The sequence below is a fragment of the Thalassophryne amazonica genome, chromosome 12 (assembly GCF_902500255.1).
Source record: "Thalassophryne amazonica chromosome 12, fThaAma1.1, whole genome shotgun sequence".
Classification (NCBI taxonomy): Eukaryota; Metazoa; Chordata; class Actinopteri; order Batrachoidiformes; family Batrachoididae; genus Thalassophryne; species Thalassophryne amazonica.
In genome coordinates, this window is record NC_047114.1 from 59,584,574 (window position 1) to 59,712,310 (window position 127,737).

The 127,737-nt window shown below is 41.1% G+C and overlaps 4 protein-coding genes across 8 annotated transcripts; all 4 read left to right on the forward strand.

The window, feature by feature from the left end:
• The first annotated feature begins 7,921 nt into the window (after nt 1–7,921).
• Nucleotides 7,922–12,430, forward strand: rbp1.1 (retinol binding protein 1, cellular, tandem duplicate 1). Its single transcript, XM_034183218.1, has 4 exons — nt 7,922–8,051; nt 10,023–10,201; nt 10,685–10,786; nt 12,274–12,430. The coding sequence occupies exons 1-4, from the start codon at nt 7,979–7,981 to the stop codon at nt 12,322–12,324; spliced, it is 405 nt and encodes a 134-aa protein (XP_034039109.1). The 5' UTR covers nt 7,922–7,978; the 3' UTR covers nt 12,325–12,430.
• Nucleotides 12,431–16,265: 3,835 nt separating this feature from the next.
• Nucleotides 16,266–31,370, forward strand: LOC117521761 (coatomer subunit beta'). Of its 2 annotated transcripts, none has more exons than XM_034183105.1 (22): nt 16,266–16,386; nt 16,887–17,024; nt 17,197–17,283; nt 17,645–17,771; nt 17,891–18,039; nt 18,173–18,319; nt 18,597–18,696; nt 18,786–18,928; nt 19,316–19,515; nt 19,660–19,770; nt 20,538–20,626; nt 20,721–20,827; nt 21,025–21,168; nt 22,445–22,575; nt 22,798–23,005; nt 26,643–26,753; nt 27,073–27,287; nt 27,409–27,547; nt 28,043–28,180; nt 28,354–28,431; nt 28,635–28,787; nt 30,951–31,370. In XM_034183105.1, the coding sequence occupies exons 1-22, from the start codon at nt 16,384–16,386 to the stop codon at nt 31,044–31,046; spliced, it is 2,814 nt and encodes a 937-aa protein (XP_034038996.1). In that variant the 5' UTR covers nt 16,266–16,383; the 3' UTR covers nt 31,047–31,370. The 2 variants fall into 2 exon arrangements, with proteins under 2 accessions (XP_034038996.1, XP_034038998.1); XM_034183107.1 differs by having other exon boundaries at nt 28,638–28,787.
• Nucleotides 31,371–32,698: 1,328 nt separating this feature from the next.
• LOC117521735 (segment polarity protein dishevelled homolog DVL-3-like) lies at nt 32,699–75,597 on the forward strand. Of its 2 annotated transcripts, none has more exons than XM_034183076.1 (15): nt 32,699–33,173; nt 43,350–43,419; nt 56,755–56,870; nt 58,305–58,429; nt 60,130–60,265; nt 60,915–61,005; nt 61,125–61,194; nt 62,482–62,621; nt 62,764–62,840; nt 63,162–63,229; nt 66,472–66,621; nt 70,286–70,417; nt 72,521–72,688; nt 72,902–73,105; nt 74,337–75,597. In XM_034183076.1, the coding sequence occupies exons 1-15, from the start codon at nt 33,013–33,015 to the stop codon at nt 74,693–74,695; spliced, it is 2,067 nt and encodes a 688-aa protein (XP_034038967.1). In that variant the 5' UTR covers nt 32,699–33,012; the 3' UTR covers nt 74,696–75,597. The 2 variants fall into 2 exon arrangements, with proteins under 2 accessions (XP_034038967.1, XP_034038968.1); XM_034183077.1 differs by having other exon boundaries at nt 33,013–33,173; nt 58,305–58,417; nt 74,337–74,695.
• A 4,574-nt stretch (nt 75,598–80,171) lies between these two features.
• On the forward strand, nt 80,172–99,374 carry LOC117521454 (AP-2 complex subunit mu-A). Of its 3 annotated transcripts, none has more exons than XM_034182752.1 (13): nt 80,173–80,454; nt 83,859–83,980; nt 89,656–89,921; nt 90,205–90,287; nt 90,886–90,891; nt 91,053–91,188; nt 92,728–92,872; nt 93,167–93,184; nt 93,662–93,781; nt 93,964–94,099; nt 95,636–95,733; nt 95,906–96,017; nt 99,042–99,374. In XM_034182752.1, exons 2-13 carry the CDS (start codon nt 83,907–83,909, stop codon nt 99,174–99,176), a joined length of 1,329 nt encoding a protein of 442 aa, XP_034038643.1. In that variant the 5' UTR covers nt 80,173–80,454; nt 83,859–83,906; the 3' UTR covers nt 99,177–99,374. The 3 variants fall into 3 exon arrangements, with proteins under 3 accessions (XP_034038644.1, XP_034038643.1, XP_034038642.1); XM_034182751.1 differs by lacking the exon at nt 80,173–80,454 and adding an exon at nt 80,857–80,875 and having other exon boundaries at nt 99,042–99,207; XM_034182753.1 differs by lacking the exon at nt 93,167–93,184 and having other exon boundaries at nt 80,172–80,454; nt 99,042–99,207.
• Nucleotides 99,375–127,737: the final 28,363 nt, after the last annotated feature.

Genomic DNA, 127,737 nt, shown 5'->3' on the forward strand with positions numbered 1-127,737 from the left:
AATACAGTTATTATATTTACTAACCAAACACTGAATTATTTTAAGAGGGTGACTGGATTCCATTTACACCAACCAATTTTCATCTGAAACAACACCAAGGCATTTAATTAGACAATACGGCAGATGAAAATCAATCTCTCTCTCTCTCTCTCTCTCTCTCTCTCTCTCTGTGTGTGTGTGTGTGTGTGTGTGTGTGTGTGTGTGTGTGTGTGTGTGTGTGTGTGTGTGTGTGTGTGTGTGTGTGTGTGTGTGTGTGTGTGTGTGTGTGTGTGTGTGTGTGTGTGCGAGAGAGAGAGAGAGAGAGAGAGAGAGAGAGACATTTGGCAGCCACACACATCCCAAATCAGACAACCAACAGATGACCTTCTATGTGGCTCTGGACCCATAGTCAGGTCTCATGCGTGTTAATGAAGCTTTTGTATTGTGAGAACTTGGAACTAAACACATCTTGTTAATCTTTTTTGTGATATTCAGAGAATGTTTCCACCTCGGTGTAATATTGTGCTCTCCGAGTGCCCTTCTAGAATGACAAGCTTTGAATTAATGTCGTGTTGATTAGTGGCCTACTGTGGATTGCAAAAGATTAGAAAATTGGTTATGCAATTTACCCAGGAAAAGAAAGTAACCAGCAAATGTTACCTCACACTGCATGGCTCGGTATACACTGTGCAATTTTCATCTGTTCCAGATGAAAGATTGGCATCGTGAAAGAAACACGGTGTTATCTTTGTACGTGGTTCTGAATATGGTAGGCTCCACCGTGTGACAGATTCAAGGACAGCTACTGTCACACTTTTGCAACCAAAGACAGCCTCAGAGAAATATCAGACAACGTTTGAAGTTCCATGAACTGCATCTAGATATACGGCTTGAAATTACACAGTCGAGCCTGTGTTTTGTCCCCTCTGGCAGAAAAGTGCAGCCAAGCTGTGGATCAGTCCTTTCATCAAAAATGAAAAATAATGAATGAACAAACACACACCAAATGTGTTTCTAAACAGCCGATTAAAAGCAGGCACAATCTAGTCTGTGTCTATATTGTGTTTATTTGTTTTCCAACCTGGGAGAAAAGTGCAGGTAAGGTGCAGCTAAAAAACAAACAAACAAGCAAACAAAGAAGATAAAAAAAAAAAAAAAATTAAAAAAAACAGAAAAGGATGGATTGCCCCCTTTGGGTCAGGGAAGAGTTATTGCCTCAAGTGGAGGAATTGAAGGATCTTGGGTCTTGCTCATGAGTGTGGGTATGTTGGATTGTGAGATCGATAGCCGGATTGGGGCGGCGTTAGATGCTCTACCAGACAGTAGGGGTAAGGAAAGTGCAGAGCCAGAAGGCGAGACTCTCAATTTAATTGTCAGTTTACCCACCATCACCAGTGACCACAATCTTTGTGTAATGACTGAAAGAACAAGGGCACACATACAAAGGGCGGAAATTAGAGTTGGGTTTCTGGAATTACATTCCAGAACAGGGTGAGAAGTTCAACTATCTCAGAGTAGAGCCGTTGCTTTTTCACATTGAAAGGAGTCAGCTGAGATGGTTGGTGCTGATGTTCCCTGATCGTCTCCATAGAGAGGTCCTCCAGACATGTCCAACTGGGAGGATGCCCCGAGGAAGACCTAAAACACACTAGAGGGATTATATTTCCTAGATGGCTTGGGAAGACCTCGGGATCCCTCAAGAACAGTTTGAGGACTTGGCTGAGGGTAGGGAAGTGTATATATAGTTTGTCTAATCTGCTTTCATAAATGAGCTTTATTGTCTCTATTGTGGCAGATTTTGTGAGATGACAACACAGACAAGCTTCTTCTCTTGTCTTCATTGCCAGGGTGGCGTGATGGCGTTTCATCCCACACAGTAAAAACACCAGTGTTAAATTAACACTGACAGTGAACATAGGACCATATGTACACTGGCAATGTTAATTTAACACTATCAGTGTTAGTTTTACATTGGTGATTTTACTGTGCAGGATTCTGTGTTTCATCCTACAATCTGTTCACATCAAATTTGGAGTATTGCCTAAACTGAATAAATCCATACGGCACAGTGTGACCTTCTAAGACTGTTGAAATTTCACAGTGTATAAAACACACACACACACACCACATATTGTGTTTGCACACTCTGAAATTCTGGTCCCAAGGATCACTTGCACGGCATGTTTTCTGTTGTTCCCTGCTCTGCCCTGAGCCAATAAACCTCATCAAGTGTGTTCAGCCAGTCGAGATCTGAAAGACAACAGCTCTTGACTGGCTCAAAGCCATATTTTAACTAATCAGGTGGAGCTAAAGCAGGAGGAGAGGGAAAATATGCAGTACTGTGGGGTCTCAGGATCAGGATTAAGAGTCCCTGGTTTATCGACGCGCATGTGAGCTAATTTTAAGGGTCTCTCATGTGAATTGTTTAACCTCCATCTTATTCAGCCCTCCTTCCCAGTCTCTACAAATCCCCTTAAGACTAACCTTTACACACACGCCTGCACACACACACACACACACACACACACACACACACACACACACACACACACACACACACACACACACACACACACACACACACACACACACACACACACACACATATCGCTCAGCTGTCTGCACAACAAAAGTGCTGATCGGACCATGAAGTGGCCTCTTGTTCCAGGTCTGGGCAGGCAGCGTCACACCACACAATCTGCAAGAACATGTTTAAGAGGCTTTACTTTTAAAACAGTGAATGTTTTCGTGAATCACTTCTATATAGATCCTTACCTTCAATTTGATACCAAATATGAAACTTTTGCATCAATTTGAAATGACTGAGTGGGGGCCCTGCACTATAAGCTTACTGAAAATGTATAAGATCACCAAATCTCCCAAAACAATTTAATGAACCTATGAGTCATTACAGAAGGAACCGTAAATACATCCAGAAGACAGTTCTAAAATACAATTATAATATATACACATATATCTTCAACCGCAATTATAATATAATCATAGTATAATTCTTTTTACCTCCGCCAAGGAGGTTATGTTTTCGGTCGCATTTGTTTGTTTGTTTGTCTGTCTGTCAGCAGGATAACTCAAAAAGTTTTGAACGGATTTTGATGAAATTTTGTGGAGTGGTTGGAAATGACAAGAGGAACAAGTGATTAAATTTTAGTGGTGATCCGGATCACGATCCGGATCCCGATGCTAACGCGTTAGCATGTCTATGGCATTTTCAATGTTAAAAGTTAGCATTAAGCAGTTGCAGCTGTCATCACGTTCGGGTGCATTTGTTTTCAAATTGTAATATTTCTTAAATTTATTTTTGTTTAGGGTTATCCCTCTGTCTGTCAGCAGGATAACTCAAAAAGTTTTGAACGGATTTTGATGAAATTTTATGGAGTGGTTGGAAATGACAAGAGGAACAAGTGATTAAATTTTAGTGGTCCAGGAATTTTTTAAAGGATTCTTCACCATTGCGGGATAGGGGGAATTTTGACATTCTAGTTTCTAACTCCACAAAAACAAGGCAGAAAGGCTTGAAAAAAATGAGGATGTAACATAGTCAAATGTTCTATCAAACAACAAAGTTTGGTGATGATCGGATCCAGATTCCAGATCTGGTGATCCAGAATATGCAAAAATATAGGGAAGAAAAATAGAAAATGAGTCAGTGTGAGGTGACAAATGAAGCTAGAGATGCACAACTAACACCAAATTGTAGCTGAATCTGTACTGATTCAGTAAAGTGTCATCAGATTTGATGTAGCTTCAAATGTTATGGAGCTAGATCCAGAAGAAAACCGCCACTGCAAAGAGGAAATCCCTCATGACAAACTATACAGGGCTGGAGAGCACAATGAATTTATTAGATGAGGGACTATCATTTGGCATTATTACCTCCGCCAAGGAGGTTATGTTTTCGGTCGCATTTGTTTGTTTGTCTGTCTGTTTGTCAGCAGGATAACTCAAAAACTTTTGAACGGCTTTTGATGAAATTTTGTGGAGTGGTTGGAAATGACAAGAGGAACAAGTTATTATTGAGTGGTGATCCAGATCACGATCCGGATCCGGATGCTAACGCGTTAGCATGTCTATGGCATTTTCAATGTTAAAAGTTAGCATTACGCAGTTGCAGCTGTCATCACGTTCGGGTGCATTTGTTTTCAAATTGTAATATTTCTTACATTTATTTTTGTTTATATATTAATAATCTAATGATTATTATATACAGTTTTAGAGAAAGAGACAAAAAGAAATAGATCACTGTGCCAAGGAGGGAATCTCTTTAGGGTCAGTGACCCTATGGCCTTGTTTAGAGAAGTGTTTCATAAATGTTAAAAAATTCATATATTTGCAGTTTAGTTGAATAATAAATTGAATTTTGTCTCTTATTTGTTTTTGTCTATAAGCACATGCAATATCAATATCAGTGCTCAGATGACAGTAGCTTCTGGGAAAGGTGCAAGTTGCAATAAACTGTGATGCCAAGCGCTAAGGATACATGCTATCCAGTCATTCTGCTATCCATGGGGTCAGTGACCCCATGGCTTTGGCAGAGGTTTGCACTCTCTGAGTGCTTCTAGTTATGTTTAGATTTTTCTTAGGGACCCCAGTGGAAATCAGCATTAACTGTGCTTTCTTGGGATATCCCAGTGCAATCCATCACGTTTTATTTTAGTATATGACTGTATGATTTTTCAGTATTTATGTATTTATCAAGGATGCACCTGAGCTAAATTTTGAGCTTCATGACAAAGATGGTGAATAATTACGAGGTGTATTAGATAAGAAACCGACACTTTTATTTATTTTTTTTAAACTATATGGATTTGAATGACGTGCGATTGCACCAATCATGCTTGAACCCTCGTGCGCATGTGTGAGTTTTTTCACGTGTGTCGGTGACGTCATTTCCCTGTGGGCAGGCCTTGCGTGAGATGTGGTCCCGCCATCTCGGCTGAATTCCTTTGTTTCACACGTTGCCCGAGACGCCACGCGTTGCTTTATTAAAATTTTTTCTGGACCTGTGAGGAATATCCGAGTGGACACTATTTGAGAAATTAAGCTGGTTTTCGGTGAAAAGTTTAACGGCTGATGAGAGATTATGGGGTGTTTCTGTCGCTGTAAGGACTTCCCATGGAGCGGGACGTCGCGCAGCGCTTCCAGGCGCCGTCGTCGGCCTGTTTCGACCTGAAAACATCCTAATTTAAGGCTTAATTCACCCAGGACGTTGTGAGAGAACAGAGAAGATTCAGAAGAGGCCGGCATGAGGACTTTATGCGGACATTCCACTGTTTAAGGACATTTTGTAATGAAAGACGTGCGCGCAAATTCGCCGAGTCGTTTCCGTGACAACTTGGCGAATCTGTGTGCGCCGCGACAGGAAAAACACCTCCGTGTTGAAAACCATTTGTAAAATTCAGGCGGCTTTTGATGGCTTTCAACAAGTGAGTAACTGAGAAATTGTTTAACAGCTTGGGCATGTTCCAACTTGCCTGTTAAGGTTTCCAACGGAGGTGTTTTTCCTGTCGCGACCCCCCGCGGTCGGGTCCAGCCCGACATGCGACTTTGCCCGCATGTTCTTTCATTACAAAATGTCCGTTAACAATGGAATTTCCGAATAAACTCCTCATGCCGACTTCTTCTGAAAGTTCTCTGTTCTCTGACGACTTACTGGGTCAACAGAGCCTGAAATGTGGAAGTTTTCAACTTGAAACGGCGAGACGCTGCCGCCTCGAAGCGCAGATTGCCGTCAGGCGCCGTGGGCCGTCCTTAAAGCGACACTTACAGACCAAAATCTCTCATCAGCCGTTAAAATTTTTACCGAAAATCAGCTGAATTTATCAAATGGTGTCCACTCAGTTGTGCCTTACAGCTTTTGAAAAATTTTTATCAAACAAAGCAGCAGTCTCTGAGCCATTCCTAAACAATGAAAAATCAACGAGAGGGTGGGCGACTCCTCACTCAAAGACTGCCCACAGGCGAATGACATAACCGACAGGCGTGAAAAAACTCTTGCATGCCCACGAGGGTTCAAGCATGTCTGATGTAATCACACGTGATTCAAATCCATATGGTTTTTGAAAAAAATAATAAGGTCTGATACTTTTCTAACAGACCTCATATGTACATGTGATTTCTTTTGGAATAAGACTGTAACATAACAAAATATGGAAAAAGTGAAGCATTGTGAATACTTTCCAGATGCACTGTAGATGATGCACAGATGCACAGTGTCCAGCTCTCCTGTCACATTTATTATTTTGATATTTTACTATTTTATTTTATAAAATATTTCAATATCATTATTTCACATTTTATATGGCAGAAAATAAAGAAAACCAATTGAAAATTTACAAATATAATAATGTAATAAAATTGTCTTAAAATAATTGTTCTTAAAAAAACATACACATTTGTTTTTGTTACAACTTACCATGCATTTTTATGAGAGTGTGAACTATCTTCTTATCCCCTTCTGTGTAGGTTGCTAGTAATCAGGACACTTTGCACCCTGTGACTACAGGGTGGTGTGTTTAAAAATAGATGTGTGACTGGATGGAAATTCCCAACATGGGGTGGAAGATGAAGTCCATATAACATCTACAAATTTTGCACTTTTCACTATCTGGATATTGACATAATCTTGGATTATTAAATATCTGTAAATATGAGTTTATTGAATAAATTATTCAAAGTTACATGACGCAGAAATTATGTAAGAATAATGACTTTTTCGTAACACGTCAAAGTCACAATTTTTTAAGGTGGCCATAAAAAAATAGGTAAAATAATAATAAAAAATAATAATAATATGAGAGCTTGACACTCAAACCAAAATTGTTTTATCCTGTATTTCCTACAAATTGATACCAAAAATGAAGCTTTTGAATCAATTTGAACTGAAAGGATAAAATTGCATATGTACGCCCCCCCTCCCCCCAACTCCCCCCATTATAAAATGAGGAATCAAAAAACAATATTTCCATTTTTCTAAGGTTTCTAAGGGATTCTAAGGTTTTACAGCCGCCATCTTGGATTTCCAAAAATGGCGACCTTCAGAAGTAGTCAGGTTCCTTGGGGGTAAATAATACATTTTTTAGAAGGTCTATGAAATCAGGAATCCAAAAGACAATGTTTCCATTTTTTCCAAAGGTGTTGTAGCTGCCATCTTGGATTTTGAAAAAAATGAAAACTTTTGAAAACAGCATCTCCTACTACCGCATTCCATTCAGGTGTGGTAAAAAAAAACCTCAAGCAGCCCTGACAGTGTGTTGGACAACCATCATAGCAATTCTACCAGAGAGAATAGAAGGCACAAAACAAGGTTGTTAAAACTTGCAGTAACTTATTAAAGTTGCAGCTGAGACAGTCAAATATAGGTCATTTTGTATAATCAAGGGATAACATAAATAAATACAGTGCACTCAAATGTAGATCAGAGAAACACATCGTAGAGTCTGTGTGTATGAAGATGCAGGTTCTCCATCATCCAGGTAGGAGATATCTACAGTTTTACACTAGCTGGAGATGCTGGTCTTCAGGTCATCTATGTGACTGCTTAGTTCGAAAAATTTGTAGATGGTCTGTGTGCATCTGCGGTGGTGCTGATTACGGACTCATTATTGGGGTCTTAGTGGGCAGCATGTTGGCCTCACTGAACCACCACAGCACAAGCCAACGTCTACCACATGTGGCAGAACATATTCACAGAATATTCCAGTGAAAAATGGAATATCTTCATATTATTCACAGAGATAGAGCAAGCAAACTCAAACATAAAATGCACATTTTAAACGTTGCATACATGCTGAAGGCATTATGTCAGAAAAGGGTGTCACATTTGGCGGGTCAGTTGTGACCATAACTGAATAATCAGATTAAAGTGGCTTTTCCTTAAATATGGGCTTTTTAAAAGCAGATTGAAAGTCACAGTTCTCAGTGGATTGCCTCCTCTCGTGTAGTCGCTGGACTTCACAAACTGAGCAGCAAAAACATCAAGATGCCAGTTGACCTAAATGGATATTGGAAAATGATTTGTAATGACAACTTTGAGGAGTACTTGAAGGCTCTCGGTGAGTTTGGTGGAAAAAAGGGCAGAACTAAAGATAAAAGCTTGATCTTGCTCTCTTGCTCTCTAACATTAAAAATAATCTGCAAATAGTTTGCTCCTGTTCATGAAAACATATTTTATCTGTGGCAGTCACTTGTTATTTTGTCTCATAGGAAATTTATTCTTTCCTATTTTTAACTATTTTTTTATGGGGCCTACAGTGCATCCGGAAAGTATTCACAGTGCTTCACCTTTTCCACATTTTCTTTGTTACAGCCTTATTCCAAAATGGATGAAATTAAATTTTTTCCTCAAACTTCTACACACAATACCTCATAATGACAATGTGAAAAAGTTTTTTTTTTTTTTGAGATTTTTGAAAATGTATTAAAAATAAAAAAAAATGAAGAAATCGCATGTACATAAGTATTCACAGCCTTTGCCATGAAGCTCAAAACTAAGCTCAGGTGCATCCTGTTCTCACTGATCATCCTTGAGATGTTTCTACAGCTTAATTGGGGCCACCTGGGGTAAATCCAGTTGACTGGACATGATTTGGAAAAGCACACATCTGTCTGCATATAAGGTCGTACAGTTGACAGTGCAGGTCAGAGCACAAACCAAGCATGAAGTCAAAGTGACAGGATTGTCTTGAGGCACAAATCTGGGGAAAAATTTTTGCTGCTTTGAAGGTCTCGGTGAGCACAGTGGCATCCATCAAACACAAATGTAAGAAGTTCAGGTCCACCAGGACTCTTCCTACAGATGGCCATCCGTCTAAACTGAGCAATCGGGAAAAAGGACTTAGTCAGGGAGGTGACCAAGAACCTGATGGCCACTCTGTCAGAGCTCCAGCATTCCTCTGTGGAGAGAGGACAACCTTCCAGAAGGACAGCCATCTCTGCAGCAATCCACCAATCAGGCCTGTATGGTAGAGTGGCCAGACAGAAGCCATTCCTTAGTAAAAAACACATGGCAGTCCACCTGGAGTTTGCCAAAAGGCACCTGAAGGACTCTCAGGCCATGAGAAACAAAATTCTCTGGTCTGATGAGACAAAGATTGAACTCTTTAGCATGAATGCCAGGCGTCATGTTTGGAGGAAACCAGGAACCATCCCTACAGTGAAGAATGGTGGTGGCAGCTTCATGCTGTGGGGATGTTTTTCAGTGGCAGGAACTGGGAGACTAGTCAGGATTGATTGAAAGATGAATGCAGCAATGTACAGAGACATCCTGGATGAAAACCTGCTCCAGAGCACTCTTGCTCTCAGACTGGGGCAATGGTTCATCTTTCAGCAGTACAATGACCCTAAGCACACAGCCAAGATAGCAAAGGAGTGGCTTCAAGACAACTCTATGAATGTCCTTGAGTGGCCCAGCCAGAGCCCAGACCCGAGATTGAACATCTCTGGAGAGATCTGAAAGTAGCTCTACACCAGCGCTCCCTATTTAACCTGATGGAGCTTGAAAAGTACTGGAAAGAGGAATGGCCAAAACTGCCCAAAGATAGGTGCACCATTGTGGCACCATATTCAAGAAGACTTGAGCCTGTAATTGCCACCAAAGGTGCATCAACAAAGAATTGAGCAAAGGGTGTGAATACTTATGTATGAGCATTTTCTTTGTTTTTTATTTTTAATAAATTTGCAAACGACTCAAAAAACAAAAACCTTTTTCATGTTGTCATTATGGGGTGTTGTGAGTAGAATTTTGAGGGAGAAAAAATGAATTTATCTCATTTTGGAATAAGGCTGTAACATCAAAAAAATGTGGAAAAAGTGAAGCGCTGTGAATTCTTTCCAGATGTATACTTAGTAATTGTCAGAGATATTGGAAAGTTGCAAATGAACTGTACAGAAATGTTCCACTTTATCACAAGGTTAACATTTCTGCAGCTCACTTGTATATGTGTGTTTAAAACGCTGTACCAAAGTGTCTTCACTGTTGTCCTCTTATCGTCCATCATTTTTATGTCTCTGGGACCCGACTGCAGATGTAAATATCGCCATCAGAAAAATTGCCTCGTTACTGAAGCCTGACAAGGACATTTTCCACGATGGAGACCACATTATTATCAAGACCCTAAGTACCTTCAAAAACTACAACATGGACTTCTATGTGGGGAAGGAGTTCCAGGAGGATCTCTCTGGAGTTGATGACAGGAAATGCATGGTATTTGCTGACTCTAAGATGATGTATTACTTTTTCATCCTTTAATACTAATTTTAGGGGAACATCCACACTGTAATCAACATATTACTTGTATATTAATTTCTGCCCCCTGTTATGTGAGAAATATTCTACATGATAAAAAAACAACATATTTCTCTTTCAAACAATACAACAAAATTGATTTAATGTAGACAACCGTTAAGACATGTGACAAAACAAGTCCAAATGTATTTGATTAGATTGCCACAGAGAGAATTAAACAGGTTCCAAGCTTATCTTTAATACCTGCACAGAAACTTTACTTGTGTGCTACAAGGCTGATTATAGATAAGCTGTTTGAATGGAGGCTGAGAGAAAAGGTCACATGTGTTAGACGGAAGACAACAGAGTTCCATTTTCACGCTGTAAAAAAAAAAGAAAAAAAAAAAGGGGCCAATCCTGTTTTCTAATCACCCATGTTGCCTCTCCCCGATGCGAACCTAGACTACCATCACCTGGGAAGGAGACAAGCTGGTGTGTGTGCAGAAGGGAGAGATTGAAGGAAGAGGTTGGACTCACTGGGTGGAAGGAGATGAGCTTCATCTGGTAAGAAAACATCAGCTCCTGCCATGAATATTAATACATGCAAGTTGAACATTTTAATTCATGTCTCACAGCAGTACATGTGCTCTGTGATTAAAATGTTCAAATAGCATGTATTTTAGATATATAGAGAGAAAGGTAGTATTTTAAAAGAAATCAGTACTTGGATATTTTGATCAAGTGTTCCCTCTAGGCCGAACTGAAAAATTGATGCAGGATGGTGAGGGTGCATATTAATAATGCAGGTGAGAAGTCATTAGTCAGCACAGTGGTGTAAGCGCTTTGTGTGCTTACATCCCAACCAGAAGGTTTTTGGGTACCTCATTCCTGTACCCCATTCTCCATCTACATCTGGAGTTATGTCAGAAAGAGCACCTGGCATGCAACTCGGGGAAACTCAGCATGTAGTTTGTACAAAATCCACTGTGGCAACCTTGAGCAAAAAGGGAAGAATCCAAAAGAAACTTTTTAAAAGATGTGCAGCTCATGATGCTGATTTATTTTGCAGTGTTGTCTCTTGTCATAAACTGAGATCACCAGTGTGTTAGTAACTGCCAACATCAGCACAGATTTGCATACATGGCTTGCCTTTGCAAACATAATTATACCCCCTGCAAACAGAAATTGGGAAAGGGGGGTGTATAAGAAGCACTCTTTTGATCAGTTCATTAATCTTGTCAGCACAACTTCTCCTAAACCAGTTTAAGGATCTCAGTGTAGCTTCACACAGTAGTAGCACACTATATGAAGATGTGGTGGAAGGAACATCATTACAATCTCACATCGCCAAGGGGAGATAAATAGAATTTAGTTGGGTTTTTTAATAAATCACATTTGTCAGTTAGATTTATAGAGATTGACCTGTTTGTTAATTCAGGTGTTTCAACACAGAAGACTTACTGCCATTCATACATAATATATTGGAAGCACGGCAGAGAGGAGAGCACCATTTTCTGAGCTTGATCACAGATCTTGATATTCTGTTAGGCTTAAATTTATGTGAAATCGTTTTTTTAGGTACATTTTCTCTATGACACTTATAATGTGGCCCAGGGTGTCATGTAATGGTAACACTGCACCGAAAGTAAGCTTTGAGTAATGATTGAGCACATTCCAGTTTATCTGTTCCCCATAGTCTGTGTTTTCAGCTATCAAATTTAAGATGGGGCTTAACAAAAGAAAGAAACTTTCCCTCATGATTTGCAGTAAGTGATAACAGATGGTTCCAATCAGCAGCAGTAGCCATCAAAAGACTTCAATCAATGAGAAGGTCCCTGGAGCTGGAAAAGGTTTGACTGTGGACAAACCGTGACCTCTGGTGGTGGCAGATGTATTGCAAGTTGGATTGCAGACATGGTTTTGCAGAATGGGGAAGATATTTTACTGTTATTCATCTGCCTGTATACATTTGTCAGCATTATTTACAAAACCATAAGTGTAGATAAAACAAAATAAATAAATCTTTATTTTTATGTTTGTTGTTTCTGCAGGAGCTGAGAGCTGCAGGAGTTATTTGCAAACAGGTCTTCAAGAAGACTTAATGTGGATGTCATCAAATGAGACAGTGGCCCCAGCTGACACCCCAGACACACTCCACCAGCATCCTGTTTTCTATTCAAGCATCCCTTCATAGATTCATCCTGTCAACTGTTTATGCCCTCCCCCCGTCAGGCATATAGAGCAATGTGTGCCATACAAAATACATGCTGCTCCTTAGATTCACATTTAAATATGTTGGACACATCATGATCTGATGGGATTTTCTACTGTGTTATGACCAGACTGCAATAAAGAGAATAAAAGTAATTTATGAATAAAATTATAATCTGATATTTAATCTCAATAATGAGGATAACATAAAACATGCATATATTACTTCCCCCTAAGATTTTGCTCTGCTATCAACAGTAAAATTGATCAATAGTTTAAAGTCTTCAACAGCTGTCATTTTTCTCAGTAGGACCACCTGCCATAAAATTTAAATTTTGTTGCTCAGACTCACTGGGAAAGCAAATATTTTGGTTTACTGGTCAGCGTATGACATTAATGATTTACTACAAGGTGACTGCCAGCAGGTGTTGCATTTGAAGTTTCCTAAATCTGACCATATTTATTTTCTAAAAGACTGCTCAAATTTGGGGATCTTTTTCCAGATTCACATTTGATGAAAAAAAGTGACTGCTGACTTGCAATGTCCTTCTGCTGTATTACTTTGAAATTGCTGCAGGAATCACTTGTGGAATGTTTTATGAATGCTTTGTCATTCTTATATGTAGTACTACAACTATCTGTGTGTATGTGTGTAGTACAATGTCTTATTTAGAGAAATTCTCTTTACTTTCAAGGTTATATTCAATTCTCATACAATTTGCAGGTTGTATTTATTCCTTTAGCCTGCCATTCCTTGCCAGGTGTATATTTTAGGATTATTCCAGAGTATGGAGTATGTCTGGTGGCCACACACTCCGTGTGAGATTTAAATGATTATGTTCCACCTGTTGTGAAGAATATTAATATGACAATGTGGCGCTAACAGTATCTCTTCTGCCCTTACCCAGTTCAAACCCCAATCAGTCCTATCTAGTGTTTAGATCATTTATTTTAACCTCTTAAGCCCTAGAGCCTATTTCACCAAAATCACATACCCATACATTATGATTTATTTCTCAGCTTGTACAAGGTCAAAAATGCAAAAGTTTGGATCAGCTAAAAAACAGGTCCTAGGGGATGTTATGGATGCAAAAAATTTAAAGTAAATAATACTTGGTAGGAGTAAATGAGGTTTTTTTTTCTCCAAAAAAAATTAATTCCAATTTATGTCTTTATTTGCTTGGCGTTTCAGCTGTGGTTAGTTGATATGTGATTGAAGTGGATACTTTTGTAGAGGAGACTTCACTTGACATTTTGATGTATAATGAGTGTATGTTGGTGTCAGCATTGGTTAGTTATGAGTGTTCAAATATTCCAAAACAGGGCAAGTCCCCAAATTTGGGGACTCTAAGGGTTTAAGAGGTTAAGGATATATTCCCTCTGTCTCTACATACACATATGTTATTTTAATTCTGGTCCTCTTTGTATCCCGTATATAGAAAGTACATTTTGTTGTACTGCTTATGAATCAAATTTGAAACTGAAGTATTGATCTCAGGAGCTACAACTATTCTGACAGCATTCACTTTACTCCAAAGTGAAAGTCTCAGTGATCCCCCATTTCTATAGATTTTTTTTAAAAAGGCAGTAACGAAGTTTAACCGCCAGGTACTGCATTTAACAGTGGAAGGCAGTTAAAGGGGTGATGAATAAATAATAAAATATCATCAGCATAAAGCATCATCTTGTGCAGCCATGTTGCTCTGAGTACACTTGATCCCGTCAGATGGCAGAAATGAAGCAGAGTTGGTCCTGATTGGTCTTGGTTGGGTCACTACTGGGGAACACCAGGAACTGTACATGTGCTTCTCCTTGTAAAACTGGAGCTGCATGAAGAAGAGCATCCAGCATAAAATTTGTGCCAAATCCCAGTGATTATGACGCTGTTATTATTATTACTTGTCTTGTCCCAGTGGAGCCAGTATAAATATAAGAACTCAAAAATCATTAAATTTTATCACACAACAGGCCAAACTATACAATTATGTTATGTGTCCTAATAGGCATCCTTGGTGTCAGATTTTGTTGTTGTTAATGATGTATGTTTGGTTGTTTGTCTTGTTTTGTTTTTTGGTTACCACTCTTTTTCACTATGGCAGTCGTACTCATAACCACAGCAGTTGTTGAGTCATCATTGCCCAAGACTTGCAATTTATGCCATTATTTAAATGTTTGCTGTTAGGTTAGAGTAAACCATCTGATTCTACTTTAGTAAGCCAGAAACAGAAGGAAATAGCATTTAGTGACTGTCCATAATAAGTGATTGGTGTTAAATGCCAGAAGCAACTTGGTACTTCTGTCTGTCTTTATTTTATTTTGCATGTTAAAAGATACCGCTATGACCCAAAATGAGATGTTCACTGGTCCTCAGCTATATATATCAGACCCCAAAATTTCAGAACTAAATATATAGCAGTTTTCATAGAGTGAGCAACGGAATTTTTGCAGGCCAACTAACTTAGCCCTGCTAAACATAGGAAAAATGCTTGGCAAAAAAGGGGGTGTCATTTCTATAAAATGAAGCAGAAAATGTGAGGGGAAAGAACAGCGTTGGCACAAATACTAAAAAGACATGAGGCTTAGGGCCCTGTCCCACTGGGGAGAGGATCAATTGCGCATGAATTGAGTACACAAATTATGGGCGTTCGTTGTCATCCGCAACAAAAATGGCCAAAAATGACAAATGTCCCAGTATGAATTACGGATATATTAATAATATATAGCAAATATATGATGAACAATCACGGTTATATAACGTATGTAGTGAGGAAACTGATCCGACACATTGAGATTATCACGGCAGTATTACGGGTGTATTATGAATGCATCGCGCACGTGTTGCACGCGCACGGCATCTGCATTGCGGTCATAAAATAAGCGCACTCGCTCCTTTCGGCATCACTATTCACACCAACAATACAGCCTCTGGAGCAATTGCTGGACTTGGACAAGTTGATCACAGTTAATGTTCTTGTTGTCATGCGAGGGTTAACTGTTCATGAGTTTGGGGAGTGGGAGGGGGGAAGCCATTCAGGGTGTGAGATGGTGTTTTTTTTTTTTTTTTTGAGAGTGTCACAGAAAACAGACAGCGTGAGTTGTGGCTAAACAGCAACTCTTCCTTTTGTTGGTGTTAAATAAAAGGCCTGGAGGACACCCAATTGCAGCAGCTACGTCTTTGTGTATTTACACAACTGGACCGGCACTGACTGGCAGGTATGTCGCTTTCTGCCACATAACTTTGGGTTTACGTGATGTGTTATGCATTCACAGACTGTCCTCAAATCAGCTGCAAAGCAGATGTAATAAAAACACTTTATTTGTGGCCAATTTGTATGTATTTGCTACAACATATTTTAGTTTGTGATGTGGACATGATAGGCACGATATATATCTGTTTTACACACTGTCCCAGTCCGCTGCCAAGCCACAAATCCCCGTCAGTTGCGGATATCAGCGGTTAACAGCAGATATACAGCGCATAGAGTGAGTATGTATTGTGTATGAATTGAGTATGTATGGAGTATGTAAGGCGGATGTCATTCACATCCAGATTTTTGAACAGCTCAAAAATCCTGGCTGCGGACATGCGTGCCTCTGTGGATGATCACGGACGTGTTCGGATGACGACCGACTCATACAGGCATGTTACACGGATACTGCGGATGTTTGGCGAATATGGGCCAATTTTGTGCGCAATCCATACGCAAATCCTCCTAAACGCCAGTGGGACAGGGCCCTTAAATTCATCATAACCCAAACTCAAGAATTAAAGACATTCCACCTTCCAGCACAGCAGGTGGTGGTAATGCACCAGCGCTGTCATTCACCTACACACACACAAAGAAGACGACGAAGCGGCTTCAGGAAGTTCCACGTCAGTGTCCAGTGCGAAAAGAAGCCACGACAGGAGCATTTATCAGATATAAGTAGTGACAACACGGGGATAAAACATGGTAAGAGACACTGAGATCGTTTGATTATGTATCGCCAAATAAGGCTGAACAGAACAGTGCATACGTGCTAAATAGTAATTGGGTTAGCGGATAGCTTACGTGAAGCTAACGGTGCATAATGTCTTAACATAAATACGTAGTGTTAACCATCGCTGTTCGAGAGCTTCAGATATACAACTGATGATTGGCGAAGTGATTATATAAACCTGTTAATGACAGATTATCGGTTACGGCTGAGCTTATAACCAATGCTAAATGTGACTTGGTGTTGAATGCTAGCTGTAATGGGGAAAAAAAAGTTGTATTTTGTACATCGTCGGCATTATGTGTATATATATATATATATATATATATATATATATATAGCTCCTAAACATCGACGCTGCAAAGGATAACTCCAGTTGTTTTCACTGTTGGCTGGAACAACAAAGGATATGCCACTGTATTTTTCTCCAGCTTCGTAGTTTTAAGTTCTTCTTTCCCCCCCCTCTTTTTTCCAGCCTCTTAGGCTGGACATTAAGCGGAGGTTGACAGCCAGGTCAGATCGAGTAAAAAGTGTTGATCTCCACCCTACTGAGCCATGGATGCTGGCCAGTCTGTACAATGGCAGCGTCTGTGTGTGGAACCACGAAACACAGGTATAATTCAGTCACTGCCTCATCACACCAGGTTGTACTGCAAAAAAGAAAACAGATGGATAATAATGCTTACATATATTATTCTGTCATCATATCCTGACACAACCTAATTGTGTTGTAAATGCTCAGTAATTAGCACAGTCAGTATTGTTTTTTTCCCCTCTCCTTACAGACACTTGTGAAGACTTTTGAAGTGTGTGATCTCCCTGTCAGAGCCTCCAAGTTTGTGGCTAGGAAGAACTGGGTCATCACTGGAGCTGTGAGTTGCATAAATTTGTGTATATTGGTGTCTGATCAGCATTTCTCATCCATAGCACTCTTAAAACCACAAGAAAGATCAGGAAGCACGTACCATCATTGGAGCAATATTGTTACATTGGCGTATTACTACAATGGCATTATTATTATTATCATTGCTGCCAGCTGACAAGGAAGGCATTCAGAATTTGGACTTTGCTTAACTCTTCATTCAGCCAGTAACAATCTCTGTTTTAGTTTTAAAACTTTTAGTTTTGACTTTTCTTCATCTTGTGCTTTGCTGATATATTGAGCTGTCTATTGTAATAAACACTCCTGACAACAGACAAAAACTGAGTTATTGTTCTTCTCCCTTTGCGCAGGATGACATGCAGATCCGTGTGTTCAACTACAACACCCTGGAGCGGGTTCATATGTTTGAGGCCCATTCTGACTACATCCGTTGCATTGCTGTTCACCCAACTCAGCCCTACATTCTCACCAGCAGTGGTATGCTAATAATCATATGTCAGGATGAGCCAAATATTTATGTGTTCTCACAAGCATATGCATTTTTGTTTTTAAACATGCATGAATGTGTTAATGTGTGTGGGTTTGTTTCTGTGCAGATGACATGTTGATCAAACTGTGGGACTGGGACAAGAAATGGTCGTGCAGCCAAGTGTTTGAGGGTCACAGTCATTATGTCATGCAAATTGTCATCAACCCCAAGGACAACAACCAGTTTGCCAGTGCCTCCCTGGACAGGGCAATCAAGGTGAGAGCCATCAGTTGATAGCCTATTTTAGAACCTCAACAATGTTGTCGTTTTATCAGTATTAGCTGTGTGTGTGAATACCATAATGAGCTTTTTGTATGTGCCTCTTACTTATTCTTTTGTGTTATTTCAGGTTTGGCAGTTAGGCTCTTCATCTCCCAATTTCACTTTGGAGGGCCATGAGAAAGGAGTCAATTGTATCGACTACTACAGTGGAGGAGACAAACCCTACCTGATATCAGGGGCTGATGATCGTCAGGTCAAGATCTGGGATTACCAGGTTAGAAAACATTGTGTAATATTTCTGATATTATGCTTTTTATTTGCTTCCTTAATGGAAAGGTCAGCCACAAAACACTCGTGCTGGATCTAATAAATATTTAAGTAAGTTACGGACTTGACTTTGTTTTGACTTAAGTTCTTTGAAAAAAACCTACAATAAACACAGAGCACAACAATAATCAGATTTCATTGATCCACCATTCCTCTCTGTGTACATCCTTTCAGATTGCTGGGCCTCATAAACGCATTCAACAACTTTTCTTGCTCTGTTGTAGAACAAGACCTGTGTTCAGACTCTGGAAGGTCATGCACAGAATGTCTCTTGTGTCAGCTTCCACCCAGAGCTACCAATCATTATCACAGGCTCAGAGGATGGTGAGCAGCACCCATACATGCACACCCACATCTGGACACCTTGCCTCATTAATCTTTATTTTTTCTAATGTTACTTTCACTCTGTTTAGGTACGGTGCGCATCTGGCACTCTAGCACGTACCGTCTTGAGAGCACTCTAAACTATGGCATGGAGCGGGTGTGGTGTGTGAGCGGTCTCAGGGGTTCCAACAATGTAGCACTGGGCTATGATGAAGGGAGCATCATTATCAAGGTGAGCATGAGAAGGTTTATTATGTTTCATTCTTTATTTTGATGGTAAAGGAATGGTTGTTGATGTGGCTGTTTTAGTACCCTAGGCAAGACAAGAGTCTGAAAAAAAAAATGCAGTTCTTGTTGGATCCTAAACCATTTTAAACTCTAAAATTTCTGTCACTCATCACTTGCAGCAGCAGTGGAAGGTTTTTTAGGCTGTCAGCTACATAGTCATTTTCCCTGCATGAAACAGAAATGAAAAAAAAAAATAGATTGTACAACTTGATTACAAATATCCGTAGTTTTTGACAGTGATCTAGCTGGTGGCACTCTAGGCACATGCTTGTTTTGCCCATGTCTAAAAATGTCCCTGAATCTTGAGACATCGACTCCTGCTACTGTACAGGTGGGTCGAGAGGAACCAGCCATGTCTATGGACACAAATGGGAAAATCATTTGGGCCAAACACAGTGAAATTCAACAGGCCAACCTGAAAGCCATGGGTGATGCTGAGATTAAGGATGGAGAGAGGCTGCCACTCGCTGTCAAAGACATGGGCAGCTGTGAGATTTACCCCCAAACCATCCAACATAATCCTAATGGAAGGTACACACAGTTATCCCAGAGAGACTTTTTATGTTGAGATTGTAATTCATAAGTTGAAACCTTAAGTGTTTCACTGGCAGTCTGACTAAAGGGAAGTATAAGATGTCCGTCATTGAAGTGTGTGTGTGTGCACGCTTTTTGCAGGTTTGTTGTGGTGTGTGGAGATGGAGAATATATCATTTATACTGCAATGGCTTTGAGGAACAAGAGCTTTGGCTCGGCACAGGAGTTTGTCTGGGCACACGACTCATCTGAGTAAGTCTACAGTTCAACTATGAAGTTATTTACACCCTTTCCTCAATACCTTGTTGATGCAACTTTGACAGCAATTACACCCTCAAGTCTTCTTGAATATGATGCCACAAGTTTGGCACCCCTATCTTTAGGCAATTTTGCCCATTCCTCTTTGCAACACCTCTCAAGCTCCATCAGGTTGGATGTGGAGTGTCGGTGCACAGCAATTTTTAGATTTCTCCAGAGATGTTCAATCGGATTCAAGTCTGGGCCACTCAAGGACATTCACAGAGTTGTCCTGAAGCCACTCCTTTGATATCTTGGTTGTGTGCTTAGGGTTATTGTCCCGCTGAAAGATGAACAGTTGCCCCAGTCTGAGGTCAAGAGTGCTCTGGAGCAAGTTTTCATCCAGAATGTCTCTGTGCATTGCTGCATTCATCTTTCCCTTAATCCTGACTATTTTGTGTGGAATTTTGAGAGAAAAAAAATTTATTTTATCCATTTTTGGATAAGGCTGTAACATAAAAAAAAAATTGTGGGAAAAAGTGAAGCACTGTGAATACTTTCTGGATGCACTGGGATACACACACTGTATTAATGTCTTTTCTGGTGTATACATTGCACTGTTTTTGTTTAGTGCTTTGATTCCTGGGAAACTCATATATACATAGTTATTATTATATATATTATATATAATTATTTTTAATAAAATGCAATTTATACCAAGGAAAATGTGTGATTTGTGTGTTTATGTATCATTAACTCATTACAGTTTATTTTTGTTACAGATATGCCATCAGAGAAAGCAACAGTATTGTCAAAATATTCAAAAACTTCAAAGAAAAGAAATCTTTTAAGCCTGATTTTGGAGCAGAAGGTAATAAGGGCATTGATGCATAGTAGGCTGAAGGTTTTGGATATGTTTTGTTCCCTTTGTATCGTTCATTGGATGGTCTGATTGTCTCCTGCAGGTATCTATGGAGGTTTCTTGCTCGGAGTGAGATCGGTGAACGGATTGGCATTCTATGACTGGGAAAACACAGAACTGATCCGCCGCATTGAGATCCAGCCCAAGCATGTAGGAATGACTGTCTTTTATTTTGTGATTTAGTCTGTCATTGTCTCCAAATATATGTACTTTACTAATGTAGCAAGTCAACACAATTTGAGTTTAATTTTTGCTAAAACTACATATGTTTTTGTTTGTAATTGGTGTAGGGATTTTTTTCTTGTTGCTTTTATAGTATTCATCTCTGTTTTTAATCATTTTTCCAGATCTTCTGGTCAGACTCGGGTGAGCTTGTCTGCATTGCTACAGAGGAATCTTTCTTCATTCTGCGCTACCTGGCAGATAAAGTAGCTGCCTCCCAAGAAAACAATGAAGGCGTGACAGAGGATGGTATTGAGGATGCCTTTGAGGTGTGTGAATGTAAATGTATACACATGCTGAGGATTGCAGTCATGCAGTACCTTCATTGCAAAAATATTTATTTCAAGCACCAAAAAATTGTAATTGAGTTATTACTGCTAATAATGGGTACTACAATGAAAAATTTCCTCTGTGTGCTTTATAAATAGAATAATGAGGATGGGAAGTATTCAGGGATGTGGAATCGTGGATTTCGGTGGTTTAGTGGGTAATCACAGCTGATCCGTGATGCATGGATTCATTGCAAAGTTTAAGTGATGACTGCATTAATTTTGAAGCAGTCGCTGTCAAAATCACACTGAGTTGAAGAAATGCCGTAGCTCCATGCTAATGTAGAGGGCACACACAGGAATCCAGCCACAAAAATTAAATAAAATAAAACCTGTTAATGTTAAGGGCAAAGTGTCTGGCGTCTCTTCGCTGTACAGCCATGAGGTCAATGAACCAAGCGTCATGCTCAAAGCAAATGTGCAGCTAAATATCTGCTCATCAGGACCACTGACCTACATGAATTATGATCAGTGGGTAGGATGAATATATTTATCCAAAAAGGGTTATAAATAAAATTGTTCTTGTTACCTTCTCATCAGACAGTGTGGACATCCTCATCTCATTAAAAAAAATAAATAAAGTCTGATCAGTTTTGCTTCTTTTTCTTTTTTTATATTTATTTTTCATGATTATTCACTGATACTGTCCATGTTGCAATGTAATCCAACAATTAAGTATTTTCAAATATTCTGTAAAACTGGACACCTTGTTCTCATTCAGGTCCACAAACAAAAGTTTTTTTTTTTCATTGCTCATGACGTTATCGTTAATGGGCGTCTTTATTATTGGTACAATATCGCAGAATAGCTGAATAACTGATATTATTTCATAGCCTGTAATTCTAAGGTGGATGCAGGCTGCGAGACTATTTCTCTGTTCAAATACTGAATATTTCTGTAGAAACATGACTTGTGTTTCTGCAGAAATTTAGAAAATAAATACCTAAATAAATAATAGCTAATAGATATTCAGACTGGTATATTTCACAAAATTTTCTCAAATCTTCTCATGGAAGTGTTATGAAATTTCTTCAATTTATTGGTCTAAAATGCAGGAAAACGTATTTCAGAGCATTGAGAACTCTTCAGCTCTCCCTGCCCTAATAAGGCTCTGATTCCTCTGTTACTGAATCACATCCCTGAGTATTGCATGTATTTTTTTTTTCTTAACTAAATTTGCCTTCTTTATCTTCTCTCTTTCAACGTCTCTTCTCAGGTCCAGGGAGAGATTCAGGAGATTGTAAAGACTGGACTTTGGGTTGGAGACTGCTTTATCTATACCAGCTCTGTGAACAGACTCAATTACTATGTTGGAGGAGAGATTGTCACTATCGCCCACCTGGACAGGTACAAAAACCAAACCTTTTGGCCTCCATTTAATAACGGACTTTGGGTAAATCTTAATTCTTACTTATTCGCCCCAAGATTTAGATAATAATGTGTACTGTACATGTATATGTCCAGCATCTTTTGTTTGTCAATTTTAAAACAATAATATTACATGGCAACTTAATGTTTCAGAGAAAGATTCCTCCTTTATAATATCTGCTTGTGTTTTGCAAACTGCAGGACCATGTACCTGCTGGGCTACATACCCAAAGATGACCGTCTGTACCTGGGTGACAAAGAGCTCAACATCGTCAGCTATTCCTTGCTGGTTTCTGTTCTGGAATACCAGACTGCTGTAATGAGGCGGGACTTTGGAATGGCTGACAAGGTGCTTCCAACAATTCCTAAAGAGCAGCGGACCAGAGTGGCTCATTTCCTGGAGAAACAGGTCAGACGTTGTCACAGTTACTGAACTGGAATGTTTTGCCCCTGCTCTTTTGTATATTTATAACATGGCAAAACAGTAAGTCAGTTCCAGTGACAGGAGGTCCACAATACCATTTTGTTTTAACTTTTACAGTTGATAGCAAGCTGCATCTGACAGGGGAACACTATCATATCAGTGATATTTTTATTAGAAAAATGCTATGCATTCTTACACTCAACAAAAATATAAATGCAACACTTTTGGTTTTGCTCCCATTTTGTATGAGATGAACTCAAAGATCTAAAACTTTTTCCACATACACAATATCACCATTTCCCTCAAATATTGTTCACAAACCAGTCGAAATCTGTGATAGTTAGCACTTCTCCTTTGCTGAAATAATCCATCCCACCTCACAGGTGTGCCATACCAAGATGCTGATTAGACAACATGATTAGTGCACAGGTGTGCCTTAGACTGCCCACAATAAAAGGCCATTCTGAAAGGTGCAGTTTTATCACACAGCACAATGCCACACATGTCGCAAGATTTGAGGGAGCGTGCAATTGGCATGCTGACAGCAGGAATGTCAACCAGAGCTGTTGCTCGTGTATTGAATGTTCATTTCTCTACCATAAGCCATCTCCAAAGGCGTTTCAGAGAATTTGGCAGTACATCCAACCAGCCTCACAACCGCAGACCACGTGTAACCACACCAGCCCAGGACCTCCACATCCAGCATGTTCACCTCCAAGATCGTCTGAGACCAGCCACTCGGACAGCTGCTGGAACAATCGGTTTGCATAACCAAAGAATTTCTGCACAAACTGTCAGAAACCGTCTCAGGGAAGCTCATCTGCATGCTCGTCCTCCTCATCAGGGTCTCGACCTGACTCCAGTTCATCGTCGTAACCAACTTGAGTGGGCAAATGCTCACATTCGCTGGCGTTTGGCACGTTGGAGAGGTGTTCTCTTCACGGATGATGCGAAGGAGATGTGTTGCACTGCATGAGGCAAATGGTGGTCCCACCAGATACTGACTGGTATCACCCCCCCCAGTAAAACAAAACTGCACCTTTCAGAGTGGCCTTTTATTGTGGACAGTCTAAGGCACACCTGTGCACTAATCATGGTGTCTAATCAGCATCTTGATATGGCACACCTGTGAGGTGGGATGAATTATCACAGCAAAGGAGAAGTGCTCAGTATCACAGATTTCGACTGGTTTATGAACAATATTTGAGGGAAATGGTGATATTGTGTATGTGGAAAAAGTTTTAGATCTTTGAGTTCATCTCATACAAAATGGGAGCAAAACCAAAAGTGTTGCGTTTATATTTTTGTTGAGTATATAATTATAGTGATATATAGGACATCTTTCTACTCATCACTAATTGAAGAAAATAAGAACAACCCCAGGTTTCTTTTCAGCACTGTAGCCAGGCTGACAAAGAGTCAGAGCTCTATTGAGCTGAGTATTCCATTAACTTTAACTAGTAATGACTTCATGACTTTCTTTGCTAACAAAATTTTGACTATTAGAGAAAAAATTACTCATAACCATCCCAAAGATGTATCGTTATCTTTGGCTGCTTTCAGTGATGCCGGTATTTGGTTAGACTCTTTCTCTCCGATTGTTCTGTCTGAGTTATTTTCATTAGTTACTTCATCCAAACCATCAACATGCTTATTAGACCCCATTCCTGCCAGGCTGCTCAAGGAAGTCCTACCATTATTTAATGCTTCAATCTTAAATATGATCAATCTATCTTTGTTAGTTGGTTATGTACCACAGGCCTTTAAGGTGGCAGTAATTAAACCATTACTTAAAAAGCCATCACTTGACCCAGCTATCTTAGCTAATTATAGGCCAATCTCCAACCTTCCTTTTCTCTCAAAGATTCTTGAGAGGGTAGTTGTAAAACAGCTAACTGATCACCTGCAGAGGAATGGTCTATTTGAAGAGTTTCAGTCAGGTTTTAGAATTCATCATAGTACAGAAACAGCATTAGTGAAGGTTACAAATGATCTTCTTATGGCTTCGGACAGTGGACTTATCTCTGTGCTTGTTCTGTTGGACCTCAGTGCTGCTTTTGATACTGTTGACCATAAAATTTTATTACAGAGATTAGAGCATGTCATAGGTATTAAAGGCATTGCGCTGCGGTGGTTTGAATCATATTTGTCTAATAGATTACAGTTTGTTCATGTAAATGGGGAATCTTCTTCACAGACTTAAGTTAATTATGGAGTTCCACAAGGTTCTGTGCTAGGACCAATTTTATTCACTTTATACATGCTTCCCTTGGGCAGTATTATTAGACGGTATTGCTTAAATTTTCATTGTTACGCAGATGATACCCAGCTTTATCTATCCATGAAGCCAGAGGATACACACCAATTAGCTAAACTGCAGGATTGTCTTACAGACATAAAGACATGGATGACCTCTAATTTCCTGCTTTTAAACTCAGATAAAACTGAAGTTATTGTACTTGGCCCCACAAATCTTAGAAGCATGGTGTCTAACCAGATCGTTACTCTGGATGGCATTACCCTGATCTCTAGTAATACTGTGAGAAACCTTGGAGTTATTTTTGATCAGGATATGTCATTCAAAGCGCATATTAAACAAATATGTAGGACTGCCTTTTTGCATTTACGCAATATCTCTAAAATCAGAAAGGTCTTGTCTCAGAGTGATGCTGAAAAACTAATTCATGCATTTATTTCCTCTAGGCTGGACTATTGTAATTCATTATTATCAGGTTGTCCTAAAAGTTCCCTAAAAAGCCTTCAGTTGGTTCAGAATGCTGCAGCTAGAGTACTGACGGGGACTAGCAGGAGAGAGCATATCTCACCCGTGTTGGCCTCCCTTCATTGGCTTCCTGTTAATGCTAGAATAGAATTTAAAATTCTTCTTCTTACTTATAAGGTTTTGAATAATCAGGTCCCATCTTATCTTAGGGACCTCGTAGTACCATATTACCCCATTAGAGCGCTTCGCTCTCAGACTGCGGGCTTACTTGTAGTTCCTAGGGTTTGTAAGAGTAGAATGGGAGGCAGAGCCTTCAGCTTTCAGGCTCCTCTCCTGTGGAACCAGCTCCCAATTCAGATCAGGGAGACAGATACCCTCTCTACTTTTAAGATTAGGCTTAAAACTTTCCTTTTCGCTAAGGCTTATAGTTAGGGCTGGATCGGGTGACCCTGGACCATCCCTTGGTTATGTTGCTTTAGACGTAGACTGTGGGGGGGTTCCCATGATGCACTGTTTCTTTCTCTTTTTGCTCCGTATGCATCACTCTGCATTTAATCATTAGTGATCGATCTCTTTTTCCTGGTTCTTTCCCTCAGCCCCAACCAGTCTCAGCAGAAGACTGCCCCTCCCTGAGCCTGGTTCTGCTGGAGGTTTCTTCCTGTTAAAAGGGAGTTTTTCCTTCCCACTGTGGCCAAGTGCTTGCTCATAGGGGGTCTTTTTGACCGTTGGGTTTTTTTTTTCATAATTATTGTATGGCCTTGCCTTGCAATGTGGAGCGCCTTGGGGCAACTGTTTGTTGTGATTTGGCGCTATATAAGAAAAAAGTTGATTGATTGATTGATTGATTCTATGCTTTGTGCTCAAGGCATACTAATGTGTTGTCCTTATGTGATTCTTTAGGGTTTCAAGCAGCAGGCATTGGCAGTGTCCACAGACCCAGAGCACCGGTTTGAACTGGCGTTACAGTTAAGAGAGTTGAAAATTGCCTACCAGCTGGCTGTGGAGGCAGAGGTAAAATGTTGTACTGATTCCTTATCTATATCTCCCTTTTCTCCAGAACATCTTTTTGTGCTTTTTAGAGTTTACAGTGTATTATTGGTGACTTGGAAACATGATGTATAAATTGATTGCATTGTGAGGACAAGAGTGTATTCTAACTGATTTCTGGCACTGATTCAAACTCTGTCATTGCATCCTTTCTCCATTATAAAATACTACTTAATACAAAACAAAAACTGACAAACTTTCTTCATCAGTCATGTCCTCAATAACCAGGTTTTTGCTGTTAATTATTTAAAATAATTGTCATTGAGATTTCTTTTTTCTCCAGTCTGAGCAGAAATGGAAACAGTTGGCAGAGTTGGCTATTAGTAAGTGCCAGTTTGGCCTAGCACAGGAGTGCCTCCACCACGCCCAAGATTATGGGGGTCTGCTGCTCCTCGCTACAGCATCTGGCAATGCCACAATGGTGGGCAAGTTGGCTGAAGGCGCGGAGAAGGATGGAAAAAATAATGTGGCCTTCATGACTTACTTCCTGCAGGGGAAGTGAGTGTCAGATGTTTGAGAGTGATAGAGGATAGCATTGATGGACAACTAAATTGATCAATCTATTGATCAATTTGAATATGTAATGGTAAGTATAATTATTCTAATCGTCTCGCCACAGGCTGGATCAGTGTTTGCAGCTTCTGATTAGAACCAACAGGCTACCCGAGGCTGCCTTCCTGGCTCGTACCTACCTGCCCAGCCAGGTGTCGCATGTGGTCAAACTGTGGAGGGAAAGTCTGGCTAAAGTCAACCAGAAGGTCAGTTCCACTGCCAGCAACATAATTTCTACAGCAAAGCTATATATGTTATTGTGATCATTATTATTATTATTGTTGTTGTTGTTATCCCTCAGCCCTCCAGGGGTGAAGCTTTATCGTCATCTTTTCTGTGCGTTCTGAGTCCTTTGTGTTTGAAAAATTGCCAAGAAAACAGGTTGACACTTTGAAATCCCTAAGCTGTATTTGGATCTATTTGGCATTCATGCTGATTGATTTTGAAATCAGAACATCAAAAGTCATGGTCATTGGAAGCAGCGCACTGTTTTTATTTTAAACAAACTTTGATTATATACATATTGCATAAAACAACTATTTAAAGCTACCAATACTTGGTGTGGACTGAGGTGTTATATGTTTGCTGTATTATTCCTATTTTAGAAACTAAAAAATATATATTAACATTCAGTCTATGTGGCATTAAAATCTGGAAGGGATTATTCCTGATCATTACCATATGTTGATTTTACATTGTAGGCAGCTGAATCACTAGCAGACCCAACAGAGTATGAGAATCTGTTCCCTGGTCTGAGAGAAGCTTTTGCAGCTGAGCATTACCTGAGGGAGACCTGTTCAGGCGCTTCTAGACCTGCCAGAGATTATCCGCTTGTTACGGTGAGTTATGCATTTTTGAAAGTAATGTAGAAAGCTGTTTTGCTGTGTGAAAACAATAATTACAGTTACAGATGTCAGTGTAATCCCATGATTAATCATACACGGCTGTCATGACATTTCTGCAGTTGTGTGTGTGAGAGCTGTTCAGTTTTAACAAACTGAATTATTTTTAGCCCAATGAAGACAGGAATATTCTGGAGGAAGCTGAGGGATATCAGTCCAAAGGAACCTTACTGCCTTCTGTCTCTGAGGTTTGTCTATAGCAGCCAACATTTCTATTGAGCTGCCTTTTTAACCCATACAACTGTACTGACCAAAGGTGCATGTTTGTAACTAGTAGTGTCTCACATCATTGACCCTCTGCACGTGATATATATTTTTTTTAATTATGATTTTATAAAGGCTTGTGGGCCATTCCTGAATAAAATTCAGTAATATCCCTCACTGTGTCCAGCAGGCACAGAACAGTGTGGAATCAATCTCTGCAGCCATTGCTGTTGCAACAGCAGCAGTTATGAAACCTTCACACCCTGAAACATCAGCTCTTCCAACGAAGGAGAAAGATGATGAGGAAATCCTAATGTTCTCTCAGTCTCAGAAAGATAAGGTACTGTTCCCATCCCTATCTTTGTTTTGTGATTGTGGGGTTTTTGATGTACCCTCTTCACATATACTGTAGGATGTCTCTTCATATCCAGTTTAGACCCTTTCATGATTTAAAAAAAAAAAGTTATCAGTTTTGTAAAACAGTTTGCTGATGTTATTTGTGTTGGTTCTGACCAAAGTTTGTTTACTGAATTCATTGCACTATTATTTTGAAATATACTTTGAGACCTTGCTAGTTAAGTAAATACCATTGCTTTAGAAAGAACACAGCTAATTAGCAAGCTAATAACTGATTATTTTTCCTCCTGCATTCACTTGAGAATCAACATGCTGTTGTAACAGTGTAACAGTGTATTAGGCCTTTGAGGCATGAAAGAGTTTATGTCCAACTTAGAGCACATGAATCTTTTTGTCTCCCATAATCATATACAGATGTGTTCAAAATCATAGCAGTGTGTTTAAAAAAAAAAAAGAGTAAAGCTCAATCCTTAAAATGGCTTTTATTTCCATACATGCAGATGCATTGGGAACAATGTACATTCTATTCCAAATCAAAACATGGAGAAATTAATCAGATTTGTTCTTACTAAGTGTAAGTGAAGAAAAAGGAATATTAGGGTGTTTAAAAAAAAATGTCTGCAATTTTCTTTCTGTGACCCTTATTTACACCCTTACAGGTGGCCCTTGTTTAAAGATGAAGGCAGCAAATGTTGTACATGCTGCTTGTACTGCACTTTTCTCTGAAAAGCTGCGTAAAATGGGTCATTCCAGACATTGTTCAGAAGAACAGCGTATTTTGATTAAAAAGTTGATTTCTAAAATGATCTCAAATGCTTTAACATGGTAACCAAAACCAGAAAGATGTGGAAGAAAGCTGCCATTCGACGGATCGAAGAATAGCTAGATTGGCAAAGCCTCAGCCAATGATCAGCTCCAATGAAGGTCTAAAGTTACCTGTAAGTACTGTAACAATTAAGACACTTGCATGAAGCCATACTATGGGCAAGAAACCCTCAAAAAGTCCCATTGTTGAAAAAGTACATGTGCTGAAGAGGCTACGATTGCTGCCAAACAACACATTGACTGGCCTGAAGAAAAATGGTGCAGCATTTTGTGGACTTTTTGTTCTTTTATTGTTCTAGGGGCTGCAAACAGTTTGTCAGATGACCCCCAAAAACTGAATTCAAGCCACAGTACACTGTGAAGACAGTGAAACATGGCGAAGCAAGCATCATGATATGGGCATGTTTCTCATACTATGGTGTTGGGCCTATTTGTTACATATTAGGGATTATGGATCCACTTGAATACATCAGAATACTTGAAGAGGTCATGTTGCCTTATGTGGAAGTGGAAATGCCCTTGAAACAGGTGTTTCAACAAGACTATGACCCCAAGTGCACTGGCAAGCGAGCAGCATCTTGGTTCCAGACCATCAAGATTAACGTTATGGAGTGGCCAGCCCAATCCCAGGACCTTAACTCAATAGAACACTTGTGAGGTAACATCAAAAAACCTGTTTCTGAGGCAAAACCAAGAAATGCAGTGGAATTTTGGAATGTAGCCCAACCATCCTGGGCTGGAATACCTGTTCACAGGTGCCAGAAGTTGGTCGACTCCATGCAACACAGATGTGAAGCAGTTCTCAGAAACAGTGGTTGTACAACCAAATATTAGTTCATTAATTCACAAGAAAGCTAAATCTGCTAGCATTTTTCAGTTTATAAAGTAAATGTTTGTTTTGTAAAGAAAAGTGCAGACTGCAGACACTTTTTTAACAGCCTAATATTCTTTTTTTTCCACTTTCTTTAATAACAAATTTGCTAAATTTTTCTTCATTTTTGATTTGGAATGGAACGTGCAGTGTTCCCAATGCATTTGAGTGTATGGAAATAAAAGCTATTAAAAGGATTTTGAGCTTTACTCACTTTTTTTGTCACATCAAAATCTCATGATGTCATTGTACATGAGTGGGGAAAGTCACAGTAATTTAAGGTGGTGGTTCACAAAGCTTTTCCTGTTGCACTCTGGTGACGTCATTGGTTCACAAAGGTTCATTTGAAGTCTTAGGTAAAATTAAATTAGAAAAACTGTTAAAGACTGTTAAAAACTGTTTTAAGAGTGATTATTTTGATTTTCAAAACATCTTTGTGTCTCAATCTAGTGTCTGGATGAGCTGGAAGTGGACCTGGACAATATGGAGTTGGATGATATTGACACCACAGACGTTAACCTTGATGATGATTTTCTAGACGACTAAGATCTGCTGCCAGTTCTACTCCTTGGTACTCATCAGAACTTATTTAAGAGAGAGCGAGACCAAACTCCCCTTTCCTGTTTTGTATTAAATAAATGAAATTATATTCTCACCTCCTCCCACTACAACAGGAGAATTTAAGTAGATATTTTTCCTCAGAAGAAAAATGGACATATCCTTCGTTTCTTCATTTTGTAGATCATTCATTGTTTTGTTGCAGACATTTCACCAACTGTGCTTTGAATTTTGCTATAATTGCTCTTTGTAATGTCATCTGTAATAGCGAGTCAAAGATCTGTCAAATAAACCAGTTGCTGTACATATTCACACTTGATTTGAGCGCATTTTGTATTAGAAGTTAAACAAGAGCCAAATAAGATCTAAAATGGAATACTGCTGCAGCATCTGGGTTCAGTTCTTGTTTGGATAGAGTGCAAAATTACTTAAGAAACCTTGTCGGGGTTAACTTGTTTTCCACACTTCAACCTCTGTCCATCAGAAGAGATGTTGCAAGTTCATCTTTGCTTTATCGCTATTTTCATGGCAAGGGCTATGACGAACATGGGGCACTTGTATCACCTCTTCACTTATTTATGGCTAGAACTACATTTGCTATCTTTGTGGAGGCAAACCATCCTTCCTACTTCTGTATTCTGAACTCCAGATAAGTTTCATGCTGACAGATTTGTTTTTTCAAACAGCCTCTTTATGGAACAAATTACCAAAGGACTGCTTACCTGTTTACTGCAGCCTTGGTGTTTTCAAGTCCAGTGTCAATAAAGTATTTCCATGACAGCGTCAGTCCAATTGCCCTTCTCTTTCACAACCTACAGTCTACGCTCACAACTAATGCACATTTAATAATCATAATCTTCATCATTAGCATCTGCGTCAACACCTTCTCAATCTCAGGATCACAGTTATTGTCATTATCATAATGAAGAGCTGCATCACTTGTCTTTTGTAGCCTTATGTGATGAACTAGTTTAAAAAAAAAAAATACAGTATAATAAATAAACTGACCACATACCCTCAGGTACCCTCAATATTTGGACAGTGGCACAATTTTTGAAATTAAACATCAAGATATGCTTGTTGTGCAGAACGTTAACTTTTAAATCGAGTGGTTTAACAAAACTCTATTTATCCACCGAAGAACAGTTTGTATACATATTGCCTCCATTGCCAAGAGATCTTAAATAATTAGCCTAGTGAAAAAAGCCACCCATGCCAACTTTGTAGTTTCAGGCTTCTGTGGCTGTAATTGGAGAAACTGCATGGTGCAACTTTTGTCTGCTATATCAACACTTAACAGCTTCAGAGTGGCACAGATTATGATATTTAAAAAAAAAAAACCTGCACATGTAGAAGTTGCACAATCATCCAGTTTCTTCAGTCCCATTCACAGAAGCACAACTCCTTCAGTGTTGTCTTGGTGGCTTCCCTTCACAAGGCCTCCCTCTGCATATGTCATGTAATCATAGAATGTGCTCATTGGTTGGCCAGTTCGGTAGGTGGCGCTGTTTTATTTTTTTAGGCGACGGTCTGAAACTGCAGTCTCCTCTTCAGTAGATGGCGCTGTTATATTAAGACGGCTTTAGAGCATTTTTCTACAGAGCTCTGCGGCTGATGAGAAGAGGAAAGCAACCGATTTGAGGCCATTTATGTTTCTTTTATTATGAACGCATTTATCGGTGTATTTAAGTTTTAATGCAAACAAAAACCAGCGCAGTCTTGGTTTAGTGTTCGGAAGCCAGCTTTTTTTGTTTAATTAACGACAGGCAGGCGTAAGGTTAGCAGTGGGCTGGTGTAGAAAAAGAACCGAGGCTGCGCAACGAGTCGGTCGGAGAGTCGAGGAGGAGCACGGCTCAGTCAGCTCCACCGCCACAGGGAATCGGGGCCCGAGAGGGAGCCTGCCGGGCTCTCGGCTTGATGCACCCTGCCCGCCTCGCCTTAGCCGCAGTCCGAGATGGGGGAGACCAAAATTATCTACCACCTCGACGAACAGGAGACACCTTATCTGGTGAAAGTACCTGTGCCGGCGGACAAAGTCACTCTGGCAGACTTCAAAAATGTCCTCAAGAAACCCAGTTACAAATTCTTCTTCAAATCCATGGACGATGACTTCGGGTAAATGCTGAAGGGTTTAACTTGGTATTAACGCATTACCCCTGTGATTTTCCTCCTTTGCTGCAGCTATGTTGATGTTAATTAAATTGTTTGTTGATACAGAGTGATTGTCATGAGTTTTATCGTGACCTAGCAGAGGATTATTAACTTGCTCTTTGTTAGCCGCTAGCTTTCAGCGATAGCAGCTGGGTTTCGCCTCCGATCCATTTGTTTACATTGCTTGTGTGGTTAGCTTAAGCCTCCTGTGCCTGACTTTCGTATGACCGAATTTGGTCTTTAAAAATATCTGTCACTTTAAGCAGTTATTAATGTAGTTTTAACTTCTTTGATATAAATGATAAACGCTATTAGCTGGAAAAAGACCGATCGTAATGGAAAGGTTCCTGCTGTCAGCAGTTAGCTAACGGTGTGATGTCAGAATGTCCAGCAGGCCCCTGCTGCTGCTGCTGTTGTCTATTAGCCACAGGAATGCAGAGTTGGACACAGGCATGTCCTGTTCATCACGCTGGCAGGTCTCTATGAGCGTGTTTTGCGTGTGTGTTAAAATATGATTGGAAAAAATAACAGTTGTAGGTTCCACCGCCAGACAGCGGCCACCTTTGCGGAGAAAACAGGAATATATATTTTTTCCTCCCTCTTTTCCCCCATTTCCCCTAAATTCGTAAAGTTTTCTTTCCAGATTTTTGGCTAAAGTCAAACTAGGGAGGGGCAATAATTTTTGCACATTTGCAAAGTAGGACGAAGGTATTTTGAACCAGGGTGGAGCTGGAGGAGTAACTGAGAACAACCTAAATGACTGGTATGGAGATTGAATGATCATTTATGTTTGAAAGGCAGAACTAATCCTGTCTGCACCATTAGTTTGAATGCACATGGGAAAGAAAAATCCAGAGTTGATTACAGAAATGTCAGAGTGGAAAAGACAGCTATAAATCCACAGTAGGATGAGTGGTAGATCATAAAGATACCTATGGAAAAAGGCATACCAGTCAAGAAATGCTTGGTTCCTGTTGTACCCAGATGAATGAACCCCCTCAGCAACTGACTTGTCAAGCTCTAGTAGAGATGTTCTTACGGATTCTTAGTTATCCAGGTAATGATGTCAAGTAGGTTGAGTCAGGTCAGCTGGATTTATTTCTTTACACCTTTTGTTCTTCATCCAAAAGAAATTAATCAGTTCAGTAGCATTGCTGATTGTGAAGGATGCTAAGGTATGTGGGTAACTGTATTTGGTTGATTTTATTTATTTATTTATTTAATTTTTTTGCACTTACTGAGGTAAGTGTACAAGCAAAACTGTGTAGGGATCCTCTCTGTGTTATCAGGCCCTGGCAACAAGAAACAGGTGACTAACTGTTTTGGTCTTGCCCCATAGTCTTACATTGGATAGTTTAATGTGGTTGGAGTTCTAAATCCATAATGTACCATTTAAATTCCACCACCCATGAAAAGATGTACCCAATGCATCTAAAAATAGAGCCACTGTTATAATATTCTGGAGTTCACCTCTAAGTTAACAACAGCAAGAAGAAACAAGATGTCTGTGACATGGCCAAATGAGGAACGAAATATACAGCAATTTCAATTTTCAATTTATTTTCCTTTATATAGCGCCAAATCACAACAGAGTTGCCTCAAGGCACTTCACACAGGTAAGGTCTAACCTTCCCTTACCAAAAAATAGTACTGATAAGTATATAAAAAGCAAACTGGAAGTATACTTGAAACATACTTGTATGTACTACTTTTTGGTAAGGGTTACCAACCCCCAGAGCAACAGTGGTAAGGAAAAACTCCCTCTGAGGAAGAAACCTCAAGCAGACCAGACTCAAAGGGGTGACCTTCTGCTTGGGCCATGCTACAAACATAAATTACAGAAATAATTCACAGAACAATTCACGGACGAATATACAAGAATTGCTGTTGTTGCACAGGACAGGAGGGTCGCCAACACAACTCCCATCTCTGGATGGAGCTGCACCTTAAACAGAGAAAAACAGAATCAGGCACCAGAAAGACAAAAAATACTGTATAATTTGCCAGCATTAATCAATAAGAAAACAGAAGAAATACTAAGGTGATCGCCGGCCGCTAGCTCTAAGCTTCACTAAAAGACCCAGAATTTAGGTGAAGTTGAGGCCACGGCCCGCTCTAATTACTAATAACATGAATTAAAAGAGTAAAAAGCGTAAAACAAAACTGTACCAGTATGCTAGCCATATGAAAGGGAAAATAAGTGCGTCTTAAGTCTGGACTTGAAAGTCTCCACAGAATCTGATTTGTTTTATTGATGCAGGGAGACCATTCCACAGAACAGGGGCACGATAAGAGAAAGCTCTGTGACCCGCAGACTTCTTATTCACCCTAGGGACATAAAGTAGTCTTGCACCCTGAGAATGTAAAGCCTGGGCCAGTACGTAAGGTTTAATTAGGTCAGCTAGGTAGGGAGGTGCCATTCCATTAATAATTTTATAGGTTAGTAGCAGAACCTTAAAATCTGATCTCACTGGGACAGGAAGCCAGTGAAGAGATGCCAAAATGGGTGTAATGTGGTCAAACATTCTGCTTTGTGTCAAAGGTCTGGCTGCAGCATTTTGAATCAGTTGGAGAGCCCTAATGCTAGACTGCGGTAAACCAGAAAATAGAACATTGCAGTAGTCCAATCTAGAAGAGATGAATGCATGGATCAAGGTCTCAGACAGGATGGGACGAATCTTTGCTATATTTCGCAGGTGGAAGAAAGCAGTCCTAGTAATATTTCTAATATGGAGGCCAAAGGATAGCGAAGGATCAAAAATTACCCCAAGGTTCCTCACTTTGTCAATGTGATATACAACCCCTGGCAAAAATTATGGAATCACCGGCCTCGGAGGTTGTTTATTCAGTTGTTTAATTTTATAGAAAAAAAGCAGATCACAGACATGACACAAATCTAAAGTCATTTCAAATGGCAACTTTCTGGCTTTAAGAAAAACTATAAGAAATCAAGAAAAAAAATTGTGGCAGTCAGTAACGGTTACTTTTTAGACCAAGCAGAGGGAAAAAAATGTGGAATCACTCAATTCTGAGGAATAAATTATTGTATCACCCTGTACATTTTCATCCCCAAAACTAACACCTGCATCAAATCAGATCTGCTTGTTAGTATGCATTTAAAAAGGAGTATCACACCTTGGAGAGCTGTTGCACCAAGTGGACTGACATGAATCATGGTTCCAACGTCTGTCTCACTCCTGCAAGGCAATCTTCTAAGGATTTTATGTGAACAAGATTACCAGCAGTTATTGGCATATATAACTGAGTATTATCTGCATAGCAGTGAAAGGTAATCCCAGAATGCCGCAATATGTGCCCAAGGGGTGCTATATAAAGGGAGAAAAGCAGGGGGCCCCTGACAGACCCCTGAGGAACCCCAAATTTCATGTCACTAAGGTTAGAGGTAGTGTTACTGTACAAAACACAGAACGACTGGTCAAGTATGACGTCAGCCATGCAAGGGCACTCCCAGTAATCCCAAAATGATTTTCCAGCCTATCAAGTAGAATATGATGATCCACTGTATCAAATGCAGCACTGAGATCTAACAGCAGCAGAACCATAGTGGTGTCCGAGTCCATTGTAAGCAGAAGATCATTCACCACTTTAATGAGAGCCGTCTCTGTGGAATGATATTTTCTAAAAGCAGACTGCAGTGGCTCAAAGAGATTATTCTCAGTAAGATAGTCTACGAGCTGTCGTGACACCACTTTTTCCAGAATTTTATAGCAAAATGATAGATTTGATATCGGCCGATAGTTTTTCAATACACTAGGGTCAAGATTAGGTTCCTTAAGTAATGGTTTAATCACTGCAGATTTGAAACATTTAGGAACAGATCCATAAATTAAAGAAAGATTAATCATTTCCAGCACAGTCGGCCCAAGAGTGGGCCACAGGTCCTTAAGCAGTTTTGTAGGTATAGGATCAAATAAACAGGTTGTGCTTTTTGTTGATGTTACGAGTTTCGTCAGCATGTCTAGAGAGATACTATCAAATTCTGTAAATCTAGGTAATACCTCAGTAGTGGCGCCCACCTCAATAGCAGGGTGTAGTGGCTGGGTTAAGGCATGCTGGGATATGTTCAACCTAATGTCATCTACACTCAACAAAAATATAAACGCAACACTTTTGGTTTTGCTCCCATTTTGTATGAGATGAACTCAAAGATCTAAAACTTTTTCCACATACACAATATCACCATTTCCCTCAAATATTGTTCACAAACCAGTCTAAATCTGTGATAGTGAGCACTTCTTCTTTGCTGAGATAATCCATCCCACCTCACAGGTGTGCCATATCAAGATGCTGATTAGACAGCGTGATTAGTGCACAGGTGTGCCTTAGACTGTCCACAATAAAAGGCCACTCTGAAAGATGCAGTTTTGTTTTATTGGGGGGGGGATACCAGTCAGTATCTGGTGTGCCCACCATTTGCCTCATGCAGTGCAACACATCTCCTTCGCATAGAGTTGATCAGGTTGTCAGTTGTGGCCTCTGGAATGTTGGTCCACTCCTCTTCAATGGCTGTGCGAAGTTGCTGGATATTGGCAGGAACTGGTACATGCTGTCGTACGAGGTCTGTCAATAAAGTATAGGTCCTTTTTAATTTTTTCAAAAACTATATAGATTTCATTCATATGTTTTTACGTCAGACATGCTTGAACCCTCGTGCGCATGCGTGAGTTTTTCCACGCCTGTCGGTGACGTCATCCGCCTGTGAACACTCCTTGTGGGAGGAGTCGTCCAGCCCCTCGTCGGAATTCCTTTGTCTGAGAAGTTGCTGAGAGACTGGCGCTTTGTTTGATCATAATTTTTTCTAAACCTGTGAGGCACGTCGAAGTGGACACGGTTTGAAAAATTAAGCTGGTTTTCATTGAAAATTTTAACGGCTGATGAGAGATTTTGAGGTGATACTGTCGCTTTAAGGACTTCCCACGGTGCGAGACGTCGCGCAGCGCTCTCAGGCGCAGTCGTCAGCCTGTTTCAAGCTGAAAACCTCCACATTTCAGGCTCTGTTGATCCAGGACGTCGTGAGAGAACACAGAAGTTTCAGAAGAAGTCGGTTTCAGCATTTTATCCGGATATTCCACTGTTAAAGGAGACTTTTAATGAAAGACGTGCGGACGGGTCCGCGCGTCGGGACGCAGCCGGCGCGGTGCGGCGGCACACGAAAAACACCTCCGTGTGGATAACCATTGTAAAATCCAGGCGGCTTTTGATGGCTTTCAATGGAGTGAGTATATGAGAAATTGTTTAACAGCTGGACATGTTCCAACTTGTCCTTAAGGCTTCCAACAGAGGTGTTTTTCCTGTAGCGGAGCGTCGCAGCGGCTGCGAGCCGACGCTGCAATCCGTCCACACGTCTTTCATAAAAAAAAAATCTCCTTTAACAGTGGAATATCCGGATAAAATGCTGAAACCGACTTCTTCTGAAACTTCTCTGTTCTCTCACGACGTCCTGGATCAACAGAGCCTGAAATGTGGAGGTTTTCAGCTTCAAACAGGCTGACAACGGTGCCTGAGAGCGCTGCGCGACGTCTCGCACCGTGGGAAGTCCTTAAAGCGACAGTATCACCTCAAAATCTCTCATCAGCCGTTAAAATTTTCACTGAAAACCAGCTTAATTTTTCGAACCGTGTCCACTTCGATGTGTCTCACAGGTTTAGAAAAAAATTTGATCAAACAAAGCGCCAGTCTCTCAGCAACTTCTCAGACAAAGGAATTCAGACGAGGGGCTGGACGACTCCTCCCACAAGGAGTGCTCACAGGCGAATGACGTCACCGACAGGCGTGGAAAAACTCACGCATGCGCACGAGGGTTCAAGCATGTCTGACGTAAAAACATATGAATGAAATCTATATAGTTTTCGAAAAAAATAAAAAGGACCTATACTTTATTGACAGACCTCGTATACGCCGGTTCAGAGCATCCCAAAAATGCTCAGTGGGTGACATGTCCGGTGAGTATGCCGGCCATGCAAGAACTGGGACATTTTCAGCTTCCAAGAATTGTGTACAGATCCTTGCAACATGGGGCCGTGCATTATCCTGCTGCAACATGAGGTGATGTTGTTGGATGTATGGCACAACAAGGGGCCTCAGGATCTCGTCACGGTATCTCTGTGCCTTCAGAATGCCATCAATAAAATGCACCTGTGTTCTTCGTCGATAACAGACGCCTGCCCATACCATAACCCCACCGCCACCATGGGCCACTCGATCCACAACATTGACATCCGAAAACCGCTCACCCACATGACGCCACACACGCTGTCTGCCATCTGCCCTGGACAGTTTCAACCAGGATTCATCCGTGAAGAGAACACCTCTCCACCGTGCCAAACGCCAGCGAATGTGAGCATTTGCCAACTCAAGTCGGTTACGACGACGAACTGGAGTCAGGTCGAGACCCCGATGAGGACGACGAGCATGCAGATGAGCTTCCCTGAGACGGTTTCTGACAGTTTGTGCAGAATTTTTTGGTTATGCAAACCGATTGTTTCAGCAGCTGTCCGAGTGGCTGGTCTCAGACGATCTTGGAGGTGAACATGCTGGATGTGGAGGTCCTGGGCTGGTGTGGTTACATGTGGTCTGCGGTTGTGAGGCTGGTTGGATGTACTGCCAAATTCTCTGAAACGCCTTTGGAGACGGCTTATGGTAGAGAAATGAACATTCAATACACGAGCAACAGCTCTGGTTGACATTCCTGCTGTCAGCATGCCAATTGCACGCTCCCTCAAATCTCGCGACATCTGTGGCATTGTGCTGTGTGATAAAACTGCACCTTTCAGAGTGGCCTTTTATTGTGGGCAGTCTAAGGCACACCTGTGCACTAATCAGCATCTTGATATGGCACACCTGTGAGGTGGGATGGATTATCTCAGCAAAGGAGAAGTGCTCACTATCACAAATTTAGACTGGTTTGTGAACAATATTTGAGGGAAATGGTGATATTGTGTATGTGGAAAAAGTTTTAGATCTTTGAGTTCATCTCATACAAAATGGGAGCAAAATCAAAAGTGTTGCGTTTATATTTTTGTTGAGTGTATTTTCTTCTCAAAGTAATCTAGGAAATCTTGTGCTGTAAAAGGAGAGCGAGCTACAGGTGGTTGTCCATGAATAAGTGTTGCCACTGTGTCGAACAAGAGCTTTGAGTTATGCTTGTTTTTGTTGATCAAATCAGAGTAATAGGTCTGCTTTGTAGCCAATAATGCATGCTTATAGTCTACGATAGCATCACGCCATGCAAGGTGGAATACTTCTAATTTTGAGCGACGCCATTTCCGTTCTAGACCTCTTGCTTTATGCTTGAGGTCACGCAGGTAATCATTGAACCAAGGTGACTGCGATTTGGGGAGCGCGATTTCAACACAGGTGGTGCAATCATGTTGAGTGTCATTTTGAGCACTGAGTGTAAACTATCCACAAGTCTGTCTACTGACTGGGTATTTGTCAAAAGTGAGTCTAAGACATCAGGCAGTCTAGCTTCTAGTTCAGTCTTAGTTGAGGAGTTGATGCACCGCTGCAGTGATAAATAAGGTTGTTGTTCCACTAAACACTGCAGCAAAACTGTCAATAAGTGAGTGATCAGACACCACTGATGTGAGAGGCATGATGTCAATATTCGTGACAGCAATACCACGTGTGAGAACCAGATCCAGGGTATTTCCACTAATGTGTCGAATCCCGAATGCATTGCCGAAATCCTAATGCATCCACAATTTCCATAAATGATTTACAGAGGGGATCAGAAGGCTTATTTATATGAACGTTAAAGTCACCAATGATCAGAATGTTATCTGCACTAGTTGACAAGTTAGAGATGAACGCACCAATTTCATCTAAGAATTCAGAATATGGGCCAGGAGGCCTATATACAGTGACAAAGTAATACAGCTGATTTTTATTCTTCTGACCTTGGCAATGCGTAATATACTGGACGGATGGAGAATCAGATGCTCAAACGAGTTATATTTGTGACCCCCAACAGCTAATAAGCTAAACCTAGATTTATAAATAAGAGCAACACCCCCGCCTTGCTTCGCATCACGAGGGACATGACTAAATGTATATGCTGGTGGGCAGGCTTCATTTAAGGGGAGGACAGCTGTAGGTTTAAGCCAGGTTTCACATAACCCAATCATATCTAAGTGATGATCAATAATTAAATCATTAATCGACCATTATTTTGAGGACAGTGATCTTATGTTAATGAGACCCAGTCTAAGGACCTCAGTGGGGTTGACAGTTGAACTGTTTGGGTTTAGGGGTGGTTCCAGAGTAGCATATATAAGGTGCCTAGAAGTAGGTTTAGGTTTGAGACATTCCACGCGCGTTGTAGGTAGCAGACAGGAAATCTTTGCTATTACTGGAACAACCACTGGGCCATCCTCAATTTCAACATGATCCAATATAGTAATGGGTATGTTTGTAAAGCATATCCCTCTGTGATTTTTATGGACACGTCTACAGGAGCAGGCCACAGTCTCAGCTCAGCAGAATGATAGTAAAACTACAAAGCATGTGTGATACTTTTTTCCAAGTAATCAAGAAAAAAATGACATTAATCAAGGATGATGATCAGTAGATGAAAGTAAGGGCTGGTCTGATCATGCAGTAAAGTTTCTCATGTATGGTTCTTCCCTTGACTGTATCTGCTGACCGGAAAAGCTGGCATCAAGTCAAGCATCTACTGGTGCCTCACTTCGCTGCAGACACCACATTGCGGAACTACCTTGGATCCTGGTTGACCATGACTCAGGGAGGGAGACCTCATGAAATTAGCAATTAATCTGCTGCAGCCCAGTGAAACGTGAGTGTCTCCTCGATGTTTTAGAGTGGCTTTCATCCTCAGCATTAAGGCACCCGTGTCCTGGGTCATACTCGGAGAAGGCCGTCTGTGTGTAGATGTCAATGTTGTGCAAAGAAAAAACAAATTTGCACAGCTTTGCCTTTTCCTGAAACACAAAATAAAGTGAGTGGCATATTTTAATATAAAATCTATGCATAAAGGAAGGATTTTAAACTATCTCATAATGATAAAAGTCCCCTTGGCTTCTCCCTTGTTTCATTTGGGGTCACTGCAGCAGATCCACCTCAGATCTGCATGTTTATTTGGCCCAAGTTTTACGCTGGATGTCCTTCCTGATACAACTCCACATGGAGAATGGGTAGGGGTGGCTTCGAACCAAGAACCTTTCTCACTGGAAATGACACACTTGACTGCTTGGCCACCTATGTTCTATGTTCTGCTATTAATTACCATAGATATGTTGAATAGGTTTACTTTAGTGGCCAATGCCACTTGTAACCAGAAATGCACTCGTCTTGCATTAATTGTCTGCAGAAAGTTGCTTACACCAAGTCACAGTGAAATACTAATAGACTCTAGGGAGACTTCATGATGCTTTTGTCTGAAACACAATGGATAAGCATGCAGTGATGACTGTCAAAAGTTCCTACCATCCAACAGCCAGAAAGAACTTGCTGTAATAGTCCAAATACTTGCACTGGATGTTGCTGTCTTGTTTTGATGTTGGAGCCACAGAATGTTTTCTTTTGGGATGCTCGTGCACAGCGATTGTTTCTGTAGTAGGCTATTTGTTTTACAAAGTGTTCAGACCGCCATTTTATTATGTTTTAAGAATTCCCACAATTTTGATGCTTTTATGATGGTAGTCTCATTTTCAGTATGCCCAGCAGCTGAACGTGAATTGTTTGATACCTTGAAGTGTTTCATGCAAACTGACAATAGTCAATGATAATGGTAGACGTGTGCAAATACAGTGATGTATGGAGGCATGAATTTCATGCTGGTAGTTTTCATTCATCTTGTTTATTGTTGACAAAGGTATTGCAAAATCTTTTGCATCAAAGTATTTATGGAGTTTATATATCCAACTTTGAAGTTTTAAATTTGAAATGTTGTTAACCTGTTCTTGTTGGGTAACGTGTGTAAAATTAGTATTAGAAATGGACTTTCAAATTGGCACTAGCTGTCAGCCGTCTTCCTGGCTGATGGCTGTATGTTGTCTCTCTTGCCTCTATAGCCTGTTTAAAAAAATGTATTTCTATAATATATATGACTGTTTGTGTTTTCAATAAGGGTTTACTGAATCTAAGCTCTTCTACTTGCAGGGTGGTAAAGGAGGAGATTTCTGACGACAACGCAAAGCTGCCCTGTTTTAATGGACGTGTGGTGTCATGGGTATGTTCAAAACAAATTGTTTGAACTTTTGTTTTGCTGGTTTTCTCTGGTTAAATTGCTGTGTTGTACTAACTGCATAAATGTATAACAGACTCTCATCTGCTGGTCAATGACCACAACCATCCTCATTCCCCAGGGAGAGATGCTCTATCTATGAAAATGTCATTCTCACATAATGATACTTGGAACGCACAGACAAGCTGTTCTTTATCTTGCTACATTTATTAAAATTACAAGATGCATTATATTTGTAAAATAACTGAACGATAATGTGACATTCCAGCAACCATAAATGTGGGTTGATACAAGATTTTTATGGTATAACAACCTACAGAAATGCCATATTACATTGTATTATGCTGTATTGCACACCTCTATGGACACATTATATTGATGTTTCTCGTTTGCTTCCACCCGGCCGGCCGCCTCTTTGTTCCCCGCTGTATATCCAATTTGCGAGTCTTTTTCTCTCCCGCACACAGTTCGTAGTTCTAATAAAAACCATAGTATATTTATTTGTGTTACCACTGAAGGTGGTTGGAACCATTTAAAAACAGCTACAAAGCAGCAAATCATTTAGGTTCTAATTTTATTTTTATTTATTTATTTATTGGTGGGGGGGGGAGGGGATGGGAGTTGATTGGACACAATTTTTCACCGGCAGGTGAGGAGAGTCTTTCATGATAAAACATGATGCATTTTGCTTTGAATTCTGTATGTAGTGAGTGAAGTGAGGCGAGCTGATGTTAAGTCACCGTGTTATCTGCACAAATAAAAATTCATTACAGGGCTTCTCCTACCAATATATTGGGGGGGGGGGCTGCTCCCCCAATATAGTTGTCTTCAGTACAAAACATGCACTATGCACAGTTTCTCCAATCACAGGTAGAGAAGCCTATAGCTTCTTCTGGGTTGTTTGGGTGTCTTGGTGGCTTTTCTCACTCTTCTTGCACAGTTACTGTGACTTCATGCTTGGTTTGTGCTCTTACTTGCACTGTCAACTGTGGGACCTTATGTCAGGTGTGTGCCTTTCCAAATCATGTACAATAAATTGAATTTGCCCCAAGTGGACTCCATTTAAGCTGTAGAAACATCTCAGTGGAAACGGGGTGCACCTGACCTCAATTTTGAGCTTCATGGCAAAGGCTGTGAATACTTACACTCAACAAAAATATAAACGCAACACTTTTGGTTTTGCTCCCATTTTGTATGAGATGAACTCAAAGATCTAAAACTTTTTCCACATACACAATATCACCATTTCCCTCAAATATTGTTCACAAACCAGTCTAAATCTGTGATAGTGAGCACTTCTCCTTTGCTGAGATAATCCATCCCACCTCACAGGTGTGCCATATCAAGATGCTGATTAGACACCATGATTAGTGCACAGGTGTGCCTTAGACTGCCCACAATAAAAGGCCACTCTGAAAGGTGCAGTTTTGTTTTATTGGGGGGGGGATACCAGTCACTATCAGGTGTGACCACCATTTGCCTCATGCAGTGCAACACATCTCCTTCGCATAGAGTTGATCAGGTTGTCAATTGTGGCCTGTGGAATGTTGGTCCACTCTTCAATGGCTGTGCGAAGTTGCTGGATATTGGCAGGAACTGGTACACGCTGTTGTATACGCCTGTCCAGAGCATCCCAAACATGCTCAATGGGTGACATGTCCGGTGAGTATGCCGGCCATGCAAGAACTGGGACATTTTCAGCTTCCAAGAATTGTGTACAGATCCTTGCAACATGGGGCCGTGCATTATCCTGCTGCAACATGAGGTGATGTTCTTGGATGTATGGCACAACAATGGGCCTCAGGATCTCGTCACGGTATCTCTGTGCATTCAAAATGCCATCAATAAAATGCACCTGTGTTCTTCGTCCATAACAGACGCCTGCCCATACCATAACCCCACCACCACCATGGGCCACTCGATCCACAACATTGACATCAGAAAACCGCTCACCCACACGACGCCACACACGCTGTCTGCCATCTGCCCTGAACAGTGTGAACCGGGATTCATCCGTGAAGAGAACACCTCTCCAACGTGCCAAACGCCAGCGAATGTGAGCATTTGCCCACTCAAGTCGGTTACGACGACGAGCTAAAGTCAGGTGGAGACCCCGATGAGGACGACGAGCATGACGGTTTCTGACAGTTTGTGCAGAAATTCTTTGGTTATGCAAACCGATTGTTTCAGCAGCTGTCCGAGTGGCTGGTCTCAGACGATCTTGGAGGTGAACATGCTGGATGTGGAGGTCCTGGGCTGGTGTGGTTACACGTGGTCTGCGGTTGTGAGGCTGGTTGGATGTACTGCCAAATTCTCTGAAACGGCTTTGGAGACGGCTTATGGTAGAAAAATGAACATTCAATACACGAGCAACAGCTCTGGTTGACATTCCTGCTGTCAGCATGCCAATTGCACGCTCCGTCAAATTTTGCAACATCTGTGGCATTGTGCTGTGTGATAAAACTGCACCTTTCAGAGTGGCCTTTTATTGTGGGCAGTCTAAGGCACACCTGTGCACTAATCATGGTGTCTAATCAGCATCTTGATATGGCAGACCTGTGAGGTGGGATGGATTATCTCAGCAAAGGAGAAGTGCTCACTATCACAGATTTAGACTGGTTTGTGAACAATATTTGAGGGAAATGGTGATATTGTGTATGTGGAAAAAGTTTTAGATCTTTGAGTTCATCTCATACAAAATGGGAGCAAAACCAAAAGTGTTGCGTTTATAATTTTGTTGAGTATATATACACATGTGATTTATTTATTTATTTATTTTTTAATAAATTTGCAAAAATCTAAAAAAAACAAAAACAAAAGCCTTTTCACATTGTGTGTGTGTGTAGAAGTCTGAGGGGCAAAAAAATGCATTTCATCCATTTTGGGAAACGGCTGGAACATAAAATGTGGAAAAGTGAAGCACTGTGAATATTTCTCGGATGCAATGTAAATATGACAACTGAGCAGGAATTATCTTGTCTCCACCACACAACAGGCATCTGGGACCATTGTACAGCCTGTTGTCTTCTCTTGTTGGCATTAAAATTCGATTATGAGCAAGTGAAATCACCCGATCAGAGAAAAATGCTACATAACAAATGGCCTCACAGCATGTCATCCTAACAAGAAGACTGAATCTCGCAGGATGTGAGATTAAAGTTTGGAGAGGTGTGTGTTAACAAAGGCTAATTGTGTTAACTTTGTACTGTGTCGTTCTGACACATGATAAACATTTGGTAATGTATTTGGGTTAGCTTTTCAGTCTTATGTGTTGGGAGCTGAGCATTAATGCACACCGCCATTTGAGTTGTCTTTTCCCCACTGTGTTATAACCAGTGTTGCCACAGTTACTTTGAAAAAGTAATCCAGTTACCGATTACTCCTTGAAAAAGTAACTTGGTTACTTTACTGATTACTCAATTTCAAAAGTAACTAAGTTAGATTACTAGTTACTTTATTACTTACTTTCAGCAGTTGCTGACAACAACCCCCCGCCACCTCAACATGAAAATGTTGACTCGTTTTGCCAGTACTCACTTTATAGTCACCCTTTCTTGACTTCAGTGAACATAAATACTTGTTTTATAAAGACATCTTTCTTGACCTCATATTTAACTGTTGACGGGACTGTAATGGTAAAACTTGCAATTTCTAACCTACATAGTTTATAAATGTAACTATTAAATTCATTCTAACATTTAAATCCTCTCTAAACATTTTAGTTGTTGAAGTTATAATTATAAGTAGTATGAGTAGTAGCAAAAAAGGCTTCAAAAGTGGACTTTTAATCAGGGATTGTTGTAGGGGGCTGCATCCCTGCCCCGCTCTACACCCCCCTTTCTGTCTGGATTCACCCCTGCTTTGGCGTTTGAGCAGGAAGAATGGATAACATTTACAACCCCTGGCAATAATTATGGAATCACCGGCCTCGGAGGATGTTCATTCAGTTGTTTAATTTTGTAGAAAAAAAGCAGATCACAGACATGACACAAAACTAAAGTCATTTCAAATGGCAACTTTCTGGCTTTAAGAAACACTATAAGAAATCAAGGAAAAAAATTGTCAGTCAGTAACGGTTACTTTTTTAGACCAAGCAGAGGGAAAACATATGGACTCACTCAATTCTGAGGAGTAAATTATGGAATCACCCTGTAAATTTTCATCCCCAAAACTAACACCTGCATCAAATCAGATCTGTTCATTAGTCTGCATCTAAAAAGGAGTGATCACACCTTGGAGAGCTGTTGCACCAAGTGGACTGACATGAATCATAGCTCCAACACGAGAGATGTCAATTGAAACAAAGGAGAGGATTATCAAACTCTTAAAGAGGGTAAATCATCACGCAATGTTGCAAAAGATGTTGGTTGTTCACAGTCAGCTGTGTCTAAACTCTGGACCAAATACAAACATGGGAAGGTTGTTAAAGGCAAACATACTGGTAGACCAAGGAAGACATCAAAGCGTCATGACAGAAAACTTAAAGCAATATGTCTCAAAAATTGAAAATGTACAACAAAACAAATGAGGAACGAATGGGAGGAAACTGGAGTCAACGTCTGTGACGGAACTGTAAGAAACCGCCTAAAGGAAATGGGATTTACATACAGAAAAGCTAAATGAAAGCCATCATTAACACCTAAACAGAAAAAACAAGGTTACAATGGGCTAAGGAAAAGCAATCGTGGACTGTGGATGACTGGATGAAAGTCATATTCAGTGATGAATCTCGAATCTGCATTGGGCAAGGTGATGATGCTGGAACTTTTGTTTGGTGCCGTTCCAATGAGATTTATAAAGATGACTGCCTGAAGAGAATATGTAAATTTCCACAGTCATTGATGATATGGGGCTGCATGTCAGGTAAAGGCACTGGGGAGATGGCTGTCATTACATCATCAATAAATGCACAAGTTTACATTGATAATTTGGACACGTTTCTTATCCCATCAATTGAAAGGATGTTTGGGGTTGATGAAATCATTTTTCAAGATGATAATGCATCGTACCATAGAGCAAAAACTGAAAACATTCCTTGCAAAAAGACACAGAGTCAATGTCATGGCCTGCAAATAGTCCAGATCTTAATCCAATTGAAAATCTTTAGTGGAAGTTGAAGAAAATGGTCCATTACAAGGCTCCAACCTGCAAAGCTGATCTGGCAACAGTAATCAGAGAAAGTTGGAGCCAGATTGATGAAGAGTACTGTTTGTCACTCATTAAGTCCATGCCTCAGAGACTGCAAGCTGTTATAAAAGCCAGAGGTGGTGCAACAAAATACTAGTGATGTGTTGGAGCGTTCTTTTGTTTTTCATGATTCCATCATTTTTTCATTGCCACAATTTTTTTCTTGATTTCTTATACTGTTTCTTAAAGCCAGAAAGTTGCCATTTGAAATGACTTTAGTTTTGTGTCATGTCTGTGATCTGCTTTTTTTCTACAAAATACAGAACGGCTCAGAGTTTTAAATAAAGGGGGAAAAAACAGCATAAAAATGTTTTTGTAAAGCTCAGTGCAGGTATGCTGTTTTTGCCGCGCTTTGAGGGATGACAACTGTTTTTTTTTGTTTGTTTGTTTGTTTGTTTGTTTTTCTTTTCAACTTGAAGCTGCTGAAGAAAACCGTAGATGAAAAGCTAGCAGCTCGCTGAAAGTAGGCAGTTCAGTCAAACCCCAACCCCCTGCCCACGGGCCAGTTTAATGCTGTAAACGATCCGCAATGCAAAAATAATAGCAACGCACAGTGACTTGGAGAAGTAACTTTAATCTGAATACTGATTTGTCAAGGCTAACACGTTAAATTACTCATTACTGAAAAAAGCGGTCAGATTAGTGTAACACGTTACCGGCATCACTGGTTGTAAGTGCAAAAAAGCAGGGTTCTCGCCAGCATTATAACGGCGTAATAGCCCGTTACGCTGCTGCCTGAAAAAATTACGCTGCAGTTGTGCCGTTTCCAAAGGTGTGTAGCGGTAAAATTATCATTCCTCTAGGCAGGTCCACAATCAACCTAGAGGAATGATGCATTTTTTTTTTATCAACCTCAGTCAAAGTCATTTAAAGATGTCAACCGTGACTCACTTTTCTGCTGATTAAAGTCACTACTAGACTACCGTCTGTTACTGCAGGCAAGAAAAGAGAATCGTCTGCCATTTCACACCGTAGTCCCCCCCACCCCTGTTCCTCATAACGTGCCTTTTCCGTTGGACAGTACACAAAGGTTCTGTGGTGTGGATCGTTGTGCAGCTATGGGAAGTTTTGGGGGGAAAGGTTCTCATACAGCTGCTAAAGTTCTCCTGCAGTGTGCCACGCACCAAGCGCTGGGGAAAAACTTCTCCTGCAGCCGCTAAAGCTCTCCTTGCAGCGAGCTGCACATCGAGCACTACAGGATAAGGGAGACCGGGGCCAGCTTCTTTTTTTTTTTTTTTTTTTTTATTTATAACCTTCTGAAACTCTGTTGCCTGCATTTTGAGTGCCAAATTTTCTGAAGTAAAGCCATAATTTTTTAAAATCTTTCATATAGCTTTACTATAAAGCCAAAAGAGATGAGGCATCAGGCCAAAACACAGAACAGTGTAGATGTGTCAGTAACATCATAACGGCTAATTTATACACAGCAGTTTCTTAAAGAAAATCTGTGTGTGTGTGTTTACATTAAAGTAGACCTGCATTGAAATAAATGTGGTCAGATCTCAGAAAGAAATAGCTGATATGTATTTCTAAGACCCTTATGAATGCAGTAAAGTAAATCTGTAAGCCCAAATTTGTAATTCAGCGGAGAAATCTTCGTTTAAAAATGACAAATTTGCAGCTAAAATTTGGCCCTCAGCGAAAACTGTTTGTACATCCGGGTCATTGCAGTGACGTCCGGCAGAAGACGGAGCGCTCCCGCCTTCAGTCCGATCCCGCATTGAAATTGATTTTATCTGTTAGTAATGTTACTGTTATGCACATTCTATTTTCAGCATCCAAAAGTAAGCTGCAATGAATGTGAGATACAGCTCTGCATGCTCAAATCAGCGGCGAGCGACATCGACAGCGAGCAACGTTCTTTCCCGACGCCTCGCTCTCTACCTCCGCTGCGCTTACCGAGTCGTGCTCAGTAACTGCCGAAGCGGGCCACTCACATCGCCCGTGTCTGTTGTGCAGCTGGCACCATGTCTCTGTCTACTGAATGGAGGTGCAGCCAACTTGGCAAAAGTCCAGAGAATACGCTCGCTGTTTTGATGCGGAGCGGCCGGTAACACCTGTTGCTGAAAGGACAGACTTTCTGCAGCGCCGCACGTCTCAGTAATCGGAGCTGCAGAGCTCCGTGGCCGCTGAGAGAGGTTTATATCTTTTTAATGACTTGGATTCTTTGCGGGTCTCGCCTCCGTACCCCACGACGGTAACACCGGAGGCGAAAGACAGTAGATTTTCAATGTGACACCACTCAATCAAACAGGTGTATGAAAAAGTCCCCCAAAATAATTTAAGCACAAATAAAAGAAATGTGTACTCACCAAACGTGCCGCAAGACAATATGAAGTTTTAAAAAAAGTAGATCCTTCCGTATAAGACAAGAAAAAGGTGCAGATGCAAACTGACGTAAATCCACAAATTACAGTTGGCTCGCGCAGTGCATGCTGGGATAGGGTCTTTTCCCTGACATCTCAGCAGCGTCCCGGATGTGATGACAGTTTTGCGGAGTGCTACATTTTAGCTGTAAATTTGTCATTTTTAAATGAAGATTTCGCCGTTGAATGACAGATCTGGGCTTGCAGATTTACTTTACTACATTCAGAAGGATCTTATGTGTAAATGTAAGTCATTTTTTGGTCCAAAGATCTGACTGCATTTATTTCAATGCAGGTCTACTTTAAATAACTTGTAATTAAAATAGTTTTAAGTTAAAAAAAAAAGAAGATTCTTTAGAAATCTTTTTGTCTGTAAATTAAAACCATAGCTTATCTGTTGTTTCAGGTGAGATGATTTCTTGATTAATATGATAATGAACCATGGACATCTATTTTTAGACAAAATAGCATGAAAAGTAATGTGTACATTTTTAAGTCTGGTAGAATCCTTAATTCCTATCTGCATTTCAACCAGGAAAAAGACACTGTAAATAAATATAAATTTTTATTATGAACACAACAGGAGATGATGTAACAATGACTGCAGTGTGTTTGTTCATTATGATTTCTCATGATTAAATAATTTTTTAATTTAGTAATTTTAATATTGAATTATGTCCTTATTGACTATGTGATGGCTTTTAATATTGTAATCAGGACAGAGTAATTACTAAAATATGAATTTCTCTGTTCTAGTGATTGTGAATGTTTTAAAATTAAATAATTAATTAAATAAATAAATATAATAATAATATTTCATATTAATATAGGAAACTTTTTCCAATTAATAAAATAGTTGCTGAAGCCTAAGCTTCCCCCAAACCCCCGGATTTTTAAGATGGTTTTTCCATCCCATAATGCTGAGGAAAAAAATCCTGCTGAGAACCTGGTTATCCTGAAGTATTTAATTAATGTGAGGTTAAAGTCCTTCTATAATATAATGCTGCATTAGAAAAGTGCAGCAATAGTTAGTGAATCTTGTTCAGCAGGAGAACAATTTGCTGTTTTCTTAGCTGTCTCCACCATGTTTCCCTTAAATGCTAGGGCCAGATCCCAAAAGGATTTCTATAAAAGATAGTTGGTAAATGGCTTATAATTTGAGTGTGAAAACATTTTTTCAGTTAGAAAATTTATTTATTTTTTGCTTTAATCCCTGCTATTTTTTTATTCAACTCCTGTCATTTTGTGTGTGTGTGTGTGTTTCTCATGGGAGTCATTTGAATTTTCCATGAAACATTATTTCTGTTGCAGTCTGTTTACTTGTCTGCAGTGTTCATGTTCCCCCCGCCCCCAGTGATTTATTGTTCTCAGGGGTCTAAGGGCCTAGCTCACAGTCATTACCTGATGATAACATGCGCACCCTGCAGCCTCAGTCTGGTCTGCTATACTTCTTTGTCAGGTCACAGTTGTTGTACATTTTGTACATGCATATATTAGCGGTAGGAATCTTTCAGTATCTCAAGATTCGATTCTGATTCATGGGGTCACGGTTCGGTTCAAAAATAGATTTTTTCCTCCAAATCAGTTCAGTGTGTTGCAGTGTGGAGGTTGTGTGGAAAATTATGCCATGAAAGCGAAGCGTGTCTATGATTACAGCAGGTAAAATAAGAATTGAACGTGTCTGTTTCTCCTTTACTTTTTTTAATTGCACATTTTATTTTATTCACACACTTCTTATTTGCACATTTTTACTGTGAATTATTTAGTGTATATTTATACATGCCCAGAAATGTCTAAATGTTCCAGTGAGCATTGTGGGGCCATAATCCTGAAGTGGAAAGAGCATATTTTCACCATAAATTGGCCATGACTAGGTGCTCCTCATAAGATTTCTAACAGATAAGTGAAAAGAATTATCAGAAGAGTTGTCAAAGAGCCAAATACCTACTTGTGGAGAGCTTCAGAAAGACCTGGAATTAGCAGGCGCAATTGTTTCAAAGAAAGCAAAAATGTAATGCACTCAACCACCATGGCCTGTATGCACGCTCACCACACAAGACTCTCTGCCTCCCATTCTACTCTTACAAACGCTAGGAACTACAAGTAAGCCTGCAGTCTGAGAGCAAAGCACTCTATTGGGGTGATATGGTACTATGAGGTCCCTAAGATAAGATGGGACCTGATTATTCAAAACCTTATAAGTAAGAAGAAGAATTTTAAATTCTATTCTAGAATTAACAGGAAGCCAATGAAGAGAGGCCAATATGGGTGAGATATGCTCTCTCCTAGTCCCCGTTAGTACTCTAGCTGCAGCATTTTGAATTAACTGAAGGCTTTTCAGGGAACTTTTAGGACAACCTGATAATAATGAATTACAATAGTCCAGCCTAGAGGAAATAAATGCATGAATTAGTTTTTCAGCATCACTCTGAGACAAGACCTTTCTAATTTTAGAGATATTGCGTAAATGCAAAAAAGCAGTCCTACATATTTGTTTAATATGCGCTTTGAATGACATATCCTGATCAAAAATGACTCCAAGATTTCTCACAGTATTACTAGAGGTCAGGGTAATACCATCCAGAGTAAGGATCTGGTTAGACACCATGTTCCTAAGATTTGTGGGGCCAAGTACAATAACTTCAGTTTTATCTGAGTTTAAAAGCAGGAAATTAGAGGTCATCCATGTCTTTATGTCTGTAAGACAATCCTGCAGTTTAGCTAATTGGTGTGTGTCCTCTGGCTTCATGGATAGATAAAGCTGGGTATCATCTGCGTAACAATGAAAATTTAAGCAATGCCGTCTAATAATACTGCCTAAGGGAAGCATGTATAAAGTGAATAAAATTGGTCCTAGCACAGAACCTTGTGGAACTCCATAATTAACCTTAGTCTGTGAAGAAGATTCCCCATTTACATGAACAAATTGTAATCTACTAGATAAATATGATTCAAACCACCGCATATTATACCACCTCTATATTATATATATAAAATCTTTGCATCTGTATGCCTTTTGAATACACTCTGCCTGTTGTCTAAAATGTATTGGACTTTTCCAGCTAATGTGAGTGGTGTTGTTGTTTCACTACACAATAAAGGTATAATTGTCAAAATGGGTGTTTAGACATCAAGAAAATTTCAGATTCCCAACAATCTAGCCTATTGAAAGTAGAAACCTTCGTATTGATGCTGGATTAGCTTTCAACTGCCTGTTCAAACTTTTTACTTGTAGATCATGTATGTACCTACATGCCTAATTGTACAAGGTCTGTTAGAAAAGTATCGGACCTTTTTATTTTTTTCAAAAACCATATGGATTTGAATCACGTGTGATTGCATCAGACAAGCTTGAACCTTCATGCGCATGCGTGAGTTTTTTCACGCCTGTCGGTTGCGTCATTCGCCTGTGAGCAGGCTTTGTGTGAGCACTGGTCCACCCTCTCGTCGTTTTTCTTGCAAATAAATGTCTGAACGATTTGGAGCTTTGCTGCATCAATTTTTTTCCAGAAACTGTGACAGACCTCCAGGTGGACACCGTTCGGAAAATTAATATGGCTTTCAGGGATGATTTTATGGGGATTATACAGATTAAGGAGTGTTACTGCCGCTTTAAGGACGGCCCACAACTGCTGAGAGCGCGGCGCGCTCCCAGCGCCGATCGACATGCTCAGACCCCGCTGAAACAACCAAATCATTTCCAACGTGAAGGCTTTGTTGATCCGGGACCTCGTGTGACTTTCACAAAAAGGCAGGAGACGTGGACATCAGCACTTTTTCAGCACATTCCACTGTTACAGGAGTTTTTTTCATGGAAAGAAAAGCGGAGGGACGCGCCATGGAGCCGTTCATTACGCGTTACAAAACCACCTCAGTGTTGGTCTCACAGGACGGCGTTGAGATGGCTTTCAGCTGGATTCCGGTTGCTTTTCAGTCGTGTGATTATCCGATTGTGATTGTGCATGAGCTGGACATGCCCCAACATGTCCTGGAAGGCTTTATCATGGCATTGCTTTGCGTCGCAGTGGAGCCGCTCCTCTTTCCATGACAAAACTCCTGTAACAGTGGAATGTGCCGTTCATTTCTAAACTGGACGCTGTCTTGATGCGGTACGTCGTCTGACTAGCACAGGAATTGTGAAAAGACGTGGACATCAGCACTTTTTCAGCACATTAAGACAGACGTGCGGAGGAGTTCCGCGTGTCGCGGTGGAGCCGCATGGCGCAAAGCAACACTGTGATGAAGCCTTCCAGGACATGTTAGGGCATGTCCAGCTCATGCACAATCACAATCGGATAATCACACGACTGAAAAGCAAACGGAATCCATTTGAAAGCCATCTCAAAGCCGTCCTGTGAGACCAACACCGAGGTGGTTTTGTCCCGCATGATGAACGGCTCCGTGGCGCGTCCCTCTGCTTTTCTTTCCATGAAAAAATAACTCTTGTAACAGTGGAATGTGCCAAAAAAGTGCTGATGTCCATGCATTCTGCCTTTTTGTGAAAGTCAGACGAGGTCCCGGATCAACAAAGCCTTCACATTGGAAATGATCTGGTTGTTTGAGCATGTCGATCGGCGCTCGGAGCGCGGCGCGCTCTCAGCAGTTGTGGGCCGTCCTTAAAGCGGCAGTAACACTCTTTAATCTGTATAATCCCCATAAAATCATCCCTGAAAGCCATATTAATTTTCCGAACGGTGTCCACCTGGAGGTCTCTCACAGTTTCTGGAAAAAAATTGATGCAGCAAAGCTCCAAATCGTTCAGACATTTATTCACAATAAAAATCCGACGAGAGGGTGGACCACTGCTCACACAAAGCCTGCTCACAGGCGAATGACGCAACCGACAGGCATGAAAAAACTCACGCATGCGCACGAAGGTTCAAGCTTGGCTGATGCAATCACACGTGATTCAAATCCATGTGGTTTTTGAAAAAAATAAAAAGGTCCAACACTTTTCTAACAGACCTCGTAATGTGACCAACAGCTAACTTGTTGTAGAACTTAAGGTGAAGACAGAAAAACACCTGAGTGTCCAGACTTATCGTTCACTGGTATGTGTTAGATGTGACTATAAATGGCACAAGATGTTAAAACTTCAGAATGATGGAATGTTTCCTGCAAGCATAGCTGTCTCCCTGTTGGATTCCACTCGTTTCCTCACCTTGGTAACATGCAACACCTCTGTCAGATAGATTAACCACACACCTCGGCACAAACGTTCTCCATTGTGAATCCAAAATTACCCTGGAAAGCTTTGCTCCTACACTGGGAAATCTCTCAAAGACTGATTGACTGGCTGGCAAGTTTAAATGAAGCATTGCAAAAGAAGTTCCTGTCCATTTGCTTTGTTTAAAGCTGTGGTTTTGTTCAAATCTTCAGATATTTACACAAACTACAGCATTAATCAGGAAAAACTCTGTTGCATACTTAATGGACTGCATTTATATAGCTTTTTTCCCTTCAGCATTAGAAGCTGAAGGCGCTTTACAATTGCGCGTCCCATACACACTGATGTCAGGGTGCTGCCATACAAGGCGTTCACTACACACCAGGAACAACTAGGGGTTTAAGGACCTTGCCCAGGGGTCCTTAGTGATATTCTGGTCTGACTGGGTTTTGAACAGCGCACTTCAACACTTGAATGCTTAACCAATGGACCATCCCCACCCCCGCGCGCTTCCTTCTTTTAACTTAACGATATTGCAGTGACATTAAAACAGGATATACCTTCTAATATCTCTGACCTACTTCTATGATGTGTTCACAGTTGGTCTCTGGAGATGGTGCCCAAACAGATGGAGGCTCAGTAGCAGATAGTGTCGAGCCACCACCCCCTTTGGAGAGGACTGGCGGCATTGGAGACTCAAGACCACCTTCCTACCAGTCAGTTCACATAATTCTAACTATCATAAAAGAACAATGTGGTATACGAGGTCTGTTAGAAAAGTATCCGGCCTTTTTATTTTTTCAAAAACCTGATGGATTTAAATCACGTGTGCTTGCATGAGCCAACCTTGAACCTTCGTGCGCATGCGTGAATTTTTTCACGCCTGTCGATTGCGTCATTTGCTTGTAAGCAGCCTTTCTGTGAGGATGGGTGTAGTCTCTCGTCGGATTTTCTTTGCAAGGAAAATGGCGGAACGACTGGAGCAGCGCGACTGCATCAAATTTTGCCAGAAACTGGGCGACAGCCAGGTGGAAACCATTCGGATTATTCAGACGGCTTTCGGTGACGATCCTATGGGCATCACACAGATTAAGGAGCGGTACAACCGGTTTAAAGACGTCCACACAACGGTGGAGAGCGAGCCATGCTCTGGTCGGCCATCAACGCGCTGAAATGACCAGATCATTTCCAAAGTGAACGCTGTGATGATGTGGGACCGTCGTGTGACTATCCGAGAAATTGCGGAAGAGGTCGACATCAGCACTTTTTCGGCACATTCCACTGTGACAGAAGATTTGGCCATGAAAAGAGTTGCAGCGAAATTCATGCCGATGGCTTCGGCACGAAGCTGCTGATGGAGCAAAAGCACCTCCATGTTGAAGTCTCACAGGACATGCTGGACTCCGAAAAATGATGCCCACCTCTTCCACCATTCGGAAGATTCAGACGGCTTTCGGTGGCTTTTCAGTTGTGTGACTATCAAAGAAATTGTGGAAGAGGTGGGCATGTCACAACATGTCCTGTGAGACTTCAACACGGAGGTGCTTTTGCTCTGAAATAATCCGAATGGTTTCCACCTGGCTGTCGCCCAGTTTCTGGCAAAATTTGATGCAGTCACGCTGCTCCAGTCGTTCCGCCATTTTCCTTGCAAAGAAAATCCGATGAGAGACTACACTCATCCTCACATAAAGGCTGCTTACCAGCAAATGACGCAATCGACAGGCGTGAAAAAATTCACGCATGCGCACGAAGGTTCAAGGTTGGCTCATGCAAGCACACGTGATTCAAATCCATCAGGTTTTTGCAAAAAATAAAAAGGTTGGATACTTTTCTAACAGACCTCGTAGTAGAGCTGGCTGTTGCACCACAGCAACAAAAACCTTAGTGAACTGCCACAGCTACATGGTTGTGAGCCTTGGCAATTCAGTTGCCACACGTGCAATGCATCTGGTGTGAAATGGCCATAATTGTGTTTAGTTGGTCATTTGACTGTGATATGAGTTGAGCCATTAATGGCCTTTGCTGAGTGAATCTGTTTTGTGACATTGTCAAAGTAAACTTTTGTTTTCGAGACTGTTGAAAGATAAGAAGTGTAATGTAGAAGCAGACAGTTATCTCTTTAATATTGACTTATTAATTTTGTCTGTCAGTGGGAAAGCAGCAAGCGGTCAGGACAGTTTGGACAACAACACAGAGGCTGGTTCCGTGGCGTCTCAGAGGAGAGAGAGGGAGAAGCCACGACGGAAACACAGCAACGAGCATGGTCAGAAGGATGTTACCTACTTAGTATTTTATTTTCATTTCAACTATCACTTTAATTCATGTAAATTTCATTACCCACTAATTTTATAGTCAAGTGGATAACCTATTGTTTTCACTTTTGTGCTGCTTGGTTGTCTAGTATTCCTGATAATTTCAGTGAGGGTTTCCTGTTTTTTGTTTTTTTGTTGTTGTTTTGTTTTGTTTTTGTTGTTTTTTTGAAGGGAAAGATTTATTCATCAAGTTGTCCTGGGAAGACCTCTATGAATTACTCAGCCAGTTAAATCATTTTTTTAATTGATTCAGAATTTAGACAAAAGGTTTGAGTGAAGCATTGGAAATTGAGCCTTTCACACTGTGAATTAGGTGGTGTGTGCTCAGGAAAAGGACAGCTGTGCTAACCATGGATATTGGACACGTTCATTGTTATGTGCCTCCATTACAAATGTCAATATGTCTACAAGTTGCATTTATTTTTGAAACCTGCTGCTTTTGCCTCGTGCAGCAAGTAGCAAAACAATAATACTTAATGTGCACTTTTTAAATTTGTGACATAAGGAAAAGCTAATAGAGTGGTTAATGTTATTGTACAAGGCACAAAGAACACGATTGTAAATTGGTTGTTGCCACTAAACAGACAAAACAAGTCTGTGCACGTTTAAAAGTCCCTTTGGCTGCTCCCTTGTCTTCACTCAGGGTTGCCACAGCAAATCCGAGGTGGATCTGCATGTTAATTTGGCACAAGTTTGTTTTTGTGTTTTGTTTTTTTTGTTTTGTTTTGTTTTTTGTTTTTTAACTGATGCAACTGCATGTTGCATGGAGACATGGGCAGGGGTGGGGTTTGAACTGGAAATCTTCTTCACTGAAACCAAGTCCACTAGCCACTTGGCCACCACCCCTACAAGTGTGTGCACGTTTATAACTCACTAAATAAACTTGCTAAAACTATTGTCAGGTGATTTTAATAAATCGACTATATGCTTTGCGATTAATCTAATCGTGTGTGTGGGTGCATATATATGTGTGTGTGTGTGTGGGGGGGGGGGGGGGGGGATTCAACCCTCAAATCACCGAACACATGCAGTGTAAAAAAAAAAAAAAAAAAAAAAAAAAAAAGTGCAGTCTGTCAACTTTGCAAAAATGGAACATCATGAACATGTTTAGCATGACTCATTGCTGGACTACACAGTATATATTCATAAAGTTTTTATTACCTCAGTTAAGGTGAAGTTGTCTGTGATATCACTGCATATTTTATAGTTTTGCATGTTTAATAGATCTGTGGTTGCATTTTAAAAAGTCATTAAGGACAAATCTGTGTTTCAGCACAACTTGTTTTTAGCCCCACCCCCCACCCCCCCCAAGAAAAAAATTAAAAAAACACCCACATACACACATTTTTAGATATTTCTATGACAGTGATTAAAGCAAGTTACTTCTTTAATAGGGAAAGTAATTAACAGTTGTACAGCCTTGTGGTTTTTATAAGATTGTTTTCTCTTCATGTTGATCCTATATTTGTGCAAGATTGATAGTCAAGTTACATTACTGAACTTCAGCTTTGTTACATCATTGCAGTCAGTTATTAGTTTTGTACTTAGAATTTTGAAATCTAAACAGGTGGAAACTACAGTTGAGCTCAGTTTTTATGAATCCAGTACTAGATTTGCAAGCGCTGATGTAATTGAATGTATTGTCCTGATCATCATTCTGCAGGTGGAAGACAGAACGGGTACTCATCGCGGGCAGCAGGACGTGGAGGTGCTGAGTATGACAGCTGTTCCTCCTTTATGAGCAGTGAACTGGAATCTACTTCCTGTTTTGATTCAGAGGATGACGATGCAACCAGCAGGTTAGATGTTATGCACATGTCCGGCTTGTTCTGTCCAGGTCCCAATAAGAAAATGTTTTTGCACTGAGTAATCTGCCAGGAATTACAGTTGATGGGCTTTGGCAGGGAGTTGCACAGCCTATTTGTCTCGTGGTTTTTGTGGTTACCCCCTGGAGTACCTTCCAGGAGCAGTAGGAGACTCTAGAGCTCACTTTAAAATACTGATGTTCTCAGTTCTGAGGTATGTTAGTTTTTTTTTTTTTTTTATCCCCTCCCCTGGCTCCATTCTTAACAGATGTGAAGCAAAGCTTCATCTGTGTGTTTATTTGCCTCGAGGAAAAAAAAATGTATTTATTTTTTTCCTGAGTAGTTTGCAACTGTGAACTGGTACCACCAGATTATAGATTTTAAATTGAGAAGGTTAGATAACATTGTACAGACAGATATAGTAGCTCCACCTCGTGAAGCGGGTGAGCTTCACAAGGTTCTATTATGGAAACAAAGTCATTTGCTTCTTTTAGGTAGGTCATTATAACGATGAATCTTGCTCCTGTGTATTACTGCATGGGATTCTTGTTTTTATGATAGAACCTGCCCATCGGCTTTAGTCTTTGTTTTAGATGACAACATTTCTCATAAATTAACTATTAGTGATTTTATTTATCTTCAGATTTAGTAGTTCCACTGAACAGAGCTCTTCTCGGCTAATGAGACGACCCCGACGTCGTAGAAGGAAACCAAAGGCCTCCAATATGGACAGGGTGAGAACATGTATACTATTAGAAATTATTTAGACTCTTCTTTTAAAACATTACTCTGCTTTCTGACCTAATATCCTGCATTCTTTTTCACCCACTTGTCATGATTCTTTTTCTTCCAGTCATCATCATTCAGCAGCATCACAGACTCCACGATGTCTCTGAACATCATCACTGTCACCCTTAACATGGGTAAGTGGCAGGGCTGTGAAAACTCCGCGGGATTCCGCGGATTTCATCAGGGGGAGGGGGGTGTTAGTGATGTACTCTTTAATGAATGAATGAATTAATTAATTTGGCACACAAACTCAACAATAACCGTGAACATCACTGAGTTTTTAAAATGCTTATCGCAAAGCGTTCTCTTCTTTTACGACATCATGTAAGTTTTATAAGTCCGCGGACACTCATCTGTGTATTACAGATACAAAACAGTTTCCGCAAAGTTTCGTGGAGGAAAAATGCCACTCAAAGTGTAGCCGTTATGACAGTTGTCGTAAAGCAGGACTGGTTGGTTGCTGTGGCAACGCTGTGTGGCTCCTGTGCGACACCACAGCTAAACTAAGCATGTGGACATCCCAAACTTTTAGAGCTTTCAGGTTTATAAAAGAAGATTTGTGCAGCATGTCTGTGTCACGGAGCGACGTCGCACAGAGAGAAGATGGCGAGAAAGACTGTTTGAAAAAGTCTTATAAGGACAAGAATCCGTGGAATTGTCGCTGGCTTCATCAACACACCTGAAAGATAAAAGAAACAGGACAAGTGAACTGTGCCCTCTCAGGAAAACGCGGTAAGAATTTTTCTATCCCTGGAAAATAAACATTCTGCTGTTCAAACAGGATTTTAGACAAGATTATGTGACTTTTTTCACTAATCTAGACTTTTTCATTGTAAAAAAGACACTGTGGCTTTGAATGGATTTAGGCTGCATGAATTTACACAAGAATATAAGTGACTTTTTACTATAAGGCATGTTATTGATATTTTACCATGATTTCCCAAATATTCTACAAGCTTTAGCTGTGGTTTTTGAAGTCTTCATGAATTTCATGAGTTAATGCATAATTTGGTTTACAATTAAAAGGAAAATCATTCCAGGTCCTACTTCCACTTCATTTTTTGTTATTTCAACATCATCATTGACAGGTCAAATAAAAGGTTGAATATAGGATCATTTAAATATCCACTAATTTGTTCTTCCAGGAGATGCTGAAAAAGTATCATTAGATAAAAATTTAATTCTGGGGCCCCACAGGGCCCTAGACCCCGGCTCCTGGGGAGCAGTACCCACCTCCAGACCCCCTGCAAATTTTCCTCGGATTTCACAATTTTCATTTCATAGCCCTGAAGTGGTTTGGCTTTGATTTGTTGTGATGATTCTTTGGTATTTATTATTTGAGTCGGGACTATTCAGAGACAGGAAAATTGTTTGGTTGTGCAGTCTGTAGTCATCCCTTCTGTGTATTTATCATTTCACAGAGAAATACAACTTCTTGGGCATCAGTATTGTTGGTCAGAGTAATGAGCGAGGAGATGGGGGAATTTACATCGGCTCTATTATGAAGGGTGGCGCTGTGGCTGCAGATGGACGTATAGAGCCAGGAGACATGCTGCTACAGGTGAGGGAAATGGGGAGGGAAGTGTTGCTACATGTCGTGCATATTACAAGTAGTCACACCTTTGGGCCTTGGTTTGGTTGTTTATTCTTAATTGTCAGTTGAAAGATTCTGCTTTTTGTTTTTTGTTTTTGTTTTTTTGTAGGTGAATGACATCAACTTTGAAAACATGAGCAATGATGATGCAGTACGAGTGCTGAGAGACATAGTGCACAAGCCAGGGTATGTTTCAGATGAACGACATACAACCATCGTCCTGTAGTGATAATATAGATTAATATAAAATCTTTTTGCATATTCTTCAACAACAAATTGAAAATTTCTTCTGTAAAATACCACAACAATTAACTCTGCTTACAAAATGCATACTGCTGCCAAGGCCCAGCTATCTTTTTTGTCCTGTCCTTAACTGTGCTGAAGTGCTGGGTAATAAAGAACATAATCCTGGTAATTGTGATGCAAAGGCTATTCTGTGTGTTCTTAGGTCAATGTTAACTCTGTCTGTGTCTGTCTGTCGGTCTAAAATTTTTCTTTACCCCCTAGTCCCATTACACTCACTGTGGCTAAGTGCTGGGATCCTAACCCTCGGAGCTGTTTTGCTTTGCCCAGAAGTGAGTTGTTTTTGGTTTTTTTATCAACACCCCCCCCCCCCCCCCCCCCCCAAAAAAAAAAAATTTCCCTGGAACTGTGAGAACTGTTTGATAAATTCTGTAACACATATTGAAGAATTTCATTGTCTATCTGTTGGGTCATTGATTCCTCTAGTCACATCACGAAGTGGCTGTGATATGGAAAGTCATTTTTACAGTTTTAACACTGTTCATTAGGGGTGTAACTGATCACAAAACTCAGTTCCAATCTGGTCACGGTTTTTAGTCATGGAGATGTATCACTCAGGCATGTGGGCATGTGGCTTTCCATGGATCGTGTGATCAAAACGTCCATCTCCATGATTCATGCAAATCCGTTGAAGCCTGGCAGGCAGTGTCTGAATTTCACAGTGGTAGTGATGGCCCCTCGCTGTGGCTGTAATGCCCTGTGTTGCAAGTCCAGTTTCCAGCTACTTTTTTGTGTTCTTTTGTGAACATCACACAGTACCACATAATTTGAAGCAAAGATTGTCTTGCAAAGTAGTCCTTGGACTTTTTGAAGCGCTCTTCAAACAGTGCTAAAAGCACCTCGCAGGAGTTCTAAACAAGCCATTTATAGACTACAGCTACTGACTAACTAAGCTATGATACCTAGTTATCGACTGATAACATTAGATATCTAGGTAACATTGCATAATCAACTGTGTTATCAAACGTTTATAGTTTAATCTGTTACTACTGATTGATTATTAGCCTCATCCGACAGCCAAGGTTAATTGCATGAATAAAAGAGAGAGTTAATGGAATAAAAACCAAAATTATGATCTTCCAAAAATGCCCAGGTGTCAGGAATACAGATGTAGGTTCAGCCTAGGCAGCAGTAACCTAGAACACACAATGCAGTATACTTACCTCTGTCTAATGATTACCAGGGTTAGAGAAATATTTTTTGAGCCTACTGGTCAGGACCAGTAGCACTAATTTTGTTACTGGTCCTCCTGGTCTGAGGTAGTGGCACCGGGTATTTGGAAGGTCAGAGCCTCTCCCGGCGAGCCTCAGTGTAGCATTAATCATCACATCATGCACATGTATTCAGTCAGTGTTGTATTTGTAAATCTATAAGAACATTTTCATTTTGTGTTGAATGTATGGAAAGTTTATTTTGTTTTTTATAACTCCAAATCAGAGAAGTTTGGATGATATGAAATATGCAGTGGGTGGTGGGGGGTGTCCCATAATGATCCTGACATTTTCTTTGACTTCTGTTTACTGCAGACTGTGTGAAACCTACACATTTCATGTTTTGTTTGGTCAGCTTTATTTTATTTGTTAATATATAACCACATTCCTACGTTTAAGGCCGGCAGCATTCCCCCCCCCCCCCCCCCCCCCCAAAAAAAAAAAAGGTTGGGACAGGACAGTTTATTCTAAATGTAAGAATTAATCAATTCTTGAGAAATGTCAGGGGACAAAAACATGAACATTTCCAAGTCACTGACTATTTCTTCGACTTTATTTACACCAATCATTCAGAAATACAAACAGTGTGGTACTTTATGGTAAATCTGTGTCAGGTAGACAGTTCTCAAAAACTAAATGTCCGTGCTGGAAGGAGACTAGGGAGGGAAGTCACCAAGACCCAACTTTGGAAGAACTTTTGGCTTCTGTGGGTGTGAGTGGAGAAACTGGGAATAGTGCAGCATTTTTATTTTTGTCTTCATTTTACATATAGTCCCAACTTTTTCTGATTTGGGTTGTTTTCTGTTGTATTCCACAAATTACAGAACTGCTAGAAAGAAAAGTGTTAACATTCAGCCCTCCCCCTCGCACTCTCCCTGTCTGTGTGAGCGAGCAGAGCAGCTCCACACACACAGACACAGAGAGAACTCATTTGAAAAAGGGCGCTTTTTAGACAGCTATCAGCAAGCCGGTCATGGCTTTTTGCTTTGTCTTTTTCAAAACTTGACTGTCCAAATCAAGGCTAGACGCTCGCTATCCAAACAGGGGAAAATATCTACTAGACAATAACTGATCCGCGACCTCAGACCAGTGGATTTCTCTACCCCGATTACTGCATCAGGGAGTCTCCAAATGACAGTGAAGGCATGAAAAGAAAAAGCTTGCAGAGCACTCTATACTATTAAAAGAATATTTCACCAAGTCCACATGCCATTTACAGTCTGGTGCAAAAATTTGACTGTATAATCCAGCTTATTGTGCTAAATGGAAGTGAGGTCTGTGGGCCACTCAATTTTCAGGTCTAGTGTGAAAAGCATTCAATTGAAGACATACATGCTGATTTCTGCTGATCTATATTGAAAGTCTAATCAAAAACACCTAATAATGCACGTAGGACAGAATTAGTCATTACCCAATGGCTTTACCAAATCAAAAAAGAATATTCAAATTCTGGATCCATTGAAACAACAGTCCCAAGAATGCTCCAGTTCGAGCCACTAAAGACTCAGGAGCTGAACCCTGAAAAGAATTCTCTGATCCAGCTGGTACCCTCATAAATACTAAACTTGTCCAGCTCTGCTTCCCAAACATCAATTGGTGTCCTAAACTACAATTGGGTCAACAAAATCAGCAGTCAAGCATCACTCAAGACTATTTGGAACACTGGACAAACCAATTGCCACCCAAAGGAGAATAAGCGTTTCTCTGAACCTAAAAAGAGAATAAGAATTGACAGAGTTGCTCGCCTCTCAGAGATGCAAAGCAGAAGCAAATCCTGACCAAGTACAGGCTCAGTGACCATAACCTGACACTCGAAACAGGTCAGCACAGAACCCACACTACTCTGCAAAATATAATTAATAATCCTCATTTCAGTGACGATTGTTTTCGTGCTTGGACTGCGTCATGTGCAGGGATTAAAGTTATTAGTCACTATGACAGATTTCCATCAATTGGGCTGCCAAAAGGCCAAATGTGACAGTACTTGACAGCTTGCCTGCTCATCATTGTGCTTGTGACTGAGTGCTGTCAGACCCGTGCTTCAAATCCCTCACTTGACCAACAAGGCAAGTTATTTTCAGCCGAATTTAGAAGGAAATCTGGTGAAAAATCAACCTATCAGGGAAAATGACTATGGATAATTAAAATATTTACTCTTCTTTCCCTTTTAACTGATAATTTTTCTGTCTTCTTGTATTTAAAGTTGTGTTATTGCAAATATATGCAGCTGCATTTATCTTCTGATTTTGTGTTAGGTCATGCAGTGTGATTTAAATCTAAACTCCCAACATTTCATCTAACAGGTGAGCCGATCAGGCCAATTGACCCGGCTGCATGGGTGTCCCATACAGCAGCTATGACAGGAGTGTACCCCCCATATGGCATGAGCCCTTCTATGAGTACCGTTACCTCCACAAGCTCCTCCATCAGCAGCTCTATTCCTGAGACTGAACGTGAGTCATGCTGCCCATTCGCTTTTGCTGTCTGAGTGTCAAAGCATTTTCTTGGCACAACCTACATTCATCAGATACACATAATACACCGTCTGCCATTCCCTCATTTTGTTTTGTTTGTTTTTTTGTTTTTTTTTTCTTGTTGTATTGCTTCTGTTTGACTTTATAACTTCCCTGTTATATGGTAAAATGCTTTTCACAGTGCACAGAAAATAAAATTAGTTTGGTATAAGTGTAATTCAAGACTGAGTTTTTAGAATTAATTTTTGAACATCTTTTTCCACTCCACCTCCTCCAAATATGCTTCTTAGTAGATGCTGGTGTTAAGAGTGGCCCTGCCCTTCCACGGCATTCCAGAAACAATTTGCTGTTCCAGCTAATGCTGTGTTTGGCTTCACAGCTTCCATCTGCTCAACAACTCCTGTCAAATCTAAGCCATAACTCACATCTTTCATCTTCCCTGTAATCTTTGGAAAACCAGCAATGTTTTTTTTTTTTCTTTTTTCTGTAAAAGGTTCTTTCTTCACCAAACAGTTTTTGTCCAAATGGATATGATTTAGATTTTTAGATTTTCCCCTTTTATACAAAATATACATTTCAGTTAATCACATGTAGTAAAATGAAAATAAAATCTAGTTTAATATAATGAGAAAATGTTACTGCTGCTTCTGTTTTTTCATGATATTTGTAGTTGTCAAGGTCTGTTCTGTAACTTAAGAGTTATTTCTCAGTGATGCTTTAACAAGGTTTAAAAGCATAAAATCTGTGTTCTAAAACACCAACAGCATGGTTCAAATTACAGGAAGAACAGGGACATCTGACAAACCCCCCCCCATTCCCATTTAGATTTGGACCCTCCCCCAAAAGAGGTCAAAACAGCAGTTCGGGGCATTTAAAACATACATATGCAGGGATGCTTATTCGCCGTCTTTGGACGGTTTTCCGTCTTTTTGTAAATTCTTGCTGTCTAAAAGAAATGCAGGGCTGTGAAAAATCTGTGGATCCGCGACATTCCACGGATTTCATCATGGGGGGGAGGTATTAGTGTTTTACTCTGTAATCATGATTGTCACTGAGTTCTTAAAATGTCTATCACAAAGTGTTCTTTTTTTTTTACGACATTGTGCAAGTTTTATAAGACCGCGGCAGTCCGCGGACACTGATAAAATTCAGTGTCCTCGGAGAAAAAAAAGCCTGGCTGTTGTGACAGTTATAAAGTGAGACTGGTTGGTTGCTGCGGCGACGCTGTGTGTCTCCTGCACGAAGCTTTAGCTAAAGGTAGCATATGGACATCGCAAACCTTTAGAGCAGGGGTGGCCAAGTTCAGTCCTCGAGAGCTCCAACACACCTGAATCCAATGAAAGACTGAGCCTTTCATTGGATTCAGGTGTGTTGGAGCAGGGAGACAACTAAGAGCATCAGGAAGGTAGCTCTCGAGGACCAAACTTGGCCACCCCTGCTTTAGAGCGCTAAAGTTTTTAAAAGAAGACTTGCGCAGCATGTCTCTGTCACAGACTGACGTCGGACAGAGAGAAGATGACGAGAAAGATTGTTTGAAAAAGTCTGATAAGGACAAGAATCCGTGGAATTGTCGCTGGCTTCATCAACACACCTGAAAGATAAAAGAAACGGGAAAAGTGAACTGTGCCCTCAGGAAACATGGTAAGAATTTTTCTCTCTCTGGAAAATAAACATTGTGCTGTTCAAACAGGATTTTAGAAAAGATTATGTGCCTTTTTCATTAATCTAGATTTCTTTCATTGGGAAAAAAGACTGGCTTTGAATGGATTTAGGCTGCATGAATTTACACAAGAATGTAAATGAGTTTTTATTAATGTAGACTTTTTTCATGGGAAAAAGACAGTGGCTTTGAGTGGATTTACAGGAATTTACACAAGAATATGTGGCTTTTTTACTATAAGGTATCTTAATCAAGGTATGTCAATCAATAAATAAATTTCTGTATAAAATAAAAAATAAATAAATTCAGGTTCAGATGGCTCAGACTGAGACGGATAATTTAAACAAATTTAACATTTTATTGTTGTGCATTATTGAATGAATAATAGTAATCGAGTGGCTTCAGTATTATGGTATGATATTATGATATGATAGCTCTTCACCTAGTTTGAAAGCAGTTATGAAGTTATTTATAACATTTTAGTTGAGAGTTAAGATTTTTAATTGCCTAGTTTTTGAGCCCAATCACAAACAAACTAAATAAAGTTTTCATGAAGATTTAGCTATATTTGTAAACTGTTGTGTTGATATATTCTGTACATGCTCCTACAGGATGGCACAACATGCATTCAAAAGCCACATGTTGTGCCATACTGCATGAGATCACAAGAGAAATTTAACAGCTGTTTCAGGTCCAAATTTAGTCCAAAGAATGCACCAGAATGCACCACAGGGCACTTGTATTCTCAAAATTTTCTGGGGGGAGGGAGGGGGCCTCCCCCCAGACCCCCCCTTAGCTTTCCAAACACCTATAGCATTCGGGGCAACTTTTGCTATCTTAAATATTATAGATGAATCACATTGCTGTCTTTTTTTTTCTCCTAAGCATCCATGCATATGTCATTATCTGTAATTGTAAAAACTGAAATAGAATTCCCATATGTAAGAATCTTGCAGTAGGATTTCAGACACCATTAAAGGCCCCTTCACACATACCAGGAATAAGTACGAATCAGGGCGAATCACAGCGAAACAGACCGAATGAGCGAACCACAAAAACCTTGAGCCGACGTCAGGAGGGACACATGGTCGGTCAGGTGTGAATGATCCTGCTGCGACGGTTTCATGCACGCTCCTGCACATACACAAACACAGTGCCAGCAGCTGGAACATGTTGCACCACATTGCGCCACTGCTGTGGAGAAAAAACGAAAACCACTCCCCACATAAAACACCGCAATTCCCAATATTTAATCCCTCTTATTGAGCAGCCAAGACAGATATGGTCCCTCTATGCCTCTGTATATGACCCATGGTCACAGACATACAGTCATGAAATGACATGAAGCAGTGCGCTCTTATTATGTTATATTATGTCCATCTGGGTCTAGAAATAAACAAGCCATAGACAATTACATGCCAAAATAACTAAATAAAATGATCAAATAACATAGAAACAGAGAGAGACACTTTAGGGTGTGCGCTGAAGGGACAGGAGGTGTGGCTGCCTACAGCAGCAGCTGTTGAGATCTTCTTTGAGTTTTGAAGGACATGACCTTACAGCTGTCCACCATGATGAGCGTCTGTGTGCTTGCTGTCCTTGCGTGGAAATACATAAAAACATATATCGCTTTTGTGACAGCCTGGAGCAAGCGCACAGCACGCACCTAGACAGGCTGTGCGAGGAGAAACGGACCGTCAGATCATGTGAACACACAGCAGGCGATCTGAATGTCACCCACGTGAGCTATGTTTCACATGATGCGGTGTACGTCCTGTGGCACGCCGTTCAAAGGACACGTGTCCTGTCAGACAGACATGACGTTCAGATTGTTTGCTAGATTTTCACATGATCTGATGGTCCGTTTCACCTGGGACATCCTGTCAGTGCGTGCACTGTTATGTCATAAGATAGATACTGATGATGACATGAATAAAATGTGAGACTATTGCTCAATCTAGCACATCGTCTACTCTCTCGCAGGATTTGATGACTTCCACCTGTCGATACACAGCGACATGTCAACCGTTGCAAAGGCTATGGCTTGCCCAGAGTCAGGTCTTGAGGTGCGAGACAGGATGTGGCTCAAAATCACCATCGCCAATGCTTTTATTGGTATGTCTGTCAAAGCATTGTACATGTTTTCTCTTTCCTTTATAAAGTAGTTATGATGCTTTAAATACTTTTACATGTGAACTACATTCTCTTGAAAATATTTTAAAAGTTAAAGTGTGATTAATGAATGTTGTTTTGCAAATTGTAGAAGTGGCATTTCATTTTCCCACTCTAGGAAGATTGAGATTCCCCAAACAATTGTGATTTGGTGGTCACTTACCAAACTGTGTCAGAGCATATTTTAATGATGAATTGATGTTTTTTTTTTTTAACAGTGGGGGACCACAAATAACAAAACAAGCAAATGGTGCTTTTCTATTCCAGGGAATAACACCTGGTGTAAATAGGACCTGTGTTGGGAACAGAGTGAAATGATGGTGTGACTTTTTTAGTTTTCCATACTTTGTTTTTTCTTATCATTCTTGCTTTGGGATTAGTACTTTCCTGTGGATTCCAGTAAATAGCTGTGATTTGTCAGTTTCTGCAGGTAACAAAGCAGTAATGTTGAACTTAGTGCAGCAGTGCTGTTAGATGTTCCCAAAAATGGACCTGGGCCTTGGTTACTTGTTGCATCTCTGTCACTCGTGCATCACCACTTTACGTTTCCATACTGTAGAGATCAGGGTCTTTTCAGCCTGGTTTAAATGGTAGCACTTCAGATATTCTAGTACTCAGGTTGTCCCTGCAGTGCTGAAGCACCTAAAAATGATCATAATATGAAACAAATAGCAGTCCTTCAAACAGTGCTTTATTCAACCCAGATATCAAATTTCAAATTACTTATTCACTAACAATCATAGAATTAGTTATTGATTGCAGAAACATGTGAAACTCAAATAAGTGTCAAAAGTCAATATAATTGGGGGCATTGCTGAGCTGGTAATGTAGTAAGATGTGGATTCCTGGAAGCTCCTGCTTTTCTCATCTTAGATTATTTACACTGCATTTCCCACATTTTTTTTTTTTTTTACTTTTTGTTTTTTGTTTTTTTCATTTTCTCTGTACGTTGGGCCATTGAGACACCAGGTGACAATGACCAGGAAGAGCAATAAAAGCCGTGCCACGAATTGGTCACAAACACGGCCTCTTCTGATGTGTCTCCACCTGCTGCTTGTGCTTCTCCCCGGCCAGAGTCCATACTCGGCATGGAAGAGCTGAAACACAAGCTGAAACATGGAAGAGCTGCTATGAGGAAAGACATGGCAGTTCTTAAAACCGAACTTCACTCGGCTCTTCACTCAGCACTGGAAGATGCTTTGGTGCCTATCTAGATCGATTTACGGTACAATCTTTGAAGACGCAATTAGCGACTGACAGAGCTGCTGCTGAAGCTAACATGTTAGCATTGAAAGGTACTGTGGGGAATTGGAACATTCACTCACTAGCTTACAATTAAAACCCTCACAGCTATTTTGCCCAGATTGGAGGACAAATGTGAAGATTGGCAGGCCAGATCCAGATGAAACAATATTAGGATTGTGGGTGTATCAGAAAGCCCCAACAGCAGCACTACTGTTGCTGTGGCTGCTCTGCTAAAAGAAGCGTTTGGCCTGGAAAAAGAACCAGTTCTGAGCCAGTCCCATCAAAAGCTTCTACCCAAACCCAAGTCTGGTGCACGACCGCGAGGCATTGTTGTCAGATTTCTCCACCACGGTGATTGTGTTGATAGTTTGCGTTGTGCCAGAGATAAACATCAGAGATTTGACTATCTCCGTTTTCCCTAATCACACAATGAAGGTAGTCCATACCCGTGCAGCATTCAATGATATCAGACGATTTCTATGGTCGATGAAGGGCACCCAGTACAGTCTTTTTTATCCAGCGTGGTTCCTTGTCATTCATAATGTGGTTAAGAGAGACTTTTCTTCTCTTGAGGGTGCCAAATGTTATGCTGAGACGTTGATCAGTAAATGAACTGGTTGATGTGCGGAGATGTTATCCTTCATATTTGGGTTCATAATTATATTATGAAAGTCAATATAACTAACTCATCTTGAATCATGATGTGATAAAGTAACCATGGATATGTTATAGTATAGGACAAGGAAAGCATGTTACAGTGGTGGGCTTAACTAGCAGAAACGTGTGCCTTTAACATCTTAGGTTCTGACGTAGTGGACTGGCTATTCCACCATGTAGAGGGGTTCACAGATCGCCGTGAAGCACGTAAATATGCCAGCAACCTGCTGAAGGCCGGTTACATCAGACACACGGTCAACAAGATCACTTTCTCTGAACAGTGCTACTACATCTTTGGAGACCTTTGTGGAAGTAAGTGGACACAGGCTATTCAATTATACAGATACTAGAGCTATAACACACACAACAGTGGAAGTGCGATTTGGCTGACGAGTGTGAATGATGTTCAGAGTGGCAGCTGTATTGTAATAGTAAAATGTGCCAGGCTCCACAAGTGCATCGCAAGCTTGATTCAAGAAACATCAGAAAGTTTTCATACATTATTTCTTCCTCTGTTCTCCACAGACATGACCCACCTCTCACTCCATGACCATGATGGTTCCAGTGGCGGCGCCTCAGATCAGGACACCCTCCCACCTCTACCCCACCCCGGGGCAGCTCCCTGGCCCATGACCTTGCCCTACCAGTTCCCCATTCCACACCCTTATGACCTACCACAACCCTACCACAGTGGACCAGGTGCTGGCAGTGCAGGAAGCCAGCACAGTGGTACGTGCATTCATCAACAGTATACTCAAGATGATTTTATTGGATTATTAATTACAAAGCCATGTCCAGTGTTGCATGAAGTGCCACTCTGTGACAGTTCTCTAAGTTTTACATTAGCATTTAACATGAATGCAGTGCATCCGGAAAGTATTCACAGCACTTCACTTCTTCCACATTTTGGTATGTTACAGCCTTATTTCAAAATGGAGTGAATTCATTTTTTTCCCTTAACATTCAACTCACAATACCCCACAATGATATGAAAAAAGTTTTTTACTAAATTTTTGCAAACTTATTCAGAAATAATAAAAACTAAGAAATCACATGTACATAAGTATTCACGCCCTTTACTCAATACTTTTTTGATGCACCTTTGGAAGCAACTACAGCCTCAAGTCTTGACTAGCTTGGTGCACCTATCTTTGTGCAGTTTTGCCCATTCCTCTCAAGCTCCACCAGGTTGGATAGGGAATGTCAGTGCAGAGCCATTTTCGGACAGATCTCTTCAGAGATGTTCAATCGGATTCAGGTCTGGGCTCTGGCTGGGCCACTCAAGGAATGCAATGATTACAAACAAACATGCATACTGACATATCTTGCCGAAACAGAATTTTTGGCAAGATATTGGCGGGGTTATCGGGGGGTAAGATATCCTGTTAACAACCCCCCAGTTATCCAGGGGGGAAGATAAACTGTTACACCAGTTCAAGCCCCGCCACGTCTCACTGCAATGTGGAGTTGCATCAGAAAGCGCATCCAGCATTTTAAAAAAAAAAAGTGCCAAAATCAAATGCAGACCCACCTTGGATCTGCTGTGGCAACCCCAAGTGAAAACAAGGGAGCAGCTGGAGGGACTTACTATTTAGTATTACCATTAAAATAAATACTGAAAAACAGCAGAAAAGCATCATATTCACCAAGCGATAATTTGCATTTTACCACATTTTATGCAGATAAACACACACTTAGCAAAAAGCATGGAGAGTGTGTGGTAATGAAATGAAACGATTTAAAAGCTGAGTATTCTGAACTGGTGAACACAGCATGTGGCTTTGTCCACATCTGCATTATGTACGCTGCTCTCCTGAACATCTGTTGTACTGGGTGCATCATTTCTGTGGCATTCAGTGGGTGTGACCGCCTCATCTCATGCACTTAAAGTATGTCATGCAAACAATGTAAATATGAATACATTGAGCTTGTATACATATGCTCTCTCCTCCTTCTGCAGGAAGCAGCGGTTCTAACTGCAGTAAGAATGAGGACCGCAAATCTGGCGGCAGTGGCAGCGAATCTGAAATCAAGAGCCATCGGGCACCAAGTGAGCGTTCAGCAGCACCCCCTAGTGAGCGCAGTGTCCGTAGCTCTGTGAGCCACCGCAGTGCCAAATCTCACTCAGTCGCCTATGGTCCCAGTCTCGTCTACGGCCCCCCTGGTCTGCCCCCTCTGTCTCCACATCTGTCTACAGCCGCCCCTGGTGCCCCGCCAGGAAGAGAGCTGGCATCTGTGCCGCCAGAGCTCACCGCCTCTCGTCAGTCCCTGCGCATGGCAGTGGGCAACGCCGGAGAATTCTTCGTTGACGTGATGTGACGCACGTTGCTGGCCAATCACAAAGTAACAGATTGGGCTTTCTGGTATGATTGTAGGTCTGCCAGTGACAACACGATGGGCGGGGAGGGAGGGAAGATTCCAAGTCTTGTAACCTAGCGCCTTGGTCCCATTTTCCTAAAAGCAGAAATGGATCCAGTCATGCTGTGTGCGCTGAGAGAAAGTGTGCCTTCTCTCCTGTGCTTTTCTTACTAGTAGTGGCCATACTTTTCTTCAGTGAAGAAACTCCCTCTTTCACAATGGAACCAAAGCGTCTCCCTGTGTTCACTCCCTGGCTGAGAAGAGATTGAGAAAGGACAAAGGAGGAGCAAAATGAGCAAGGCAGCAGAAATGAACAGCTGGGGATGACTCAGCACTTTTTTTTTCTTTTTTAAGATGTTTTTCATTTGCTCTTGCCTTCACTCTTCCCTGCTCTGTTTTCCTTATCTGTCCACCACCATCCTGAGAAAAGCCTCTTTCCTTGTTTGTTCCCCCCCACACCTTTAAGTCTTCTTGCTGACCTCTAACCAGAAAACAATGAAAGCTGGAGCGAATACTAACTTGTTCATGTTTTAAATGTTTGCTTAAAATATGAGAGAAGAAAATTGTATGTAGTGCAGGAGAATCGCAGTCCTTTCTGTAAGAATGAATCTTTTATTACATATGTAGTTGGTGACAACTAGTTTTTTTGTGTGTTTTTCCTCCCCCTCCCCTCTCCTCTGACACTAAACCTGAGCATTGTGCTTCATACGTCTTTTGGACACTACTGCATTTTTCCATCTGTCTCCTGGAGCAACTTCAGTCTGTCTTGTGATATTGTATAGTGGTTTCTTACCATGTCTTACACACTACTTTTATTAAGAAAAAAAGGCTTTTTATTTATAAATATAGTTTTATGAGTTACCTTTGCTGCTCTGACTTGGGTTTTTTTTTTTCTGTGAGTGAGAGGTCATACCTGCAGGCTGTACAAAGTGTGCGTCCGTCCGTCCCAGAGAGAGTCAGAGAGATGGTCTTCACATCAACCCCTTCGCATTCACATTGACGTCATAAGTAAATAACCCTGTGCAAAATGTTGCTCTATGGAAGTGTAAATTTGCCACAGTGGAGCAAAAATATTCCAGTTTCCTCCTTTCCTCGTTTTAATTTGCCACAGTCTGGTTCATAAGTATTTGGACTAACACTGTGTACCAACTCGTGCAGTGCCCGTAGGAAGTTTGTATTCCTACAGTGAACTGGGATTTCTCATGGATGGTCCTATGAGGTTGTGTTTGAAGGTGGGGTGTAGAAAGAGTTGTATTTATATTGAATATAGTATCCTATATTTAAAAAATGTTTTATCAGTAATATGAAAACAAAAGGATTCCTACAACCCCTGGCAAAAATTATGGAATCACCGGCCTCGGAGGATGTTCATTCAGTTGTTTAATTTTGTAGAAAAAAAGCAGATCACAGACATGACACAAAACTAAAGTCATTTCAAATGGCAACTTTCTGGCTTTAAGAAACACTATAAGAAATCAAGAAAAAAAAGATTGTGGCAGTCAGTAACAGTTACTTTTTTAGACCAAGCAGAGGAAAAAAATATGGAATCACTCAATTCTGAGGAAAAAATTATGGAATCACCCTGTAAATTTTCATCCCCAAAACTAACACCTGCATCATATCAGATCTGCTCGTTAGTTTGCATCTAAAAAGGAGTGAACACACCTTGGAGAGCTGTTGCACCAAGTGGACTGACATGAATCATGGCTCCAACACGAGAGATGTCAATTGAAACAAAGGAGAAGATTATCAAACTCTTAAAAGAGAGTAAATCATCACGCAATGTTGCAAAAGATGTTGGTTGTTCACAGTCAGCTGTGTCTAAACTCTGGACCAAATACAAACATGGGAAGGTTGTTAAAGGCAAACATACTGGTAGACCAAGGAAGACATCAAAGCGTCAAGACAAAACTTAAAGCAATATGTCTCAAAAATTGAAAAATGTACAACAAAACAAATGAGGAACGAATGGGAGGAAACTGGAGTCAACGTCTGTGACCGAACTGAAACCACCTAAAGGAAATGGGATTTACATACAGAAAAGCTAAACGAAAGGCATCATTAACACCTAAACAGAAAAAAAGGTTACAATGGGCTAAGGAAAAGCAATTGTGGACTGTGGATGACTGGATGAAAGTCATATTCGGTGATGAATCTTGAATCTGCATTGGGCAAGGTGATGATGCTGGAACTTTTGTTTGGTGCCTTTCCAATGAGATTTATAAAGATGACTGCCTGAAGAGAACATGTAAATTTCCACAGTCATTGATGATATGGGGCTGCATGTCAGGTAAAGGCACTGGGGAGATGGCTGTCATTACATCATCAATAAATGCACATGTTTATGTTGATATTTTGGACAATTGAAAGGATGTTTGGGGATGGTGAAATCATTTTTCAAGATGATAATGCATCTTGCCATAGAGCAAAAACTGCAAAACATTCCTTGCAAAAAGACACATAGGGTCAATGTCAATGAGCAGATCTGATTTGATGCAGGTGTTAATTTGGGGGATGAAAATTTACAGGGTGATTCCATAATTTTTTCCTCAGAATTGAGTGATTCCATATTTTTTTCCTCTGCTTGGTCTAAAAAAGTAACCGTTACTGACTGCCACAATCTTTTTTTTCTTGCTTTCTTATAGTGTTTCTTAAAGCCAGAAAGTTGCCATATGAAATGACTTTAGTTTTGTGTCATGTCTGTGATCTGCTTTTTTTCTACAAAATTAAACAACTGAATGAACATCCTCTGAGGCCGGTGATTCCATAATTTTTGCCAGGGGTTGTATTAAACAGGTTATTGGAAGAGAGTCAGACAAAATTAAACAGAACATTTGAAACCACAAATCAGTATCCCACCTCCTGAATACTTTATTTAAACAAGAACTCACAGCAAATATAAGATTTTATTCATCTTAGGTACTTAATGAAACGTTGTATAAATTGTGGGAAATTTGTTGGTTATCCAAAAAATGGTTTTTAGTTAACATCTCCTCAGTGTTGTCAAGCTAAATTCACACACAGACAATTCTTGCTTTATAGATGAGATTGATGCATTTTAAACTGAAGATGGACTTGTTTTGTAAACTGTTGGCTTTAATGCCAAAAGTATAACAAAAATATTTCCAGCCATTTTTAACTGTGCCATCTTTGGGGGTCAAAAGTAATTGGACAAACTACAAGGATTACTGTTTATACAACTCATCACGGCGGAGCCACCAAGATCTGCCCGATAACTCTGAAGTATGCTGATCTTCTTTGGCTGTTTAAAGAAACTGTAGTTCAACCTTTGTTTTACCATATTCACAAAGGAAACTAATCTATCCCAGGCTTGAGTCTCCCATGCATCTTCTGGCAAACTAGCTGAAATTTCATGTCTTTAAGAAAGTAAATGTAGGACTTACCAAGATGGTTTTTAATAGTTGTTAAAATATCAATACATCTTTCAATTTAAGATTGAAAAGGTACAAATCTGTTTTGTATACCATGATGGTGTGATTATTCTTTGGAGCTGTAGTGATCTGATCAGTCTTGGATTTATATATTTAAAAAAAAAAAAAAGTGCAGTACAGGTTGAAATAAAACCATGCGGGTGAACTGGCATAGTTTTTTTTTTTTTTTTTTTATTCCTTGTTTCATTTAGGAAAAGCATCTCAAATTGTAAACTGGTTTAAAGACTGGTAGCGTGCTTCCATTGACATCCTACACAGTGTCGTGTCAGGGGAACAGTCTGTGCAATAATCTTAATTCACATGAAACTACATGTACATTTTGTAGAACATAACAGTTGTGTTCAAAATAGTAGTAAGTGAATGAAGCTCAAAATCCTTAAGAATAGTTTTAATTTCCATACACGCAAATGCATTGGGAACACTGCACATACTATTCCAAATCAAAACATAAAGAAAAATATATCAAATTTGTTAATCCTTTACAGAAAGTGAAGAAAAAGGAATGTCTTAAAAAATGCAGCAGTGTCTGCATTTTTCTTTACAAACTCATACATTTATTGTATAAAGTGAGAGGGGAAAAAAGGTCAAAGATTTGGCTTTCTGTGGGTTTACAACTGAGATTATAGTCTGGGACAATGACAACTGCTGGAAATAATACAAGAAGATATTGAGCTTTTGCCTCCTTCACAGCCTTCTGGTAGTCAGACTATCCCTCAGAATACCCAGAGACACCTGTAGTTTGTCCTGTTTCCACCTTCTTTCCACCTGTCTGCAGCATTGCCTGAGGGCACGTCATGGCATTTAACCAGGGGTCGGATCTTGATTTAGTGGATTTGTGGCGAAAAGAGGTAACAGAGTCCAGAATTGCTGAGCCTGTGGAGAGGAAAGAAGAGAGGATGTTTTCTGGGAGAAATGGAGAAACCAGTCCATTCATGGTGGTGTTGCTATAGAACAGTCATAATTCATTTTGAACGCATTAACACTTGATGAGAGAACCACTTCATTTAACTATTCCACCATACAGTTGCTCTATTACTAAATAAATTTTTTTTAGAAGGTTCAGTCTTGACCTTTCTACCTCAAGGCTCAGCTCATGGCCTCAGGCCAACATATTTTCTCATTTCAAAGGTCATCTCATAATTTACGTTTATATAGCAATGCAAAATTTTGTACATTACAATTAAATCGCCCACGGGTACGTCTATCATCTAAAGTAGTTCTACCTAGTTCAGCAAGTCTGTCCTGGTAGGGCAGATACTTCAACTCAGGAACCAGCTTGGCTCTTCTTTGAACCTTTTCCCCATGTATTTTTGTCTTTTTCAAGCTATAGCGTCCATGCCCAAATTGTCTATGTGTGAGAAGGCTCTTTTATTATGCCATTTAACCAGGGGTTAAATGGCATGATAATACACTGTTAGCTTTATCCACCGACAGTGATGTGCTTAGAAAAGGATAGATTACTCAAAATTAAGATGCCAAGATCTGTTCTTTCATAATGTAGTCATAACATGTTTTCCCCCGTGTTGAACTTTACATTTTTGTTCATTAAAACCACCTACCCAATCAGTAGACCATGCAATAAGATTATTTATGTCTTCTCCCCATCGATAAGAGAAAGTATTGTCTGCAAAGATTTTACAGTTAGATTTTATTATGCCTGGCAAGTCATTAATAAATAACAAAAACAAAATCGGCTCAATATCCGACCCCTGGGGACGCCACTGGTAACTTGCATCCAAGTGGACCTCATTCCATTCATACAGACTCACTGCTGTCTTTCGTGAAGAAAATCCTCTATCCAATCACAAAGTTTTCCACCAATACCTTTATATATAATATCTCTATAACTTTATTCACACCATGGAGGTTGGGAGTTCTGGAAATGTTCTGAACTTTAGGAAGTTGATATGATGTTTCCCATATCGGCTTGATGCCGATACTTTGAATCGGTATCGGACGTAACAGGGTTACATTGATTGGTCAGAGTCGCAAACGTGTCAGCTCAATTTTATCAGGCTGAGTGTAGTCCAGGTAATTTTCTCCCCTTTTTCAGGTGATTTCATTAAGATGGCAGACCCTCTAATTTTGGTGTAGTTTGATAAGGCCTGGGCGCGGTTCTCGTTGCAGCCGCGCCTTTTCCTGTCACGACAGCGGGTCAGCTGACAGCTAGCGGAGAGCCGGGAGGAGCTGGCGGTTGGGTGCTGCTACAGCAAGGCCAAACGTGGAGAGGGAGAGCTACGAAGCGGTGTCGTCTGTGAGATTACAAGGGTAAGTTCGGGATGTGCAAACGTTTCTGGTCCAAAATGATTAACTGTGTGGCCTATTAATAGACAATGACTGCCGTTAAAACGGCTAATTTTGTCCACGATGCTAGCGGTAGCCGCGGTTCCGCTAAGTGTAAAGTTGGCATGTGGCATTTGGTATCATCCGGACATGACTATTGGCTTTTTCTTCAAAATAAAAGCACGCGGATAGGCATTTTTGCGCCTTTATAAACAGTGAGATACATTGTGAGTGGTTGAGTAGTGTTCTGAGAAGTTACGTCGGTAAGTTGTTTTTGGTAACTGTAACTAGTACTACAACTTGAGCGTTAACTGGGCGACTGTGGAGACGCTTTATTTGCTCACCGGAAAGCTGTTATGTGCATTTCCGGTAGCTTGACAGATGCTGATCGACATAGATAGCTATGGTAAGTAGCTATATACTTCATTCGATCTATTCTGCGTCTCTTCAATTTTTATCTTAATCTTACGCCACCGTCAGTCAAACAAGGGTTGTAGAATGCATAAAACTGCGATTGGCGAGAATGTGTCTTCCGTCAAGGATGGAATTTTGTATTGATGTTAGGACATGGCCTGAGTGAGAAGACATCTTAATTCCGGTCACTAAATGGGCGGAAAAAAGCCTTTTTCGATATTATATTATCTGGTCACGATTCAGTCGTTTTCCGATGCAGAAGACGTTTGAGAAATCCGAACACTGAATTATGTTATGAACTTAAACTAATAGCGATATTTCAGTTACTGGACGTCTGCACTCGAAGAATTTCAAACATGTCCTCCATTCCACTTTAATCCAGAATCATCATACTTGGGTGAAAGCACATTTTAGTATTTTTATAGTCGTAAGAAACCTGTCAACTGCTTGTTTCGTGATGGCATTGTGTGTAGATTGTTTGGCCTATGCTTTGGTTTATATATTTTCAGCCTTCAGTTTGAGACTGGGCTGCATCCTGCTTTGGGTGATTGCTAATCTTCTGATTAATCTGATTTTGGAGGGAAATGAGCAATTTGCCAGTGTGAGATTAATAAATGTTGCCAGATTAGAGTGGACGTTTTCTGTTCATTGAGTTGTTAAACCTTAAGAGATTTTTACTTCCACAAAATTATGTAAAATCCCAAAATTACTAATTAGATATTTGGACAATTAGTCTTTGTAATCTTGCTTCACAATTACAATAGCTATTTAAAGAAAATGATCAGTATATGCTTGTAGTATGAACTTTCAGCAACATTTCAAGCAATTTAACACACAATTATGAATTATTTAGGAATTAAAGCCATTTTTATTAAATTCCTCCATTCTCAGAAACCTTTGGACAAACTATAAAAAGACTTAAAGGTTTTGATTCAAGAAAATTGATCAGATGTAGGCTTGATTCTCAGTTCTGGCAGATTTTATCTGAAACTTCACATTTTTAAGATTATTTTTCTGTGGCACTCCATCATGAAGCTTTATAATTGCACTGTGCGCAGTTTCTCAAATCACACTACAGAAGTCTTTAACTCCTTCAGAGCTGTCTTGGTGGCTTTCTTCACCTTCTCCCAACAGATTTGAGTGTTACTGCACAGAAATATGCTTGTGCCTACTACCATTTGGGATGCGAGTCTCATACCTGTAGCCATGCCCTCTTATTAATGAAAGAGTTTATTATAAGGTGTGGCACAACATAGTACCATGAAGGATAAAATTTGTTTACAGCAATATTACATCATCTAATGCACAATGCAAAGCCACATTATTGAATTTGTTGTGTGACTCACTTAGATCGGCAGTGGTGTCTGTCTCTAGTTCCTTGACGTTAGAGGTCGAGAGATGCCTGTGAAGAAGCTTATAGAGCCATGAGGTCACTGGACATAAGTATTTGGTGATGACGATACTTTTGCAGGAGAGTGAAGAGCCAAGTCTTTAGGGTCCTGGTGCTTTCTGTCTTTCTATGTGGTTGTGAATCTTGGATGCTAATGACCTGAGGTGACATGACTGACGACTAGATTTTTTTCTCCAAGTACCTCTGGAGGTTTCTTTACTGCTGTAATGATTGTCAAGCTAACGGTTACTTGGAGAAACTCTTAAGCCTGGTTCACACGGCAAGTTTTAAAATTGTCAGTAGGTTTCCAGTACCTGAGAGACCACACACATGGAGATAAAAACTCCTAAATCTAACAGGTTTGGTCGTACAGTGTGTAGTGTGCAGCCACACAGTAAAGACAACACACCACACATGAACAGATTTCACACACGAACATTCCCAGGTCAGACAGGAAATCTCGCAAAATCTCCTGAGATTAAACGTGACTTCAGAGTAGACAAATGGAGATAGCTTTGGACTACTTTTAACGGAAGAAAAAAAGATACAAAAAGAAAAGGCATTCTTTAAAGGAGTGGGGACAGCGCAACCACCCAACTTTCTCGTGCGCCATAACAGCCATTTTGATTTTGGATTCTGCTCCATACGTTCGTCGCCTCACTTTCTGGTTGGCTGCACATCACATTCAGCGTGCTTGTTTGTGGCCGGGGGACACCACACACGCTGCAATATTGGGCCAAGACAATCCAACGTGTCGAATATCCCTGATTTGCAGTCTGAGCACTCCTGACGTCCTTCTGAGCAGATCAGAGCGCTGTTAACACGCCACACATGGCAGGAATATCTGAGAAGATTATCTTTAGAGACATCATTATAGTTGGGGCATCCTTAAGATTGTCAGAAGGGGAAAATCAAGTCAGAAATCAGCCTAATTATCTTGCCGTGTGAACCTGGCAATAGGCAAGAACTTTTCGTGTTTTGCGGGAGCATCAGCTGTGACATTTTGGCCAGTTTGTGCATTTCTCTGGGTGTAATCCAGTGTGCAGATGACTCTGAAGACCCAAGCAACTGGAAAAAAGGCCAATGGGATTTCCATGTATCACCTGGCTGTGACAGACAGACAGCTACTTTCGGAATGTTGTGGTTGCCATCCAGGACCCAGTGCATTTCTGTAGTGTGGTTGATGCACCAGCACATTTCTTTACAGTGACCTTAATTGAGAGATGAGGTTGCAGTCAAATGTAGTCCAAGGATAGACCATCTTTAATGTGAGCTGGTGTCATAACTATTTTTTTTTAAATGAAAAGTATAAGGGAAAAAAATCACACAAAGGGGTAGTTGCACAATGCATTCAGCTAGGCCAGTGTGAGTGAGGGAAGGCAAGCGGATGTAAGCTAGGCCAATGTGAGTGAGGGAAGGCAAGCGGATGTAAAGGACACATGCTTCCTTGTAATGTGGGTCACGCCCTTTTTTTTTCTGCTTTCACTTCTGTTTTGTTTTTTTTTTTGTCCCCCCCCCCCCCCCCCCCCCCCCCCCCAAAAAAAAATTCTGTCTGCAATGGTTTTTCTCCATTCTTCCTTTTAAGGTGGGGGTTGATTTCACCATGGCCAGTTGGGACTGAGGAGCAGCCACAATGATTGGAGGACTGTTCATCTATAACCACAAGGGGGAGGTCCTCATTTCTCGGGTCTACAGAGACGACATAGGGTAAGTCGCTTGTGAGTAAACCTTGAAAGCTTCCCCCCACCCATAAGGCTGGAGATTCTGATCAGGACTATACAACATTCAGAACAGAGTTAATGACTTTTGAATGTAATTTTGAGCTGAGTTAGCAAACAGGATGCAGAATTACAGTTCTAAATATCTGAATTCTGCACAGCCCTGATTCTGGTCCAGCAGGACTTGACAGGTGTGGGTGGATTGTAGGAGCTGCACGAGGAATGCATCCCTTGTCTTGGTGCCAAATTGCACTTTTGAGTTCTCACTTGTAAAAAGTTGCAAGGCTTTATCTTATTCTTCTTAATTGTGAACATCCTTATCAGCCCTTACCATTTGAATAAAAGATTAGGCGCAGCTGCACCGAGAATGCTGACATCATTAAGAGTGTGAGAGAGGTTTTTCATAATATGGAAACAAGTGTCTTCTTTATTTTTTCAATCCATCTGTGGCTTTCTTATCACAGTGGCATTAACAGGGGTTTAAGCTTGATACCTAGTTCTCACCAGGTGTGTGTGTGTCATGGCTGCATTACTGAACTTCTGCATGTGTGTGTTCTCATGTACACAGTGTTTCTGTTGCAACACTGCTCAATCCAGCCTAGTCTTTCTGTATTTGTTTTTGAAAATGTCCTCTTTGCCATTGTCTTTTTCTTTCTTGTGTGCATATCTTAGATTTGTGAGCTCATAGCCCTTGAAACTGCACATTGAATTCACTGTTACTTCTAATGGAGTAGCTGACTGAGGTGAAATTGCAGATCGTTGGCAATCTTTGTCAGGTGATGTCCATTCTTATCTTAATCTGTGTACAGTTGGCAAAGGCAGTATTACTGTGCTGTAAATGTTGTTTACAGCGAAGAATATGGTGTGTTAGTGTCTGGGTAGCTTTGACTGTAGTGGAGGTCCATTTCTCAAATTGTGCCTGGTCTGGGAACAATTACCAATTAACCGGTACACATTGCGGTGCCAAACAGTGCTGTCATAAGAGCCATTTTTCTACACTGTTTACGCACATTTTGACGAAAATGTATTTTTTGCATTTTTGTCTCCCCTTGCTTCATTCTTGTTTCCTCTCAATCTTCTGTATCACCATTTTCCTTCATCTGTCCATCTTGGTCCCTGTAGGAATAGGTAAGCGGTGCTCCAACCTATCAAGCATGACCTTTCTATCTTATGGCCACAGAATATTGAATTCCCTATCCTGACCCCAAAGTGCATGTCCTTCAATTCCACCATCAGCTACATGTTGCCTTCATAAGCATGAGTCGCCTATGAGGATATTGCAGAGAAACATCAGCCAGCTAATCTTCCAGATCACAGCTTTTTAAATTAAATGAATGTTGTTGCTCACCTATACAGCTCTGATAGTTCCCACGCATGTAAGCATGGTGGTGATTTTTAGTCTCCCTCATCTTTTCTCACCTCACTTCTTTTGCACTGAACTGGGAGATAGGTTTTTGAATAGGAACTTGTCATTTTTTTTGTCTCTATAAAAGGTAAAGATTGATATTTTTATATATATAGAGAGAGAGAGACTAACAGTGGCTGATCGTTTCCTCTCAGCAAGCATCACATTGGTACCTTCAGAGGTGTTTCTAATTGTGTTGACACAGAAACTTGAAACTGTGACAACGTAGTAACTGGGATGGGACAACAGCGGTATCAGGATCTTGTGGGTAAACGAATAAGTGAGGAAGGGTGGATGTGGTGTTTATATTTGTGATTACCTTCAGTGGAAGGTTCCTTCAGATTCAGCTTAGATGGTGCCAGAACATTTATTTGTGTCTGAGAGATTCTGTCATCCTAACATTTTTGACCTCTCTTTGCAGTTTTAATTGAAGCAATTCGTTAAGTAACTTGAGGACGAGTAAAAGGCTTTGTCAGTTTGTAGCTTAAGGATTTGTTTTATTCGTGTTAGTCGCCCGAGTGGTGACACAAATGTTTTCACACGTGTTAAGAGGAATTTGCTGTTTTGTCTATCCTGGAGGATGGTGGTAAAGATGGCTCAGAATGTCTGTGAGAAAAGTATTTCTTCTAAAATATTCTGCCAAACCATACATCTTTCTCTGTACACAGAATGTTCAAGCAAATTAACCCCTTAAGCCTTAGAGCCTATTTCACCAAAATCACATACCCATACATTATGATTTATTTCTCAGCTTGTACAAGGTCAAAAATGCAAAAGTTTGGAGATGTTGTGGATGCAAAAAATTGAAAGTAAATAATACTTTGAGTAAATTAGGGTGGTTTGTCCCCCAAAAAAAAGAATTCCGATTTATGTCTTTATTGCTTGGTGTGTCCGTTGTGATTAGTTGATATGTGATTGAAGTGGATACTTTTGTAGAGGAGACTTCGCTTGATATTTTGATGTATAATAAGTGTATGTTGGTGTCAGCATTGGTTAGTTATGAGTGTTCAAATGTTCCAAAACAGGGCAAGTCCCCAAATTTGGGGACTCTAGGGTTTAAGAGGTTAAACTTTTTTTTTTCCTTCTTCTGTAAACTGCAGTCTGTTCATTACTTCATTAGCCACTAAATTTTTCAAACTGCTTTAAATTTTAGAGAAATTAAGACTTTGAATCCACAGATGGGAATTATGACTAGTCTTTGCTGGAACTGAAGATGTCTGCGTGAACAGACTGTGTATCTGTAGTGTTTATTTAACTCTCTGGGGCCGACGGCTGAGACCAAGCTTTACTAAATTATAAATAACTTTTTAATGATATGAGATAGAAACTTTTTTTTTTTGCTGAAAAGTTAACTCTGCAGACTTTCGAGCCACCATCTTTGTACTCCTCATAGAAGCTGTGTGATGACGTGAGCAATGTGAGTGTCCAATCAGAATTGGTTCACTGTCACATGGTTTTCCAAAATCCAATCATAGGGCAGATTCGCCTCACGTGACACACCAAAGATTGTTTTTAGGAGTGATGTGTCACTAATTTTTTTTTAGTTTGCTGTGTGTTTTGAATAAATGTGTGTGTGGAAAATTATTTTCCGCTTTACTTTTTCCTTTATTTCTGATTAACATTTATTACACTTATAAAACACAACTATAGCGTGTCTATATATTTTGAAAGTACAGGTTGTCCTGAATAAAGAGACATAAAACTTGATTGTGGGATCCAGGGAGAGCTGTTAACAGCAATAATAAAACATGTATGCCAGGCGAGTGAACTGTCCAAAAAATGCCCTCGGACCCCAGAGGGTTAAGAAGAAAAAAAAATACTGTGTTTGCAAATTTTCAGCTCAGAGCCCAGTTTCATAAAGCAGTCTAATATTTTAGTCTACTAAATTTACATGGTTACAGTCAAGGGCGCAATTTAGAACTAGAAATTGGGGGGCAGAAAGTGCGAGGCCCGCAGGGCCGAAGCCTGTAGGCTGGGGGTCCTGGGGCCGCTTTATGCCCCAGAAGCCAACGGTTTCTAGATAAGCTCAGATGCATTCTGAGCATCCAGAACAGTAATTTTAATGTTTTGAGAAAACCATGAAGTGGACACCATTTGACTTGTGCAATTTGAAACTGTGGATATAAATGTTATTCTGGTGTAGAACTCAAAAAGAATGATAGGTTGAGTTTTCATTAAAAAAAAAAACTGCAATGTGGTAAAATGTATTCATAAATATGAAAGAACAGGCTCTTAATAATTATTAACTATCACATACTGTATTTTTTTTTCTCAAAATTTGTTTTTGCATAAGTTTGAAAAAAAACATAAGTTTAGGATAAATTACTTATCATGAATTTAATTTTTGAAGTGGCACTAATGACAACACTCACACTGAACATAATTTCGCTTGCATAGACTGATTTTAGAGATCAAGCAATAATTGCAGATGGGCTTTCTGAGGTCCCAGATAGCTTTTCTGATTTCCTTTTCTAACTTTTAGAATTTTGATACTTGTGTGTAGACACTGGTCCCTAGAGGCAACTGTTTTTGGTTTCAAATCTGGGCAAATGCAGTCCCAGAAAATTCCGAATGTGACAAACAAGAAACAGGTGTTGTAAACAAGTCAATGCTGCAAAAATACAAACTTGCAAAAACAAAGATACTATTCTGACATGGTTTTGCACATAAGACTGACATGGTTTGCACATAAGACTGGCATAGCATGTTTCAAGTACACACATATATGTCACAAGGTGGGGGGGACATACCATATTCTGTCCCACCTGGTTGAAAAGGTGGGGGGGACATGTCCCCCTATCCCCCACCAAATTGCGCCCATGGTTACAGTTAGTCACCCAACATTATTCATCTAATCACTGTTTCACATCAATGGCTAAACTTGTAGATTAGTCATTTTACATTGCATATGATTTTCACGGGCATAACAGTCTTGCGAGCGCCATTGCCAAGAAACGCCTCCAATGTGTGAGAGTTTTGTTTATGTCCGGATTGGTCGTTGTCATGAACTATCCAGCCTTTGGTTCGTTAACTGGCTTTATTAACATTTACCGACACATGATCTGCAGAATGACATGCTTAGCTCTTAGCCTAGCATTTCTTCTTCTACATACTTACAAAACTTCCGTTAAACCTTTTTGTACACACAATGCTGCTCAGTGTAACAGTGACACCCGGTGGCTAATGAGAGAATGGTCACAAACGCATCACCTGACAGTCCTCTGCTACAACCATGGCCAAAAGTGGAGGTGGCTCGCTTTTTGAAGGAATACAAGCAATTTAGAGGGTGCTGCATGATAGCTACCTTTTTTTTTTTGAGGTAAGACACTGAAGTTTTGTCCACTAAAATAACATTAGCTTCCTCTGTACCAGACTAAAAAACTTTAGCTGCCTAAACACTTTCTGCAGTGACTAACATAAAAAAAAAAGTTTATTTGACTAAATAAGATGAGACTGCTTTATGAAACCGGTCCCAGGGCAGTTAGTAACATCTTGGCTGTAAAACATGAATTTAATTTGAAGCAATTAAAGTTAATATTGGTGCACTTGTGGTTGAATGTTGCCAGTTGTGTTTTCTCTATACTTGCTACTGATTGCATCTTAATGAACCCAGCTCAGATTTACAGGTTGTTATAAAGTAGACCCACATTTCTCAGTCAAAATGTCAGGACAGTTTGTCATGTCATGCAGTTCTGAGGATCTCTTCATTTTAACATGCTGCGTCCTCCATACTGCCACATATGAATCTACACTAAGCTGTCATGTTTGTAATTCAAACTGTGCTACTAAGGTATTCTTGATCTTTTTGTGTGTTTGTTTAAAGTTTAACCTTCTTATTCATTTAAATTAAATCAAAGGGCATAGCTCAGTCCTTTTTCAACCGTGTGGTTCAACAAGCCTTTTCTGTTCTTCCTGAGTCCATTTAATTTAGTGAAATGTCTTGGTCCCTTTTTTAACAGCGCTTCACAAAAAAGCACTGCTGATTATTAAACGGTTGAGGTTTTTGTCATGTATGATTTTTAGGTAGAGATGTTTTAATATTTACAGATTCATGTTAAATTACTAACTTAACCTTGATGTTGGAGGTTTTTATTATTTCAGATAATCATTGCAGAACTATGCAGCTGCTTTTACAAGGAAACTTTTTTTTTTTAAAGGCTTGTCTGGAAAGAGAGCTGATTTTTGAAGTTGTTTTGAGTGGCTTGTTAAACAGTAGTCATCACCAAAACAAATGTTGGTGTCTTTCCTTCATATCCTAGGCGTAACGCAGTGGACGCATTCCGTGTGAATGTGATTCACGCCCGGCAGCAGGTTCGATCCCCAGTGACAAACATCGCACGCACCAGCTTCTTCCATGTCAAGCGCTCAAACATCTGGTTGGCAGCTGTCACCAAGCAGAATGTCAACGCTGCCATGGTGTTTGAGTTCCTGTACAAGATGTGTGACGTGATGACAGCCTACTTTGGCAAGATCAGCGAGGAAAACATCAAGAACAACTTTGTGCTCATCTATGAGCTGCTGGATGGTAGGTGTGCGGTCTCTTCTGTAGCTGTAGGTATCTTAAACTGCCAGATTATAGAATTGTACCTGTCAGGTACATTCATAATTATATATTCTTTGTTTTTTTTTCAGCAGTTAATCTGATAAGTAAAGTTTAGTGTGTTGATCTAAATTGTGGGGGGGAACCCATTCGATTTCTGTTGGTTTGCATGTTTGTCAGCTGTATGCAGCTGAAATTTTTCATTCGATATTTCTTTTCATGGTGACGCTGTTCTTACTGGTAGGTATATGTGTTTGTGTTTGTTCAGAGATCCTGGACTTTGGCTACCCCCAGAACTCAGAGACTGGAGCTCTGAAGACTTTCATCACCCAGCAGGGCATTAAGGGACAGGTTAGCAATATTGACTGTACAAGTTGTGAAAATAGCTGGTAAGCTGCAACTCTTCCCCCAGTGGGGACTGCATATATATTTTCCAAAGGTGACAAATATGTGTAGTGTTTTCCGGACTGTATTTGCATATTTTCAAAAATCATGAAGAGGGGCAAAAAAAAAAAAACAGAACTCGCATCTGTCTAGAAGTCACATTTCTCTTAATAAACTTATAATGTGGGGTTACAGCTTCATCCATAATAAATTTAATTGGTGCATTATTTATTTTGGAAAGCAGAAGGTAATGGGCTAATAACTGTTGTACGAGGCACAAAGAACTATAGTAAACTTCTTATGATGACATTTTGCATGTCGGGCAGTGTGGATTGGCTCTCATAATGGGTCAGGCAGGTATTTAAAATAAACTCTGGCCCACATTTCACTACTGTGTAGGAAAAGGTGATTCTAGATTGTGAACCGTTTTATTTTGGGACTTGTATTGAGGGTAAAAATAACACATGAATTGTTTTGTTCACATTTTTGGCAAAAAGGGGCTCACTAACTGCATTTCCTGTTTTGTTCTGTTTCTTCCAACTACATCATGGATTCCTGTCATCAGCACCAGGTAAGGAGAATAATGTAGCTCAGAAAATTAAATATGTATAGGCCCATTGCGTTTCATGTCGTCTGCATCACTAATCTCATCTTTTTGTTTTTTTTTGTTTTTTTTTTTCTTTGTCACTCTGTCAATTGTCTTCTGTTGTTGGTTATTGGGATTTTGTTCAGACAAAAGAGGAGCAGTCTCAGATCACCAGCCAGGTGACGGGGCAGATCGGCTGGCGTCGTGAGGGGATCAAGTATCGCCGCAATGAGCTCTTCCTAGATGTGCTGGAGAGTGTCAACCTGCTCATGTCCCCACAAGGTATGTTGTGACAGTCTTGAATGTTTGTGGTTAGTGCAGATGTTTGGCATTTAGTACCAAGTTATTTTTTTAATTTTATTTTTAACTGTGTGGATCATGTTCATCACCTGGCAGACATAAAGATTCATGACTGACTTTTACAGTCCTGCACCTCCTTATGCCTTGTGATTATTAGCGAGTGCATCACTTCAGATTTGATGCATATATTCCCCCCTCAGTCGGCACACTTTATGGCTTGAATGAAAACTATTAAAGTTTTGCAGTGAGTCTACAGAGCTAAACTTTAATATTAGTCATAATTTAAAGTATGTTGTTTACAGGTGTGATAAATCTGTGGATAAACGTTTGTGTGAATGTGGTGTCCTGTTGCAATTAAGTCATCTAAGCATGGTTATTTGCAATGAAGTCGCAATACACAACTGACACCACAATTTTCATGTTTTGAAAAGACTGAAATGTGCATTTTTGAGGTTCACTTGCTGTACATCTGACAGAAGTAGTTTTTGCCTAGCAGGTTGAGGCTTTCATGATTCAAAAGCATATTGCTGTTAACTCTGTACGCAGGAGGAGCCTATGTGGTTCCTGTAGTTGCACTAGAGCCTGACCAGTAAATTGTCAAGTTAATGTAATCTGATGATATGCGGTACTTGTAAATAATTCTTCTTATTACAGGCAGTAGAACAATTAAAAAATAATAATCACTGCATCCCATGGTTAGTCTGTCTGCAAGATTATTAATACTTCAGCGTGGCTCAGGTCTTGATGCATTTTTAAAAGAATGAATGTAGGAGATTTATATTTTCATGTTCCAGTGTTGCATGATGAGAATTTAAAGTTCATTATGCTTTGAAAGGCTGTACTTGCATTTACAGCAACATTTATTGTGACAGACCTACTTCACATATGCCCATTGATGTCTGAGAAGGACTCCTTATATAGAGAAAATGGCCCATTACTTTAGGCTGTTTAGCCCACACCACTCTCTTGAAATATGAATCGCTGTCAGTAAAATTAGTTTAAATTCAAACTGCATATCAGGTGAGGACTGGTTAGGGGGGGGAAATAAAACTCGACTGCGTCCTGTACAAAAGCTTCAGATCGCTGAGATAGATGACTGGTGTGCAGTTTTAAGCAGAAACGAGGTGATAATCAGTGAACCATGGCTGAGGCGCAGAAATGACACATGTGCAGTAAAGGCAGAGCAGACCAATTTTTAGGGGGGACCGTTCGGTCGGCGACACCGGATCAAATTGTCAGGAGATAGAGTGCCAGTCTGCAACTCACTTTTAAATATGAGTGATTGGGGCATGTTTGATTAATATATATATACATTAAATGGGGGTTATCAGTGTTAAATTTAAATGGCCACATAATCTGGATCAAACTTTGTCAGTTGATAAAGAATATCATCCTACATAACACTCTCCAGTATGAAAGAAATTTGATCTTTTTTGACAGTTGTGAATTTTTGAAAAAAGTTGTGTTTTTATTTTTTTGCACTATGCCAACATTTATTTATTTTCTCTTCTTTTTATGCAGGCCAGGTCCTGAGTGCCCACGTGTCAGGCAGAGTAGTAATGAAGAGCTACCTGAGTGGAATGCCTGAGTGTAAATTTGGCATGAATGACAAGATTGTCATTGACAAACAGGGCAAAGGAGGCGTGTCTGACGATGCAGGAAAGAGGTGAGTAGGGCGTCATTGAGCAAATGCAGAGCCCTCACCTTTTTAAATGCTGCCAAATTATAGAAACAGAATATTTTATAGCTCATTTAGATGCATTGCAGAAGGGCACACATTTCATTTATTGCTTTAAAACTTTGAAAAATAAACTATTTTCAATTCAATGCTTTAAACCTTTTAGGATTTTAACCTTAGTAGCACCTTGTTTGTGCGAGTCAGGATTTACTTTTTTTTTTTTTTTTTTTGGCTGCATCTCTCCTTTCTTTTCCTCTTTCTTTTCTATGTGCTGTACCTCAGTGATTTAGGGGGAGGAAGGTACTGTACTGACAAGTGTCCTGACACAAACACAGTTTGTCTTGTCTCAGAATTTTAGCATGTTCAGTATTCTGCAGTTTTTTGGTTTGTTTGTTTTTTATTTATTTATTTGTTTTCCCTTCCCCATCTACATCTCACACTCTGTTGCTTCTCTCACACTGCGTACTACCTCAACGCTTCTCGTTAACGCTATGTGTTTCCTAGTGGTTGTGTTCCCTTTAGGTCGAGTGGTTGGTTTTGTTTTATAATCCCACCTGCTTTGACAAAACTTCATCAAAACTCTCAAGAGGGTTGGTGATACACCACCAGGTCATGTTGTAGTACTAGCAGTTATGTTTACAGTAGTATTGGTGGTGTTTTGTTTTTAAAATGCTATTTGAGGGAGATTGACTGGTTTTGTTTAGCTGGATTAGTGTTTACTTACTGTGACGTGTGGAGTGAACTGATTCGTCTCTCTGCTGCATTTTCTCCTATCAGCGGGAAACAGTCAATAGCCATCGACGACTGCACGTTCCACCAGTGCGTGCGGCTCAGCAAGTTTGACTCTGAGCGCAGCATCAGCTTCATCCCCCCTGATGGAGAGTATGAGCTCATGAGGTATGTTCAGGCATCTGCAAATGTAAAGCTTACATTACACAGGACATGACTTAGCCTCAGCTAAACCATATCAAATTTATGAAATGGCTGGTAAAGTCTGCAACGAGAAAAGGAAAACCTCTTGGAACTTTTTATGTTTTATAAAAAAAAAAGTCTGCCATTGCTGATCCATCCATTTGCAGGTATCGCACCACTAAGGACATCATCCTACCATTCAGAGTTATTCCCCTGGTCAGGGAGGTGGGCCGCACCAAGTTGGAGGTCAAGGTCGTCATTAAATCAAATTTCAAACCTTCACTCCTGGCCCAGAAAATTGAGGTGAGCTCTTCATGTTCATCTTCACATTACAGATGAAACTAAAAGTGGTGCAAAATGTTGTCGTGTTTGCTTCTGAAATAAACGGTCCCTGGTTCAAGGCTACCCATCACATATGTGGAAGGACATCTAGTGTAAAATGTTTGCCAAATTAACATGTGGACTCATGGTGGCAACCTTAACCTCTTAAACCCTAGAGTCCCCAAGTTTGGGGACTTGCCCTGTTTTGGAACATTTGAACACTCATAACTAACCAGTGCTGACACCAACATACACTTATACATCAAAATGTCAAGCAAAGTCTCCTCTACAAAAGTATCCACTTCAATCACATATCAACTAACCACAGCTGAAATGCGAAGCAAATAGACATAAATCGGAATTTTTTTGGGGACAAAAAAACCTAATTTACTCCTACCAAGTATTATTTGCTTTCTTTCTTTTTTTTGCATCCACAACATCCTCTAGGACCTGTCTTTTAGCTGATCCAAACTTTTGCATTTTTGACCTTGTACAAGCTGAGAAATAAATCATAATGTATGGGTATGTGATTTTGGTGAAATGGGGTTTTAAGCAAGATTGAGAAACCAAAATAAATTATCTGGAGGATTTACAGCAAGTGAATATGCTTGACTGTTTTTCATTGACTGGCACAAAATCAGAAGAATACATACATCCAAGCGAGAAGATTCCAATTAAAGTGTCTTAACTTAAAAGGTATCTGGTTTCTGCAGTGTGCTTTTTGCATCTTGTCCTACATTTGTCACACTCAAGCAGGTGACGGCCCTCACCTACACCAAACTGTTTCCATTGACTGAGTATACAGCTGACACGGACATTCTCCTGTTGTGTGTGAAAAGGCAACTAATGGCAGTATCTAGAGTTCAACAGCTGTCTGTAGCAATGAATGTTTACAAGAAAACATCCAATTTGTAACATGGCGTTCAGTTGTCTTGGTGTTGGCTTGATTACTTTGATAAACAAAGTAGGATATATTCACTGAAGTATGTCTTTGGTCTTGTGATACTAACAACCAACCAGCTGTTTGGCTGATGTAGCCACATTGGGGTTTAGGTCAATAGAATATTGCCAGATCTGCATTGAAATTTTTGAAGGTGGAAGGTATGCTGCCCAGCCCCCCTCCCCTAATTTGTTAGGGATCTGATACTGACCAAAAAAACATGACTGCTGAGGACTAATAAAGTACTCTGTTCAGCAAAGTGTCCACTCCTAGGTTTTTGTGAAACTGGAATCTGCTTAAATTTGAATTATTCCCAGATAACTCAATTAGGGGTGTCAAACTAGAATTTTGCAAATATGAATTTTTTTTTCTTAGTGTCTTGGACTCAGTGGGACTGACGCATACCTTAGTTTTACAGTTTGCAAGCTTGATACAAATGAAAAAATTGTTTAATCTTATGATACATGATCAGATTATCACACATACTTCAGAATATCCAGAAACTGTTTTTTTTGGGGGGGGGGGGGTTTGATGAAATGCTTAAAGGTTTTTGTTTTGCTCATTTGTCACCTCTATAGGTGCGGATCCCAACACCCCTCAACACCAGCGGCGTGCAGGTGATTTGTATGAAGGGAAAAGCCAAATACAAAGCCAGTGAGAATGCCATCGTCTGGAAGTGAGTACTCCTTGCCGCTCCCCGGCACTATGTTAAACTTAGTCTCCTCTCTGACCTTTTCTTGTCTTTTGAGGGAATGCAAAATTTGATTTTTTTTTTTGTTTGTTTTCCGTATCAGTCTTTGTTAATAAAAGCACAGTGGTACACAGCAGCTTACTGTTTGTGTTTGTAGGATCAAACGCATGGCCGGGATGAAGGAGTCTCAGATCAGTGCTGAGATTGAACTGCTGCCAACCAACGACAAGAAGAAATGGGCCCGACCTCCCATCTCTATGAACTTTGAGGTCAGAATGTGTTTGTAGTAACTTTGGAATCCTGTCACACTTCAGCCGACAGCTGGTTGGTCTGTTGAACACATGCAAAGCAACCTGCGTTAAATGATAATGATGATACGGTACAGGATTGTCTGTTTTTGGCAAAATTATTCAAATGTAACTTTGTACAGCATTAACAGCTAAACCTAAAACTGATGGACAGAGTGCATCCTCTCTAAGGTCAAATTAAGCACATATGGGTGCAGCCATCTTGCTCAGTTTCAAACCAAATGTGTAGTACATGTGTGCACACTTGACTGAAACACGAATTTGCAGTTGTTCAGACTGACTGGTTTGAGGGGGGTGTAGAGTAGCATGAAGTGCTCTTGCTCTGTGCAGTCTGGGTTTCTCACAATTTGTCTTTTTAGCTCCTAATTTTAATAACTACTGCTTCTCAATCTGTCAGCTTTTACTTCACATTGCTAGCCCTCTTGAGGGTCTTACTGGACCAGTCTAACTTCTCTACCATGTAAACTGGGACCACAAACTAATGGCCAGAATTCTTTAATTCTCTTTGTGGAACCTGTCAAAACTTCAGCTTGTTTCCCCTCCAAAGGTTCTCAGGCAAAGATCTGGACATCTTTTTATCAAGTTTCCCAGACTTAAGAATAAACTTAAGAGGAAACATTATTGGCTCAAAGTTGCACATACAACCCCTGGCAATAATTATGGAATCACCGGCCTCGGAGGATGTTCATTCAGTTGTTTAATTTTGTAGAAAAAAGCAGATCACAGACATGACACAAAACTAAAGTCATTTCAAATGGCAACTTTCTGGCTTTAAGAAACACTAAGAAATCAGGAAAAAAAATTGTGGCAGTCAGTAACGGTTACTTTTTTTAGACCAAGCAGAGGGAAAAAAATATTGACTCACTCAATTCTGAGGAATAAATTATGGAATCACCCTGTAAATTTTCATCCCCAAAACTAACACCTGCATCAAATCAGATCTGCTCATTAGTCTGCATCTAAAAAGGAGTGATCACACCTTGGAGAGCTGTTGCACCAAGTGGACTGACATGAATCATGGCTCCAACACGAGAGATGTCAGTTGAAACAAAGAGGAGGAAAGAGGAATTCTGAAACTCTTAAGAGGGTAAATCATCATGCAATGTTGCAAAAGATGTGCCAGCTGTGTCTAAACTCTGGACCAAATACAAACATGGGAAGGTTGTTAAAGGCAAACATACTGGTAGACCAAGGAAGACATCAAAGCATCAAGACAAAAAACCTAAAGCAATATGTCTCAAATCGAAAATGCACAACAAAACAAATGAGGAACGAATGGGAGGAAACTGGAGTCAACGTCTGTGACCGAACTGTAAGAAACCACCTAAAGGAAATGGGATTTACATACAGAAAAGCTAAACGAAAGCCATCATTAACACATAAACAGAAAAAAACAAGGTTACAATGGGCTAAGGAAAAGCAATCGTGGATGACTGGATGAAAGTCATATTCAGTGATGAATCTCAAATCTGCATTGGGCAAGGTGATGATGCTGGAATTTTTGTTTGGTGCCGTTCCAATGAGATTTATAAAGATGACTGCCTGAAGAGAACATGTAAATTTCCACAGTCATTGATGATATGGGGCTGCATGTCAGGTAAAGGCACTGGGGAGATGGCTGTCATTACATCATCAATAAATGCACAAGTTTACGTTGATATTTTGGACACTTTTCTTATCCTATCAATTGAAAGGATGTTTGGGGATGATATCATTTTTCAAGATGATAATGCATCTTGCCATAGAGCAAAAACTGTGAAAACATTCCTTGCAAAAAGACACATAGGGTCAATGTCATGGCCTGCAAATAGTCCGGATCTTAATCAATTGAAAATCTTTGGTGGAAGTTGAAGAAAATGGTCCATGACAACGCTCCAACCTGCAAAGCTGATCTGGCAACAGCAGTCAGAGAAAGTTGGAGCCAGATTGATGAAGAGTACTGTTTGTCACTCATTAAGTCCATGCCTCAGAGACTGCAAGCTGTTATAAAAGCCAGAGGTGGTGCAACAAAATACTAGTGATGTGTTGGATTGTTCTTTTGTTTTTCATGATTCCATAATTTTTTCCTCAGAATTGAGTGAGTCCATATTTTTTTTTCCCTCTGATCAGTCTTACACCGGACTCGAAACGCATTGCTGTGCCGCAGATGGGATTTTGGATGACTACAGATAAGGACCAATAACAGATTTCTGTATTTAAAAATATTCTGACAAATGTCACATTTGACAATGAAGTGTTTTTTTTTTTGTTTTTTTTTTTTAAGAGAATGAATCATGGTATACACTGGAAATTTCAAAATGTTAGTCTGTGTCAAAGAAAAAAAATCTGTTTATGCTTGGTACCTATTCGAGGTTACACAGGGAGAAACTCTTTGAGTGCAATAAATTGAACCAGCTGTTTATATGGCTCGAGTTTGCTATTGGTTTATGTGGGTTTTTGTTGTTGGGAAGTCGTTTAAATGCATGCTTGCACAGCTGTTAAGTGTCATACTTGTTCCATGACAGTTTGGCTTATTGATGGTTGTAATGTCCCCAAATGTCCTGTTTTTTTTTTCTCTCCTTCTTGTGGCAACGAAACACAGCAGCATCACTGCCTTCAGTTCAGCTGAAAACGCATTGTTGCCTAAATTCACTGGTGAGATGACTTCTCGCCAACTCTCTGATTATGCCTGCTCTGTCCTAGTACTAGTTAACTGGGCATAATCACAAAGTCAAACACTGTTCCTTTCCTGAAAGATTAGTCTGTCTCCTCACCTGGCATTTTTAAAAGCTTGATAAATATGGACCCTGCTTCTTTTTGTTTCTCTTTTGATTTGAAAGAAACTCTTATTGTTAAGAGGTCACTTCTTTTGTAGAAGATGAATTTGCTAACACATCAGCTCCTCATGATTTCCTGCTGGAGGTTTAAGTCCACAGTTTGAGGGGGAAAAAAAATGTAGCGTCCATATTCTGACATCTCCTTCCTTAATATCTCCCACCCCCTCAGGTTCCCTTTGCTCCATCTGGTCTGAAGGTGCGCTACTTAAAGGTGTTTGAGTCCAAGCTCAACTACAGTGACCATGACGTCATCAAATGGGTGCGCTACATCGGCCGCTCTGGCATCTACGAAACTCGCTGCTAAAATTGATCCCTGCCAGGCAGCGAACGGACCACTTCCTCCCATCTCTCATGAAGGTTTCTTTTCTTAAACCCTTTCCCCAATTTGTCTATTTCTTCCATCCTACCTGTCTGACCTTCTCCCTTTCCTAACTAGGTGTTAGAGATTGAATTTACATTGTGAAAGTAAATATGGTATAATGCACAGATATATGCAAAAAAAGGTGATCATTGTATCGTATCTTGTAGTGATGAGTGAGCCCATGAATCGCCTGGTGTTAAGTCATGCAGGAGGACCAGGGGAGAGTACTGAAGGCACCGCGATGTGTTTGACTATTCTGTGTTATTGAGCCACTATCTCCTTATTTCAAACAAATCATCCCCGATGAGATCTGTCATGGTTTAAGAGAAATAAACTTTGCTTGTGAACACAGCTTGGTAAAGTTGTCCCTTTAAACTGAGCTGTTTGATTACTTGTTGTGAATCAACTATTTGACAAGTGTGTTTTTTTTTTTTGTTTTTTTTTTTTTGGAAATGGTCACTGAATTACAAACCTGCCATTTATCAGAGAACCAAACTATTTTCAGTCATTAAGACTAGCTGTGTGACGCTTTGGTTAAACCGGCCAGTGTAAATGTGTTTTGAGGTCTCCCCCTGGTGTCTGCCTCATCGCTGTCTGCTTCTTCATGTTTGTAGCCCTGGTGACCGTTCTGTCCAATAAAATCTCATTATGTATCCAACTACCCTTGTCTGCATTCTTCCTTCTCTCTACATACCAGTAAAAATCTCAAAGGGTACTTGTCAACAGAAGTCTGTGATGACACTTTGAGTTACTGTCTACACAAACTGCCATGTTGGCTAAACGCTCCATAGTGAGGCTGGCTGTAACAATCATGCACAAAATGATTAAAGCATGAAACTTGTTGAAGTTAGTGTGTGTATGCGTGTATATACCACAGACCAGTTGCCGCGGGGGTATTTTTCAAAATGGTGTCATGCTTTAACAACCAGAAGGAATTCAGTTTATAGTGCAGTTAAACAATCATTATTGGACACTTGTGCTGTGTGTCACACTAACAGAGGTACAGGCAGCCTCTACAGTGGCATTTAGAATAAATGCTGACTGAGCAAAAACTTTCATGCAAAACTGAAGTCCAGTGTTTTGGTAGATGATGTATACTTTAAGTACAGAGGCTCAAAATGAAACTTGTGTTTTGTCAGCACAAATGGGAAAAATTGCTGAGTAGCAAAATGAGAGCTGTGCATTTTAGGCAATATGTGTGCAGTTGTATCTTCCAGTGTGGCTCCATGTACGTAGACCATAATGCTGAAACCATTAAGGCAACCAGCTGAATCCAACACATGGGAAGGAAGCCCTCCATTGCCCAGCCCATTTGAAATTGCAGGACTCGTCACCTTGCCTGTAAGAAGCAGCAGTCACTATCGCGCTACATGCCGCAGATTGTGCCAAGAAAGGCCCCAAGAACATTGCTATCTGTACTTTGGCCACTGATGGTGTGGTGGCAGTCTACGTTTTGCCACATTCTCACTGAATGAACTTTGCCTTGAGTTGGAGATGGGAGCCAGCCTTTGGTACCTACCGGTACATTAACTAGTTGCAACCGTGGACCCAGCAGAATCTGGAAACCTGTGCACCTTTCATGCAGTCACAAGTTGTAACAAAGTATGATGATTGGCTGGCAGTGGAAAGAAAACTACATGAAAAGCCTTACAGAATTCACAGATGCCTTCCAGGAGTTACAAAACAACATGACCTAAATGCTCAGACAATGGCACAGCTTGAGCGATAAAATGGAGGTGAACAAGGCATGAAAACATCTGTGAACAGAAATGGCGACAAAGGTCAGTTTAAATTTGTACAGGGGTCAAAAGTTAAGTTCCAATTTCAGTAAAAAAAAAAAAGTTTGGATTAATAGGGTTTTACAAAGGAATAGTTAGTACTATCTGTCAGGCTTAGAGACCAAACATTCAACATGGTCAAAACTATTCCATTTATCCTTTTATCAGTGGGTTTTACATACTGATCAATGCAGAGGCAAACCGGAGGTGATGTGACAGTCCTCTTGGTGGATGAAACGGAAGTTATGGACTTCGGTAAAGTTAGAAAGATATTCACAGATTCGAAGTTCACGGCTCAATAGATCTGAAAAGAAACGTTGTAGAAAGACAAACACCACTGGTTTCTAACCTCAGGAAGGTAGACAACGAGCTACAACCTTATTTTTTATCCATATGAGTCGTCCTCTGAGTTGAAAAAAATAACGCTGATCTGAACGGGCAGCCGGCAGAGAAACGGAAGCTTAGGGACCGTCTACAAAGTGCGTACATGGAAAAAAAGACACCAGAAAGTTATTGAATAAATAATTGTAATAAGGAGTGATGTCACCAAATTCACTGCACACATCAGTGGGGTCCTGCTAATTATACTACAACACTCACTTTTGGAAAAAGACATTCTCAAAAATTTTGGAGAATTTTTTTTTTAAATTTTCAATAGCATCAAAGTCAGTCAATCAATCAATTTTTTTATATAGCTCCAAATCACAACAAACAGTTGCCCCAAGGCGCTTTATATTGTAAGGTAAGGCCATACAATAATTATGTAAAACCCCAACGGTCAAAACGACCCCCTGTGAGCAAGCACTTGGCTACAGTGGGAAGGAAAAACTCCCTTTTAACAGGAAGAAACCTCCAGCAGAACCAGGCTCAGGGAGGGGCAGTCTTCTGCTGGGACTGGTTGGGGCTGAGGGAGAGAACCAGGAAAAAGACATGCTGTGGAGGGGAGCAGAGATCGATCACTAATGATTAAATGCAGAGTGGTGCATACAGAGCAAAAAGAGAAAGAAACAGTGCATCATGGGAACCCCCCAGCAGTCTACGTCTATAGCAGCATAACTAAGGGATGGTTCAGGGTCACCTGATCCAGCCCTAACTATAAGCTTTAGCAAAAAGGAAAGTTTTAAGCCTAATCTTAAAAGTAGAGAGGGTGTCTGTCTCCCTGATCTGAATTGGGAGCTGGTTCCACAGGAGAGGAGCCTGAAAGCTGAAGGCTCTGCCTCCCATTCTACTCTTACAAACCCTAGGAACTACAAGTAAGCCTGCAGTCTGAGAGCGAAGTGCTCTATTGGGGTGATATGGTACTACGAGGTCCCTAAGATAAGATGGGACCTGATTATTCAAAACCTTATAAGTAAGAAGAAGAATTTTAAATTCTATTCTAGAATTAACAGGAAGCCAATGAAGAGAGGCCAATATGGGTGAGATATGCTCTCGCCTTCTAGTCCCCGTCAGTACTCTAGCTGCAGCATTTTGAATTAACTGAAGGCTTTTTAGGGAACTTTTAGGACAACCTGATAATAATGAATTACAATAGTCCAGCCTAGAGGAAATAAATGCATGAATTAGTTTTTCAGCATCACTCTGAGACAAGACATTTCTGATTTTAGAGATATTGCATAAATGCAAAAAAGCAGTCCTACATATTTGTTTAATATGTGCTTTGAATGACATATCCTGATCAAAAATGACTCCAAGATTTCTCACAGTATTACTAGAGGTCAGGGTAATGCCATCCAGAGTAAGGATCTGGTTAGACACCATGTTTCTAAGATTTGTGGGGCCAAGTACAATAACTTCAGTTTTATCTGAGTTTAAAAGCAGGAAATTAGAGGTCATCCAGGTCTTTATGTCTGTAAGACAATCCTGCAGTTTAGCTAATTTGTGTGTGTCCTCTGGCTTCATGGATAGATAAAGCTGGGTATCATCTGCGTAACAATGAAAATTTAAGCAATACCGTCTAATAATACTACCTAAGGGAAGCATGTATAAAGTGAATAAAATTGGTCCTAGCACAGAACCTTGTGGAACTCCATAATTAACTTTAGTCTGTGAAGAATATTCCCCATTTACATGAACAAATTGTAATCTATTAGACAAATATGATTCAAACCACCGCAGCGCAGTGCCTTTAATACCTATGGCATGCTCTAATCTCTGTAATAACATTTTATGGTCAACAGTATCAAAAGCAGCACTGAGGTCTAACAGAACAAGCACAGAGATGAGTCCACTGTCCGAGGCCATAAGAAGATCATTTGTAACCTTCACTAATGCTGTTTCTGTACTATGATGAATTCTAAAACCTGACTGAAACTCTTCAAATAGACCATTCCTCTGCAGATGATCAGTTAGCTGTTTTACAACTACCCTTTCAAGAATTTTTGAGAGAAAAGGAAGGTTGGAGATTGGCCTATAATTAGCTAAGATAGCTGGGTCAAGTGATGGCTTTTTAAGTAATGGTTTAATTACTGCCACCTTAAAAGCCTGTGGTACATAGCCAACTAACAAAGATAGATTGATCATATTTAAGATCGAAGCAATAAATAATGGTAGGGCTTCCTTGAGCAGCCTGGTAGGAATGGGGTCTAATAAACATGTTGATGGTTTGGATGAAGTAACTAATGAAAATAACTCAGACAGAACAATCGGAGAGAAAGAGTCTAACCAAATACCGGCATCACTGAAAGCAGCCAAAGATAACGATATGTCTTTGGGATGGTTATGAGTAATTTTTTCTCTAATAGTTAAAATTTTGTTAGCAAAGAAAGTCATGAAGTCATTACTAGTTAAAGTTAATGGAATATTCAGGTCAATAGAGCTGACTGTTTGTCAGCCTGGCTACAGTGCTGAAAAGAAACCTGGGGTTGTTCTTATTTTCTTCAATTAGTGATGAGTAGAAAGATGTCCTAGCTTTACGGAGGGCTTTTTTATAAAGCAACAGACTCTTTTTCCAGGCTAAGTGAAGATCTTCTAAATTAGTGAGACGCCATTTCCTCTCCAACTTACGGGTTATCTGCTTTAAGCTATGAGTTTGTGAGTTATACCACGGAGTCAGGCACTTCTGATTTAAAGCTCTCTTTTTCAGAGGAGCTACAGCATCCAAAGTTGTCTTCAATGAGGATGTAAAACTATTGACGAGATACTCTATCTCACTTACAGAGTTTAGGTAGCTACTCTGCACTGTGTTGGTATATGGCATTAGAGAACATAAAGAAGGAATCATATCCTTAAACCTAGTTACAGCGCTTTCTGAAAGACTTCTAGTGTAATGAAACTTATTCCCCACTGCTGGGTAGTCCATCAGAGTAAATGTAAATGTTATTAAGAAATGATCAGACAGAAGGGAGTTTTCAGGGAATACTGTTAAGTCTTCTATTTCCATACCATAAGTCAGAACAAGATCTAAGATATGATTAAAGTGGTGGGTGGACTCATTTACTTTTTGAGCAAAGCCAATAGAGTCTAATAATAGATTAAATGCAGTGTTGAGGCTGTCATTCTCAGCATCTGTGTGGATGTTAAAATCGCCCACTATAATTATCTTATCTGAGCTAAGCACTAAGTCAGACAAAAGGTCTGAAAATTCACAGAGAAACTCACAGTAACGACCAGGTGGACGATAGATAATAACAAATAAAACTGTTTTTTGGGACTTCCAATTTGGATGGACAAGACTAAGAGTCAAGCTTTCAAATGAATTAAAGCTCTGTCTGGGTTTTTGATTAATTAATAAGCTGGAATGGAAGATTGCTGCTAATCCTCCGCCCCGGCCCGTGCTACGAGCGTTCTGACAGTTAGTGTGACTCGGGGGTGTTGACTCATTTAAACTAACATATTCATCCTGCTGTAACCAGGTTTCTGTAAGGCAGAATAAATCAATATGTTGATCAATTATTATATCATTTACCAACAGGGACTTAGAAGAGAGAGACCTAATGTTTAATAGACCACATTTAACTGTTTTAGTCTGTGGTGCAGTTGAAGGTGCTATATTATTTTTTCTTTTTGAATTTTTATGCTTAATAGATTTTTGCTGGTTATTGGTAGTCTGGGAGCAGGCACCGTCTCTACGGGGATGGGGTAATGAGGGGATGGCAGGGGGAGAGAAGCTGCAGAGAGGTGTGTAAGACTACAACTCTGCTTCCTGGTCCCAACCCTGGATAGTCACGGTTTGGAGGATTTAAGAAAATTGGCCAGATTTCTAGAAATGAGAGCTGCTCCATCCAAAGTGGGATGATGCCGTCTCTCCTAACAAGACCAGGTTTTCCCCAGAAGCTTTGCCAATTATCTATGAAGCTCACCTCATTTTTTGGACACCACTCAGACAGCCAGCAATTCAGGGAGAACATGCGGCTAAACATGTCACTCCCGGTCTGATTGGGGAGGGGCCCAGAGAAAACTACAGAGTCCGACATTGTTTTTGCAAAGTTACACACCGATTTAATGTTAATTTTAGTGATCTCCGATTGGCGTAACCGGGTGTCATTACTGCCGACGTGAATTACAATCTTACCAAATTTACACTTAGCTTTAGCCAGCAGTTTCAAATTTCCTTCAATGTCGCCTGCTCTGGCCCCCGGAAGACAATTGACTATGGTTGCTGGTGTCGCTAACTTCACATTTCTCAAAACAGAGTCGCCAATAACCAGAGTTTGATCCTCGGCGGGTGTGTCGCCGAGTGGGGAAAAACGGTTAGAAATGTGAACGGGTTGGCGGTGTACACGGGGCTTCTGTTTAGAACTACGCTTCCTCCTTACAGTCACCCAGTCGGCCTGCTTTCCCGGCTGCTCGGGATCTGCCAGGGGGTAACTAACGGCGGCTAAGCTACCTTGGTCCGCACCGACTACAGGGGCCTGGCTAGCTGTAGAATTTTCCACGGTGCGGAGCCGAGTCTCCAATTCGCCCAGCCTGGCCTCCAAAGCTATGAATAGGCTACACTTATTACAATTACCGTTACTTCTAAAGGAGGCCGAGGAATAACTAAACATTTCACACCCAGAGCAGAAAAGTGCGGGAGAGACAGGAGAAGCTGCCATGCTAAATCGGCTAAGAGCTAGTAGCTACGCTAAGCTAGCAGATTCCTAAAAACACGCAAAGTGAATAATGTGTAAATAATTTAGAGGTGATTCAGCAGAAGGAGTGCTTTAGTTAAGGCACGTAAAGATTACACTGGGAAACAAATCGTAATCTAGATAACTAGATCAATCTAACTGCGCAGATTAAACAGCTAACAGATACAGAAAAACACCGCTGTGCTCCGGAACAGGAAGTGATACAATACCGCAGTGACAGCCAACCACCAGTAGAGGCCTACTGTCATAAGGTGTAGTGACACAAAATTTACTGCACACATCAGTGGGGTCCTGCTGATTATACTACAACACTCACTTTGGAAAAAGTCATTCTCAAAAATTTTGGAGAGTGTTGTAGTATAATTAGCAGGACACCACTGTTGTGTGCAGTAAATTTTGTGTCACTACACCTTATGACTTTGATGCTATTGAAAATTTAAACAATAAAAAATTCTCCAAAATTTTTGAGAATGACTTTTTCCAAAAGTGAGTGTTGTAGTATAATCAGCAGGACCCCACTGATGTGTGCAGTGAATTTGGCGACATCACTCCTTACTACAATGATTTATTCAATAACTTTCTGGTGTCTTTTTTTCCATGTACGCACTTTGTAGACGGTCCCTAAGCTTCCGTTTCTCTGCCGGCTGCCCGTTCAGATCAGCGTTATTTTTTTCAACTCAGAGGACGACTCATATGGATAAAAATAAGGTTGTAGCTCGTTGTCTACCTTCCTGAGGTTAGAAACCAGTGGTGTTTGTCTTTCTACAACGTTTCTTTTCAGATCTATTGAGCCGTGAACTTCGAATCTGTGAATATCTTTCTAACTTTACCGAAGTATGGTATGGCACAATGCCCACATTCAAAATGACAGCGCCCATGAGTTCTAGGGGTCCTCATGGCAGATGACACACATGGCCCAGTTGGATTTTTTTATTTATTTATTTTTTTGTCATCAAAAAGCATAAAATATATTAAATATAATTGATATTTTAACATATCAGCCCAACTACTATGCTGTAACAAGCACAGCGAACAAAACATGCAAATCACCAATGATTCAAAATTAATGGTTTAAAAATACAAAACAGCATTAAACAAACTTACAGTATTTTCTTTTGCAATTTCAAAATTTACAACCCTAATTCAAAGCTGGGATAATAAGGAAAGTGTGATCTTTATGTTTACTTTAACTTCTATTTCACTGTAGACCGTATGCATAATATAGTTCATGTTTTTTGTAGTTGGCATACAGTTGTATACAAAAGTTTGGGCACCCCTGATAATTTTCATGATTTTCCTTTTTAATTCATTGGTTGGCTAGATCAGAAATTTCAGTTAAATATATCATATAGCAAACGAACACACTGATATTTGAGAACTGAAATGAAGTTTCTAGTATTTACAGAAATTGTGCAATAATTAAACAAAATTAGGCAGGTGCATAAATTTGGGCACCCTTGTCATTTTATTGATTTGAATACATTTAGCACTAATTATTGGAACACAAAATTGGTTTGGTAAGCTCGCTGACCTTTGACCTTCTTACACAGGTGAATCCAGTCATGAGAAAGGGTGTTTAAAGTGGCCATATACAACTGTTTCTCCTCTTTGCATCTGCTCTACTGAGTGGCAACACGGAAGCCTCTAAACAACTCTCAAATGACCTGAAAACAAAGATTGTTCAACATCATGGTTTAGGGGAAGGATACAAAAAGCTATCTCAGAGATTTCAGCTGTCACTTTCCACTGTGAGGAACATATTGAGGAAGTGGAAGACCACAGGCACAGTACTAGTTAAGGCCCGAAGTGGCAGGCCAAGAAAAATCTCAGATAAGGTGAAGTGAAGGATGGTGAGAATAGTCATAGTTAACCCACAAACCTGCTTCAAAAACCTACAACATGAGCTTGCTCCAGATAGTGTCTCTGTGCATCGTTCAACTATACAGCGCACTTTGCACAAAGAGATGCTGTGTGATGCTGTAATGCAGATGTAGCCTTTTCTGTATACACGCTACAAAACAGAGTCGCTTGAGTTACGCTAAAGCACATTTGGACAAGCCAGCTTCATTTCGGAATTAGGTGCTGTGGACTGATGAAACCAAAACTGAGTTATTTGGACATAACAAGGGGCGGTATGCATGGCACAGCATTCCAAGAAAAACACTTGTTACTGTAGCAAGATGAAGTCTGGATTGAAAAGATGTTCCCGCTAGCTTGCCTAACGGGGAATTACCCTTCCCTTAGCAAAAAGTAGTATACTTAAAGTTCATTTTATTAAGTATGCTTCAGTATAAGTATAGCAAGTATACTACAGACCATGTACTGTTAGTATACTAGAAAGTACACAAATTTAATACTTTTTCTGACTAAATTGGAATATTTCAATTTTATAAAAGTATATTTTAAAGTTCATTTTAAGTTTGCAAAAGTACACTTTAAAGTATACAAGTACACTCATCTATATACTATCAGTGTACTTGGTATATCCTTCTTGTATGCTTAAAGTATACCACACGTACACTTATCAATGTAATTGATATATCCCTCTCCTATGCTTAAAGTATACCACAAGTGCACTTATCGATATACTGCCATTGTACTAGTTGTATACTTTGAGTCCCTATTTTTAGTTTATTATTGTATACTTAAACACATTGGTTACTTCACTACTTTACTTTTTATACTTTAATTTTGCTTGGCATATTACTTGTAGCTTACTATTTATATACTGAAAATATACTCCTTAAAGTATTCTTAAAGTTTACTCATACTGTATGTACACAAAAGTGTAATGCATTTAAAAAAATCACAAGACAGCATGTTGAAAACATGTTTGATATATTTTTAAACATTTCAAAAACAAAGACCTCTCCATTAAAGTATAAGTGCAAGTCTTAGTATTAATGTACTTAGACTTAGACTTTTGTTTATACTTTTCAGTATAAGCCAAGTATACTTCACTATACTATTCTTAAGTATATAAAATATAGTTTATAAAAAGTCACCTTCAAGTATACTTCCTCAATTTTAGTAAAAAGTATACTCTTCTAGTCAATATCAGCAGATTCTTGAGAACATTGTTCAATCATTGGAAGCTATTGCTCATTGGAAGCTATAGGAAGTGTTCAGAGGCTGTTATTTCTGCAAAAGGATGATCTACCTAATACTGATGTATTTTTTCTGTTGGGGTGCCGAAGTTTATGCACCTGCCTAATTTTGTTTAAAGAATTATTGCACACTTTCTGGAAATCCTATAAGCTTCATTTCACTTCTCAAATATCACTGTGTTTGTCTGCTATATGATATATTTATGTTATGTGGGCCGCTGAAGAGGAGGTACTGCTGGCCCACCACCACCAGAGGGCGCCCTGCTTGGAGTGCGGGCTCCAAGCACGAGAGTGCGCCAGACCCAGAAGAAGTGACAGCTGTCACTCATCGCACCAGCTGTCACTCATCTACACCACTACATAAGCCGGACTGTAACTCCACCTCCCCGCCGAGAAATCGACTACCAAGAGGTAATTTCTCTGCTGACTGACACGTTGTGTAACAATCTAATCTCATTTGCAGCCGTTGTCCTGTGGTTGTTCCCTTATCTGGGATTTTGGCGTTTGGTGTGACTGCGACGACTGCGCCTCACACTCCAAACAGATAAGTGGTTAATCAGGAGCTGCACGAGTGTGTGATTTGGAGGTGGAGGTTCTCCCTCCTAACTGTGTACAGATCGTGGACCACTGAGTGTGCGGACTTACACTCATTCATCTTGTCTCTGCTTTCTGTCAGCAGTACCAGGGTCAACAGCCGAAGACAGAGGCCACCTGGGGATACAGGACTTGGCGGCTCCGGTGTTCTTCAGACCGTTGGTGGTGGAAGCCGTGTGGGACGCGGCTTCTCTCTCGTCGGGGGTCTTCTATCTTCGAGCCTGCCCACACGTCACCTGGTGTTAATTGACTTTACAAATTTTGTGTGTTTAGTTGTGTGTTGTCACAACATTAAATTGTTACCTTTTGGCTTACTCATTGTCCGTTCATTTGCGCCCCCTGTTGTGGGTCCGTGCTACGACACCTTCCCAACAGGATTTCTCGGCCATCGTCATGGATTCCGAGGGGCGTCAACCCGAGCTTGAACGGCCAATGGAAGAGCCAGGAGCGCAGGCGTCAGCGGGAGGCGTGTTGAGTGAGCTGCAGCAGATCTTAACCGCCTTCACGGCTCGGTTAGATTTAGTGACCGAGCAGAATGTCCTCCTTAATCGGATGGGTGGAGGCTCTCACCGCCAGGGTGGAAGCGCGCGATCAGGGCGCTGCTGCAGCCACTCCTCTGGCTGGTCCTGGGCCTGTATCAGACGTTCCACTGGTCGTTCAACGAACCCCCCCACCGTCCCCTGAAGCATACATAAGCCCTCCAGAACCGTACGGGGGCTGTGTCGAGACGTGCGCGGACTTCCTCATGCAGTGTTCGCTCGTCTTTTCACAGCGCCCTGTCATGTACGCATCAGACGCTAGCCGGGTGGCTTATGTTATTAATCTGCTTCGAGGAGAGGCACGCGCCTGGGCCACGGCGCTTTGGGAGCAGAATTCATGGCTCCTAACGTCTTATACTGGGTTTGTACGGGAGTTCAAACAAGTGTTTGATCATCCCAATAGAGGCGAGACCGCTTCGAACGTGCTGCTGTCGATGAGACAGGGGCGCCGTAGCACAGCCGAGTATGCAGTCGACTTCCGCATCGCGGCAGCGAGGTCCGGCTGGAATAACGTTGCGCTCCGCGCCGCCTTTGTAAACGGACTGTCCCCGGTCCTTAAGGAGCACCTACTGGCTAAGGAGGAACCACGGGATTTTGACGGGCTTGTCGATTTAGTTATACGCTTAGACAACCGTTTAAACGAGCATCGTCGGGAGCAGGCCGGGGGGCGTGATCGGGCACGAGCCGTCCCTCCCCCTTCCGGTTCCGACAAGGTGACGTCGTCCCCACGCTACACTGCCAGAGAGCTCCGTGTGGCTACAGCTCCCCCTGCTGAGGAGGCTATGGACACGAGCAGGGCCAAAGTAAAAACAAATGTCAGACAAAGGAGGCTGGCCCGCGGGGAGTGTTTTGTCTGCGGCTCTTGCGAGCACATGCAGAAGGACTGCCCTAAACAGTCAAACTACAACGCCCGTCCTTAGAAACTGGGCTAAGGGTGGGCCATAACACACATGCGGGAAAACCCCGCAAATCTGCACGAATCCCAGTAACAATCCTTTGTGGGGATTTAACCCTTCACGCCCCAGCACTGGTAGACACGGGGTCTGAAGGGAATCTGCTGGACAGCAGATGGGTAAAGGAAGTAGGGCTCCCTCTGGTGGCTCTGCCGGCACCATTGCAGGTGCGAGCACTAGATGGCACCCTGCTTCCATTAATCACACATCAGACACAACCAGTGACTTTGGTTGTGTCTGGGAATCACAGGGAGGAGATAGTGTTCCATGTAACACCATCTACCTCCCGAGTGATTTTGGGCTTTCCATGGATGGTGAAGCACAATCCCCGGATAGATTGGCCGTCCGGGGTTGTCACGCAGTGGAGCGAAACCTGCCACCGGGAGTGTTTAGGATCCTCGGTTCCTCCCGGCACTACGACTAATGAGGAGGTCAAAGTTCCCCCCAATCTATCGGCGGTGCCAAAGGAGTACCATGATCTTGCTGACGTTTTCAGCAAAGATCTGGCGCTCACTCTTCCTCCGCACCGACCGTATGATTGCGCCATCGATTTGGTCCCGGGCGCTGAGTACCCGTCCAGTAGGTTGTACAACCTCTCACGTCCGGAACGCGAATCAATGGAGACCTACATCCGGGACTCCTTAGCTGCCGGGCTGATCCGGAACTCCACCTCCCCGATGGGTGCTGGTTTCTTTTTTGTGGGTAAAAAAGGCGGCGGACTCCGTCCATGCATTGATTACAGAGGGCTGAACAAGATCACGGTTCGCAACCGATACCCGTTACCTCTGTTGGATTCAGTGTTCACGCCCCTGCATGGAGCCCAAATCTTTACGAAATTGGATCTTAGAAACGCGTACCACCTGGTTCGGATCTGGAAGGGAGACGAATGGAAGACGGCATTCAACACCCCGTTAGGTCATTTTGAGTACCTGGTCATGCCGTTCGGTCTCACTAACGCCCCCGCGACGTTCCAAGCTTTGGTAAATGACGTCTTGCGGGACTTCCTGCATCGGTTCGTCTTCGTATATCTGGACGATATACTCATCTTTTCCCCGGACCCTGAGACCCATGTCCAGCATGTACGTCAGGTCCTACAGCGGTTGTTGGAGAACCGGCTGTTTGTGAAGGGCGAGAAGTGTGAGTTCCACCGCACTTCTTTGTCCTTCCTGGGGTTCATCATCTCCTCCAACTCCGTCGCCCCTGATCCGGCTAAGGTTGCGGCGGTGAGAGAGTGGCCCCAACCAACAAGCCGCAGGAAACTACAGCAGTTCCTCGGCTTTGCAAATTTTTACAGGAGGTTCATTAAAGGTTACAGTCAGGTAGTTAGCCCCCTGACTGCCCTGACCTCCACCAAGGTCCCCTTCGCCTGGTCGGATCGGTGCGAAGCCGCGTTCCAGGAGTTGAAACGCCGGTTCTCGACTGCACCAGTTCTGGTGCAGCCTGATCCTGATCGCCAGTACATAGTAGAAGTGGACACCTCTGACTCAGGGATAGGAGCCGTGCTGTCCCAGAGCGTGGAGGCTGATAAAGTTCTCCATCCTTGTGCCTTTTATTCCCGCAGGTTGACCCCAGCTGAACGGAACTATGACGTCGGCAATCGGGAACTTCTTGCGGTGAAGGAGGCTCTTGAAGAGTGGAGACACCTGCTGGAGGGGGCATCGTTGCCCTTCACGGTTTTCACAGACCATCGGAACCTGGAGTACATCCGGACCGCCAAGCGGCTGAACCCCAGGCAAGCCCGCTGGTCTCTGTTCTTCGGGCGCTTTGACTTCCAGATCACGTATCGCCCCGGGACCAAGAACCAAAAATCAGATGCATTGTCCCGGTGCACGAAGAAGAAGCCAAAGCGGGGTTGTCGAACCCCACCGAGACCATCATCCCCGAGTCCACTGTCGTGGCCACCCTCACCTGGGACGTGGAGAAGACCGTCCGGGAGGCCCTGACAAGGAGCCCGGACCCGGGGACTGGCCCCAAGAACAGACTGTACGTCCCACCAGAGGCTAGAGCTGCCGTATTGGACTTCTGTCACGGGTCCAAGCTGTCCTGTCATCCCGGAGTGCGTAGGACCGTGGCAGTAGTCCAGCAGCGCTTCTGGTGGGCGTCCCTGGAAACCAACGTCCGGGACTACGTCCAGGCCTGTACCATCTGCGCCAGGGGCAAGGCAGACCATCGGAGGACGACGGGCCTCCTCCAACCCCTGCCAGTGCCTCATCGCCCCTGGTCTCACATCGGCCTGGATTTCATCACGGGCCTCCCGCCGTCCCAGGGCAACACCGTGATTCTCACGATAGTGGACCGGTTCTCCAAGGCGGCCCACTTCGTGGCCCTCCCGAAGCTCCCGACGGCCCAGGAGACGGCAGACCTCCTGGTCCACCACGTCATGCGGCTGCATGGGATGCCATCGGACGTTGTATCAGATCGTGGTCCCCAGTTCTCTTCACAGGTGTGGAAGAGTTTCTGCAAGGAGCTGGGGGCCACCGTGAGTCTCTCGTCCGGGTACCACCCCCAGACCAATGGCCAGGCAGAGCGGGCCAACCAGGAGTTGGAGCAGGCCCTTCGGTGTGTCACCTCCGCGCATCCGGCGGCCTGGAGTCACCATCTGGCCTGGATCGAGTATGCCCACAACAGCCAAGTTTCGTCTGCTACCGGCCTCTCCCCTTTTGAGGCATGTTGGGGTACCAGCCCCCATTGTTCCCGCTGGTGGAGGGAGAGGTCGGTGTGCCCTCGGTCCAGGCCCACCTCAGGAGGTGCCGCCGGGTGTGGCGGACCGCCCGCTCTGCCCTATTGAAGGCCCGGACGAGGGCTAAGACCCATGCGGACCGTTGACGTTCCCCGGCCCCCACATACCGGCCCGGGCAGGAGGTGTGGCTTTCAACAAAGGACATCCCCCTCTGTGTGGACTCCCCTAAGTTAAAGGACAGATACATTGGACCATTTCAAATCCTCAAGATCATCAACCCGGCCGCAGTGAAGCTCCGACTCCCGGCTTCACTGCGGATCCACCCTGTATTCCACGTGTCCCGCATCAAGCCATACCGCACCTCGCCCCTCTGTGCACCTGGACCTACGCCGCCTCCTGCCCGGATCATCGACGGGGAGCCTGCTTGGATGGTCCGCAGGCTCCTGGACGTCCGTCGTAAGGGCCGGGGGATCCAATACCTGGTGGACTGGGAGGGGTATGGACCTGAAGAACGCTCCTGGGTGAAGAGGAGCTTCATCCTGGACCCGGCCCTCCTGGCCGAGTTCTACGCAAGACACCCGGACAAGCCTGGTCGGGCGCCAGGAGGCGCCCGTTGAGGGGGGGGGTCCTGTTATGTGGGCCACTGAAGAGGAGGTACTGCTGGCCCACCACCACCAGAGGGCGCCCTGCTTGGAGTGCGGGCTCCAAGCACGAGAGGGCGCCAGACCCAGAAGAAGTGACAGCTGTCACTCATCGCACCAGCTGTCACTCATCTACACCACTACATAAGCCGGACTGTAACTCCACCTCCCCGCCGAGAAATCGACTACCAAGAGGTAATTTCTCTGCTGACTGACACGTTGTGTAACAATCTAATCTCATTTGCAGCCGTTGTCCTGTGGTTGTTCCCTTATCTGGGATTTTGGCGTTTGGTGTGACTGCGACGACTGCGCCTCACACTCCAAACAGATAAGTGGTTAATCAGGAGCTGCACGAGTGTGTGATTTGTAGGTGGAGGTTCTCCCTCCTAACTGTGTACAGATCGTGGACCACTGAGTGTGCGGACTTACACTCATTCATCTTATCTCTGCTTTCTGCCAGCAGTACCAGGGTCAACAGCCGAAGACAGAGGCCACCTGGGGATACGGGACTTGGCGGCTCCGGTGTTCTTCAGACCGTTGGTGGTGGAAGCCGTGTGGGACGCGGCTTCTCTCTCGTCGGGGGTCTTCTATCTTCGAGCCTGCCCACACGTCACCTGGTGTTAATTGACTTTACAAATTTTGTGTGTTGTCACAACATTAAATTGTTACCTTTTGGCTTACTCATTGTCCGTTCATTTGCGCCCCCTGTTGTGGGTCTGTGCTACGACACCTTCCCAACATATTTAACTGAAATTGCTGATCCAAACAATCAATGATTTATAAAGGAAAATCATGGAAATCATCAGGGTTGCACAAACTTTTACATACAACTCTATCATACATCCATTCCTGCATTTGAAGCCTGCAAAGACCTTCCAAAAAAAAGGTTTGGATGGAGGCAGTTTATTCTAAATATAAGAATTAAATTATGACTGTTAAAGCCAATTTTCTTGAGACAATTCAGACAATGGATACATGAACATTTCCATGTCACTCAATATATCTTGGACTTCAGTTATAGGAATACAAACAGATGCTGTATGTGGAAATCCATGACAAGTAGACAGTTCTCAGAATGAGTGACCATCCTGGAAGAAGACCAATGAGGGACATGAGGTTGACCACACAAAACATGAAATATATTGGTGACATACTGTAAAATAGAAGCCAGTGGTAACTATAACATAGTAGTCCATGATAGCGTCACAAAATATAGATTTTTGTGATGGTATCACAAAATTTGGGGTGCCACGGGAGTGGCCATGGGGCTGTGGTAAGGGTGATGGTTACAAATAGGAACCAAAACTTGACCACGTCACGAAATCTGATTGGACACAGATGACTGACATGTCACGGCGACACCACACGCCTAGTTGCTAGGTTCCTCCTGTCCAGTAGTTGGTGCTGTGTACCACAAAATGTTCTAATCCACCTTAGTAGAAGAAGAAAAATGTTTGCCTCAGATTTGAACTGGACACGTCTGAACTATGGACTTCTGATCTCTGTTGGCTTATTAGTGCAGCAGATATCTGAAACAGTCCTTCAAATGGTGATACAAGCGTCAAATTCAGCACAAATACAGCTTAGACACTACACTTAAAAAAAAAAAACAAAAACAAAAAAAACGGACTGGCCACTTGAATTTTCAATAGGCGGCCAGGTAGGGGTCAATTGAAGAATTACACAGGGGTCAAAATTTAAAAATGCTCCAATCAAATTGAAAACTACATCACGTTACTTATCTTATTATAAAGATTCCAAAGGTATAGTTTGGACTATCTATGACTGAATGTTATGGAGTTTTATTTGGGGTAATAACAGTAAGAATGGTGACAAAGGTCAATTTCAGTTTGTACAGGTTTGTAAAGGTAAAGAGGTGCTGTAATTTTGGTAAAAAGTGATGCAAATTATTGGTTGAGTTAATAGTATTAATAAATTGAATAGTTTTGACAGTGCTGATTGCTTGTTCTCCAAAGTAAAGGTCAAACAAGGTCAATGTCCATTGGGTTCTATGACATGAACTAAGCATGACACATGATGCAAACTGTTATTTTTTAAAACCCAATTAACAACCAATAATTTGCATCTTTTTTTTTTTTTTTTACCAAAATTGTAGTAACTTTAACTTTTGACCTCTGTACAAACTGAAACTGACCTTTATCACCATTCTTGCTGCTTTTACCTCATAACTCCATAGCATTCAGTCTGTCATTCAGATTGTCCAAACTATACCTTTTTGGAATCTTTATGATCAGGTAAATAATGTGGTGTAGTTTTCTATATGACTGGAGCATCTTTTAATTTTGACCCCTGTGTAATTCTTCAATTGACCCCTACCCGGCTGCCTATTGAAAATTCAAGAGGCCATTCGGTTTTTCAAAAGAATTCATGTCTATGGATTATTTGTGCTGAATTTGATGCTTGTATCACCATTTGCAGGATTCCACTCTAAATATTGTCTTTTCTGCTGCACTATATATGAGATGTAAGTTGCTGCTCCTCAGTGTTTCTCAATTGCCCTAAAAGGATTGGAACACTTGGTATTTCACACATTTTAACATTTTAACTTCCTTAACTCTTCCTTAAGTAAATCTCTCCAACTTGATATAAATTAATTAAAAAATAGAATCCAGCTTCCTTGAAGTGGTGTAGAGGAGGATTTTCTTAAAAAGAAGACTTGACAGTTCAGCTACAATTTGACAGAAAGTACATTTGAGATGAAAGCTGAGATTTGATGTTTTGGTGAAAGAAACCTTTGTATTTCTTCATAGTTGATGTAAATAAAGTCCAAGACATTCAGTGCCTTGGAAATTCCATGCCTGCAGGGTGGGAAGCTGATTGGTGATTAAGCCAGGAAGTGTTTGCTGTTTATGTACACCTTTGAGTGGTCTCTCTGTGTGTGGAGTGGTGGACTCACATTATGGTTCCTTCTTTCACAGACTCGGTTGGTCGCGGCCACCTGGGGGGTGTCGGCGGGGTCCTTGGGTCTGAATTGTTCTGGCTCCAGACCGTTTGTGCTGCTGGGAGCGCACCGTCTTTCCACCTCGCCAGACCGCGCACTTATTTGTTCTGCACATCACTGTTATGTTTATTAAATTCTGTTATCCTTTGTACCGTGCTCTGCTTATTTTATACTGGGTCCTTCAAACGCTGGTCGGTTCTCCGCCCGCGTCCGACACATAACAGGCACAATATCCTAACCTGATGATGAGTGCAAAATGAGTGTGGTATTATTACTCTTTTGTTTAAGAATGTTTAATTTTCACTGTTGCTGCACTTTGTGTGAAATCATAGTCATATCGTATATCATATTGACATGATAATATTGATATATGATAATCTGGCCAAATTGTACAGCCCTACTGTCAACTAGCTGAAAACTTTGAATATTAATGTAAATGCTTAAAGTGGCAGGGGTTAAGGGGGCTGTAATTAGAGAGGTCAGCTGAAAGGCAAAAAATGACAATGCTTAAAAAGGTGGGGGTCTGGGGGGGAACCCCCCCCCCCCCGAAGCTGAAAGGTTTTAGCCATGCTAATGCTCCCCTGAAGCATTTACTCAAAAAAAAAGTCTGAAGGACCTAAATGACCTGGTGAGATGCTGAAGAGCTTTACTCGTTCATGTCCATGACATATGCATATTACATAATAATATACGAGGGCTGTCAATAAAGTATAGGTCCTTTTTATTTTTTCAAAAACTATATGGATTTCATTCATATGTTTTTACGTCAGACATGCTTGAACCCTCGCGCGCATGCGTGAGTTTTTCCACGCCTGTCGGTGACGTCATTCGCCTGTGAGCACTCCTTGTGGGAGGAGTCGTCCAGCCCCTCGTCGGAATTCCTTTGTCTGAGAAGTTGCTGAGAGACTGGCGCTTTGTTTGATCAAAGTTTTTTCTAAACCTGTGAGGCACATCGAAGTGGACACGGTTCAAAAAATTAAGCTGGTTTTCGGTGAAAAGTTTAACGGCTGATGAGAGATTTTGAGGTGATTCTGTCGCTTTAAGGACTTCCCACGGAGCGGGACGTCGCGCAGCGCTCTCAGGCGCCGTCGTCAGCCTGTTTCAAGCTGAAAACCTCCACATTTCAGGCTCTATTGATCCAGGACGTTGTGAGAGAACAGAGAAGTTTCAGAAGAAGTCGGTTTCAGTATTTTATCCGGATATTCCACTGTTAAAGGAGATTTTTTTAATGAAAGACGTGTGGACGGGTCCGCGCGTCGAGACGCAGCCGGCGCGGTGCGGCGGCACAGGAAAAACACCTCCGTGTTGATAACCATTTGTAAAATCCAGGCGGCTTTTGATGGCTTTCAGTGGAGTGAGTATATGAGAAATTGTTTAACAGCTGGACATGTTTCAACTTGTTCTTAAGGCTTCCAACGGAGGTGTTTTTCCTGTGGCGGAGCGTCGCGGCGGCTGTGAGCCGACGCTGCAATCCGTCCACACGTCTTTCATTAAAAAAATCTCCTTTAACAGTGGAATATCCGGATAAAATGCTGAAACCGACTTCTTCTGAAACTTCTCTGTTCTCTCACGACGTCCTGGATCAATAGAGCCTGAAATGTGGAGGTTTCCAGCTTGAAACAGGCTGACGACGGCGCCTGGGAGCGCTGCACGACGTCCTGCTCCGTGGGAAGTCCTTAAAGCGACAGTATCACCTCAAATCTCTCATCAGCCGTTAACATTTTCACCGAAAACCAGCTTAATTTTTCGAACCGTGTCCACTTCGATGTGCCTCACAGGTTTAGAAAAAATTTTGATCAAACAAAGCGCCAGTCTCTCAGCAACTTCTCAGACAAAGGAATTCTGACGAGGGGCTGGACGACTCCTCCCACAAGGAGTGCTCACAGGCGAATGACGTCACCGACAGGCGTGGAAAAACTCACGCATGCGCACGAGGGTTCAAGCATGTCTGACGTAAAAACATATGTATGAAATCCATATAGTTTTTGAAAAAAATAAAAAGGACCTATACTTTATGGACAGACCTCGTATGCATAAATTCTATTTATTGTGCTCACTTACCATTTGTTGTGCTTACTTACTTTCCAAACCACTTTACAGTAACTTATACCCCCGGATAGCCAGAATCACACAGAATGGTGTCAGAATGATGAATCGGCACACATCCGAAAAGTGTGGGATTTCAGTTCCAACACATTCTGACAGCCATCTGCGAGAGTCCACACATGGTCAAAATCAGCCGGTGGCCTTGAGTATGATGCACATGTTCAAAACCCTCCGGGCTCCAGAGGCTTTTGTATAAAACAAATAAATTCCGTTTGGCGGTGTGTGTATACATGAACATTTGTAATGCAAAGGACATCGAAACATGATAAATCATAAGTACATCAGTCATACGTGCGGCTGGTAGCACGTGTCTTTGTTCCTACCAGATTTTGATGTCATCTGGGTGCTATCAGAGTACACAATCACTGCAAAGTAGAATCTATTTGTTAAATATCATATCACTGACTGCATTATAATGTTCTACACTGTAAGGAATCAGTTGTGAATACCATAACACCTACATCCATTTGGTGTAGTAATCTCAAGGATTCTTATGAGATTTTTTTATTGAAAGGTGTATTTATCTGTGCATATAATAATGTTCTTACAATACACTTCTTTTTGCTCTGTAGATCAATCCAAGGTCTCTGTTTGAGTCCAAAGACCTCTTGAAAAGAAACAGGAAAAGTGAAGTCAGTTAAGTTAAGAGATATAACGCCTAAATAGATCCTTGTCATTTGATTGGTGGTTTTATGTCACGTGATATGAATTATGCCACTGGGTTCCATTTACAGTGCAATTTTGGTTCTATACGTTTTGTAATATTGCACACTGCCACACGCCCACACTAGCGGCAATGGCGCTTAGCTTAAAAAAAAAACAATGGCCCGGCACAGTGCCCAGGCTTACTGGGAAATGGACGGGAAGGCTGGACGCACCAAGGGGGCTCGAGGGCGGAGGGGGGTGGGTGTTCCTCAGAAAGTAGTGTGGCAGAGCCACGCAGGCCGGGGGGAGCCACTAGGGCACAGCAGGCTGCTTCAGATGACACCTGAAGGAGTATCTCTGTCTCACTGCCAAGCTTTGGTGGACACTGTAGGACCAGGAAGGGCGTAAGTCCCTTTTCTCTTGTTTATAAATGAATAAAATATCAAATGGCAAAGATCTATTTTAGGTGTTATTTGAATCAAATAATGAATGTGCAATGGAAAGAATCTTTCATTCAGTGAAATATTTCTACCATTGCACTCATAAACATTCATTATTTGCATATTATTTAACTTTGGTACCTGTAGCAACAGACCAGCAGACCTGTTGTCAGTTTTGTTGACTTTCTGCACTGTTAAACAGACTGGTTTATTTGAGAGGTGTGGTCCAGTTATCTCTTTGGGTGGTTGCCATCCAGGAACAAAGGCAGCTCTGTGGTGTTCCAGATGTGGCAAAGTACAGCGTCAGTACATCCTCCCAGACTTAACTTGTGGTAAAAAACCACAGACTGAAAATAAGAGGGCACCGCGCCTGTTACCCGGTTTAGGAAATGAACTGTATGTCATGTTATTCACATTTGGTCCGTAGGTTCAGTTCACTTTCTCGTTGCTCAGGCAATAATGTGATAAAATCTGGTCTACTTCAGTCAGGTAGATACATGGTAGACGAACCACTGCCTTATCAGGTTTCAGTGCCCAACCTTTTAGTTTGTGACAAGTTATGGGGTGATAGCCACACCCACCACCATTCTGGTGTGATCTTTGACACATTTAAGGCCTGATTTACTCAAGGTTTGCATGTAAAAGCTTGCACAAACACCACTGCACTTGTAAATACACCTGCATGCTGAGCTACTAACAGCATGAGGAGGACCTCTTCCGCCACACGTGCAAAATGGCCCCGTTGATGTCTCACACAGACTTGATGTTAGTCTATTTTGTTCTACCTGTTACATATAGAGACATTCGGAAAGAAACAGGCATGAAATAAAGGTAAATATGCCAGGCGTTTACAGATACAGATATTTTATTTGTAACAAAGTCAATCAATCAATCAATCAATTTTTTTTTTATATAGCGCCAAATCACAACAAACAGTTGCCCCAAGGCGCTTTATATTGTAAGGCAAGGCCATACAATAATGATGTAAAACCCCAACGGTCAAAACGACCCCCTGTGAGCAAGCACTTGGCTACAGTGGGAAGGAAAAACTCCCTTTTAACAGGAAGAAACCTCCAGCAGAACCAGGCTCAGGGAGGGGCAGTCTTCTGCTGGGACTGGTTGGGGCTGAGGGAGAGAACCAGGAAAAGATATGCTGTGGAGGGGAGCAGAGATCGATCACTAATGATTAAATGCAGAGTGGTGCATACAGAGCAAAAAGAGAAAGAAACAGTGCATCATGGGAACCCCCCAGCAGTCTACGTCTATAGCAGCATAACTAAGGGATGGTTCAGGGTCACCTGATCCAGCCCTAACTATAAGCTTTAGCAAAAAGGAAAGTTTTAAGCCTAATCTTAAAAGTAGAGAGGGTGTCTGTCTCCCTGATCTGAATTGGGAGCTGGTTCCACAGGAGAGGAGCCTGAAAGCTGAAGGCTCTGCCTCCCATTCTACTCTTACAAACCCTAGGAACTACAAGTAAGCCTGCAGTCTGAGAGCGAAGCGCTCTATTGGGGTGATATGGTACTACGAGGTCCCTAAGATAAGATGGGACCTGATTATTCAAAACCTTATAAGTAAGAAGAAGAATTTTAAATTCTATTCTAGAATTAACAGGAAGCCAATGAAGAGAGGCCAATATGGGTGAGATATGCTCTCTCCTTCTAGTCCCCGTCAGCACTCTAGCTGCAGCATTTTGAATTAACTGAAGGCTTTTTAGGGAACTTTTAGGACAACCTGATAATAATGAATTACAATAGTCCAGCCTAGAGGAAATAAATGCATGAATTAGTTTTTCAGCATCACTCTGAGACAAGACCTTTCTGATTTTAGAGATATTGCGTAAATGCAAAAAAGCAGTCCTACATATTTGTTTAATATGCGCTTTGAATGACATATCCTGATCAAAAATGACTCCAAGATTTCTCACAGTATTACTAGAGGTCAGGGTAATGCCATCCAGAGTAAGGATCTGGTTAGACACCATGTTTCTAAGATTTGTGGGGCCAAGTACAATAACTTCAGTTTTATCTGAGTTTAAAAGCAGGAAATTAGAGGTCATCCATGTCTTTATGTCTGTAAGACAATCCTGCAGTTTAGCTAATTCGTGTGTGTCCTCTGGCTTCATGGATAGATAAAGCTGGGTATCATCTGCGTAACAATGAAAATTTAAGCAATACCGTCTAATAATACTGCCTAAGGGAAGCATATATAAAGTGAATAAAATTGGTCCTAGCACAGAACCTTGTGGAACTCCATAATTAACTTTAGTCTGTGAAGAAGATTCCCCATTTACATGAACAAATTGTAATCTATTAGACAAATATGATTCAAACCACCGCAGTGCAGTGCCTTTAATACCTATGGCATGCTCTAATCTCTGTAATAAAATTTTATGGTCAACAGTATCAAAAGCAGCACTGAGGTCTAACAGAACAAGCACAGAGATGAGTCCACTGTCCGAGGCCATAAGAAGATCATTTGTAACCTTCACTAATGCTGTTTCTGTACTATGATGAATTCTAAAACCTGACTGAAACTCTTCAAATAGACCATTCCTCTGCAGATGATCAGTTAGCTGTTTTACAACTACCCTTTCAAGAATTTTTGAGAGAAAAGGAAGGTTGGAGATTGGCCTATAATTAGCTAAGATAGCTGGGTCAAGTGATGGCTTTTTAAGTAATGGTTTAATTACTGCCACCTTAAAAGCCTGTGGTACATAGCCAACTAACAAAGATAGATTGATCATATTTAAGATTGAAGCATTAAATAATGGTAGGGCTTCCTTGAGCAGCCTGGTAGGAATGGGGTCTAATAAACATGTTGATGGTTTGGATGAAGTAACTAATGAAAATAACTCAGACAGAACAATCGGAGAGAAAGAGTCTAACCAAATACCGGCATCACTGAAAGCAGCCAAAGATAACGATACGTCTTTGGGATGGTTATGAGTAATTTTTTCTCTAATAGTTAAAATTTTGTTAGCAAAGAAAGTCATGAACTCATTACTAGTTAAAGATAATGGAATACTCAGCTCAATAGAGCTCTGACTCTTTGTCAGCCTGGCTACAGTGCTGAAAAGAAACCTGGGGTTGTTCTTATTTTCTTCAATTAGTGATGAGTAGAAAGATGTCCTAGCTTTACGGAGGGCTTTTTTATAGAGCAACAGACTCTTTTTCCAGGCTAAGTGAAGATCTTCTAAATTAGTGAGACGCCATTTCCTCTCCAACTTACGGGTTATCTGCTTTAAGCTACGAGTTTGAGAGTTATACCATGGAGTCAGACACTTCTGATTTAAAGCTCTCTTTTTCAGAGGAGCTACAGCATCCAAAGTTGTCTTCAATGAGGATGTAAAACTATTGACGAGATACTCTATCTCCCTTACAGAGTTTAGGTAGCTACTCTGCACTGTGTTGTTATATGGCATTAGAGAACATAAAGAAGGAATCATATCCTTAAACCTAGTTACAGCGCTTTCTGAAAGACTTCTAGTGTAATGAAACTCATTCCCTACTGCTGGGTAGTCCATCAGAGTAAATGTAAATGTTATTAAAAAATGATCAGACAGAAGGGAGTTTTCAGGGAATACTGTTAAGTCTTCTATTTCCATACCATAAGTCAGAACAAGATCTAAGATATGATTAAAGTGGTGGGTGGACTCATTTACTTTTTGAGCAAAGCCAATAGAGTCTAATAATAGATTAAATGCAGTGTTGAGGCGAAAGGTAAGGTGTAAGCCTTTCAGTGCAAATATAAACCTGAGAAGCCACACGGAGACTTTAAAGGTCTGGAGAAGAAAAAAAAACAAACATAAAATTTAACTGAATGAAAGAGGTATGCCCAGAGGGCAAATTAAAAAAAAAAAAGAAAGAGAAAAAAATTATAAGAATGTAGTAGCAAAAAAGAGACTGCATATAAAAAAGAGAAAAGTATATACAAAACTGTGGATATTGCACAAAAAACATATTGCACTCAAGTGTGGCATGTGACCTGCCTATTTGGTTCCAGTGTCATTCAAAGCTCTAACAGCAGTTGGGTGGAAACTGTTTTTCAGTCTATTTGTACTTGCTTTAATGGTCCTGTACCATCTGCCTGATGGCAGTAGCTCAGACAGAGAGTGGTCAGGGTGGGATGAGTCCTTTAGGATGGTGTTGGCTCTTCTGAGACAGTAAGAGCCATGAAGATCCCCCAGAGTGGTAGAAGCCACCCAGTGATCTTCTCTGCATTTTGGTAACCCTCTGGAGCTCTTTCCTGTTTGCCACCGTGCAGCTGGCAAACCACGTACAGAGACAGTATGTGAGGATGCTCTCCATGGTAGAGCGGTAAAAAGACACAAGCAATCTCTGGTTTATGTTATTTTTCCTGAGGATTCTCAGAAAGTGGAGTCTTCTCTGTGCCTTCTTTACCGAGTGCGTGGTGTTTCTGTCCCAGGTCAGTTTGTCATCTATGTGGACTCCCAGGATACAGAAGACCCTGACCCTTTCCACACAGATCCCCCAAGCCCCCACCCCACCTCTGTTGACCTGTTGGCCTTATAAACAAATTGGTATGGGTCTTGAATGGGGGTTATGAATGACATAATGTGACTTCTAACCAGTTTTTCAAAACACTTCATCACCACCGATGTGAGCGCAACAGGCCTGTAGTCGTTGAGGTTTGTTATTGGGGATTTCTTGGTAGGGGGATTTCTTCAGGCATGGCGGGACAGCAGACTGTGTCAGGGACCTATGTGGCCCAACGCATGAAATCAGTGGATTATGTTTTTATTCATCCTGCAGCACCCAAAGGACCACTACAGCCCCTTATGACAGCCCCTTTCGTGTCCTGAAAACAGGTGACAAAATCTTTGTGGTTGACGTTGGCGGAAAAACCGGCCCACCTAGCTCTGGACAGACTCATAGAGCTGGCTCGCCCACCTACACATGGCTGACCGCCAAACCGACCCAACTGCCCAACACACACACCTATTGCTCCTACATGCAGTGCATCCGACAGATTATACCCCCCCCCCCCCCCCGATGACTTTTCTTTTAACTTTCTCTATTTTTTGTTCTTCCCTATGGTGAATTCTGGGAGGGTCTGTGTAGCACGCACACATGCAAGGGCTGTTTGACATAATTCATCAAGTCAGATGTTATTCAGAAGGAAATGCAGCCACTTACAACAACATTGGCTTTCCTGCTTACACAGAGACGTGTCACACCTCTGTTGATCAAACCTGTTCACACATTAATGGCCGCTGCCGCTGATTATTAAACCTGTTCACACATGAATGTCCGCTGTCGCAAAATGATTAAACATATTCAAAGCTCAAAGTCACAGGGTTCTGTGGATTACCACAAAAAAAGGGTTTTCATGTGCTTTATGCAAAGCTTCAATTTCGCCTGCTTTGTTTTTGACTGCAGACATCCATCTGCAGCCAAGGAATGTGTGTGCATGCAACCAGGTCTTTTGTCCTCCACGGTTTCACCCTCTGCTGAGTACAAGCTGGGCGAACAGTATTTAAGATGTGAGAATGAAAAGTGATTTTGCTGTTTTTTTACTTTTCTGTGAATAAAGCACATACCATGCGAGTTTGAATGTGGAACCCATCTGTTGTTTTTGTCCATTCGGCTGCTCCAGTTATGTTTCGGGTCACCACAGCGGATACAACCAGATCTGTATTTGGTACAAGTTGTACGCTGGATGCCCTTCCTGATGCAACTCCACTGTAATCTGGAGAGAAACACACAGGTGCTGGTGTTCCAAAGAGGTCTCCCATCCAAGTACTAACCAGGTGCTGCACTGCTTAGCTTCTGAGATCTGATGGATCAGGCTGACACAGAGCAGATCAGCTGCTGAATGTGGAACCCATCTCCTTATCCTTATTGCTTCCTATTTGGTTTCTACAGTTTACAATATAAACTAGCGCATTGTCTGTGGGGATCCATGGGCTTTAGATTGAGTACTGTTTATAAAATAGGTAGCTGACATTTTTCAAGTGTGGTATTAAATTATGCAAAGTTTCTATAATGATTTTTAACTGAAAGGGCAGGAAATGAAAATGAACAAGTTTTGTGAATAATTGTATTTCTTATTTGGCACATTTAGTTGATGACGTTTTACAACAAGCAAGGTTCAGATATTTTGTTTGTTCAGAGCTTGTGTGGTTACTAGGGACTGATTAATGGTGATATCAAAGTCCATGTTCATTGTTGTTCCTTAATATCCCCAATTTCTCCAAAAATATTAGTCCTATCAACTTTCTGTTTTGGCGGCCAAAAATACAGTGGACAAAAATATAAATGCCATACTTTTGTTTTTGCTCACATTTTTCATGAGCTGAACTCAAGATTTGAAGCATTTTCTATATACAAAAAAGACCTATTTCTGTCAAATATTGTTCAAATATCTGTCTAAACCTGTGTTAGTGAGCACATCTCCCTTGCCGAGATAATCCATCCCACCTCACAGGTGTGGCATATCAAGATGCTGATTAGACAGCAATGATTATAGCACAGGTGTGCCTTAGGCTGGCCACAGCAAAAAGCCACTCTGAAATGTTCAGTTTTATCACACAGCACAATACCACAGATGTCGTTTTGAGGGAGCGTGCAATTGGCATGCTAACTGCAGGAATTGAATTGAATATTCATTTCTCTACCGTAAGCCGTCTCAAAAGGCGTTTCAGAGAATTTGGCAGTACATCCAACCGGCTTCACAACCGCAGACAGCGTGTAACCACACCAGCCCAGGACCTCCACATCCAGGATGTTCACCTCCAAGATCGTCTGAGACCAGCCGATTGTTGCTCAGCTGCCACCCGGACAGCTAAGCAACAGTCGGTTTGCACACATGTACATACACAGAGGCCAATTTGCTTTTAATACATAGATGATATTTTTAAAACTTCTGGGCTGTCAAGCACCATCAGTTAATGCCACGATTTAAAAAGAGCAAAATATAGACACTATCAGGAGCAGATTATTATTATTATTTTGTAAATGGCTAGTG

Bases quoted from the DNA above. Each gene is read 5' to 3' on its own strand.
- LOC117521735 (XM_034183076.1), top strand. From the start codon at position 33,013: ATGGGGGAGACCAAAATTATCTACCACCTCGACGAACAGGAGACACCT. The intron at 70,418-72,520 runs GTATGTCTGTCA...TTAACATCTTAG, and splicing joins CATCGCCAATGCTTTTATTG to GTTCTGACGTAGTGGACTGG. The intron at 72,689-72,901 runs GTAAGTGGACAC...TGTTCTCCACAG, and splicing joins CTTTGGAGACCTTTGTGGAA to ACATGACCCACCTCTCACTC.
- LOC117521454 (XM_034182752.1), top strand. From the start codon at position 83,907: ATGATTGGAGGACTGTTCATCTATAACCACAAGGGGGAGGTCCTCATT. The intron at 93,782-93,963 runs GTATGTTCAGGC...ATCCATTTGCAG, and splicing joins GGAGAGTATGAGCTCATGAG to GTATCGCACCACTAAGGACA. The intron at 96,018-99,041 runs GTCAGAATGTGT...CCACCCCCTCAG, and splicing joins CCATCTCTATGAACTTTGAG to GTTCCCTTTGCTCCATCTGG.
- rbp1.1 (XM_034183218.1), top strand. From the start codon at position 7,979: ATGCCAGTTGACCTAAATGGATATTGGAAAATGATTTGTAATGACAAC. The intron at 8,052-10,022 runs GTGAGTTTGGTG...ACCCGACTGCAG, and splicing joins GGAGTACTTGAAGGCTCTCG to ATGTAAATATCGCCATCAGA. The intron at 10,202-10,684 runs GTATTTGCTGAC...ATGCGAACCTAG, and splicing joins TTGATGACAGGAAATGCATG to ACTACCATCACCTGGGAAGG.
- LOC117521761 (XM_034183105.1), top strand. The intron at 19,516-19,659 runs GTACACACAGTT...CGCTTTTTGCAG, and splicing joins CAACATAATCCTAATGGAAG to GTTTGTTGTGGTGTGTGGAG. The intron at 27,548-28,042 runs GTCAGTTCCACT...TTTACATTGTAG, and splicing joins TGGCTAAAGTCAACCAGAAG to GCAGCTGAATCACTAGCAGA.